Consider the following 120,242-nt stretch of genomic DNA (forward strand, 5'->3'; position numbering starts at 1 on the left):
TCACAAAAAATCAAGTAGGCTACAACAAACTGACACAATGTGAGTATTGTTAAGAGATGTTTTCAGTATTTCAGACACAATGTATGTATGTAACTAACTAACTAACCAAGTAAGTGAGGACATTTCAACATTTCTCCACCAGAATTTTATTCTTGGGAGTTTTGAGTCTTTGAAACGCCACCCAGACCGCATTGGAAAATAAATTCTAAAGGTAATGTTAACGTTAACAAAATAAATAAATATAAATAAAATATGAAACTTCCAAACCTTTAAAAACAGTTCGGATACTTTATTTTGGGAGTCTGGCAGTATTTGGTTGGACTTGGACTAAAGTTAAAAACTGCTCTCCACCTTTGATAGATTAATTTCCCAATTACACTTTTATGTCCATCATTGAATTTGGGGCAATTTATTACTGTAACTGTATTTGTGGTCTACTATTTGTGTCTATTTTTATTTTATTTTATATTCATTTTTATCTGTTTGTTTGTATCTTAATTTGTTTGTGATTGTTGCTGTTTTATTTGTTCTAATGCATTTCCTCGCCTTGTGTAACACTCTATAAATTGCCCATGTGTTTGAAAGATGCTTAAATAAACTTCTCTTGCCTTGTCATGCCTGTCTGGTCTCCCCTGTGCACAGTTCCCCTGTGTGGCTCTGTCACCGCCGACCACAGTGTCGTGCACCAGCAGGCCACCAGAGGGTCGAGGAGATTCTCTGCATGTCTTCCCTCGGTTCCACTCGGTTTCACTCCACCTCAAAAACTTTGCTTGTAGTTCAGAAGTGGGCGGAGACCTTTCTCTCCACTTCACCCAATAGGCGGAACTCGTCAGTGATGGACAGCCTGTGACAGAAGTGCGGATTGTCCGCAGATTAACTGGATGTCAATTAGCGGAGAACTTTCACCGGTGAGCAGCTGCGCTCAGCACAAGGTGCCTGAACGAGCCCAGGCAGTTTGTCTGAAAGAGATGTTTGTTTGTTTTTATCAAATTTCATGCGTTTTCCTCGTGTTTGTCGACATTAATTGAACTTATTTGATACGCTTGGTGATGGTTCATGGTGTGGTGGCGGCTTCCGTGCTCCATAATGAATAAGTTTAACTAAATGTGACGTTTTTTTTGCCCTCGTCCTTCAGAGTTGCGCCTTTTGCTTGTTGAGAAGATAAAAGATGGAGTGGCGCCAGCAGACCAGTGTCAGCTGTGCAGACGCATTCAACGAGGCTCAACGCTGGATTGAGGTACATCTCTGTTTTGTTTTAATTTCGTTTTCTTTGTTTGCTTCAGAGACGTTTTTCTGTGCAAGCAACTATGAAGAGTTGTCCAGTCAGTCATTTAACCCCTTGTGGAGACAGGAAATGGTTCATGTTAGTCAGTGGCGCTCATTTCAGCCATGAAACATCACTTGTCCATTGTTTGGATCAGACTCAACCCTCCATAAACCTAACGTGAGGCACCTTTACAGACTTATCTTGAGTTCAAATGCAAAATCCACCTTGATGAGACTCGCACACAGAGCCCTGTGTGATATATCTTCTGTGGCTGTCCAGATAAAAATGATTTGACTGCAGGACTCAAAGAGCTTCAGAGGGAAATGCACATGAAGGAAGGCAGATAATGAGGTCATGTTTAGAAGAAAAGAGAAATTGAAAATGTGCAGCAGCAGCAGGCCTTACACTATGAGTTCTGCCCACTGAGATGTGATGTACTGGCTGTTAGATTAGTCGGTAAATTTGCTCTTGGCACACTTGCTGTGGTTAACGTGACAGGCACATGGGGTAGGCAGGTTTTGCCATGCACACATTGTGAAGGATGTGGTTTTATAGCAATGCCTTTTCTAGGTTGTTATAGGCTGCTCCTGTCAACATTGTAGAAGTTGTAATCCTAAAATCATAACCAATGAATACAACTTGTAGACTCTGGGCACTGAATGCAGCACCTCTAAATAGGACCATTAACATCAATTGTGTCTGAGTGGATCATTATGAGAATTCTGTCCAGAGCTCTCCTGGCAGTGAGCCCATGCCAATTTTACCCCGTCCATTTTCCTGCACTGACGGATGAAAGGATGGATGAACAGTGATGAGGCGTGTGTGTTAGACAGGAGGGAAGCAGGGCATGCTGCTTTTTAAAGTAATGGTAAATGGTGTCATAAACTCTTTCTTGTGCCAAAACAGCAATGTGAATGTGTTGGCACTAATGTTCAGTGTTGCAGATTGCAGGATAATAAGCCTCCATATATTCACGTGTCTAGAAATTGTTGCTGTTTGTCATTAGCGCATTAGCGTAGCGTACCAGCAGCAATTACACGTAAATGTTTGCTCAATGCCTTCTGGACTGGAGAAGATATAAGAATGGATCGGCCTCCTCTACATTATGTAAACAGGCCGTTTAGTTTCTGGTGAAACGGGATAAGCACAGTCCAATATTTAAGCAGGTGTTCTGTTTTAGAACGGTGCCAGTCATCTGATTAAATGACCCTTTTAATTTAACTAGGGCTGCAACTAGTGATTATTTCCATTATCGATTAATCTGCCAATTGTTAATCAGTTTGTCTACAGAGTAGTGAAAATCGCCGGTTCTAATTTCTTAGAGCCAAAATCCAAAGATATTCACTTTACTTTCATGTGTGGCACATACAAGATTCATATACTCACATTTGAGAAGGTGGAACCAGCAAATGTTTGGCTTTTTTGCTGAAAAAATGACTAAAACGATGATTTGATTAATCGACTAATCGTTGAAGCTCTAAGTTTTACAGTATTCCATTGACTACATGTTAGAATTGGATCACATAGATTCAGTAATGATGCCTGTATTCTTATCCCGGGTGAGATGCTTGCTGTGTTTGATCCTTTTTAGACTTGGGGAAACTCACTTTAACAAATGAAGCTGTCTAGAGAAGTTTGCAGATCACACATAAAAACATATTGTTGGAATCCATTGAATCTGTGGTTCATAGGAGCAATTGTTTATTGAAATGACCAATTAAAGTCTTGGTGCTGCAGAACAGACAGCGTCTTGACCACATGATTGTGTTTTATTGTGTTAACCTGGCACTGCATTGTTGGTCTGATTCCGCCGAGAAGCTCTCCGCTCCATGCCCGGTGCCCAGTTCTACTGAAAACGAATTGTGATCATGGATTCCTGGGGGGACTAATTAGTGAGAAGAATAGCCTTTTGGGGCCCTCTGTTAGTTATGGAGCCGAACCTTAATAGCCCCATTTTTATGTCCTCATTACAAACTCCCCTTGCCTTGTGCTAGCTTCTGCCATGTAAAATCATTTAGGTTATGTTGTATTATTTGATTGGACCAAAAACATGTTTAGAATTGTATGTGGGAATGCTAGTGCACTTACATGTTTACATTTTTTATGGCCCATTGTTTTTCTTGGTAGATATATTATTATTAATTTTGTATAGAGAGATCATTTAAGTCTTGCTTTTGTACAGTAGTTGGTGGCTTTTTCAGCTGTTTAGGTTACATCTTAACATCGTCCAGCTCCCTTAATTTACTCTTTGTTTTACTGTTGAGAACCACTACAAAAAAGGGAAATGTTTGCATTGTAGACCGAATAATTATTTTAATTAACTTCAACCAGGATTTGTTTTCCAAATTTTTGTCGTAGTTGTTTTTTTTCACTGGCTGCAGCTTTATGTGTCTTTTTACCAGGATTGCATAAAGGACCAGCTCATTCTTCAACAGTTGAACCAAACAGTTTAGTTAAAATACTTTTAACACTGTATCAACCACACTGCAATTTATGAGCTGTGTTGGTTTAAGTCTAATTTTCATTATTTATTTTTTTTCTCCACTGGTAGATGCAGTGCTTTGTACTACTTGTGTCAACACTAAAGCAGTTTGTGCTGTTATTAGAGACACATTGGAGCCCGTATAAAATATTGCAGGACCAACACTGGATTTTTGAGGCTGATGTCAATATTTGAGAGTTTGAAAAAATATAATAGCGATAATCTGCCAGTATTCATTTTTTTAAAGAGATATGTAGCATAAACATTTTATGTGTGAGAATTGCGATAATTTGTACCGAGAGGGATGTTTTACAGTTGACAAATAAACTTTAAAGTGCTTTTCTGCACTGACATTTCTTATCTGCTGACGTATATGCCAGTGCCAACATGCTAATACATATTAGCGAATAATAAAAACTAATATCGGACAGGCTCTAGTATAAAATCCTTTGTGAATTGTGTTAACATTGAGATACCATCCACTCGAATGTGTCATCATATTACTTGAGCATCCTACTTGTCGACATCTGCAGGCTACACCAGTTAAAATAACGTAATGTAATTGCAACAACACATGCAGTAGTGTAGTGTAAGTTTTACTGTGTGGAAAAGTTTTGATGGCTTTTTAGGTTCCAACTGTTGAAGACTGTCTGACTGACTCCAGGTGTGTATTTGAAAGCAGCACTCTTAGAAAACTGGAAAACAAATCTCACCAGTAAAATACAGTCGGCAAAGAAACTTTGAACACACGGATGTTGATGGAAAATAAATGCACCTGGATAAATTCTAAACAGTGTATTTATTTATTTTTTAGGAAGTGACTGGAAAATCTTTTGGTTGCAACGACTTCCGTGCTGCCTTAGAGAATGGAGTCCTGCTTTGCGAGTGAGTAATGATGTTCAAACTTTGATGTTTTGGGACTTTTACAAAAGTCATGCTCTTCTTTTAGAGAATTCAGTTCAAGCTAAATTACTGTGTAAACCTATGGTTAGAGAGTGTAGTCAGGCTAAGTTAACAGCATAGCTTCAGCAGCAGCCCTGAACCAACTCTACAAAAAATTGTAATATCCAATTCTGCTCTCGGGAGGTTCCTCAATATCTCTAAACATGCCTATAAGTTGAGGTAAACAAAAAAATTAAGGATAAAGGCATATCCCAATAATAAAATTACATGTAATACAGACCATCAGATAAGATCACTGTTTCTATACCATCTACAGCCATTTTCTTCCAAAGCACACTCATAACATAACAGCTGGCTTTTATAACATCAGCTTGCAGCAACAAAAGAACAACGAGGCCAACAAATGAGGCAATTGGGCAACAAGTCTAGGCTAGTAGCCCAGAAGACTAGTTATGGAAGTTAGCTTAAAGCTCTTGGTTCTTTGTCTAAGATGCAATCAAACTGGTTTATAAGTGAGTTTTTTTTAATGTAATTTCTTTAGTAGAAGTTATAGTCAGGATAATTAGCTCTACTCTATTTAGCTTCTTTAGGGACACTGATGATACAAAATACGTATTGGTTTTCAAATATGTGCAGCATAAAGCTTGAATATTTGTAAACTGTTTGCTGATTTGTTTTGTTTTTTTATTTAATTTTTTTCCACATATAGCTTGATCAACCAGTTGAAACCTGGCATCATTAAGAGAGTAAACAGGCTTTCTACTCCCATCGCCGGCCTGGTGAGTGTTGCGTTTTACAGTTCGTACTGTGTGTGTGTGTTTAACACTGTAGCCTGGCTTTGTGGTGCAGGGGATGTTTTCTTTACCCTTGAGAGTCGAACAATATGGAGGGCATCTGTAAATATTTGAGTCCTGTAGACAATTGTATTATACCCAATAAAAACCCACATTTTAAAAGCTTTTCGTAGATGTGGTACATAAGGAAATAAGAAAGCACCTGCTATCCCGGAAGTTTTGACACACTGTGGTTTCCTGTTAAAGGCGCAGAGAGACAGTGTTGTCACAATATGAATGATCTTGAAACTGCATTTCAGTGCGACAGCCCAACTGCCGAATATGTAAAGTTGTGTTTTTCTTTTTTTGGGGCATAAATGCAAATGGAGATTTTTATTTTGGCCTCAGGCTATGTTTCGATGGCTTCATACAAGTATAATTGCCAAAATTGCCCAAAGCAAGGGCAGGGGAAGATCAATTGCAACCTCCCATCAGAGGCCAATAAATAGACAGAGGCCAACAGTGGATGCTGGAGTGATGGTGGGGTGTGAGATGCAGATGCAGCAGAGAATCAGCAGTAACTTTGACAGCCTAAAGGACCATACTGGTGGTTTTTGCATATTTTAACCTTTTAACCACCAATTAAATATATTTTACATTTCTGATATTTTAAAGCACAAGTATTTACATTGATTTTCTAGCCTTCAAGTAGACATTTAAATAAGTACAGAATAAATAAATAATTTGTAGAACTTTGAACATTTTTATTGTTGGTAAAGGTGCGTTATCTTTGCGTGGTCATTGGAATTTAGATTATATGTAATAAAGACTGTACACATCGGGATAAAGATTATTGGTCATTGTGGATATTCTTATTTTAAAACGAAAAGCAGTGCATGCATTCTGTGTATCAGTTCAGAATCACATCCTGCAGTTTGTGTATTTGCCACTAGAGAATGCCAAAGCATTTTCTGACTAACCCTCCTTATCTAAGTGAGAGAGCCTACATTTATGATGTACCTAAAATGACCCCCCCCCCTTTTTTTCCCAAAAACATTGTGACTTCCAAAAGTGGCTGTACACTTATGATGACAATGACAAACCAACAATAACTAAGGTAAAACTGACATTGTAATGCTAAGTGATCCTGTTCTCAGTATTTGCTTTGCTTGGCTAAGGTTTTGATCACTGCTTCTTAGGTTGTGTCGTCATCTGGGATCTGAAGCAGTGGTTGTGAAAGTCTCAAATGGGGCAACTTAGCTAGCTGCTAACAGAGCTAGAAGGAGAAGACTGGTGTTATTTTTCCTTCAAGAAACCGTCTTTAACTAAGCATTATGTTACAGGCTGTACCTAGCAGTGCAAGTTTAATGTTTCCAAACAGCCAAGTTTAATCAACTCCCACAACATCATCAACAACCTCCTCTGATTCTATACCAGTTTTCTGCATGCTCACATGTTTTGAACTCTGTCATTTTGCTGTCTATGTAACTTGAATCTCCAGGATAACGTGAATGTATTCCTGAAAGCCTGTGGGAAACTGGGACTGAATGTGTCACAGCTGTTTCATCCAGGAGACCTGCAGGATCTGTCCACTCGTGCAACACTCCGGTACAACTGTCCAAAGCTACAGATGCTCATGCCAGCATATAGAAGCACGCCTTTACTTATAGAGTTCAACTCATTTGACTAATGTGATATTGTCAGTTCGATTTGGCTGCAATGTGTTTGTTGTTAGGATCTGTTTAGGAGGCTTAAAGCCTTTTTAAATGAGTGGTTTTACTCCTAAAACACGTACTGTTATGTGTTGTCAGTCGATCAAATACAGTGAAATATATATCCATAATGTCTGAAATACGTTTTCTGTATTGGCTGTGTTGAGCATGTTTAACACTAAGGTATTTTTACTGCAATACCTGTACTGGAAAAGGTGTATAGTTGAGTTTCACAGCTGCTTTGCATTTAAAAGGTATGAGCTTTGTCTGACAAGCTGCTGCTTTATACGAGCTGATGGCCTGTTCTCTATGAATTCTGATAAGTAGCTGATTAGTAGAGCCTTGCAAATGAGATGGCCTGAGACGTCACAGTAGGTTTTTTTTCCCCCTAACAGCTCTCTATCTTGTTTACAGTACACGTCATTGCATTTTAGTGATGTAACTGTATGTGCAGTCATACTGTAAACTGCAGCTTGATAAGCATCACTCTTCTATATAGTTACTTATTTGTTTTTCCTTTTTATTAGGCGAGATGAAAGCAACAGAAGGCTCAAAAATGTAAGTTTGACCATGATGACTACTCCATTTATTCTCCTCCTCAACTGTTTTTTTTCTATCTTTCCTATATTTTCCTGATTCCATCTCTTGGCCAATGAGTTTTAAAACCTTAAAGGAAACTGTCCTGCTCCACTTAACCTAGCAAAGGACCCCTAACACTACCACTGCATTCACCCACCTGGGAGATAGTCCATGGTCAACATCCTATTTGTCAACCCAGTTACCAGTAACTGTGGTGCACAGGTTCAAACATCCCACCAGCATCAAGACTCATCCAGAATCAGAGTGATGATGATGATGAAGGAGGTTGTTTTGTCGATTTTGAGTTTGGGGCTCATTCTAATAATCTGGCATTAAACCCTAGATCGTCTGTGCCAAAAGGTAGTTATGTTTTATCACTATGCCTTAAACTGCATTTGTAAACTCCCCTCTCCCAACTGCAATAAGTATGTGTGTGTTCTACATATGTGGAACATGTGAGTACTGCATGTGTACACGCTTGCGTGCTCTGCTGGTATTTTACATGTTTCGAAGCTCATGAGTTTGTTTGGTTATCTGGGAAGCCTCATTTGAATCACACAATAGCTGACAACATGGACTCGGTAATGAGGCTGTTTGTCAGAGCACTCTTTCTTTGAAATGGGTGTAGCATTTTTCCTTTTGAATTAACCAATTAGGGTCAATTTGCGTCCATTGAAATCCACAGTTGTCCTGCAGCTCTCCAACCAGATAACAACAAATAATTGAAGACGAGTTATTCATACAGTACATTTTTAAAGTTCCAAAACAGAGCTGAGTGTTGCTGTTTTTGCATAGTGTGGAATTGTGTTCACATGTACTGTTGCTCCCTAAACAAAAGAGGATTACATTCAGATTCTTTATTTGGAGTTTTTTAATAAGCCTGTGTTAGCTAAATTATTTCAGTTATTCGGTTTTCTTCCTTTTTACAGTTAACCTCAGTGTAAGCATGTTCTATAGATGTGTCTGCTAATGCCAGAAAGTAACCTAAATCGGCATCTCTTATTAATATGACAAGGATGAAATGAGCTGATGATGTTTTTAGTCTAGCAAGTTTTGTCTCATTTAAACTTGATACATGAAGTGTATGAGTTTTGTGTTCATGACTGCACATGTCAAGAATACTGTAGATCGGGGGAAAATTGCCTCTACAAATACACCTAGGAGTTGTTTTTCTAAATCTTTTAAAATGGGGAAAAAATGCCAAATGTATTATTTACAATGATTATTAATTAAAACTTCATAGATTTCAGCTGGGTTGATTTGGGGGGAAATAATAAGGTTGATATTTGGGTCAAATGTATCATAGTTCCTTTGTGATGCCTATTTCAGTACATGTACATCGATCTGCACGTGGAGTGTAAAGGACATATACAGTATTTGATGATATTTTCTGTCATTTTTGTCACGACAGAGCAGCCTAATTCACTAATTGTCGTTGCTGCAGCATAAAAATATTTGATAATGTGTGTATTATTTTAATATAGTGGGGTCACATTATGAACCTTTTAAATCCACCCTCCTCTTACTTTTTTATTTATTCCTAAAATATAAAGCATGAGCCTTTGTTGCACAACACTGATGTGAATAATTGTTGACAGGATTTGATGAGTGACTTAAGAGTTCTGAAATAATTAATAAATAAAATCATACATGGCAAACAATACCTTGTTTAAAATAGGATTAGCCTGTGATGATCTTTTGCGTGCAGTGTAATGATTTGCTTGGCATGAGGTAGGTGGCAAGCTAATGGAGAATAATGAACACATCCTGTCCCTGTGCTTAAGACTGACATAAGACCTTAACGCTGGTTTACTCTCAGGTTGTACAAATAAAACTAAAACCAATTTTAGCTTCAGTGGCTCGAACATGCTTAAATAACCAACAGAATTGCTTATTAATGATAAACTGCATCTTACAGTGGGTCTCTGTACAACATTTGGGCAGAAAATTGGTTACCCTTACATTTCCACTATACAATGACACTGATGGCTAAAACTCAGATATCTGTATTCAGTGAATGCTTTCTAATGACTGGAAAGCTACAGACACTGATCGAGCATAATGGGGAATCCATACAGACACCTTTTTTGCCACTCACACAGTTTTCATCCTTTTCATCTGACTAGCGTTATCCTATAAAGTATTTAGTCAATTCAATCATCTCTTGAGGCCCTACATGGATTTTTTTCAATCTGCTGACTGCTCTGTGATGACTTTGTTAAGATACAGATAGAGAAATTCTGACACATATCCCTTAGCAACGTAGGCAGCTGCTCTGCAAGGGAGAAAAGCAGTCCATCAAAGAAATATCCCCTCGCCTCAAGGCAAATGAGAAATACATTGTGTCCAAAACGCTTTGCTTGCTGAAATAATTAAACACAACTAAATGCCAGGAAGAGGGCCTGTATTTCAGAGGACTCACTGTCTTTACTAAGGGTCAGGTGTTCGACGGTCAAAAGTATTTGGTACCAGTGTTTTAAGCTGTCTCGTAAAGGCCACATGCCTCGCCTCACCAGTATTTCCTATGGCTGATGCTATGAGCAAAGAGCATCATATACTGCAGTATAGAAGGGAAAAACAAATTCTGTATTTGTGTTTTTGGGAAGACTAATTTTCCAACATTTTTAGCCAGGCTAGCAGCATGTCTCTATAGGGATGGCAATGTCACCTTTTTTCCCAGACGGAAATATTTCAAAAATGATTGGATGGATTGGCACAAAACTTGGTGTAGGCATTCATGATTTCCAGAGAATGAATCCTAACGAATTTGTTCATTCCTTGACTTTTTATCTCACTCCATCATCAGGTCGAAACTGTAATTTGTCCAACACCAAATTACCAAATGCTGGTAGAACAAATGACATTCCCATCAACCTCAGCTTGTGTTTAGTGCTAATTAGCAAATGTTAGCATGTCAACACATTAAACTAAGATGGTCAACATTATACCTGCTTAACATCATCATGTTAGCATTGTCATTGTTTGCAAGCTGACATTAGCATTTAATTTCAAGCACTGCTGTGCGTAATTCTAGCCTTACAGAGCCGTTGGCATGGCAGGAGACTCCTAGTTGTGTTAATGCGAGACTATACACATCCTTTTAACAACGTCTGTGTTTTTTTATCTTGTCTTCAGAGAACAAATTTCTAAAAGTTTTCTGAATGCAGTACTACTCAGTGTTTTATTTCACAGCATATCCTTCTCCTTGGTTCAACTGAAAACGTAATGTTGCCAGGCACAGATTGATTGTCAATTCTCTGCTATGAGAGAAGGGGGGCTGCAAAATGACAGGGTCCCACTCTGCAGCGTTTCACTAGGAAGATGCTAGTCTTTCTAAATTGCTGATGGCCACTTTGTTAGAGTGGTAGGGAGGGCTGCCAGTGAGGTTAACCTTGTTTTCTCCTGTTTTTAGTTTGGCAAGTCATTGTAACTTTTCATTGATTTGTTAGGTGATATATTTTTACTACATGAATTAAAGCCTTTTTTTTTGTTTATGATGGCCTTACCTATCCTGGTGCCAATCCTAATCTGCCAGATTTAAATAAAGAAATGTATAAATTGAATTTATAGGAAACCCTACACTTGCACTCCTTTTCAGCAGGGAAGGAGAGAGAAGTGGTCTGTGTGTGTGGTTGGATTTGTGTACTCCATACATGTCTTTGTCCACTCTTTCTCAGGTTCTGATCACAATCTACTGGTTGGGTCGCAAGGCTCACCTAGACGCATTCTACACTGGTCCTCCACTTATCTTCAAGGCCTTTGAAGGGTTGTTGGGTTTGGCCTTGTCCAAGGTAAGCTGCTCATCTAGGCTTTTAACACAGTTGTTGCCCTTTTATTTATTTCTTTTAATCTACATTAACCCTGCCTTCTAAATCCAGGCTCTGGATGAGGGCAGTAATGCGTTTGTGAAAGACAGCGGGTACAGGGAGTGCTGGTACCCAGAGAGGGAGGAATGTCGGCACATGAGACCGAGCTATAAGCTGGCGAATTCTGTGGATAGCATCAACTCTCTGGACTCACGAGCCCTCCGCCCAAACAGTGAAGGTACGGTACAATCTCCTTCTAGTCAATAATATGTGCACACCACAACGCCCGAAGTGTGAATTCCTTTTTGTTTGGGTGTGGCGTTAAAGTTTATGCACTACAATTTGCTGAAATCACTTGGTAAGTCAAAAGTGACATCTTTTTCGTTTTGCTTTGAACTTCATTTGGATGCAGTAAGAGTTTCTGTTATGGCTCTTTTCTTTGTGCAAACTAACCCTGCTCATATTGATTCCATACAAACTGCTGTTGCAGCTTTTGCTATGGTGGCAGACATCACTTCCTATCCACAAACATTTTTTTCCTGAGAAGATCTGCCTGCTACAGTCAATCTGCAAAAGAGCATGCCAAAATGGAGATGTAATTAAAAAAAACTCATAAATTTGCGACTCCATATGCAACCATGTCGTTACGCTTGATCAGCCTAATTTTGTTGGATCAACAACATTGTGAAAGCTGCTGATCCTCATACACAATGTGTAATTTGTCTGCAGTCTGCCGTGCTTGGTCTCAGTGCACGTCAGTGATAGATTGTGGCAAGTTCCACACTGTGGTGATAAAAGTGTGTGCGATGAGAGAGGGTAAAATACTTGGCACTGTACTCTTTAGAGGCTTGGCTGTTTGAAGACTCAGTCACCCTATAAAGGTTCTTCACCGTTTGTTCCGATATTTAGACTTGTATTTTAACCGTAATGCATTCTTGGCTCTTGGCTTTTAGCTTATGTTTCCCCTACTTGTTCTCTAAACTTTTGTCTTTTCTGTTGCTCATTTTCCACGTGTTTGTGCGGTCTGAAGGCTGTGGAAGTGACGCAGAAGCTGAGCAGGTGTTCAAGATGGAGACCACACAGACCTCAACCCAGCGAAACAAAGGTTATATCCCGCCGCCACTCCTACGGAGGAAACAAGGACGGGAGGAGAATGGAAGGGACTGCACTAGTCCACTCGCCAGGTACTGCAAATGTTTCGGCTTCTGTACACAGAAAGTTCACTCGCTGCGACTAACTCACTCATTCCCTAAAGGACTGTCTGCAGTCGATTTTATTTTTCTTTGAACGTTCAATTCTTCAGTCGAGTTAACATTTTTCTCTCTGTTCTTGTTTGAATTTGCGCATATATGCATACGAACAACTTAAACATACCCTAGAATGGAATTTCATTCTTATTAGTCCAGTCAGTGGAATTCTGACAATAGTAACATACATTAAAAGGGAAACAGCTGTCTTACTAATATTGTATGTGGCAAAAAAAAGGAGAGAAGTGGGTTAAATATCTATCATTAGTATAATGACATGGATTGTTTTTGGTTGAAACTCATTTTGTAGCAAATTTCACAGTTCTGTTAAGGACTGATCTGCTATCTGTCAGTTTGGAGTTTCTTTTTTCTTCACACTAAGCCCAAAATCAATGATCTTGGTGTTGACAGGCATGTATTCATGAACACAGCCGTCAGAAGTAGACAAATTCACTTTCAAACAACACACACTGAGTAATAATTGTTCATATTTTTATGGAATTTATCCTTTTATTATTTCTATCCTGCTAGAATTACATCAGAACTACTTTGTCAATCTAGACCAAGTGGCTGATGTCTGATACGTTTTTAGCACTTAAGTACCCTTTTGTAGTGAACATTTGGACTAAGAAGTTAACATGAAATTTCCTTTACTTCAAGGAGATATATTTTTTTTAAAACAACAATCACAACATAACTCTGAAGACTATGTCAGGGTGAGCACTACACTCGGTGGCAGATCACCAGGAGGGTCAGTTTGGCCAGCATCTCCCACATGACAGCAGTACTTCAACTGGCCAAAGTGCTCAACAAATAACAGGAACTTTTTTCAGAAGTGGATGAAGATATACAATTTTTGATTTGGCTGGCCAAGGTGTTGGCAGTAAGCTCTGTTCTCATCCTACTAGCCAGTTCAGCATGGAGCTGAGTGGATGTCAGAGTAATAACGGAGCCAAGCAGAGCACTACCACTCTACCTACTACTCCACTGCTTGGAAATTGAAAAGCGTTGTGTAACACTAACCTTGTCCTCAAATACCTGTGAATTTGCCTCCATGCAATCATCAGTCACACTTCTGCCTTCTTAACATTTTGGTGCAGCTTTGTGCGGTCAGATCATTTCTAAGATACTTGGTGTAACTATTTTATCCAAAGCGTCACCATCAGCTGTGAATAAACCATAGACGCGGGTGTACCACTCTTTGCTGCAGCATTGAAGATGCCCCTTTCTCTCCTCAACCACACCTCACTGTGTCTCCCACTGAGCGTGCCATCGATGAAGAGCTTTTCCTGCGAGCTCTGTGTGAGGAAGACTCAGAAGACGATTATACTGAGGCAGACCCTGTCCTAGATGACTTGTATTTCCGGCGAGTGCAGCAGACCCGTCATCAGACATCTACCAACTCCAACTACGGCCGCTTCTTACCCCAATATTGGACACCTGAAGAGGAGGTCCGCGTGCGCACGATTTACCTTGGCTCCCAGAGAAGACCCTGGTATCGTAAAATACAGGGCTTAAGGTCTGTTGGTTGTTTTTTACTGCTCTATGATGCAAGCCAGTGGAAGATTTACTCAAAACTGATACAAGCAAAGCTGAGGATGCATTTTTGTACTTTGCTATATGCTTGATGTGCAAAGTTGTTGACGCATTGCTTGAACAGCAAGCCATCTCGGTAACATTAAAGAAGCAAAAAACAACACATGGCTGAGTTTGCAGGCTGGAGTCTGACTTACTGCGCCTCCTTTGGTGAAATCTAATATGAACCTTTTTGTGTGTGGTGCTAAAATAACCTGCAGTGTAACATGATGGCATGTGCTTAAATGTCTTCTGTTGATTGCTTTATGCTATAGCGTTCAATAGTAGTTTATAAACCCAGCTTAACTACTCCAGCAAACTAAATCCTAGTTTGCTAGGCACAGAGAAATAGCTAGTGCAAGTTTGCAAGAAAGATGACTTAACTTAAAACGGCTGAACCAAACATCTTGCAAGTTGTTGTCTTATTTCTTTTCCTTAAAAGACTTCCTGTGTTATTTTATCTACTGTTAATCATGTTGTCATTTCATGCATCTGTTTCTTTTCTTTTCTTTGACTGTAGCCATAAAGCTTTGGATTCTACTGAGGAAGAGTTTGACTTCATTTCCTGGCTTGTGACATCTGCTACTCCACAAAGCATCTCCGCCACATCTGGAGAGCCTCAAAAGAATCTCTAAGCAACTCTCCCCAAGCCTGAACATTAACTCCTGTTCTGAATATCCATACCTAACACACACACCGTACACACTGTTCAGACTGTTGACAGTTGACACAAGCTCTAACACACCATCCTCTCATTATCCACTCATTATCTCGTTGTGTACCACAGTGGCAAAGTGCACCTGTTGTTTTTGCATTTGCAAATCTCTAATCCATCACCAAACTACATAATTGTGGTAAAGATATGCAAAATTTGCTCTGTTTATCAAATGGATGTTTTATGAAGTTGTCAGGTAAATTGAATGTGCTTTGAATTTGTACAATTACTGATTTAAAGTTTTCGAAAATACCGCATGTTGTATTATCTGGCATTTACTCTGGCACCTTTTCATAGCGCTGACGATGTGAGGACTTTTTAACAGCACCATGCTGAGTGACTCATTAGTTCATAATGGTTAAACAGATGACTCATGTGTTGTCATACTTTGTTAGCCATAACAGAAACATGTTATTTATAACACCTTTTCTGCCAGCACTAATGTTATCCAGTTTACTTTGTGTGTGAATGTGGCTTTGGTTTAGACAAATGGTTTCATAATGGGTCAATAAAAGTGACTAAAATATTGTGCAGCATTTGTGCATTGAATACACTCTTGTCTGCCAAGGTCTTCTGAGTGTTTGTGTGTGTTGTAGGTTTGCATTACAGTGGTGGCACTGCAGCCATATGTATCTATCAAATAACATTGCCTCTTTTGTAAGTAATGTATACCTGGTCATCGTTTGTTACTATGCTGTTAGTTCCTTTTGTCAAACCAGGTGCCTTTTTTAAAAAAAATATTTAGACGTATAATTGCGTTCATCAGTCTTCATGTCTGTTTCTTTGGTTCTGTAGAGCATATCAAATCCAGGTCAGACCTGAGAAACCTGTTCAGGTCAACCCTGGCTGGATTTGGTAAGTCCTGAAGTTTTGGGCATAAAATCAGAGCAAAGGAGACTGCTCTGGCTATGATTGCTGTGTTGCTGCTTCAGCTGGGCCGGATTTTGTTTGTATTTAGCTTACCTACAAAGGAAATTATGCTGCAGACATAATTTGCCTTTTCATAAAGATGGAACACTTGGTATACCTCCCACAGTTAATTTTCTGGGCAGAGACTTGACAGTAGAATTTATGACAAACTACAGCATCGTTTGTAATCACGGTCTTGGTTCCTCCCATCAAATTATGTCATAGGTTTGATATACCACCTGCTAAATGCTGCTGTAAGTTATTTGAATGTCACATCTGACATTCTCTGTTGCCCGCAGCACTGCCATTACTTGCTACAAGTCACGGCTGTTGTGTTATCCAGACAGCAACATCTGTTGCCATTTGTGCTGCTGCGTTACTTGACTTGCATGCTATTCTCCTGCTCGCACTTGGTTAAGGATTCTGTTGTTTGGATGCAGAATGTGCCGTGTTGCAGCTGTTAATACTGTGGCATACTGGCCCGTCATGTACTGTGTGTGTGTGTGTGGCATGTTTGTGTGCGCTGCATTGCAATACCACTGTTCATCATGCTTGTTCTGCTACATAGTGTTCTAAAGTGACACTTTCATGAAACTGCAGTGTTTTTTAAATAACATCTTTGTTTGCTCTGTAAATCCATTATTTATTTCCATGTTTTGCCTCTTTGTCTTTCTGAACCAGGAGCAAATCACTCAGTGACATCCCGATGGTATACCCTGTGCGTAAAGTTCCTGATGGGAACACCATTTATGATGTGGGGCAGGACGCTGGCATGGTACCGGAGTGGAATCAAGTAAACAAACGCAAGTGTAGCATTGCTGCCAAGGACAGTGAAGCTCAGTGGCAGGATGTAAGTCTTGAAAAAGCTTACAACAAAAAGATGTTGATGTAACAATCTCACTACAGGGTCTCTTTAGTAGCTGTTAGTGTGATATGCTCCAAAGCTCCTTACGGTCTTCAGCAGATGAAGTTTGCCCAGCTGTCATGGAACTGTAGATGCACTTTCAGGACTTCTCTTCCATGTTGATTTAAAAGTTGGGATTTAAAGTTTATTCTTTACCTTGATATAGCAGTCCTTTTACAGTTTAAGTGGTCCTGAAAGTTCTCAGAAAAGGGGAAATTTGACCATCTACAATTCCATAACAACTTGGCGAACTTCATCTGCTGATGAAGATTGTGTGATATGATCGAAAGCTCCAGAACAGCAACTGAATTAACCTTGAGGTGAGAATTGGCAGTACTGCATCTGAATATGGTCATGCCCTTCTTTTAAATTCTAGATTGTTTTGTCATCTACTAAAGAATGAACTCAAGTTTTCTGGAGTGAAATAAGTCAAAAGAAAATTTGTTTTCAGCCTTAAAATATTGATAACAACATTTCATTGTGCATATAAGCAACAGTGTTATTGGCTTATGCATTTGTTTCAGGACTTGACAAAGTGGAAGAACCGTCGCAGGAGCACTAAGTCTGACCTCCGCAGGAAGTCGCAAGACAGAGAGCATGTCATTACCCAGATGATCAACGGTGCTGTCACTAACTTTGAGAAGAATGAAGCAGGCGGACTGCTAAAGAGGTACAACCTGCTACAAATGTAATGGAAAATCTCACACTCCCAAAGAATTGATTTAAAGTGTGTATGAAAAGCTGCACTTAGCTTGATAACTGTTCAGTATGCCACAGTGAACACATGTAATATGACACACATCCTCCCCCCATCTTTTTTGCTTCCTTTTATTACATTGGCTCCTCTTCCCTTACATGCCAATCCCCCAGAGACCAGCAGTCACCACGCAGGCATAACCCTGCACCCCGTCCTTACTCCACCACTCCTCCATCGAAATCATCGAGCTCTGATCTCCGGCCACGTACTCGAGCTCTGCTGGCCCGCAGCTACGCCACTGAGACACCTTTCAGCCCCAAGGCTCCACTTAGCCCCCATAACTCAGCCCTCGCTCAGGTAAGTTATGTTCTGTTTTACCTCCCTGGCCTTAATGAAAGTCCCTGGCTGTGTTTACTTTAGTATACTTGTGGTGAAAATGCCTACATGAATGATAATAGAAAAGACTCCTCAGGTACAGGTGCAGTTGTGCGAGTCAAGGTGTTTAACATGACATATTAGATTTATTTTACATCGTTACATGACAAATGTCTAGCCAACGTTGACTTATTTCTTCTCAGGCATCTTCAGTTGGAGCCATGCCTGCATCTGATGGGAACATCTTGGGAGAGGAGACCCACTTTGCCTCCCTGGCTTCAGATGGAGCAGGAGTTACCACACCTTCTCTGGACTGCCCTTTCAGCTCCCAGACCCAAGTCAAAGCCCAGGGCAGCCCGGCTCCTTTCAAGCCCAAATCTGAGCTGGCCCAGCCAGAAAATGTTTTTACAAACCAAATCTCCACTCTGATCACAACTATACAGCCAAACAAAGTTCCAACTTTTTGCCCTGATGCAGTTAATCAGGCAGGAGTTGATGCTCTGGAGAACCACCAGAACCACAAGTCCCAGGAAGAGAGCCAGAAGACATCTTGGAAACCAACTGTGGAGCAAGGCAGGGGCCAGCAGGCTGCAGGCGTCTACAAGTACTTGTCCAGAACTGGGTCGTGGTCTGGCTCAGCCAGCCTTCCTCGTGGTTACCGGAGATCAGAGGGCTCATCCCGTCTCTCTGCTGCCATCACAGCCAGACCCTTTGGGAGCAAGCAGTCCAGGGTGTCCTCACTGCCGAGACTCTGCAATGTGAGTTCACTGGTCATCACCGCTATAGCACTGTTACTCTTTGAATGTATTGGAGTTCAACCAAATGGTCTCCACACAGTGACCATTAATTGGAAAAAGTAGGTGTTGTTTCCTGTCATGGCATCGACTTAAAGAACAAGTCTAAATTCCATGAAAAGACCAAAATTCTTCAAAAACGGGTCACAAAGACATGATTTTGATAGTAGTAGTTTTTAGCAAACTCTGCTCAAATGCTTACTCAAAATAAAATACAATGCCAATAATCATCATAACAAAGGGAGGAACATGTCACCCACTGCAACAGTGTGAATTATTGTTGCTTTTAATAGTTTTTGGACAACAATGGAGGTCTGTATTGTTCGTTAAATGAGATTTGTTGATCATAAGAAAAATATAAAATATCACCATTACATTGCTGTTTTAGTGGCTAATAACTTGGCATACATAAAACATTTACCCAGTCTTGTCAACCATTTTTTATAACCTACCACCCTCCTTCTCTACCGCCCACAGATAAAACTGGATCACTCTGTCTAATGAGTTTTTATATTACCAACAAGGCCACTTTTCAACAGCCCATCCCCATGATTCATTCAGGCTTTACATCCTGTTGCAACTTGAAATGTGTCCAGTTCTGATATCAAGACGCTCTCAAAATGCTGGTGATTACAGTGATGGATATGATGTTAGGACAGAGATAAACAGTAGATGGGTCTATGTGTTCCAAAAGCCGAGGAGCTTTTAAAGTAGACAGACCTGCCGGTTTTATTTTACAGTCTGGACGGTTATAATTTTGGCTCAATGGAAAGTTAGTGCTCAGGAGGGTGTAAAGAGACTTGTTTAGTCGTCCAAATAGACTCAAACTAGTTAATGTGATGAGAGTATTTCCTGTGTTTGTGTACTATATGTGAGTGAGCTTGTGTTACCTTTTTGTTTACTTGGATCGCCCTCCTCATTAATAATAGAAATGCTGCAGCACCATTGTGAGCAGTGTCAACTCACTGCAAGATTACATGTTATTTTCACATATGTCGGTTGGCTGTAGACATTCTGCACCAGAACTGTCAGTACAGTCACACATGCTGCAGAGTAAATGGTGCGATCAAATGTATCTGTACTGTCCTTCAATTGGCACATCTTGTTTTTGTTCATCTCCAGGTAGACAACAACCAGGGTGTGCTGTTGAAAAGTGAGAAAGAGGAATCTCTTTCTCCACCCCCCGAATCTTCGCTCAAAAGACAGACTGCGACTGCCCATCTGAAGGGTCCGTACCAGGCTTCAATCGGACAGAAGAAAGCTAACCAGGCGAAGCAGAATGGTACAGAACAGGGGGAGGAGGTGAAAGCTACTCTTTCCAGCCAGACCTCTTTCCAGACCAATGGTTATCACCATCAGCCCTACACCCAAACCCAGCAGCCTTACTCAAACCTGCCAGCCCACCACAATAAAAGCTCAACTCTCCCCTCTAATGCCAGCATTGACCCCCCTAAGGTATGTTTTATTTTTCAGCACACATTTGTACTTTATGTATATGCACTTAAGATGATCACTTATAAAACTGTGAACATCTTAGAAAGTTGTAATGTTTGGATCTAGGATTGAATTATGTTGATCAAACTGTACACTTCTAATCAGGGATTCAAATCAATTTCATTTATTAGTCAGTGACGGTGCCCGTCGATCAATAGAAAAACAACATAAGCCAAAGGTGTCTTCAAAGAACAAAGGCAACTGGGTGGAAAAATAATCACTTTTCAGTGTAGTTATAAGCTATTTTACTTGGTGCAGTGATCAGGCGCTGATCAATATCTGCTGATATTTGTTGTGACTTAATAAGTGACTGATCAAAATAACCAATTGTAAAGAAATATAGGCAAATAAATGCCACTCATGGTTTCCGCTGCTTGAGATGTCGTGATCAGACATGAGAGGCATGCAGAGGAGAAAGAGCTATCTAGAATTTTGACTAAGAAAGACAAAATTGCCTGCCATTTTGTATTTGAAAATACCAAGTTGTAATTAGTGATTGCTCTTATTAAAATAGCTTTCTATTCATGAAATGAGTAGATGGTAGTGTAGACCAAAACATTAATATTTTGGGCTGGAAAATAATGTGGTGAACATGCACACTCTTCTTTCACCCACACAAGGGTTTTCACTTATCTTGACTAATCAGACCTTCTCTCAGGACTGTTGGTTTGACCTTTTTCACAGCAGACATTTTGGCTTGTCATGGCAGGAAAAACAACAGAGTAATTGATAACATTTTAAAACAATTGTATTCTATTTAGGTGAGCTAGTTCCAGGGTCCTTGTATTGTGCATGCTGGCTCACTGTCATGTTTCACCTCTGCTTTTCCAAACGTCTGCCATGGAAAAGGTCTATTGACATTTCCCTCATTGTCCATAGCTCAGCCCAACTTCAACCTAATCAATCTAATCAGCAGAGTAAATGGAAACACCTGTGTGGGTGTGCAGGGCCTTTAAACAGTATGGCCCTAAACCACCTTATATGTGCAAATACACAGAGTTCTCTTTTTGAAGCTAATAATGTTCAGTCTTTTATGCTATGTTTGATATTCTGCCCTCCTTATTTGAGTAAATGGGGTTTGAAGAAAACGCCTTCCAAAGTAATGCTGTGCCACTATTAACTACAGCCACAAACTTTACAATGGCATTAAATCAGCATTTCTGACAACAAAACCTGAATATATAAACTTCACAAAGATGGCATGTGTTGCAGGGCTGCTGTGATGATTGCTCTGTATATTACACAATAAACTAGTCCTTCTGTATCTCTTACTATATTTGTTTCGCAGGCCTCTGAAGTATCTAATTTCCAGCAGGAAGCACAGGACATTGGATCACAGGGTGTCACCTTTTACGTGTGCTTGTGTGTGTGTTTCAGGTGGATCACAGTGACATGAGAGTGAGCCTTACTCTTAAACCCAACAGCAGACCAGACTTTGGTTTCCAGACTCATTGGGACTCCACAGGGGCGAGAGTCAAATCCATTCAACCTGGTAAGACTTTATTCAGCTATATTTAACTCTGGATTTCTAACATCACATTTATGGCACATACTATTTAGAATTCATTTTTTCCTTGAACCTTGTGTTGTGAAACAAGGACATTTTAGTGACAGGGATGGCAATGCTACGTTGTGCTCACAATGTTTAGTGTGTTTTTGCTTCTCCAAGAGGAAGTTTGTTCCAGCATCAACACAGACAGACCGAAACACAAAAAAATTATGTTCATGAGAGCAAAGACGAAGCAGCTTCTTATGTGGCTGGAAATGAGCAAAAAGTTACTTTTTTTATGCTTTCAGAAAGAGAAATGTCCTTTTATAGATTTTGATTATCCAAACAGATTATAGTGATGGTACGTGTGAACTGTTTCTTTTGTGTGCATTCACTATACATGCTTAAAACTACTTAAAACTCAACCTTGAATATTTAATAAGATGTGAGAGGAGGTGTCACTTACTCGCTGCTATGTAGTTTTGGCTTACTGGCCTACTTTTCAACTCTGAACAGCAACCTCATCCTCAATACTGCAGTTTGTTTCTCAGTTTGTGCTAAACAAATCATTTCTGGAGCTGATACCTTTTTTTTTTGCTGTCCCAGTTCTCACTTTTCATTTTCCTGATGCCTGTCCATCCCTCCTCAGGCAGTCCAGCGGAACTTTGCCAGCTGTGTGTGGACGATGAGATTGTGGCTATTAATGGAGTTGCGGTGGCACACATGAACTACAATCAGTGGAAGGATAAAATGTCATCTTCCCTGCAAACTGGCAGTCTGACCATGGACATTCGGCGCTATGGCAACAAGGGTAATATAATGAGCCAAAAAAGAGACATTTCTTGTCCCACCTCCTGAAATTATTTAACCTCCTAACTTCTAACCAGTGGTCTCAAACGTTGGTTTACAGTGTGGCCCTAGTTTTTTTTGATGGCTGGTTATTTTCATTAGATTGGAGCACCACTGAGGGGAGTCATCACAACCAGCCAGGCCAGAGCAGGATGACCCTCAATCTGACTGCTGCAGCGCCCATTCTGATAGGTTGCCCTGATCACCATGCCAACAGTGGTGCCTCTACAGAAACCACAGTCAGGAAAGTGTCCAAATTCAATGGGCAGACAGACAATGTGAGCAATGTTTTAGCCAGCAATCACTTGAATTCAAAAATGAATGCAGAGAGCTTCCTCTGAGAGTGCAGCTTAATTAGTGGTGTTCATCAGGTGAATCTTGGTGTTCTCTCACCTGCCCAGGTTTTACAAGGTAAAGTCATGCATGGAGAGCTTGCTGACAACCACAGGACAGCCAAAAGTAAAGGTAATAACAGGCATGGAGTGTGTAATAGCAATAACTTTACAAATCATAACATGTAATTTCTCACATTATCCGCCCTTCCTCTTCATGTAGATTTTAATGATATTACTAGGAAAAATCAGACAAGGAGGACAGAATTTTTCAAACACAAAGGTAAAATTCCAGTTTGAATTTAGACCCGTGTAGCAGCTTTGGTGGCTGGCGCTTGGCTTGGTTAATTGTTGGGTATTCATTAAAAGCAAATAAAATGCACATTTTCAGTAGTTTTTTTAAGAAGGGGCTGCTAATTAAAAGGAGTCAGTGGAGCTAATCAGTGATTTAAATGAGAAGTTTTATTTAGTACCACCATATTAACATCTGTCTAGCACTTTTAACAGTATCAAAGCAGCCTATCTATAAACTAACTAACAACTATTAAAGATGTAGCATTTCTATAAATGAATGTTAACCATTAATGTTTTTTGCAAACTGCCGGGCAAAAAAGTGCTTGTCTTGGCACAGCTTTACCTTGCAACCACAGAGCTGACAGCACTGATCATGTCCATAATGTACCGTGTGCGGTGTGCAACAGATGCTTCTTTTACTTATTGATCACTTGATTCTAATGTAAGTGATTTGTAATGCTGTCCTTTGTGGTTGTTAATGAATCTGATGCGTGTTCTTCCACAATGGCTTCTCTCTTCAGGCTCTGCAAGATTCAGCTCATGGGTTTACTTGTGTGGTAAATGTTTGCACTGTGTGTGGTGTTTTTTTTTTTTTAATTCTACTCTGAGCAACATGCTAGCGTCTAAAATCAGTTGCAGTGGAGCATCATCAACAAATGAACAAAGCAGATTTGTGTGGTCATACAGCATGTGGATACGCGTCTTTTTTCTTTTCTTTTTACTTTGGCATGCTTAACTCTTTGCTCAACTGTTTCTTTTTCAGTATTTACGTGCGGTATCTTTATGCTGGGGATACATTAGCAGAATTGCATTCATTTTGTCCAACATGTTTGTAGCTACTAGTGACTCTAGCAGGGCTGTATACTAGTGTTGTTACAGTGGCCTGCTGCTAACCTCCAGCGGTGGAGTCAGTGCAAACTGAGTTTGTGTTGATACTATTTCTGGCTACAGCTACACCAAAGGTTTTTGTGCTCCGTAGTAAGATGCTGAAAAATGTTTTCCAGAGGTCAGACGGACAAACAAAGTTATCTAGTGTGAAACCAGGGAAAGATGCACAAAAATCATCGGTCGTGTGTGATGTGGTGTATTTTTAAAATGCTTTGGATTCAATCTTCTAACGTGTCCCCAGCCTTTGTGTGGTGTATGTGTGACCTAATATGATATTACACACAACCTGATCATCTTAAGGAGATCTTTGCTGACCCATTATTTTCTCACACAGGAGGTTCAGAATCTGCAATATCTGATGTAAGTAACCACTTGATCAAAGGATGTTTGTATGCATGTTCAAACACAAGGTGTGTGTGAGAGTGTGTGTGTGTGAGTGTGTGAGAGATACTGCACTGTGATCATGTTTCAGCCTACAGTCTGTTTGTGCATCACCAGCTCCAGGTGCCATCCCTCAGCCCCTCCTCATCCAGCTGGTCGTGGGACCGTGAGGAGGATCGAAGGCGTCAGGAGAAGTGGCAGGAAGAACAGGAGCGCCTCCTACAGGTGAAGATTATTTTCCCAACACAGAACTAAGGAGGTAAACATTCCTTGTTACTCTTCATCAAAGTTTAAAGCAACATGTTTGTGTGTGTGCCTGTCTTTGTTTTTCAGGAGCAATACCAGCGTGACCAGGAGAGGCTGGAGGCAGAGTGGCAGAGGGCTCAACAAGATGCAATGGTGGGGGAGTCATGCAGGAAGTCAGGGGTAATGTTGAATGGCGTTCAGAGCCTTTTTTAATAATAACTGAATGATCATAAAAAAATGATTATATCAGATTTTCTTCTATAAAGTCACCTTTATAAAAAGAGCTCCTCAAATTTGGCCCCTGATTGACAGAACTTTGTTGTACTTGATTAACATTTTCATTACCATGCTGCCAGGAACAAGTGCAACCTGCTACCCTCACCTTTACAGCCAATTAGATGCACATTTTCTGGCTGTTTCCTGGCCCACATTAAATTTCAGTGTTTCAGATTTCTTTCTATAGAATTAAATTTCTTTTCTCATTTTTGCATTTATTGGAAGCAGAACACCTTTGAGGTGACCAATGGTGGGGAGAGCCCTGCCAGCACCCAGCTCCATGTGAATGGATTGAGAAGCAGAGAAGAAGAGCAGAGCCCTGACAGAGATAAGCTGAAGGACAAGTTTACTGAACAAACCTGGTAAATAAATGTTATTGTCAACTTTTCCATCTTTGCTGAGTCTAACAGTGTTACATATGGTACGATCATTGTGCTTACTATTGAATGTAAGGTTTGAGACGTTTTATTTCGCAAATTCTTTAAACATGACTTTTTTTTGACTCGTCATGATTTTTTTTCTACACTGCTGCTGAATCTGCTGTGCTTCCTGCTGCTTTTGCTGGGCCTTCACACTATTCATGCTGTACCTCAGGGCTGAGGAGTCCTGTGGCTTTGCTCAGCTGTCTCCTGCACACAGGTCAGAACAAGACTAGCTCAGTTTCCCTTTATTTTCAAACACTCAGTATGACTTGGTTACTGTATATAGTTCTTAATATTTAGCTTTGGGCATAAAGGTCCTAGTGTAGTATGTCTGCAAATAGCACAGTATTCTTTGTTATAAAATAACTAAAATATGAAGCAAGTGATTTGTAAATAATGGCCACCTAACAAAAATAGTCAACTACTGTTGTGAATGGATAAGCCACCTTGACGCCAACATCAGCATGCAGTCCAGTTTGGTGCACACCCTAAAAGCCTTATTTTTCTCAAAGATCCTTATTAGACATGAGCCCTTTTTTGTAGAATAATGTCGACTGTCTTTTTTTGTTCCTCCCATAGGGCAAAGTCCTTGTCTACCCCAGCATTAGCTGGCCCTCACAAACAGATAAGAGGTTAGTCTACCCTCTTCGTTATAATACTCCCCTCTGTTGTGGTGATGTGCTGGGCTAACCCCCCCAAACTTTGATTGGTTCAGGTGATGAGAGGAAAAGCAAAGGACAATCTGCGTCTAAGGTTGAGCACGAAAGGCAGCAGATTTTGGAGGAGATGAAGAAAAGGACTCAACTTCTGACCGACAACAGCTGGATACGTCAGCGCAGCAGCAGCTTTTACAAGGAACCAATATATGTTGGGGTTCCTCTGAAGAGGTGGGTGTATTTGTACCAAGTGCGACTCTGCTGCACCTTTTTAGGCAGCTATTTGTTTCACAAACTGTGGTTATGACATTTCTTCCCTGTCTTTTCCTTTTACCCCCTTACTACCATCTGTACTGTGACGTCATCTCTGCAGGCATGAGTCTCTGGACAACCTGGATACTTTGCGTCAGTCCCCTCTCTCGACTGCTACATTCAGTTACCCTCGTCCACACTCGGCTGCCGCAGGTTACTGTGCTCCGAGTAGGAACTCCTCCTCCCGCTACAGCACTGGCGCAATATTATCCCAGAGAAATGCATCCATGGACTCCTTTCATCATGGCAGGTAAATCATGCGAATACAGAGAATGTCTCTCTCGTGCATGTTGTAGTGTGTTATTTCCTTTGTCTTGTGATACATTTTGGCCTCACACTGTTAACATGTGCTGCCCCAGGATGATCAGTGGCAGGAGGACTTGCTGTGTGTGTGAGCGTGTCCTGGGTAGTGGGGCAGCCATGGTCATAGAGACCCTTAGTCTCTGCTTCCACCTCGCCTGTTTCCAGGTGAGAGGTCATGACTGGGTTAAGGTGCGGTCACAGTAGCTTCAATCCCTGCGATTACTTCACCTCTCATTCACTTCTATGGAAGCAGTACCTGTTTTGGTACGAGCACCGTCAGTCTCTCGAGTTCAACTTTGATCTGTGAGTTTACATGGATGTGCCAATAAAAACAGCGATAAGTTGTGTTTTGAAAAGGCAAAGTCAGTGTTCTTGTAGTGTACCGTCACCTTGTTTTGTACAATATTACACTACCAGGCTCAAAACCACGTAAAGTGCGCTTCCGTCCTCCTGTTTTTAGGGTTTAACATTTTAATTTTGTGCGTAAAAAATGAAACAAAATATAATTAATATAATGTAAAACAAAAATAAATAGATACTGTATAGACATACACAATAATAGAGAAATACATGAAACAAATTAACCATATTTCCATCATGTTTTCCACATAATGCTCTTTTTAATTACCTCATCTCGTTAGGCTGTCTTCTTCTGCAATGGTTTAATGGCACCAGACTGGCGAATTGGCGGCGATACATAAATAAATAAATAAATCAAACAGTAGTGAGTGGAAACATGCATTCATTTGCATTCAGTTTTCTTGAAATTCATTTAAACTTTGCGTTACATTTGGCTGGAAACTTGACTAGAGACTGCTTACACCATGATCTTTCTGCCCAATATGCATTACCTGCGACATCATTTTTTTTAGTGCGTATTTCATTTGAAAATGTAATTAGACGGGAGACTAATGTGACCACACCTTTTAGTAAGGTCAGCAGGAGTGTCATATCCGTAGTCTACTTCACAATCACATCAGCTTTACCTGCTAGCAGGAGCTTTTCTGCCACCTTTCTATGCTTCTATCTTTCCTAACCAGCCTGTTTCCTAGTCTGTGTAAGGCATCTGGCCTGGCGGTCATGTCTGGTGTGGTAGTCCTGTGTGTTTTTTCTCTATCGGTCTCTAGTTTTCTGCATATGATTGGTTGAGTAGAAGAAGCCAGCCCCGCTGTCCTGCTTCGCTTTTAGATCCTTATTGTGAAAATCTCACTGGCAGAGGACCCCCAGATTTAGTTGACCCAGGTTATTTAGCATGTAGATGTAAAAGTCGATTCACTTGTGCAACTCTCTGCTCCATATGAGTTACAGACGCACATAGCACTCATAGAATATTTATATATAATATGTGTTTTTATGCAAATACAAAGCTTAGTTGTTCTGTGCTTGGGTGGCGGACAATCTGGTGGTTTAGACACAAAAGGCCCACGTTACAGGTCAGCTGGATCTCTCTTAAATAGTCCTTTCTCACTTCTCCCTCCTCCTCTCAGTGTGTGGGCTGCCACCGACATCTCGGAGGAACTGAGACTGGAGTCCAGGTTCGAATCCGAAACAGGAAGCCCTACTGCGAGCCCTGCTATTTCCAACTTAAGTGTGAGTATTGGTCTTTGTGAGAAAATGACCTCAACTGATTCTCTCGGATACATATCTCACCTCATGTAGCTCATGTCACAAGCCTTCGCAGATTGTTGTATTGATTCAGCAGTGTCTGAGCAAAAAGCAAGTGCTCTTTTATGGACAGTTTCCTCTGAAAAACGGTGCTTAATCACTGTCCAGGAAACTTTCATTTTATTTGCAGGTAAAAATCAAACTCTATTTTTAATGATGTTTTATCAACATTTTAGCCACTGGTGCCCCCTCCATGTGACCAACATGCAGCACTCCACATTACAGAGGAAGCAGCCGAATCACTGGGAATTCCTGTTGGATAAAACATCGTCCACACAACCAAGCAATGACTTTTGTGTTGGATTAGTAATTGCTGGCAAAACTGTAAGTCTATGATGTGATGAAAATCTTGACAATCTGTGGATCCACAGGCAAAGTACACTCTTAATGGCTGTTTTTTAATCAAACATGGTTAATATGGGACGTTTACGTGTCATTTTCTTCTGCTAATTTGTTTTCAGGAAAAGATAGATTTAATATATGAAATAAAATAATGATGGGAATTATTAGTGTTTGATTTTGATTGTTTGCTTTTATTTTAATGTTAGTGTTGCTCTTTGTCCTATCCTTGTGTTATATATGATATTTGCCCAATAGTACGTTAAAGATATCAGATATTTCTTGTTGATGTAACCCATGTACGGAGGCACATTTTAACTTGTACTGAAGCACTTTCTGTTCTATTGTAATCTCACCAAGTGCACTTTGGGATAAATCGGTGGTATAAATAGCGCATGGAAATTGGCATCTTAACTGAAATATTTTTGTAAATAAAGTGCACTGAACATAATCTCTAAAGGTTTTTACTTTGCTATTCATTTGTGTACCACATGGTGGCATCATTGGTCTCATAGTAAAAGAACAATTTCAGTGTCTGTACTGTAGGTAGAAATGCCATTATTTTAATAAGCCCAAATTATTTCAGATCACCCTGTGAGCAGTGAAACATTTGTAAATGTTTTGTGTACAATATGACTGATATTTTGATATTTTATGACACTGCTAAAGTCATAAGGACGTACTGGCAAGTACCTGCACTTTAGTTTTAAACTACAATGGCATCTACTAATAGGGATCCTTTAACTAAACAAGAATTAACAGCAGCTACAAAGATGCAGCACATTTTTACATGAGGTGTTTAATGCTGTCTAAAGAAACGGGACAGAAAGAATAAATAGTTGTTTAAAAGTTAACACATCTTGGCACAACCTTTTAGTTAATCTTCCACTCTGTTGTGTAATGAAACATTTCTTCATCTGTGTAATACATCAACATCAACACTAAATGCTGTGCTTTTTTGCTCTTGTGTTGTAAGGTATATGGGTAAGTGACTGCAAGTAAGCCTGTAAAGTTAATCAGTACATATATTTTCTCGTGTTTATCTGGTAAAAAATGCTTCTCAAATTGAAATCTAGTGGTAATTAATGCCAATAAATATATGTTTTAGGAGGATTCCACGTTCTCTTTCTTTATCTGACTCTGCTATAGCGACAGTGTTTAGTTAAATAAAAAACATTTTATCAAGAAATATTCCCATGTAATGTCTGTCTTGAAATTCTTGAATGGTATTTCTTGTGAAGACAGTCCAGATCTAACTGTCCATTTTTGGCAACAGTTACCAATACTAAAAGTATTTATTTTATAAACTACTGAGCAGTATGCTGCAATCCACAGCCATTTCTCCTCAAGTATAAACACTTTCTGCTTTTCAGAATGTCTGTTTGTAAAACTTTTAAACACTGAAACACTAGCACCACAGAGAGTATTCTTTGTCCATTTATAGATATACTAATTCTCTTGAAAAACCGTTAATGCTTTGTGGGGCACAAATACAATTCAGTTCACCTGTGTTGTGGTAAGCAAGAAAATGTTTTGTGTTATTGGGGTGAGTTTTACAGGAAATTGGTGAACCAATGTTAAACTGACAAAAGGGAAGAGAGAGTTTTCTGTCCTCAGGCCATTAAATGGGGAAGTGCCATGCCCTAAAACGGTCGATTCAGGCTCTGGCATCCCAAATTAAGGAAGTCTGTGGTTGTGTGCTCACTGAAATAAAAGAAAAACAAAAGTAAAGTTACTGAGAAATGTGGTTCTAGGTGACCTTTTGTTTGAATCATGAGGAAGGTTACACTGCTGTAATGTAGCCTATGTTTGAGTAAACGCAGTATTGGAGCATTGAAAGCAGTATTTCATCGACATGAGGAAGTTGCGAAGCAATGCAAGTCACATTTGCAACAGCTCACGCTGACCTCACTTGCACGATTCCATCTGACAGTTATGAACAGTCATGTCTTTATGCCACCACTCAGATGAATGAGAAAGATCTGAGGAGAGGACAGGAAGCTGCAAGAATAGAGTTACAAAGATGTTATTTAGGTCATTGTGGCAGTGACTACATGGTGGTTTTTACCTTGGAGAAATAATTTTATTGGTTCCGAGCTCTCTGTGGACCGAGAGTCAAAACTGAAACGTTAACCATTGGTCATCCAGCACTCTTGGCCTGATGGATGGAAATGTTTTTATGGTTTACTGTGATCTGGTCTTTTGGACGGGAGAGTTCAGTTCCCCAAAGGCACAAATAGAGACATTTTTCAGTTTCTGACATGCCCCATCTGTTTAGGATGACTCCTGTGACTCTCAGCCTGACCTATTTAGTACAGAAAGCCGGAAACAGCGCAGGGTCAAACAGAACAAGCAGGCTACACATGTAGAGACATTAGTTACTTCAAATTTAGCTTGAGAGGTGAAAGATTAACCAGATTGACTGTGTGGACGATGTTTACAGAGCAGAGATGTCAGACATTCCTCTCAGTGTAATAGTTAAACCCTCTCACTCCATCAGTGAGATTGAATCCTTTTATACTTAATGTCAAAATGTTCACTTTATTCCAGTAATCAGTCAATGAAAACCAGACTATAGTAGAACATAATTATATCTTCAGTTTGCAGCATTTTTAGAGCTGTAAAATGTATAATATTTGTCCCTTAGTTTACTAGAGATTTAATGCTTTCGTGCTGTTTGGGGCATCAAATTTTAGAAAAGAGCAAAACTTAATCTGCAAGGCTGAATGGAAGGTTGCACTCAGACATCAATGTCATCTGTGCTAAAAAGAAAACGTCAGGACCAGCTGTTGAATAATGCTCATTTATTTGTTGGAGCATCTACAAAGAGGCTGCCAGACGGATGTACGTTTTTAAATCTGTCTAACTGACCGGTGTAAACGGGAATAAGTAACCATGAGACACATGATGGGAGAGATCTGTCTTCAACATCACCAGGACATTTTCAAAAAGCTACAGTGACTGTTTTTCTTGTTTAAGATATGATTGCCAAGCAGCTAAGTGGAAAATCATGACCCTGGTCTTAAGAATTTCTATGGCTCCCATTGCTTCCTTTGGGTATATGGAACCACCTCAAGATTTGACTCGCTTTTTTTTTTTCCATGGGAGAAATTCACAGATGCCCCAAAGCTGTTATTTATAGTACTATTTTAAAACAGTTTTTACTGTTGGCTTTAGAGGAAAGAAACACAAAGTTCCCTACTGCCTCTGTCCTGGTCCATCCTCTTTTAAAGACATCCACCAAGGAGGGATTGCCGGCTCTACTCTATCTACTGCTCTGGGTTGTTCATCTGACTGAAAATCAAATCTGAAATAGAATTTGTTCAATTTATCTGGGGGTAAGGGGGGGTCCTCAACCTGAACTGTCAATGCAAATATAAGCCTATTTCATAACTATTCTTTTTATCCAGTGTTTTACAGAAAGTAACTTCCTCTCAGTGGTTTGCTCGCATGAATAAGAGATCTTGTCTGAAAGATCTTTGTGAAATTTTACAGCACAAAAAATGGCTCTTTTTGAAATTTGATAAATTATTGACTATTGAGACAAATTTTTCTAACAATACAGCGAACAGTTGGTGCGCCTGTAACACAGCTTGATATTAAAACGCTGACATACAGACTGCATGAACACACAGTCTGTTCAATGTGTCACACAGGAAAGCATTGTGACATGAGGAAACACTTCCAAGTTTCAAGTGAGGCACTATCCCCCTCTATCTGCCTGTCAATCATCTGTCACCATTGTACTATCTGGACGACACAGGAAGCAGTGAGGAAGAAGTGGGCGTGTCGGGGCCTGGCAGATATCTGGCGAGGGTCCTCTCAGTTGAATATCACTGCTCTAACATTGTCCAGAGCCAAACAGACAGGCGGGACGACCTAGAATTTGTTTTTACAATCCTCACTTAATCAGTGATCATGACAAAATATTAGGTTTTGGGCCATTATTGATGTACAAATGCTAAACAAAGTGAACACATTAGAAGAAGAACTTTAACTTTTCTTAAAAGTCAGTTAATCACACTTACAAACACGGCCTCAAAGGCTGTTCAAGCATGGAGTCTGGCAAACTTTTTTAATGTGAAACAACGACAGAGTTGGAACAAGAATGTACTAGAGTTGTACATTGACGTCATTATTTGTATCTGTATCTGTTCAACCAGCAAAATTATTTGTGTCTGTATTCGGATAGAAGACCAGAAGTGGGCGTGGCTTTGCCGGAAGTCACATTAAATCAGGCAAATGTTGTATTTAGTAACCTAATATTTATTGGTCATACAATTGTTGTGCCTTCAAAGCATCAAATTAATTTATATAAGTAATATATAATATATATAATTAATTATGACATATATTTCCACATCCTCACTGTACTTATCATCTCTCTCTTTCGAGCTAAGAAAGATCTGATTCCATCGCATTATTTGTGCTTTCCCAAATAACGTATTTGGATTCATATACATCCCTGGAGTCTACAGTCATGCTAACTGCTCTGTGAGGTTGTACTTACAGCAGACACAGTGGTTCTTTGAGCTAAATGCTAACATCAGCAGGCTAACAATGGCAATGCTAACATGCTGATGTTTAGCAGGTATAATGTTTATACCTTGTTCACCACCTTAGCTTTGCGTGTTAGCATCCTAGCATTTACTTACTCGCACTAAAAAGTACAGCAGAGGCAGATGGAAATGTCATTCGTTTTGGAACCAATGTATTGGTCAAATAGAAGTTTTGACCTGATGATGGTGCTAAATGAATTGTCAGGGGATCACCAAAGTTATTACAATTAATGCCCATGGAGTCATGAATGTTGTTACCAGATTTTGTGGAAATCCATCCTACAGTTGCTGAGATATTTCACTCGAAACGACAAATGTCAACCTGCTCGTCGCACTACAAAATAAGTCAGGGGACCACCAAAGTCATTAGGACTCATCCTCTGGGGACAACGAATGTCTGTACAAATGTTCACGGCAATCCATTTAATAGTTGATTTATTTCAGTCTGGATCAAAGTGATGACTGACTGGCTGACCAAAATCATACAGACTAGCTACAAAGGCAAAGAAAGTTGAAAATGTATAAGCTAATTTTGTAAAGGTGATACTTCATCTAGTATCAGTCACAGTTACTGAAATGCTGTTTTGTTGTTTTCCATTGCACAAAGGAAAAAAACAATGCAGTATCTTACTATTCATGAAATGGTGTTACAGCTCAAATTAAAGAGACCTTAGTAACAGTCTCACAGATCAACTTACACAGAAGATGGTTCAGTTTTGGACTTTGAGTTTCAGCTCCACATCTTGCCCTTTCAGACAGCCCTGAGAGGGAGGGGGGGGGGGGTTGCACTTCTTGTGAAAGGAAGCCCACTGCAGCCACAGCAGGGGATGAGGATGCTCCCTCTCTTTCCTCTATGTTCCCTGCAGCTGATTGATGCTGGCAGCCTTTTACCTTTCAGTTTACCGACACAGTGCAAAGCTCAGCTCCGTCGCTGGGAGCTGCACCAATCTCCGGTCTGCTGCTGGGACCTGAGAGCAGCTCAGCGGAGACTGGTGACATTTACACCCTCCCTCTACCCAACAAAACTACACAAAGCAGACATGGGAGAAAGAGCTTTCTGCTCAGAGGCACTGAGGTTGAGTCCTTGATGGAGACAGATAACATGGCCACAGGAGGATCACAGATTTGTGTCTTTGCCTATCTGCAGCTATACCTGGAGTTTTTTCTCCTCCTGATAGCATGGCATGCAAAGTGTCTCAAAAGCACAAACGAGATACATGCAAAAGTCAAAACAATTAAGAAAATCCACATCCTATAAGAGCTTTTTAAAAAAAAACTTACTGAACTGTTGATTCCACTTCATGTAAGCCCTTGTTCAAGAAGAAAAGCCTCCTAACTGTCTCTTGTACACAGCTGGTTGTGAACTGTCTTTACTTGATAAAAGTTAGTTGCAGTTTCCAAAGAAAAAAAGTTTAGGACTGCAGCTTGATTCTTCCACTACCTTTTCTTGTGCCAGTGTGATTAGAAAATGTAACGCACAGTTGCAGGCAGCTTTAACGCTGCTGCAAGAAGTGTTATATGACATAGGCTGTACTTTGTGATGTGTGATGCTGTCGTGATTAAAAACATGATCTGATCAGCTAGCTTTTATTATTTTCCATTTCATGTTGCATTGTTGTGCTCTTAGCCACAAGAAACAGGACAGTAGAACAAAAGCTTCCTGTGTGCAGGTTTGTATATCTTGTCTTAATGCTGGATTTTGCATTTTAAGATGAAAGAGGCTTATGTCTCGCTGCCCCTCACAGAGTCATGCAGGAGGAGCAATGTTCTGACTAGAATGTATTATTGCTTTCATTTTCTGCATCTTACCTTTTCTCCAGTGCAGTGATTGGTTTTCACACTGTACATGGATACAAACACACACACACAAAAAAACACTAACCCCAGATTGTGCTGCCCTGCTACTGTATCACTGCTTGTAATTGAAGAGGAATAACGGCAATTTAAAGTTGCCATCCATTATGGCAATAACAAAACCACATTGCCAGATTGTAAAACTGAATGATGTTGCAGTATGAAAGATGCATGCGTCGAATTATTATAGATTGGAGTGTCATAATTCAAGAGCATAGCTGGGCTTTTAAATGATGGATTGTAGCTTTAAACAGTGTTTTAGTGCCTTTGCCAGACGGCAGCTCCAGGGGGAGGATTTGTGAAAGAGGATGTTTGTTTTCTTGTAAAAGTGCTGGTGGTGTTCGAAGAAACAGACAAGGTCACTAATATATCATATTCACTATGATGAGGCACAAGTCCACACAAGGACATTTCTTTTTCTTTAGTTGAACACAATTCTGAGAACTGTTAATAATTCAAGGAATGTATGAATCCTTCATGGTTTCACTGCTTGGTAACACAAACACTTAACTGGGCTAAATATGTGTTCAGGTGGTGCGCAAACAATGATGTAAGCCTGTGATGGTTACAATGTGTGTACTTTACATTAGCAGCTAACGGCTGCCAAACGTCTCAGAGTTTATTCAAGCAGTGAGGTGTTTGCTCTAACACCAAGATAACCGAGGAGATTAAAGAGCGATGAAAAAGCTCCAGAACAAGTGAGTAAGTGGACCTTGAGTTGGGATTGTTTTGTCAACTGCTGTTTCTAAGGTCAAGAACGAAATGTTCAACCCTTAAGTAAACATGGATGAGAAGCCCTAAAGTTGCTCAGAATAATGGAAAGTCTCCATATTTCCATGGCAAGTGAGCTAAATCAATAGGCTAATAAGGGCCATGTGATATAATCAAAAGATCCAGAACAAGCGAGTAAGTGGACCTTGAGTTGGGATTGTTTTGTCAACTGCTGAAGAAGTAACTGTCAAGCTCAGCTAAAGAGCTCTGGTTTGTGCTGCTATGGGAATGTTTCATCAGACACTTTACAGACATTTAAAAGGGACAATCTCTCATTTTTGACCACAAATATCTAAGGTTTATACTAGTTAAGTTAAATATCAACCAATCAGTTTATCAAGTCATATCAGGTTCCAGCTTTGTGTTGAGATATTCTGATTACATTTGGATTACTGATTGTGCCTTTAAAGGAGTAGTGCGGCTAAGGCCTGCCTGCAGCAGCACGTCACCTATTTTTTCAGCATGACGTGTGCATTTCTTAGCAAAAATAGATAGTGTTGATCTTCATATTCACATCGTACCAGCAACATTACGCCTCTCACTACAGTTTCAATGTCAATATCAGTAGAATGTCACAGACATCTGTTTCAAATTAAAAGCCCTCTAGCGTTTCTGTGGACTGAATCCCTTCATTTGTTAACAAGGCTTTTATTGATGTCCATTATCAAACTCAGATAGGCAAGAGATAGGCAGGCAGCAGCAACGCTGTCTGCGTGGACAGCACATGCGTGCAAGCCGCAGCAGTTCAGTGAGGTAGTCGTCATGCACAGGTAGAGGGAGGTGGTGTGGCCTGGGCATTATACTGTATTTAACAGACATTTATGAAAGTGCTATCAATCTTCTCCTTTAAGTTTCTACAAGACAGGCAATGAGCACATTTCCCAAAATGTCAAACTATTCCTTTAAAGGATATTTTTCATTTTTTTCCTGTAACAGCTGCATGTGTGGCCCAGACAGATTTACTACGCTGACATACAGGAATAAAATATGCTTTGTTTTATGCTTTTGTGTTTCATGTTGAGCGAAATCATTGTTTAATTAATAAAGGCGTATTGCTGTTTTAAGTAGATTTAAGGTGGCTTAAGGATTGTGAAATATTTTGAAGCTGACCTTCTGGTTCTCTATTACAGTATAAGGAACTGTAGATGGCACATTTCAGATAACATGGGAATGAAGGCAGAATGTTCTTACATTTAGCTAAAGGCCATTGTATTTATATTTTCTGCTCTCACACCTGCTCTAAACAAAGAGAAACACAGCTTGGATTAATTATTCATGTGTTGTTCTCTCTGTAAACAGTGTGATGTGTCTATATCAGACAAGCTGGAGAAATTAAACAGCATTACAGACATGCAGGTCACAGTGAGCTAGAGGCAGAGACTGTGAGAGAAAGTGTGAAAGATTTAGTACATAGAGGCTGATATGAAGAAAGCCAACACGTCTGTGTTATCTCCAACTCTGCAAATTGGCTAATTTGGCTCTCTTTATCTGTCTCCCTCCTGCGCTCTGTGTGTTCATTTATGTGTGTGTGTGTGTGTGTGTGTGTGTGTGTGTGTGTGTGTGTGTGTGTGTGTGTGTGTGTGCGCGCGCGCGCACATTTTCAGTGTTTGGCCGATAGAGTTTTCTTACAGAAGTAAAAAAAATAGCATGCATCGAGTGAAATGTGTTTTGGAGGTGTTTTATCACCAAGGATACACACACACACACACACACACACACACACAACAAGGTCTGTATTAGAAATAGCTGCTTGGCAGAGAAACTCATCATTGCCTCAGATATGTATATTTAATTAAGTGTTTTATGTCTTTTGACCAACACTTGTCCCATCCTTTCATAAGGTCTCAGTCTAATGTAGAAGATGTAAGGTATTGGAGTGCATCTTTGCCTCTCAGAGCAGTTTAAAGTATTCACCCATTTTGTTTTCTCATAATAATACATTCTAAGTAAGACACACGATGAGGAAAAATGTGTCTGATTTTGCTGAGGACAGCGAGCGCCACGTCCTGTTTCTGGTGATCTCACTAGAGGAAGAGCTGCGGTCGATTCTTCCTCTTTCCTGTCCAGATGGCCGCATCAGCTGACAGCAGATACGAGGCCTCTTGTGTGGACATGTCTGTATTTGAAGCTCTTATGAAGCTACTTGGTAGCAGAAGTGTGTGTGGGAGGTTGGGTTGAGGTGGGAACACGTGTGTGTGTGTGTGTGTGTGTGTGTGTGTGTGTGTGTGCGCGCATCTTTGTTTGTGTATATGTCTTCATATGACTTTGTTTGCATTTGAGAGTTAGGGAACAAATCCCTTTCAATACATTTTACAGTTTTTATATTATTATTACTTATGTATATATTATATTCCATAGTTGTTGTTTTTTTTAAATTTTTAACACATTTGTGTTCAAGTACACACAGCCCACATAAAGCCTTTTTTTGTATTAGACTTGATCCTGGGATAGCTTGGAGTTGAGCCCCAGGATCCCACAAGGGAACAGACATTTGATTACTGTGCTTGTCAGCCAAAGAGAACCCCCCCCCCCTCCTCCTCCTTCCCATCCTGCCCAGGGGAGATAACAGAGCTCTGTGTAGCAGAGAAGGACTCTCTGCTATGCTCTGCCAGATCGGCAACCGAGTGCTGTTTTGGGCTACAATTTGTTGGCATTCATTTTCATTCTTGAATTCATTTTCCAACTTGAACTGGACCTCAGATAAAAGGAGAAGTAATGTAGTTGAAACGGCTGTAAAAATGTATAAAATTCAGAGTAATGTACATAACTTACTTGAATATGATAAACCTCTGTGAGGAGAAATGAGAATGCAAAGAGTTACTCCTCCTAAGTTTGGTTTAAATTGTGTTCAGTATGTAGAACTCATACTGCAAATTCACAATGGTGTTTTGAATTGAGACAACTCATCTGTCATTTGTGTATTTTAGTTCCTTTTGTTTATAATGCACTTCTACTGTAACATAGATCAATTGATTGATAAATGTCACATTTAATGTTAAAAACAATATGATCTGACTTAATTACTGAGGTCATCTGAGATGTGATCTCTAATATGTCCTTACTTACTACGTAAAGGTATCCATGAATGAGGTCAGTGTGGCTGATCGCACGAGGGAACTCTGCTAGATGAATATATCAATGAAAATGTCTAAGTATAAATTTATTATGAAAGAGCCCAAATAAGATGGTCTTGTAAATTTCTAAAATGCCTTCTTTCTTTTTGGCACAGAGGAATCACTAAGACACTGGTGACCTCAGAAGAAAAAAAAACCACATTCTTACTTGTGTGAAAAGAAGCATCAATGTATTTGAAAAAAAAGACATAAATCTTAAATAGTTTTCACTCAAGGGGATGATAAGGTATAGTATACAATACAACAATATATAGTGTTACAATGTCACACTTTATTTGTAGCTTTATATCTAAAGAGAAAACAATGACAACAGCTCATAGATGGCACATAACAATGTAGCACTGTGAAAAAGTCCCAATGTGTAATCTGCAGTGAAAGCAGTGACGCTGCATGTGTGCTCGATCAAATTTAACAAAACAACTAATAAAAGTCATACCAAAGGCGCAACTTGATGTCTTCCTTATCCATCTATCCCCCACAATGAAACACTTGAGAGTTATTAGGAGAATACAGGAGGAGCTGCAGGTCAAAACCAGACCAAACATTAGGCTATTTACTGTACAGTCCTAGTTAAGGTTTGCAGAACATCAGCAGCCTCTCTACAATAACATGACAATGCAAGCACGGCTCAGTAAGGATCAAAATAAACCAGCTCCTAACATTTCTGTCACCCTCAGTTACCATTTATGTCATTTACTTAAGAACAAAACTGTCTTTATGAAAGCCATGAAGGTTATGAGGCCATAAAAATAACCCAGGACCCAGTGACTCATTATAACAAGAGTCATTTTGTCTTTTCTCCTCACTAACCAATGAGATGTAGGGGATACCGGGGGCAACTGTAACAAGGTTCAATTGTTACATCTCAAATGGCACCAATCAGAAATGAGACAGAACCATGAAACTAATTACGCACATGGTCTGTGATGATCCCTCCCTGTCTGCAAAAGGACAAACTGATCAAACAAACTTCCTCATACTTCAAAGCTTTTCATTTTCATTTTTGAGGTGTGAAAGGTTATTCATACTGTCTTCACCTTTAATGTCTATAAATTTAAATCTGCCTACTTTGTGTCTCACATTTGATATATCGTTAGCTTCCTTATTTCTAGCCAGCAGGGTAGCTTGTGTCATGGGTGGTGCGGTTGGGGTCAATTGCAACGCTGTATTACATTTGGCGCCCGACAACATCAAAACATCAATTCCCCCCAAGAGCCAATTTCTTATGCTTTCAATGTCTATGAATCAGAAGTTGTCTTAACTCTAAATAATGCCATATTGGCTGAAAATCAACATATTTTTCACCTATTGTTTTGGGTTTGTATTAGTAGCCTAGTATTGACACTGACAGCACTGAAATTCAAACCCTGATTGGAGCCATTCAATTTTTTACACACTAAACTGTGAATGCATGTTGAATGGAGATAAAATGGTTTTAACTACATCTAAATGTTGATGTTTTATTCGTGTGAAGCAGTTTCTGTTACTTATTCATTAGATTGTTTTTATATTTGTATAACTGATTACTTTAATTAAACTGGATTTAATTGTTCAATGGATATTACGTTGTTTTAACTATATCCATGTTCTTGGGAGTTTATTGTGGTCCTTGGTATTTATATGAAGGTATTATGTGTGTTGTTACAATTGCCCCCATATTCTGTTACAAATGTGGGGAGATGTAACGTTTGACTTCTAGTGTTTCAATCAATATTGTGACTCTAACATTGCTTGCAAAAACATGTGGTGACACAGATACCAGAGTTATCTACATAAAAAAAAATGTTGTTTATTGTTCAAGAGGTTCTTGAGTAATGACATACAAATTGTTGTTGTTGTGTCCGTGTTTGAGTTTGGAGTGAGTCCTCTTGCAGGAGAAAATTCAGAAAAGTTCAACTCCGGCTGATCCCACTTGCACAGAGCAGAGAGTCACAGAAACACAAGATACTGAAACTGCCAGTTTGGGCTGTTAATAAATGTAAGAACTGCTGTATAACTGATGATAACTCCCAGTGTTAGTTGAAATAAGTCGTGGATGCACTCTTGCAGCTCTCGGTCCGTTCATCGGGAGAAAACGTACTCGGTGTAACTGGTCCACAGTTTGTCTTCCCCCGGGTCATTGCTGCCGTACGAGCAGGTCCCGGTGGAGTTGCAGGCCACCATGTGGAAACCCGCCTCGGCCAGCCGGTCAAACGCCTGCTCCAGAAAGTTATACTTGAGGTAATACCTGGCGGTGTATTTGTCAGGAGGTCTGTCCGGGTCGCGGCTCTCATTCAGGGTCTCTCCAAAAACCTCTTTGGCCAGAGAAATCTTGCTGCAGACGGTTATTCTGGCAACCCGGCGGAACTTAGCGTCTGCCTGGATGTCTCTCCCGATAGTGTAGCTGCCTCTGTAACCGATGGTGATGTAGCCGGCGTCGACCCCGGGAGAGCGCAGGGTCCTGTCCGAGGAGGAGGTGACCGGGCTCGTGAGCTCAGCCTCCTCCGGGTCCCCGCTGTCCTCCGCGCACGAGCTGTCTTTACTGACCGCCGCCAGGCGCCTCGACAGCTCCGGCAGCTGGAAGAAGTCCGCTTCTTTCTGCAGCCTCCTCCTCTCTTTGAAAAACTCGGGCAGAAAAAGCTCAGAGTCCCGTAAATAATCCAAAATGTAGCGAAACAGAAAGCCGTCCCGGTCGAAGAAGAAGCGGCCCTTGCTGTCTTTTGGCAGGTCGCCCGGGAGGCTCTGGGTGAACTTGGTCCACAGGAGAGAGTTGGGGACCGACGTGAGAGTTTCAAGACGGGTCACATAGACCTGCCCACCCACGTTTAGCTCCACTATCTCAGGGAAAGTTGAACTTTGGCTGTCGGTTTGCGCCATCTCTCTCTCTTTCTCTCTCTCTCCCTCTCTCTCTGTGTCTCCTTTTGAATCCTGGTTGTGTCCCTGTAGGTGCCCCGACGAGGACGTACAGTTGGAGAGTCGCCTCACTGTACAGAGATGTTTGTATTGGTTTGGTTGAGTGGGAGGAGAAGGAAAAGGACGGCCAACAGAGACATTAACTGTTCGCTGGAAAGCTCTGAGAAAACATAATGCTGCCTTCAAAGGCTCCATGTAACTTCCTAACTTGTAAACATCTTGACATATCCTTGTCAGCAACAGGCTACTGTACTTCAAAGAAAAGTTTGACATTTTGGGGAAAATACGTATATTCTCTGTCTTTCTAAGAGTTAGCTTATAGATGAGAAGATTCATCTTGATACCCCAAGTATGAAGCTACCTACAGCCAGCAGCCAGTTAGCTTATCTTAGCATAAAGAATGGAAACAGGGAGACACAGCTAGCCTGGCTCTGTCCAAAAGTAACAAAACCTATTAGCACCTCTAAAGCCTTTTTTAACCTCCATTTTACGCCTACTTTTTACTGCTTACAGGACTACTTTTGAGTTACTTTACTTGACCTATAGTATTTAGTTATAGTTACGGTGGTAAATATTTGGGAACATTGCAGAGCTTATTGTCACCATAATGGATTTTTTTGCCTGCTTTTAATGCCTTTATGACGGCTCATCGACTGCGTGAAGTCAGGATGTGTTGATATCTGTAACAGGATGTTTGTGTCTTTCTGCAGCACAGTGCGTAACATTAGAAAAGGTTCATGTATTTCATTAGGCTGCAGCAACTTTGTATGGTATGTTCAGATGATATTGATACACCCTTAATTGACTAGAAGCAGTTGTTATTATGAAGAAGAAGTTATTAGGGCAAACATAACAACTCTCTTTTCATTATGTTTCCATAAAACACCATGATGTTAAAAACACATTATATAACCTGTCACATAAAATGAGTAGAGAGATTATAAACAGTTGTGGCACTAAGGGTCAATCAGAGGTTCAAAGTTCAAAACAGCAGTTTCACCTCAGGATCCATTTAGTACCACAAGTGTTATTGAGCTTTCCATCATATCACATGATCCTCATCAGCAGGAGTCTGCTCTGTTGTCCTGGAATTGTAGATGTTTAAATGGACTTTTTCTTCTGAACTCTTCCAACAACTTCTCGTCCATGTTGGCTTAAAAATTGTGCTCAGAAAAAAAGGACATTTTGAACATCTTCGATTTCATGACAACCGGGAAAACTCCATCTGCAGGAAGACTGTGTCATATGATCGAAAGCTCCCGTACAGCTACTAAATGGACCTTGAGATGAGATTGTTTAGTCAACATACTTAAAATGTCCTATGGCTGTTAGTATTAATGCTTGGTGTAACTTTTTTTGATGCATTATTCATGTGCTGTCATGCATTCTGGCTGGGGTTTATTTTAGGAAACAAGCAGTCAAGCTGCATGCCAAAGTTCAGGGGGGCAGGGGTCTTACATTATTTGTCATACTTGGCCTTGAGCATTTTTTCTTCTGGGCCCCCCAGGAATCAAACTCATCCTCAGGCCTCCCAGGGTTTATGTGTTCAGCTTGAACACAACATCACATTGGTCAATAGTCAATCACTTGTGGACAAAGTGAGATGCACTTCCACCAATGAACCCCAAATCTTCCTGTACAACTGAGAGGGGAGGTAGCATGAGTGTGCCTGGGGTCTTTATGTGTACACCTCTGCATCGAAAATAGAATAACAGGCGAAGTTCAAAACACATGATTTGCCAAAAACCTCCACTTTAACGATAAGATAAAGCTGGTCTGACTGGCCTGTGGTGTCTCTAAAATCCCTTGAAAAGAGGCAGCACTTTTCCTCAAACCCACATAAGTCTTAACCAAAGGATCGATTTCAGCTTAACACCAAAGACCTCTTTGATCTAGTCTTGAAGTGCAGTGTAGGCTGTATTCATGTTTCAGTGCACACACCAGTATTTCTGCTGAGGAGGAACACTAAGTGAGATGTAATTGGTCCCTTATCTCAGATGTTTGATGCATAAAAAGCATCAGTTGTTTGTAAGAGAGAATGTTGATTAAGATCCATCTGTGTTATGGAAAACACTCGTAATTTTGCTCAGAAACAAACAAGGTTTTAGAGAACAGAAACATTTAGAGGTACAGCTGCAGCCTGCAGAAATGATACAGTCAGTAAAAACGAATCAGAAAGGCGTTGCAGAAAAATTGCTGTGGAATGGAATAAACCTTGCAGGGATTTAGCCAATCAGATACGAAAGTAAAGCAAGTGTTCAAGGATAAGACACAAAACATTGTGCAACATTGGAAATGTTGATAAAGATGCTGATGAAGCAAAAAGCGTTTAAAACATCTGGATATTCTGTCCAAATCCTGGAATAATGTTGGTTTAAATAAACACTGTGTATTATACAAAAAAATCTCACACTAAGAAGAAAAACAGACTTCTGAATTAATTTTGTGTAATTCAAAGGGATGATAAGTGTCATGTCTTGATAAATGCAATAATGTAACATGTAACTTAGAAAGCTTGACATGAGTTTTCTTCAGGTGCAGAAGAAGCAGCTGTACCAAATCAAACTGGGGAAAGATGTCAAGTGGATGATAAACAAATGCTGATCTTATTGATTTGTCTTTCTTTATTCGGCACACCAACACGGTATATATTAGATATAATAATGATTCTTGGTGGTAATAACATCATAAGCACATAAATGTATTGCTTTCTTGACACTTGAAATGCTCGTTTTTGAGCACAAACGTAAATCTATCACCCAGTCTTTTCCACTCGAGACATTTCAATCTTTGCATTAGGGTGACATCTAGTGGACAGTAAATGAAGAAGCAGGTTGTTGTGTTAGCTCTTCTGTGTGACATTGTTTTGGCTTTTTCTTTTATTTCTACTACATTTAAATTACATTTTTTTGGCCAACTGTATAAAAAGCAGTATGCTTGTTTATTGGGGTTATGTGGTTTGTTTCTATATTCACAACACTGAAGAACAGGTGTATTACAAACACTGGTCACTATAAAATAAATTATCATGTCTCTCTCTCTCTCTCTCTCTCTCTCTGCAGACCACACCTAAATTATCGTCCTCTGTCCAGTCTCGACCTCATGTCTGTGTCATCGCTGTTAAATGTTACCATTTTTTCTCACAGTCTGGCAGAAGATAATTGGATAAAGGAAGTTGTAAGGTTCAGCTTTCCAGCCATTTCCTAGAGAATATGAAGGTTACGAGATATGGCAGCTCATTTACTCATCATTTAGGTTCCCCTCTGAGACCCATCAGTTCATGTATTCATCCGTAGTTTTTGGTTCATATTTCTAAGGCCATACATCATGTTGTTTTGAGTGTTGTTGATGTTGTTGGTGGAGCTGCTAACTAATAGACATCTGAAATTACACACAGTCTTTTGTAAGGGGTCACAAGTAACTAGTAACTATAGTTTATAGATAGATAGATAGATAGATAGATAGATAGATAGATAGATAGATAGATAGATAGATAGATAGATAGATAGATAGATAGATAGATAGATAGATAGATAGATAGATAGAAAAACAAACACGGCATCCCACTTTTACATTCTGCTAATGTATGTTTCTATGTGTGTAATACTGAGAAGGAAATTGTTTTTTGGTTTATGCCAGTAGCTGAAGTGCTGTTGGATTGTTGACTTTACTTTTACTCAGTGTGTGTTTGGACATGTTTTTATGGATGTGTGTGTGTGTGTGTGTGTGTAGTGCTGTCCCTCACTCTGAGCAATCATGTGACCCCCTGCTTGTGACATAAGGCAGCCTTCTGACGTGACACCCAGCCAAACACTGTCACTCTGCAGTGTACTGGAGTGTGACCTGTACAGCACCGAGTCCATCATCCATGTGTTGTCTCCTCTCTCTCGCCCTCACCCGAGCTCGTGTCCCTGCTCCTGTCTGACACACACAGACAGAGACGAGGGGCAGAAACCCCTTTCGTCTCCTCTGTCGACAGGGAATCACTTGCCCTTACTCTTTGTCTATTTTTTTGTCAATATTTCAACCACTCATTGTAGCAACATGCAGTTTAGTTTGGCGGTGTGATGCTCTGGAACAAAAAAAAAAAAAAGATCCAGTCCCTCATCACAGATCATACAGCCAAGCAAATTGTACAGAGCAATACAAGTAGTACCTTTTTCTCATGACATTTTGACATGTCACAGAAGGAAAAGCACAGATGTGAATAATACAATGAATGACGGCTGAATTCCATTCACCTGCTTTTGTTTCAGGCTCCTGGTATGTGTTCGTGCTGGCTCATTGTCACACTGTCATGGCTTACTTGGATCACATGAATACAACAGAGCCGTCGTTGATGTTATTAGCAACACCTGTGCTTTTTCTACCATGACAAGTCAAAAATGTCTGCTGTGAAAAAGAACTATGTGGAGCCAAGTGTTGGGTAATCCTGTAATTAGGCTTCCATTTCTTTTTTTAACTCTTGAGTTACACGCACACACACTCTCTTTTGTACATTTGTTGTGCAGTCACCTCCTACATGAACTCAGACCACTATGGCTCAGACTTTTTACTTCATTATTGTGGTTCAACTGCAAATTCATCCCTCCCTCATCATGAGAGCTTTCGAGTGTGTGTACAGTATGTGCGTGTGTGTGTGGGACTGTGTATGCCTTTGTTGTGTCTTTAGTCTTACTCATGCTTCGTGTGACTGGACTGGACTGTGTGTGTGTGTGTGTGTGTGTGTGTGTGTGTGTGTTCTCGTCACCTTCTCTCAGGGTTACGTCTGCACCCTTGTGCTTCTCAATCAGCTCTAATGGATCCTCTGGCTCAGACTCAGCCGGAGCACTGATTGTGATACCAAAGACACTCAAACGCGCACACACACACACACACACGTAAAACAGGGCGGGGCTGGAGGCTGATGTGTGTCGTGATGAGCTAAGAGGTACGACGACCCTCCTAACATTTTCTTCCTGCCTTTGTCCTTTGTTTCTTCTCTTGTGCTTCACCATTACTGTCCCTCAGTGCTGCACCTCCTGCAGCCAGTTTAAAGTAACGCTGTAGCAACCAATAATATCTAGAATGAAATTCGACAAAAACTGTACACCTTAAAATGGAAAACATTTCTTCATACCGTATTCCATAAAAACCTTTTCATCAGAAATGTCACATCTTTCCTTCTGTGCCTTTGTGTCACCCACCCCCACCCCCACCCGTCACCAACACCAAGGCCCTTATGTGTGCATGTGTGTATGTGAATGGTTCACATGGCTCCCATCCACCCTCCCTCCCTCAGCGTCTTCATTTGGAGAGTGAACAGGTCCCCTGGGGCTAATGTGTGCTTTTGTATATGTGTGTGTGTGTGTGTGCGGTCGCTACATTATTCTCCCCACTGACTTTCTATGGGATGAAAAAAAAAAAGACTGTCCACCCAGCATGCCCCGTCCTTCCTGTCTTTAGAAAAGAGATGGGGCGAGGGGAACATGTTGTATGGCAGGGCAGCCCTCATATGAATAAAGACAAGTCCGAATATAGAGAAATTAAGATGCTAATGTTGAATTAGTATTTTACAGTTGCTTTGGCTCAATTTTCACAACAGACTTTCAATTTTCATAAATCTTAAGTCTCACATAGCACACAAAATGAAAACATCTGTATCAAATGATGTAATTAAATTATCAGGCTGTATGTTCACTGAATAGCAGTGAGAACAAAATGCTAAAAGTCTGTATTACAGAGTAAAACCTTCATTTTATGAACTGAATATGTTGTATATCTATATTACTGTAAACTTCGATAAAGCAGTCTAACTTAACAACACAATAAATCCTACATTCATACAGAAAAATGATGATTGTTGTTTTGACTGCATCAGATTTTGTTCTGTATCAACCAGAAAGTTTGTTTAACACATCAAACATTTGGTATTTCAGTAGAGTCATTAGCAATTATGTTTCAACGCTACTCCCCAGGGAGATGTTATTAAAATAAGGAGAAACTCATGTTGCATTGATTCTGTAATCTGGACTGAACATGTGATAAAGTGTTTTGAACTTTGTGAGTAAGCACAGCACTTTGTGTTTAAATCTTTGCATTAAAATGTGTGCACACTGAAACTGAGAACTGAGTCAAATTGTAAAATACTGTAACAGAAATTAATTGTACATCTTTGGAAAAATGTAAAAATCTATTAATATATTCAGCCAAAACACAAAGAAAGAAAAACCCCAGACGTGAACGATACACTGACATGAATTTAATTTCACATGCAAGATCTTTTTTTTGTTTCTCATTCTCGATCTCTGCACCACTGACTCCCCAAACATGCAGGCACAATTTGATTCTCATTGATCCATCAATCTCTCCACCACTTGTAAAACCCAGTCTCGGAGGATCTGAGCAACTATTTGACTCACAGCTCTCATTCCATATCAGTGAGGCTGATTCATGGCTACGACTCACTAAGAATTAGGAGGGGGGGGGGGGGGGGTTGCCGATTGCAGAGCAGTCGCCTCATCCCTGTGGTGAGCCCCAGACGGTCTACCTGCAGCCGGCCCGAGTGGGATAAAGTTGGTTCCATAATTAGGTTCCCTTGGCTGATTCGATTAGAGCAGCCGCTACATTCATTTTGCTAAAGATGCTCCTCAGCTGCTTGGAGGGACTAATGGAGGAGATGGAGAGATATATGGGAAACAATTAGACAATATCGTATGGCGTGTCTGTTTGGTACTCGTGTATAAAAAAAAAGATGTATGTTTGTGCCAATAAGTCGAAAACTCAGAAATTATTTTTCCTCCACATTTACATTGTTATGCCACACACACATACTCTCACATATCTCCTTCTCAAACCTACATCATTTCTTTGTCTTCTCCACTTCTCCATCCCTTGCCTTCCTCCGATGTTTCAATTAGCTGCCTTGCAATTGAATTACAGGGGACATTACTTAAGAAGGACATAAATAGAGGCCTGCCGACATGATGGTGGTGCCTCAGCCTCAGATGAGATATGAGCTGCCTTGTGTCACGATCCAGAAATCGTGTCTGATGCTCTACGTTTTGCTCAGTCTGGGCTTACAAGAAAAATTAAAGGCCCATTCCACTCAAAAATGTGTTTTGCATATTATTACTTCACTTGGATGTCTGACCTTCACTGTGCAGAATGATAGCTGTTTTGATGGTTTCTCCGTGTATGTACGAGCATGATTTTGTGACATCACAACTAGTATGGTAGCCAATCTCAGTCCAGTACGCAGCTTACGCAAGTGTGATGCAAAAACTTGAAGCCTCCAGAGCTCATACACTGAAGTCTGAACACCGCTGCTCCTGTTAATGGGGCAGTCCAGGAAGATCTGGATTTTTTATTAGTATGAGCGTATTTCATTAGACGGACCCTCACGGGTAAATGTCCATCTCCACATCCCCAGTTTGTATCTAGACTTTGTGTTAAAAATGTGATGACTCGAGTCCTACATATACTAGATAATCCTGGGCTGTTTTGTTGGACTTTGGAAAGCTTCCTCCAGAGACACCACTTTATACAACTGTTCTCACAGGCAGAATAATACTACTTATGATGAGTAAACTGATCTTGGTGGTGCCCCTTTAAAATAAACATGTAATATGGGTTCCCATTTATCCACTTACTCTACCATGATACCGTTGAAAATGTGTCTTGTTGTATTGTGTAGTCCTTAAATTAATCTAAATATTTAACTTTTATTAAGGCAGGAAGTTGTTGACTTTTTGGTGATGTTTGAGGTGCTACTTTGTGCTGTTGTTACATTTGTTGATGCTATCCTGTTCACCTCATCTATGTAAAGTGATATGTTATGTTATGTTACTTGAAATTAGATCAAATTTACCAAACAATGTCAGGCTATCCAGTGCAAGTTTGAGTCTGAACATTAAACAAAAAAACAGCATTCCATATCACAGATAACATTTCCAGCAAGCAGTGAGGTACCTGGACAGTCACCTTGCTTTGAGTCCTCTCTCTAAAGTTATGCCCTACTCCAGCACATTAGATGTCTATCTGAATGCAGCGTCTGCTCTCTGTAATCTCATCTCCTCATGTCCACATTGAGGCAAAGTGCTCTAGTGGGACCTTGATTCCTAGAATTCCCTTTTATCTCTTAAGGTTGGTCTGGGAAAATAAGCCGGACATCTATAGCAGATAAAAAACATAGAGAAAAACTGTTCAATTTCACATTTTTAAACATGTTGTCTGTCCATTGGTCAGAGCTTAAAGTCTGCTGGTTCTTCTTTTGGGATCTAATTAGACACTTAAAGAATCTTCCTCCAGACCAAGAAGGAAAGTAAGAATGCGGCTGTACGAGAGGTTTGGAAGGGTCCTGGAAGGCAAGTTTTTTCAGGTTTCTTAATAAATGTAAGGAAAATCATTCAGGGCACTTATGGGTAAAAATAAAGTTAATATGAGCTTTCTTAGAAGGGAAGAGAAGAGAATCCTCTATCAAAATAAATGTCAGTTGTAGATTATGACAAATGCGGGACAAAAATCTGCACTGGCCAAATATCAATGACTCCTGGAGAGACATAGGACGTTCTAAATATATCCAGCAGTTATGAATGAATGAATCTGTTTTGGTTTACATCCAAATGCTCTCTAGTAGAGAGTTCTACGCAAAAACCATCCCCCAACGATCGCCTCCCCAAAGCCGTAAATAAATGGATTGACTTTTGGACAAGCGACAGTTTTCCTTTATAATTGTTAATTATCATGAGTGCTCTCTGAGGTACTTTCTATGAATGGAGATGAGACTCTCTCTCTTTTTCTCCACCCTCTGTTCTTTTTATGGGATTGGTCTTAGTTCTCAAGGACGTCGAAAAGGACGCCGGCGATGGAGGGAGGAGGTGCAGTGGATGGGTGGGGCACCTGCGTCATTCCTGCGCACCAGGGTTGGTGGATTTCATGGCAACGGGCGCCAGTAAGCTACAGCCCCCTTTAACCCCCGCCCAAGTCCATCTTCCCTGCCTGACCACCAACAACCCCACCCACCCCCGGGTGGCTCCTCCCCGAGTCCCAGACGAGAGAGAGTACAGCACTTAAGGTAATGTAAATAACCAGAGAGGGAGAGCTATTTTAAGATGCCGTCTTTCACTGTGGCCATGGAGGGGGACAAAGATGCAAGCCAAGCGATTGTAATTTCAGTCACGTTTTCGGACATGTTCTCTTTCTCTGTCAACCGTCCAGCTAGCTGAAGGGCCTGACAGACAAGAAAGAGCATGGGCCGGCTGCAAATTCAATGGCGTTTTTAAAAAAATATATATTTTACAATAACAGGCCAGAAGTCCCAAGTCAACATAGCTTCGTTTCAAGATATCACATGCTATAAAGATCGGGAACCACGGCGATAAAACCCACACAACAGAACCTCATCCCTGGAGGATCACAATGCTCTTCATGCTTCAGCATCATGGCTAACAACAAAAACAGCTAAAAAACCACAACGCATACTACAATCTAATTTAGTGGAAATTTTGAAAATTAGGAAAGCAAATTAAGTAAAAGCAATATTAGTGGCTTTTTAACAAGAGTCAAAAATACCAAATTTATCTTCTTGCAAAAGTAGAATTTATATATTTTCCTGAAATATTTGTTCTTTTTTATTGTTTCATCTTTTATGACATCAAAAATAAATAAACATTTAGACAGCATCCTTTCCATCTTATATGAATAGATTTTAACCAGCATTATTTGTTATCTATATAGCTTTTTTCTCCATATTTATACAAACATACACATCACAGAAGAAATAATCTGTACACTGCTGTTAACAACAAATAAAGAACTGATGTGTAAATCAGAACCTGCAGCCACGTTGTTCTGCAACAGTTACTGTTCGACTTTGCAAACTCACAAACAAAAACATACACAAACAGCAGTAGAAGTACACTACTCGATATAATTAGGTCTTTTGTAGAGGTTACATTCATATTCAAGTCTTTGTTCACTGCAGTCTGACCAGAGTCCAGTCAGAACTGTGGAAATTAAACGTATCTCTTCTTATGAGCTTCATTAAGGCAGTTAAAATACAAGATCATTTTAAACACTAATTTACACTGATTCTTATGATTAAAACTGACATTAAAGAGAATATTAGCTAATTCTTCAAGTCAACTACCATCACTACTGCTTGTATATTTTCTACTCAGCATGATACATGGATTGTTTCTTTCTTGATTCATAGTCGTAATGTGTTTATCAGTAATAATTAATAATATACATGAGAGAGACATGATTGCCTGTCAAAACTGGACCAGACTAAACACATTTTAGGTGTCTGATGTATTTGACTTTATGACATTACAGTCGGTTTAATGTGTTAATTAATTTAGAAATCACAACCCTGTCATTTCAGTGCAACAGATGGGAGTTGGCTTGATATGACATATTGAAACTATAAAATATCCTGTTTTCCATAATTTCCAGTTGTTGCTCTATTTTACTTCCACTCTCTCACAATCCAATTTGTATAATCATTTCGGTACAGGTGTTAAAGTGTGTGTATCACGCTTTTGCTTTCATCTAATGGGTACATGTATTGGTAAATTCCTTCCATACTACGGTTGTGCTGTCAGTCACTTCTTATAAAGCACCTGTCATCATTCATTCCCTCACATTCCTGATCCAGTATTTCACCACTGTATGCAGCATCTCTTATCTCCACTCATCTGCAGTTTTGCTAACGGTCTGCTTTTTCATCAGTGATAGAAAATCAAATTAATCAAATTATGAACACAGTTTTCTTTAAGTATATCTCCAAACCAGTTCAAAAAAGGATGAATATACTGTACACCTAACTATCTATAAGTACTATATGAGTGTGTGTGTGTGTTTGATGTACTTCACAGAAAGAAAACTTCATGTCCGGACAATCAGCAAGCTGCTACACTATATATCCTGACATGTGGCTGTTATCCAGTCACCACAAGCGGGATGTGGTACTTTGTAGTCCCAAGGGAGGAGGTTTGCTTCTTGTCTCTTTTTGGAGTTTCTGACAGAGTAACCAGTTCTCTGGCAATTCAGTCATGTGTTCAGCCTTTTTTTATTTATTTATTTATTTTTTATTATCACATCCTGAGTTTGTCATTCTTCATCATGGTGGGAGGAGTCAGGGCTGGACTCCTCCTCCTCCTCCTCCTCTACCATTTCTGTCGGCAGTGTGTCACGGCGTGTGAAGGCGGCCGCCAAGGTCACGCTCAGCCGCGGTTTGACGGGCGCCATCTCTGACAGCCCGATGTTGTTGCCACGAGTTACAAGCGTCGTCTTATCCATAATCTCTCCACTGTGCTTGGACACCACTGCGTCAAGAAAGTCGTATTTGTGTGAAATCTTGCCGCTCTCAAACAGGTACTTTGCCAGGTAGGAGAAAGCAACATTACCCAGAAAGGAGGCAAGCATAGAGACAGTCTTGAAGGGGAACTTCTGGATGACGACTTCCTCCATTTCTCCTGTCATGTGGTGTACCCGCTGCTCAATGGTCCAGCCAGGGTAATAAATGAAAGGAGGCAGCTGCAGGTAGGGTTCACCTCCACCTATACGCAGCAGCATGCCGAACAGGTAGGCAGCCACCGAGCCGTACGTGTTGGTGCCTTTGACAAAGAGCACACTGAGCAGCTGGGGGAAGATGATGACGTAAACCAGGTCTGAGCTCAGGTACCAGAGGCCGTAAACCGTCCCGGTTACCAACGCCATCACTGTGGCAAGGCCGCCGAATACAAAGATAGTGATACGCATCACCCACACGATCTCACGGTCAGACGCCTGAGGAGACAGAGAGGAGTGGAAGAAGGACTGTGACATATGCAGCCAAAAAAAAGCCAACAAAACATGGATTTTGTATCAACTTTGACAGAACACTGTCACATATGTATTTACCGACTGTCTAAAGGCAAGCTGGTAGATGTTCCTCGCAAACATGGAGCTGGCTGAAAGGATTGAAGAGTCTGCAGATGACATGACAGCTGCAGACACTGCACCCAGGCCGAAGAAAGAGACGAATGGCGGGCAGAGGTGTTGGAGCACGATGGGCAGAATCATGTCTGCTTGGTCCTTCTCTTTAGGAGAAATGGCACCATAAGATGTCTGGTTCCAGTCTGAGCAAAGGAAATATTTAATGAGCATTTAAATTGACACATCCAATATTCCCAGTATACAAATAGATAAACAACCACATGACCTTTTCCAAATTTCTCAGAAATTAAGGCCATTTGAAATTAAACATTCACAATGCTGAAATATAATGAAAAAGCCATAGCTTCCTCAACATACGGTATGAAACTCATGCATAACAATTTCAGAAATGCACCACACATGCACAATCATTAGAATATGAAATATTTTTATATGATATATTTTCTTTTTCATTTAGTTTCTTTAAATGAAATACACTTTTAGACAAATTAAACCAGCTTTGCAGAAGTCTGAAACTCAAATAAATAAGATTTTACTGATAATGGGAAGAAGCAAGGTTGAATTGTATGTGAAACATTTTTATTTTTGTCATTTTAATGTAATGTAATGTAATGTAATGATAGCTCATGTTTATTATTTTTATGTTAAAACAAGACAAAACTAATTTGTGTATTCAGATGTTCTGACGCCTAAAAATCTGGAGATCAGACCTCTAATTTGGTCCCTTGCCTCCCTCTAATGTAATATTTACACAACCAGCATGGTTATTAAAGTGCTGCTTCATTATGGATGAGGTGAACCAGCTGCTATTTACCCAGCTCTCTCAGATCTAAGGGCAACATGGACCCATCCGGAGCCTCCCACAAATACACACACAGACTCATGCAAGCTCATGTGTGAGCTCTCTAACCTGTGGAGGCCCCGATGGCCCCGATGAGAACGGAGGGCACAGCCATGATGAGGCACCCGAAAGCAGCCAGGAAGGAGAGGACCTGGGCGTAGGTAGCCGAGGAGGCAGACAGGACTCTCTGGAAATACACCTGCCAGGGTATTCCTCCAAGCATCTGCAGTACATTCAGAGACCAGTGAATGACATTTGCAGAACTGACGGCCAACATAGTCACGTCAAGTCGATTTTATTTATATAGCCCAAAGTCAAAAATCTGCCTCAAAGGCCTTCACAATCTGTACAGCATACGACACGCTCTGTCCTTAGACCCTCGAATATGATAAGGAAAAAGAACATTTAACAGGGAAACATTTAACAGAGGAGGAGTCACTCTTTTTAGCTCAGACAGACACTCTTCATTCAGTTCGTTTTTGCAGAAAAATATAACGCAGAAATGTCAGAATGTATGAAACTCCTTGCCACAAGGTACATTTAAACAATTTGATAAAGTGCAGTCTGTATTACTGTCAATCAGCTGTCAGTGAGTAGATATGGCTTTTTATGGCTGCAACAAACAATTATCATCATGACTGATTCATCTCTAGATTTTCCATCTCTAGACCGTTTTCCAGTTTGAGAAAGTATTTTGTTTCAATAGACTAAATTCTGATAAAGCGAGAGATGAATAACTCGTGGTTACTGTACCAGGAGACAGAAGTTGTCAATCCAGACCCAGGTGTCACTCTTGTGGACGCTGCCTCTCCAGGGTGACTGGTACACCTGCTTCACTGCAGTAACTGTAATGTCTGACACCGCAGGGTTGGTCAAAGCAAAGGGGACACTGATCCACTGTAGATGGCAAGAAACAAATACAGAAGTAAACAGTTACTAACAATAACTTAATGGTAATACTTGTATCACTTTAATTATCCCACCTTAGTTTATTTTTATTATTTCTAGACAATTTGTCACAAATACATTTTTGCAGTGTCATTTCATGTCACTGTGTGCCCTTGGAACAGCATTTTTGACTATTTTTGGAGCGATTTGGCAAATCGTACGTCAAGGTCAAAGTACACTTGGTGCGACAAACACAATAAATCTACTCAAGAGCGGTAACTTATTACATTAGCTGCTATTATCTACTTTTCACTTGTGCTCAACATGAACCTACCAGGCCGAGAAAGATACAGAAGAGCTGCACGACGTCAGTGTAGGCCACGGAGTAAAGTCCTCCAACCAGGGTGTAAAAGATTGCAATGAGTGCTGAGATCACCACCGACATCTTAATGTTGATGTCCACGATGACACTCAGAGTGGCACCTAAGGTCATGGACAAAACAGATATTACGGCCACCGCACCATCATGTAGACAAAAACTCAAGAAGCTTTTATTTAATTAAGGACAGAAACATGAACTTACCAAGGGCGGATAAGATGGCAGCAGACCAGAAGATCTCACCCATGAGTGCAGGTATGAAGAGGAGGCCACCCATGCGTTTCCCATACAGCTGCTGGAACGGGTCCAACATGGTGACGTAACCTCGTGAGCGCATGGGCTTTGCGAAAAAAAGACCACCTGGGACAAGGAGTGGACACATTACAGGCTGAGTTTCGAGGCCTCCACCATCCAGGGCCCCTAAATCTGGACTAAACTGCCTTTTGTAGTCCTAAAGTGTACATTTATATGTATTCCTGTTTTCAGTTTGCTCTGTTTCTTCAAATAGATTTGTTGGACTTGTTGGACGTCTGGTGAAGGTTTGATTAACACCCAGTCATTTCAAACAGGTATGTGGTCAATAAATCAGTATATTAATGTATGGGGTACATTTGAGTGTAAATGGGGAGAAACATGTCTGATGACCCAAAATCCCTTGTTATGCTCCTGCTTACAAGTAATATCACTCCTGTATTTTACATCGTTTTAAACGTGACAATATCGCCACTCACCCACAACAAGACTGAGGGCGTATCCAAAGGGAGCTTGTGCCCAAGCCAAGCCATAATCAGGTAGATACACATACTCAGCTGTGCCATTGATGTATCCTCCTCCAACCCAGGTTGCTGAAAATCACACACAACACACAGAAAAAAAATGTCACCACATGAGAACATCAGATTAAAAAATGACCCCTATTTGGCATTTGTGTTAATAAAACATGTAGAGAAGCCTTTTCTGCTAAATGAAGTATCAATTCAATCTATTTATATTGTAACACTTACTCTTAAAATTAGATAAATGCCAATGCAAGACAATTTTGAGTCAAAGAATTTGTCTTAAAGCTGGTGGAGTGACTTATGTCTAAAAAAAACCCCATACTAAAACAAGTCATACTACAGTAGAAAAAAACGAGAATTATCTAACTCCAGCTGATTCTTCACATGCTAAAATAAGAAAGGATTAAACTTGTTAAAACAGACCTAAGAGCTACATTTGAAGCCTCTTTAGACAGCCATAGCAACTCAAATCAAAGCGTTGAGTAATAAATGCAAACTTCACCCGTCATGGTGAATCCACCGACAAATAATCCAATGTCTCTCCCTCCGACCATGATGGTTTCGCTGCGGTCGGTGCCCTCCGCCTCCCCGGAGTGTTTGTTCTTCCATGCCGCCCAGATGCCCACGAACAGGATCAGCAGATAGAAGACCGCGATAGCCACAAGCCCCTCTACATGGATGGTCATTGTCGCACCGGTCTTCCGCTAGGAACGGGAGGGCATGGAGACCTGCTTGGCGCACGGAGGGTGAGGTGTTTAGTACAGTGCAGAAGATAAATAAAATCACTTGGCTTTTAGTTTCCTGCATCTGGTGAGTTGGACTCATAACAGAAAGCCTTCTTTGGTTCATTTGAAATCCACAGACACGTTTGATTTTTAACAGGTTTTGTTTGGATTAGAGGTTCAACTGACCAAACAAGCGACTGACTTGTTGAAATAGAAAGTGATAACAGGAATACTCCAAAGGAAAATATAATATTTAATGGATTCTATGCGCTCTCGTGGCCTTGAAAGCGGTCTTTTCTAGACTTTCAAGGCAGTGCCGATCGTCACTCTTCATGATCGTAATAAGTCAAGTGAAAATGTGTTGGGAAAGAAACCTGGAAGCTCGATTTTGTCATCTCTTTTCTATTTCGTCAGGCAAAGACATACAGTAAGTGCCACACGTTGCCTCGCTGAATTCACACAAATGTCAAATAATTCCCTACATCAATAAAATAAATCAAACAAATCTGTGAGTATTGGTTTAAAATTAATTACAGCTCGTCTTTTTTTATGTTGTGACTGCGGTTTCTGATCAAATCCTCTCTCTTTTCTACTTCTCCTGTCGTCCTTCTATTCGGACACATGCGCGTAAAATTGAAATTACGCACAGCACTCATGATAAAAACACAACCACCCGAAGTTCGACACAGCCTTATCCAAATCATATTGCAGATAATGAAGTGTCCCCTAAAACATCTTCACACAAGGAAAGAAGATAGCAATCTCATTTACCTCAACAGTTTACTAAAGCTTGAAAAACACGTGCAAAACTTACCTCAAGTGTTCCTTGAGTCATGTGCTGGGGCACCTGAGGCAGAAAACTGGGAGCAGAACAGTTGGATGGTTTATTAAGAGCACCGCGAGGATCCGTTGAAAGAAACGTTGGTGGAGGTCTCCCGGGTGACTTACTGGGGCTTATAAGGGGGCAGGTGCCGTCAGAGGACTGATGCGCACGTCAGAGGAACCAAACGTCCCTCTTAATGAGCACCGACACGTCACAGCGGCTGATCTGACTGGAGGAGGGAGGGAAAGATTCCTTTACTCAATAACGGGGATGGACGGGCGGCTTACTGGGTTTTTTTTTTCAACCACTGAATTTAATATCGACGTTGCATTTTTACACATTAAATAATCAATGATTTGTGGAAGAGTTTCACGCCTCACGTGGCTCCTGCTCCTTCCAACTCAGTGCGGAACAGCCGCCTAATTGCGCAGCCATACTTCACGTGGCCTTTTACCCGCTGGCACTCTCCTCACTGCCGGCATTTTACCTTACAACCGCAATTAACTTCCCACAGAAACTGTTTTTGCGCGACTGAGGAGGATGAGAAACCGGCCTGACGATGCCCTCTTGGCTTTGAACAGGAGAAAACAGCGCGATACATTTACTTAAAAAAAACAAACTTACATTTAATACACAGTACATTTTACGCAACCCAATATTCAATACCTTATTAAGCAGAAACGGCCCACTCTTTCTCCTTTTTTGAGGCCTAACATGGAATTCGTAGACTAAAATGCTCCCCACCTTTGAGCAATTAGAAATCATTTAAGTGTTCTGTGTCTGCCACTTTCCCTTCAGGGTATACAGCAATGAACTGTGTCTACCTAATGGCCCCCTCTGCCTGAAGTCATTTAATCTGGCCTACTCTTGTCAAAACTGACAGGCATCCAATTAGGATGGATCCTGAAGAGCAGCGGAGAGATTTAATGATACAGTCTGACTTTAAACCCTGACACACACACACACACACACACACACACACACAGAGAAAGTATAACGACAGACACGCACAAACAGTGTGACGGAGAAGTTATTTTCTGACGTGTTTACTCATCGAGAGAGAGAGAGAGAGAGAGAGAGAGAGAGAGAGAGAGAGGGTGACGCGCTCATTTTAACCGCTAAACGCGCACAGCGCCCCCTTTTGGCAACAGAGCCGTTTCAGCACCGTGGACAGAGGCTAATATATTCATCTCAGGTTTATCTAGGTGAGGGTTTACGTTGCTACACAACATCTGAATTCATCTTAATTGTACCAAGTGTTGGGACAGCATCATAATGTGTGATACGATTTGAGAGGTCATCCTTTCTTTTTTCTTTTTTTTTTTACTATATTCATATTCATTGTGATAGTTGATTTCTCTGTATCTGATTGATTTCTGATGTTTTGTCTATAAAGAATACCAGACTTAATCTGTTTTTACTGTTTCTGCCCTGATGACCCTGTGAGGTCGATGTAAATGAAGGTTTTTAATGTAACTTCTCTCCTTGCTCTGCATAAGACTAACCAAAGAGCATTTTCTTTTCTGTTCTAATTATGTGTCTTGTTCATTTAGGAATAATAATGAGGAAGTTATTTGATTCTGCTCAAGAGGCTCAACTGTATATAGTTTTTTTTATTACAAATACAGACAATTTAAGTTGAGTAATTGGAATAATGTTGACTTGAACTGGACTTTGTTTGATATCTGACTAGTGACTCTGTAATACTGATGCCAAACTCTGAAACATCCGGAAGACAGCTGGAAAGGTTCCTAGCTGCATGTTTGACAGATGGCTGGCACATGACCTTGACACTTTATCAAGCCAAACACCAAAGCTCAGCCTCTTCGCGTTTGAGGCTTGATGATACAAACAACTTACACATGTTCCTTAATCGTGCCATTATATCAACATATGGATACAAACAACACACAATTTACAAAAATCAACTGCCGTGCTGCACAGCATAATAACAGGAATCCTCATAACTTGTATAAATGAATGTTTATGTTTAACCAATTAAATTGTTCAGGGCCCAAGGACTCCAGGTTTAATGAGCAGCTGTTGCTGGCAGCGCTTAAGATGTTTGTGAGAGAGGGCGAGAGAGAGCTAGAGAGGGTGAGAGAGACACTAAGAAAGAAAGAGAAGATAGTTTCCCTACAGATAACATGAGACTCATATGAGGCCACCTCAGTACCATTATTCCCAAAACCATGAAACAATATTCATTTCCCAGAACATTTATTCTTTGAAAATGAAGACATACAATGTAATAAACAACACACAGCTCATCTGATGATACAGTTTGAAGAAAGAATCTGTGACTTCTCTGGTGCTAAAGTGAGCCTGTGCTCGGAGGGTCCTTGTTTGGAAACAGATGCCTGGAGCATATGAGACATGATCTCACAAGGAGAAAATAAGAAGTAAGATGTCTGGAGGATATGAAAGTTGATCAAACTTCTCCCAGTAAATCACCACTCTGAAATGACTTACAGTTATAAGAAATAGACAATAATATTACAAAATCAATGTGGTGTCCTTAAAGCAACTATGAGTAGGATTTGAATATTTTGGACATGGGTGCCCCCCAGTGGTAGTCTAAAACAAAAAGCAGAGTTGAATGTAACGTATAGACCAATTTTCACTGGAAATGTCTCCTAGCAACGAAGACATTACAGTACAATGATATACAACTTTCAGGAAGATGCAAACCGCCCGATTGCAACAAAAGCAGAATATCCAGCTTGTGTTTTTTCCTTTAAGTTATCTCTGGTTGGTAAATGTACTTTTAATTCATCCACAACTTAAATAATTACATTCACAAATAGAAATTGTTTTGTCCAATTGACCCCATATTCTCTGGTAATACATTCTACAGTTAATATTTGAAACCATGAACAAAATCCTTTTCAAAACAAGACATGACTGTCTTAATGTCAATCAAACATCCAAGATTTGCTGTATAATGCTGTGCTGAAAGTGAACACGACTGTAAGTACGCCCATTAGTAAATGCACCCTGATATCCATCTATATGTCTATATTCAGCTCTGTGTCAACAGTTATCGGAAGGAAAACATTTTTTGTGTTACAAGGCGTTTTTGTCGTTTCTGCAGTTTCTACAACTAAAAATAAGGTTTACAGATGAAACATTTATGAACAAGATACCACAGAGTATATAAAATAAAACACTCTTATTCTAAAGATTTTATCATACATTTTGGTCAGTTATTCCTTTTTGCCTTGAAACTACTCAGAAACAGTGAAACACCTCTCACTTGTTATGGAGCTTGGTTGAGGTGATGGAGCTCGACAAAAACTGAAAAAGCAGCCACGCACTCTGATCTGTGCAGAAGTGGTTTTTAATGCAAGCTTTCAGTCAGAGACTAGAGATGAGGATCAAAGGCTTGCATTAAAAACTTTGTGCAGACTGAGCAGATGTTTTTTTCCCCCTCAGTGTTCTGCCTTTGAATCACTGAAGTACTATGTGTAAATTGCAAGAAGCATATTGTTTGATTACATTTCTTTTTCTTTGAGCAATAAAATAAGGCAAAGATAAAAACACTAGTTAAAAATAGCTTTGTAAAGAGAAGTTTTGATTTTTAAGCAAGCTAATTAACTTTACATTCACTTTATGACAATCATGTTATCACTTACAGATATTCTATCTATATATGTACACTATAGCCACAACTAACAATATGTACAACAAAATCTACTGGGTCCTGTTAAACATTTAATCTTCGATACGCAAAATATATTTTCAAAGCTACTCAAAAAAGAGCAACATTAATCAAACATGAGCAGAGCTGCATTAAGTTGTAGCTGCAGTAAAGATATAGTTACTGTTGTTTTTAATGTGACAGTGAGATGGCCCTATATGCAAGTTTGAGAAGGCAGTGTGCACTGGAATGCATGAAAAAATTCTGGTATTTAAGTACCAGAAGATTTGCACTGCTGAAGAAGTAAATGATTGTTCACTGAACTGTTGTGATGCTTCAAACATAAATAATAATGCATCTACAGACGCTCTGAGAGAAAAAAGACAAAAAAAAGAAAACCCAGAGCATTTGGCATATTTCAGAGGTGGAAACAATTTTTAAAGGATAAAATTGCAGATCATTTACATGAGTTTACATCATTGGTATAATGTCATGTCAGTCTGAATAAACCAGCTGTGAAACATGTCGTCTCTTAAGGGAAGCTGGCACATACCATTTGTCAGACACGGGATATTTTAAGGGATAAAAAAATAACACACCACCCAACAATATGTCATCCCAAATATTCATGCTCCCTAAAATGAAGACAGCACCAACTGAAGTATCTTATTTAAGTGCAGCTACAGTTTATCACGATCCCTGTGAGCCTGTTACACAAACATAAAGAGAAATGGGAGGGATAATAAATATCTACATAGAATTTTCCATATTTTTTAAAATGTTTTACTGCCCTTTGGACAGCTGTATTCATCAGTTTAAACTCATAATGAACGTGTTAATGTTTCTCACTGACTTAGTGCTGTCGGTGGATGCATTTTTAGAACCAAGAACCATCTAAATACCCCATTAAAAACATTACTATCCCATGGTACCTCTGAATACAGGGTCAACGCGTCTTTCATAAAAAACTTCCATGGACGCTGCTACTTCCAATGTGTCCATCCTCATGCCCTCATGTTCTCATTGTTTTGATTTGATCTGGAAAAACATGAGAAATGAAATTAAATCAGTAAAACATAGAGCAAGCCATGTAAAAAAACAATAAAAATGTATGTACCACTGTCTCTCGTAACAGAGGGAACCAACAACAGCGGAGAAATGGATTACGCTGCCGGAGCAGGCTGAGGAGTTTCCACCTTTCAAGCTTTGAAACTTGAGCATTTGATACTCAAGGGATAGAGTATTCCTCCAAGAATTTGATATCAGACATCAGCACCACCTTTATAGGGGTACCATTGATTCAGTAAATGCAATGGGAAGCCAAAAGGCTGTAGGCGATAAAACCGAAGAAACAACGTTTTGGATATAGGGAGAGTTCCAGGAGTTTAGACAAACTGTACAGTTAGTTCAGAGTAACCCTGTGGCTCACTCAGCTAGACAGTAAACATGGTAAAGAAAAAGTAGGGGAGTTTTTAAATACAATCTTCTACAGCTACGCAATAACACAATAAATAACACAACACTAAACACCCAGTACTCACTGCATAATTTGATCTATGGAAGGATTTGAATGAGAGCGGTAAACATAATAAAAAGAAAAGATGATGATGTTGATGTAGTGGAACAGACCACATTCATTTTGAAGCAGAGAAAAACAAAGACATTTTCAAAGTCAACACATTTGTAGGATTAACTGGGAAAATGTTTGTTATTGCTTGAAATGAGGATAAAGAATAAGGCAATTTTAACAACTGTAATGGAATTATAAATGTGTCTCTTACACCTAAACTACACAATCCAACTTGAAGTTATACAACTAATGTAAGTCCATAACACAGCAAAACTAATTTAAGCCACATTTTTTATTCATCTACAAATGACCCATAGATGCTAGCTTAGCAAAGATGACTAAATGTAAACAAAAAGATGGAAGTTTTTTTCTTTTTTATCTGACAGTATGAAATGAAGGTAAAAAGTGATATACATGTATTCTAAACTCAGTAGTGAACAAAATGTCTACCAAACTGCACTGTGAGCTCAGCACACCTTCACACTCCCACTCTCATCATACCTTGTAACCAGTCGACTCCCTCCTGTAAACCTTCTCCTTTCAGGGCATCGGTGGCACTGAAACACAGCAACACATCATATTAAAGACAGCAAAAAACCTATAAGTGACTGCCTTGTCACATCCTGCCAGATTTACATTTGAAGACACAACTTCAACTCTGATTATCTACTCACTTACACAAAACTCAAGTTTAGTTTGTTTTGTATGTCTTTCTTAACAGTGTGTTGCCTCCAATAGAGGAGATGTAGGTTAAATACTACCACAAAAAGCATATTGTATTCTGCCTGTATGCTCTCACCAGACAGCATTACTTTACAGCAGACTGTAATTTGTCACTGATAACTACACCACTGTTTTCTCAATGGCATTGGCATACATATAAGTGTGTATGTATGCTCATACCAGATGTGCCAGGGTTTGTCTTTGATGTTCTCCAAACAGAGCAGCTGTGAGACCTTGACTGAGGACAGAGCATCCCTGACATCCATCTTGTTAGCAAAGAACAGGATGGGGATCCTCCTGTGTTTAATATCTGCCGTGAGAGTGAGAGGGATGATGTTGGAAAGTAAGTGTGTGCTCATTTTTCAAAAATAGTAACACCCATTTTTGCATAGAGCACAGTTTAGACTGAAAATAGCCAAAGAAAGAAACACAACAACAACAGATAACGGGGCAGGGATTCAAACCCACATTCAAGAATCACGTTAAATGTACATGAACGTACCAGGATGGTTTAGTAACGTGTCCAGTTCTTCTTTGGCTACTACCATCCTCAGTTTGTCTGCACTATCAATGACAAATATGATAGCCTGGCCTTCCCTGAGAAATACAGATCACAGAGGTCACAGGAATTAATATGTATATTTACAGCAAATAGGAATGGTGTTTTTTGTAGCACTGGTGCACTCACTTGTAGTAGTGTTCCCAAAGGTTTCTGTATCGACCTTGACCAGACATGTCAAACACTGTGAAGGAAAGACTAAAAGAAGAGAAGAGAGAAAAACATAGTATATATATATATATATATATATATATATATATATAAATTATATATTACTACTATGAGAAGATGACTTAAAAATTCTTGGTCTACCAATTTTTTGAAATGTCCAACAAGTTGTTGTTTTATGATGAACAGCTACCTGGATGTCTTGAACTTCTCTATGCTGAAGCCAATGGTTGGGACAATGTCTTGTGCTTGAGCCTGAGAGACAAATACAATATATTGTAAACACAAACCTAAATAGGAAGCACAAATTAGCAACATGTCTTAAATTCTTTGCCAGTTAACCATAAACATGCTAGTTAACCATACACAGGTGATCTGTAGATAATCATAGGAAGATGTAGATAGGTATAAGTAAACAAAGGCAGTAACATGCAATATGAATGTTCACAATCCACTCATCACTAATTTGCTAAATACATGAATGTCACAAGTGAGTGAATAACATTTCTGACATTAGTTATGCCAGAAAAGTCACTATACTGTTACCTTAGTCCTTTGCAACATCAAAGAAATCATAGAACGCATTGGGTAGACTTACATTAGAGGGCTTGAGGTGGTTGATGATGGTGGTTTTTCCACTGTTGTCCAGACCAAGACACAGCACATTCACCTCCTTCTTCAACCCCAGCCATCCTGCCAACTTGTCAAACAGCCCCATTGGCTAGCCAGCAACCATCAGCTGCCTGTGATCTACAAGAAAAAGGCCATTAATAATGTAACAGTTAGGGTAAGTTTGGTAACACCATCCCTGGCACAGACTCTGACTGTTTTAGGTGTCCTAGAGGTTCACATTAGCATCTCTATTGAAGCAGACACCAGAGGCATGTTTCTGTACTTTTACACTGATATTTCTTCTGACTGCTCTGGATAAAATATGTTAACACACTGCGTGCACCCAATACGGCCTCATCACAAGGCATGGCTGGTGTTAATGTCACTCAACACGAGTAGCTACTCCCACGAGAATGATGCCGCATTTCCCCCTGGATAGAAGGTTTTATTTAACGTTAACGCTATCGAAATGAAGGAACCGAAAGGTCCCACTTCATTGCGTAACGTTAAACTGTTTAAAGTTTTCCCTGAGACCATCAAGAGACAGCAGTTTCAGCAAAGACTCGACAAGTTCGCATTAAACGTTAGTTAATCAAGTTAACTTCCATCCTCTACACTTCACCTGACTAGTTTATTGTTAAAGAGAAGACGTCCGTGTTTATTAGCTACAGAGCAACGGCTCATTTCAACTATGAAGAAATAGCATTATCTCGACGAGTTTTATTCGCTAACTGTAGCTTAAGCTAACATGCTTAGTGGGCTCTTACCAGGTTCTAACGTAATTAACATTCGCTTACAGCTATTTAGTTAATCTCTTGTTGTTACTGCTGCTAGCTTGCCTTGGCTAACGTTAGCCACTAACGTTAGTTAATTACTTCAGTTTACCGAGTTTACATAGGCAGTATCTAACGTTAGACACTTTCTCTGTGGTACGTTATATCGCCAATTTTACAATACAGACACAAACACGATGTTTGAAACCTAACTTAGCTAGCTTAACGTTACAGTTAATGCTAACACGCTAACTGGTAACGCTAACGTTAGCTTGTATTATCCTTTCTCGGATTGTTTTGAAGAGCTGGATTTTACCTGTAATTTAGCCTTGGGATCTTGCTTCCAGGATGCACTTAACGTTCCCTTAAGTTAGCTCATTAAATAACCAGAGTCAACCCAATGTTTCATTCATTTCTCTGCTTCTCCCTCATGCTCCCTAGCCAACAGAATAATCACTGAGTTATTTACACTGTGTTGCTGGGAGACCAGTGTGCTGACTCAAGTCTGCCACCTGCAGGCCAAACAAGGCAGACTCCTATCTGATACTGCAGTCCGCATTGTGATTGCAATGTTTTATAAGATCATTTAGGTCTATATGGCACATACAACATGTGCCAGAAACATCAATTTAAGAATCCTGATCAGTACACTGTTCTGTGCACACTGGCAACATACACCTTTCAATAGAGAATGGTCAAGCAGGAAAAGGGAGTATATGAAATGTAAAAAAAACAACAACTACCCCCCAAAAAGCTAATATCTCTTAGGCTTATGAAGTTAAAATGGAACAATTAATGTTTATGATGAATAAGATGCAACTTGTGAATCCATCCCACTTTTATTTTATTTATTCATCTTTTCTTTTTTTCAAAAAACATTTTCTATTTACCTATTTTCTCAGCTTTTGTTTTACCCTGCAACTGCATTTGTAAGTTAATTTATCCCAATTATTTCAATGGACAATTACAGTAAAATATAGACAATACGTTGAAAAACATATGCCTTTGTAAAAAAAAAAAACAGTATACCACATGAAATCTAAATATCTGTAGATATTCAACCAATTGTGTACCTCATATTTTGCCATTGTCTTTGGCTCTTTAAGGCCGTATGCCTTTCATCTATTACCTTCCATAAGCACCCGTTTGACAAACTCACCTGACAATTCTTCATGTCCAGAAAATGTGTCAGTCTCTTGAATGACAATTAAGAGGACGCTGTTATTGTGCATGTGTGTGTTTGAGAGCGTGTATCCATGGATACCTGTGTGTGTATGTGTGTGTGTGTGTGTGTGTGTGTGTGTGTGTTAATGTGCATGAGAAATCAACAGACTGCTTTGACAAGAGATAAATGCTCAGGCCTGGGGTGGTTAAAGTCTGAGAGAAAACAAAGTATTAAAATAGGGTTGTTTATTAAGGAACAAACATACTGAATAAAACATACAAGTTTCACAAGACTTTTTGTACAAGACATACTGCATTATCATGAGGATAGAACGTATATTTCTATAAAATCTTTTGACATTCAGCGGTCTTCAGTTCAAAAAACATGATTGTATTTACCATTCTGTCAACCTTTATTTCTGGTGAATTGTTTCATTAACCACCTTGAAAAGTTGTTAAAATCACATACTGTACCATACATGACTATACCTTATATCTTATCTTGTCTCTGGTCATGAGGTAACAGACTTGAGACCATTCAAAGTCAATAGAAACCATTGGATTGTCACTTGGAAAGAGAAGAGGTATTGGTGAACACTTGAATAGACACTAGAGAGAAGAAGTCCTAAATTCAAGTGAATGCTAGTATTTGCTGAGATAACAAAGAGACCGCATTTGGCCAACGCTGACAGAGGTTGGTTGTTGTGGAGGCTGTATTGATAATGATCCATAAGATGATGAGAGTGTGTGTGTTGCAGCGGACCGCTCTCACATGAGCAGCGTGTGGTACCTGCTACACCTGTCTACAACAGTCTGGTGTTTGTGCAATTAGTTGAATGACGATGCCAAGGAACTCTAGGTTTGTTTCCAGCTCAGTGTGCACACACACACACGCACACACACACACACACACACACACACACACACAGTCTGTGTTTGTGCAGTGGTCTCACACTTGAAAGCCACTCTGTTGGATGTGGTGAAGCTGCAGGCGAAGAGACTGAATGCTGCTTATGATTCTCCTCTGATGACCAATCAAACAGATCCCGATACGCCTGATGTCGCTGAGAGGGGAGAAGAAGATTTACACAGTTTTCAAATTAATTAGTTTGATAAGCAGCAATTAAGTTGTCCACGTCACTTTAACCTGCAAGTAGCACATTGGGAAAACTTGATAATGTGTATATTAACCACATTTAGCACAGCAGGACAAAATGCTGTAATTCTAGGAGTAGTCGTAACATAGTTCATTTCAAACTGTCAGAGAGTTTGTCCAGAAAATTGTGCAACTTGGAGTGACATATCTGCAGCTTCATAATGATACAGTGATTAAGCCAGGACATATAGATAGTATTATAGCATCATCAAATTAAAATAATACACATTTAAAAGAAGGCTTTATGATATACACACACTGTACTGATATTGTATTAAGCAAGCTTAATAGTGGAATCAATTTCACCATTTTTCTGTTCCTTTGATGCTACTTTGCTTCCTTTTAGTGTGCCTTTTGATACTGTAGCTGCTGCACTCTGTATAATTTGGCTTCACTCACTCTATACTCATGGTTGAAATGGAATCCAGTGTTGTGTATCCTGCTGCAAGGAAGTTGCTCTTATACTGGCTCATTTTGATGGAGTCGAGCCAGTCGCCGATAGAGATGAAAAGAGGGTAGTCTGGCATGTCCTCGGGGGAGTCAGGGAAACTGAGATGACAAAAGGAAAGTTAAGGATTACAAACAGAAAAGTTAGCATATTGTTGTGCAGAATAGTAAATATTCTTTGAAAAACCGAGGAAGTGGTTTTGAACAACAAACTGTGTAGACGCTACATTATTACCAATCGTTTACCAACACATTACTTAACCTGCCTTCAAAAAATCAAATTGCCGACACTTGCATGATCTGGTCATGGTCTGGTGATGTGATACTGAGCAGGGAGGGTTTTAACATCTCTACCTTGTTGTCGTGTGCGCTACTGAAAAACTCTCAGGAGAGTACCACATCTACATAATCTTTGTCAAGATGTTCATGTTTGTTTAATGTTTATCCTCTGGGTTTGATATTATATCAAATGGCACATAAATACATACATAAGGGAGCTGTAAGGGGGCTGACGATAAAACATTCAAATTTGACCTGAACGCACCAACAAGACTAATAAAAGTTAATTTAAACCATCATTCACTGTGAAGCTTGCCTACAGTATCTAAAAGAAGTGAGTCTGTGCAAAATGATTATTATGCCCTACTGAAATTGAAAGCAATGGCTGCCTGGAAGGTGGGAAAACAATAAAACAGTATGCTTGAGATCGTATTGTACACAATGTATAGTTAGTGGGCTAAAACCACCAGTATGGTCCTTTCACACAGTGTCTGTACGAATTGATACGTCACCTCTGCACATCATTCACCAGAGTGAGCAGACTACTGGGGTTGATGATGAGTTTGTCCAGGAAAGAGAGCACATTGTTGAACCGTGGCCGCTGGCTGGACTCCTTCTGCCAGCAGTGCAACATCAACTGGTGCAGCGTCACGGGGCAGCCCATTGGTGCGGGGAGACGGTAGCCTTCTTCAATTGATAAAATTACCTGAGATGAATGTCATCAAGTTAAATACAAATGACAAATACACATGATTTTTGTCTTAATCATGCTTTAGTGGTTATGGAGCAGCTTACATCTTGATTGGACATCTCCCAGTAGGGCCTCTCACCATATGACATCACTTCCCACATGACAATGCCGTAGCTCCATACATCACTAGCCGAGGAAAATTTTCCATAAGCAATAGCCTCTGGTGCTGTCCAGCGTATTGGTATCTTTCCTCCCTGACACAAAATACACAGAAAAAGCTTGTTAAGGTGAAATTCAACACTGCAATAACTGTCAGATTGTAACATCAAGATGCACACTCACTGTAGCAGTGTAGGCCGCTTCAGTGTCATCTTCAAGGATTCTGGACATGCCAAAATCAGACACCTTACACACCAAGTTTTCATCCACCAAGATATTGCGAGCGGCTAGGTCTCTGTGAACGTAACCCATTTCTGAAAGATAGGTCATGCCGACGGCGATGCCACGCATCATGCCAACCAGCTGAAGCACTGTGAACTGACCGTCACGCGTCTGGAGTGGTTGTGGAGAAAGAGAGAGGACAGATATGATGTATGGAAGGCAAAAGCTCCCCAGGAAACAGGTGTACGTCTGTGAACGTGCATCCCTCTTACCCGGAGAAAAGAATCAAGCGCTCCATTTTCCATGTACTCCACCACTATCATTACTGGTCTGCCTGAGGAAAAGGTTAAAGACATGATTTGAGTGGCGAACAGAGAAAAGAGACTAAATAATGTCATGAACTAAGATTGAAGCTGAAGAGAAGAACATCTTTGCGAACACACTGATACACATATAGAGCTTACTGTTGGTGACCACTCCCTCCAGCCTGATGATGTTTGGGTTGTTAAACTGTCCCATGATCGAAGCCTCACGCAAAAAGTCTCGCCTCTGTTGCTCCATATAGCCACCTTTAAGTGTCTTTATTGCCACAGCGATGTCCATCCTTCCAGGTATACGCAAACGTCCACTGCAGACTTCCCCAAATTCACCTGCCAAAACAACACAATGCAAAACAGTGCGTTATCTCTCATATACCTAAGACTTATTCCAAGATCTACTGTAACTCAATGAAATATTAAAAACACTGGTATATTCTGTAATCATTGCTACCCATATAACTGATCATTATGTTTTCTGTGTGTTTTTGCTTCCAGGTGAAACAAACATTGTGAGTCAGACAGCTGGGTAATCAATTAAAACTTGAAGTTGAAACAAAAGAGATGAGAGCTGCCCTGCTGTTTAAAACATCTGTAGATACACGCTGCCTCCACCAGATGGAGCCCATGTTACAGAAACTAGACAAATGGGAGGCACCTTCATGATTACTCATGGGCTAAACAGCAGACACAATCTGTTCGATTTAATTAACCATAGAACATCATCATTCATAGTCGGCAGCACTGGTTTTGTTCCTCTAAGGGTCAATACACTAAATTACTTTAAAATCAGCTTGCTAAGAGTGGCTATAAAATATTTAACTCAAACTTTATGAGGTTTAACATTTCTTATGAAATAAAATTGTTACTCAACATAAAATGTGACAAACGCCACCGGGACATTTTCACAATCTGCCAGTGTAATTCTAAAATTGAATTTAGGAAATAATACCCAGATAATGACATGCACTAAATAACCACTTCTACCTAGATACCAGTCACGCATTACCCGTTCCTGCCATAAATACAGAAAACACATGTACAGTACACAGAATAAGTTAATGCTGGTGTACATTTGTGCACGTACTGCGTGTGCATCCATTTTACCTGCACCAATCACCCTCTCGATGCATATGTATGAGGGGTCTATCTCTTTGGCGAATTCCTCCACAGCCTGAGTGGGGTCTTCATATGTGTCTGGATCCACATAGGTCTTTATCCCAGAGAATGGGACTGGAGGAGAAGAAACACAACATACAGTATGCAATATTACAACATTTAGCATATTATATTTGAACCTGAAACTTTGATAATCCCCCTACAGTTGCATTGCAGCAATATCTTAGGGACAAGATAGGAGTAATAGGGTGAATACAGACATACACATGAAACATATAAGTAACACGCACATATAAGAGATGGTCATAATAACACGAGCACATGTGCAACACGATGCAATCTAGTATCATAGAGCAATACGTTTGTGAGTGAGTTGGCAGTTTTGAACCACGGGTTCACCGGATTTCAAAATAATTTCCTTAAAAAGGACTTTGATTTAAGTAGAAAAATGAGGTATGTATGTATTACACCCTTAGCCATTATCTTAACCATTTGTTTAATTTATTCAAAATGCAGAATAAAACTACATAAAGACATTATCTCTGCAGTAAATTCTGATATATAATATAATGTTAAAGTTTTGTTGAGATGTGCCAGAGAAGTTAACTTTTGTTTCAACTACATGAGTTCACAATTAATGTTGTATTTGCTTCTTTTATACTGTAAGGATTTTATGTTATTTTGTCAAGGGATGGAGAAAGATGAGGGGGGGCTCAGAAAATGCCCCAGAGCAGCGAATAAAGACATTGCAGGCAGCCAGGCTTCAGCATCCTCCTCACTGGCTGAGGCTGGGGACGCTGCTGCAGTGAGCACTGTGCATGATGACTGGCACAAATGATAACTTGAAGCAGCCCCTGGTACACCTCGAGCAGATGAACTGGGGACTAAATGTACTTTATAGCTGAGTCAGCTCATTTTGTAGAAGGTTGAAGGCTTCGTCTGAGATAGATTCCAGTTTGGAGTCTACTCTCTACCTCTGTCTCCAGGGTGTCTAAGCTCTGCTCTAATAGAACAAGCCGTTTCTACCAGTTTGTTGAGCCTGCTGGCATCCCCTGACAACAGCAACAGAACAAACAACAAGCTATGACTGTGGGCAAGGATTTTAACTATTCAAATCATTTTTTTTATATCGGCAAGACTGTTATTATTTGTCATGTGCTGCAAGTAAAACTAGAATCTGATGATATGTAAAATTAAAATAATTTGAAAAAGTATGACTGGATAATTTTGCAGCAAAACTCTATCCAACTTTCTGTCCACTGGAGGAAAAGACACCGCGGACAGCATGAAGACACACGCACACAAACAACTGCACACAAGCAGTAGTGATGCACACACACAGACAGGCCTTGTGTCCAATGTGTGTGTGTGTGTGTGTGTGTGTGTGTGTGTGTGGTTACTTGTACATGCATCTTTGTGAGAACCAATTTGAGTTTTAGTCCTTGGGAGTGAGGACATTTTAGAAAGTGCAGACATTTTGGTTTGAGGAGTCAGGTTTTAAGGTTCAGGTTAGAATTAGGTTTAGGTTAGGGTTAGGGTCTGGGTTAAGCATTAAGTTGTGCTGGTTATGGTAAGGGGCTAGGGAATGCACTATGACAATGAAGGTCCTCACATGTGTAGAAGTGCATAGTTGTGTGTGTGTGTATGTGTGGAAGTATGTCAGCATGTCACAATATTTTTTTTCTCAGTCCACCATGTTCTTCTTGGATCAATCACAAATCCCCAAATCAAGCACACAGCAGGTGGAATGGTTAGATGTGTCTGCAGGTCTCAGATCGAATCCTGAGGCCTACAGGGCCACAAGAGCTCTCTATGAACTGTCTTAGTAAATTACACAGGACACTATTTTGATCCCCAAGAGTGATACGCTTCCCCTGTGGAGCAATCCATAAACTTGTTTTTATCTGTAATTGTAGCACCACATTTGGGTCAATCCTGCAATTCTAAAACAGAGCAGCGGTTACCCAAGTTTTGTCACAATCCAATAATGGGTGTGTGAGATACTGCGAGTGGAGAATGGCTGAAAGAAATGAAATATTTAGCATCAAAATACTGGCCAATCTGTAGTATGCACAATCAATAGCGTACACAACAGTGATGCAGACAGACGGAGAGATATTTCTTTGTGTAGTGTAGTGTAGTGGTGTAGTTAGACTGCGCCTACAGCTTAGTTTGATCAACACATGTGTGTGTGTGCTAAAAGTATTGAAAGGACACGGGGAATAAACATCTTTCAACCGCTGATTGCAGTTTAATGTTTTGTTATCTGGACGATAACCCAGACAAAAGATTAATACTGGACTTTTGGATATTTGGGAGTTGGGACATTTCCGATAACAATATATAGTCATTTTTTTTCACATAGACACATAACCTGAACAACCATCTTGATACACATCCTTTAGGTTTGTTTTCTTTAAAGAATTGTGACCAAGATACATATTGAGCGGGACATTTTGCTCTCTGGTGGACAAACTATGTGATGGAGACAGTGTTTCTAAATGAGCTCAAACCTAGTTTGGTATATCTGTACTGCAATTTCTTGTTACTTATTGGCCAACATATACACAGTTATCTGTACATGCAATGAGCCAATATTGGCTGACATTTTGGAAGAGTAGATTTAATCTTAACTTTTTGATAATGTTGCTTTTTAAATAGGTGATGCACAAACCATTTGAAGACTTTTGAGTCTGGATCAGAATTTTTAGTTTAGTTTAGAACAAGAGTTGGCTTTGCTTTTTCTTTTCTCTACGCACTAACATTAGCATTGTGCTCTCACATAGCCAATCATAACAAGCCACAAACCTTCAATTAACTCCATCAACCAAGTAATTGGATGAACTAACAAGACAGCGAGTTGTATGCATACCAGTGTGAAAACCCATGCAAGTAATAAGAAGCCAAAACAGAATTTAAAACACACACACAATAAAAAACATTGCATACAGTACCGTGTCCACTGCGGAAGCGAGTCCTCCTCTTCTCCTCTGACTTCATCCTGGCTTTAATATACCCCTGACACCTGTACAGGTGACCCAGTAAGAATCACCTTCAGCACCACATAAAACATCCTCACCATCTCTAACCCTCTCAGTGTTTTGTGCTCAGCAACACTGTGAATTAGTTGACATTATCAGCAGGAAACAAGTATTTACTGCCCTCATGACAAAAGGTGGGAATGTGCACATGTATTCTGACAGCGGGAACTGCTTGTAATGCCACATCATCAATCTTTGGTTTGCAAAGACATCTCTGGTTGAAAAAACAGACAGCCATTTTCCTCTTTTCTATAACCCATTCTTTTAGAGCAATTTTTGTTCTTGCCTTTATGTAGTTCTTTTTATTTTCTTTCATTTCCCCACATTTATCCGTTTCAGAGTCCCAGAAATTCAAGGCTTTCAAGGCTCAGTCTCCATAGTGAGGGAGAGTTGAGACAAAAGTAACAAACACTAGTATTCAAGAAAAAGAGCAATTTGCAGCCTCCATGTAAAAAACATAGAAGAGGGTTGCCCTTTGAAAATGTCATCATATGATTAAAATGTGCTAATACTTTGCAGCTTTTGACTTTAGAAGTGTTCATTTGTATAAAATGATTTATAAGACATAAGCCATATTGATATTTAGACTCAGTAGAATTATATACTATGAATTATAATGCCTTAATCTAAGCCTAGTCTAAGTCTAAATATGATTGGGTAACATTTTTGTGAATGAAATAACAGGTAGCCTTTGAGAGCAACTTAGGGGTGTCGATTATGCTAACTATCAAATCTCCCAAATGTGCCCCTGGTCACTAACAGGACACGTTCATCAAGTTGAAACAAGCAATTTGCGAGTTTGTGCCATTGAGAGTTTAGAGAATCCGACTTGGAACACGAGCAAGCTTCACAGAAAAATGTAAGAGAGATTTAGGATAAGAAAACAAACATGTTCTTGTATGAGGCCAAATGTCCATCATTTTGTTGTCTGGGAAGTACCTGAAACAAGTTTTTTGTGTGTTCAGATATTTTCAGCGTATAATATTTAACTCAAATTGTGTGATCAAAAATTATCGCTTCATTTTGTATCACAGTTAAGTAAAAATCCAGACGGAGTATCTACGGATTCTGGGCCATTTTTCATTGTTTATTAATAAGTGCCACTAATGGTAAAACCCTGCGAACCAGAGGCGGACTGGAGACAACAGTCTGAGATAACCTGTGGAAGTTAATGGAATGGAGCAAACTGCTGGTACATGCATTACATGCTGAGTAATTAGGCAGAAAATTGGTTCAGCCATTTGGAAAATAAGAGTGTCTGCTTGGTGGCAAAAGAGAGTCCATTAACAGACTTCTGGTTGTAGCGTCACTCTGGAGATTATGAGGAGAGAAGCACAGAGGTGTGTGTGTGTGTGTGTGTGTGTGTGTGTGTGTGTGTGTGTGTGTGTTAAACCAGCACCGAAGAGAAACGGGGTTTCTTACCGGCCAGTGATGAGGAGGAAGAGGGTAAGGATGACCAACAGAGAGAAACCTCCTACAGACGCTGTGACGACCACCAGAACTTGACCCTGATCAGCGATATCAGGATCTGAGGAAATTGAGAAAGCAAGGGGGGAAAACAGAGGAAAGACCAATCAGCTCCTGTTAACATTAACATCTCTCTCCCAAACCAGAGAGCTGACACACTACTCACTATGAATGGAAACAACATTCAGTTTCTGTGTTGCTAAATTAAAACTTCCTCCATATTTATCACTGTTGAAAACGCAATAGAAGGCATCCAATCATTTTATAGTATCCTAAATCTGACCAAAACCAGACTGCCTTGTCATGAAACTGATAAAACAGATTGAGGCACATATGTTGAAGCTGTTCTACTTCAGACCTCGGCGATTCATAACGTTCACTGAAAGATTTGGCCGCACAGTAAGTTGGACATAAATCTTTAAAAAAAAATTTAAAAACGTATTTTACTTTTCCGTTGCTACGTTGGAACATCATGGATATTTCTTCTATGTATCTCACAACAAAAGCTATTTCAAACTATTCTGCGCTTTTGCCTGTGAGCAAACAACAAAATATACTGTACATATAAAAAATGTTTTCATAACAGAAATAAGTATCTTTAAAAGAGCGTTTTTGGCAACACCTCTGTACGACTCAACTTAGAAACTTAGTAAGAAACTGCTTTGCTCTTGGTGATAAAACTTAATAGTGTATCTATTTATTTCCACTGTTGTTTCAGACCTGGTCTTAGACTTCTCCAACTGTATAAAATTCAGGTTAATAGGAAAACAGTGTGGAAACATGAAAAAGGTCTAAATCACTGTGTGTGAGCTATGTGAGGGAGAGCGTTGTACGGGTTGAATAAGGTGAAAGAGAAGATGGTACATAAGAAGAAGCACAATCCAGTACAAAAATGGATTTACGTCAGATGCAATGGTAAACGGGAGTCTGAGAATGTGAAGGTGGACATCTACATATTCATCACCCAAAGTGTGTATCTTGTAGGAGGCTGTGCATTTCTGCATATTTCAGCATTAGAATCAGCAGAGCGTTATGTGTGCATCAGGAACTTACAGAGCTTATAAACATTTAAATAAATGGCTCATGCCTGAAGAAGCACTGATGAGTTTCACTGATCCATAGCAAAGAATGACCATAAAATGTCTGCAGGGATTTTTATGGGGTTGTTGATCAACACTGATGACTCCACATCTCTGGCTTTGAAACTCCCTTCTTCACCCGCGCATTGTTTTAAAACAGAGCTCCATATCCGTTGGCATTTCAGCACAAATAACTGACTGAATGACTGAATGACTTAATATTATAACCATCCCTCCTAAAAACACCAGTTAGTATAAAAACAGGCACGATTCCCCCAAGCTCGCTCCTCCACAGACGTACCCTCAGCTGCAGTAGCAAACTCAAAGTTGGGGCTGTATGCTGTGTAGCCAGCAGCAGTGCGAGCGCGCACGTGAAAGACATAGACAGTGGAGGGGCTGAGGCCTGTTACCACCACGCTGGGGCTTTTGGTCCGCGTTGATGAGTAGCTCAGCTGCTCTTGCTCCTAGAAAAGCAGAGACAGATTGCCAGAGATGATAAACAAAGGCAGGTTTTTGGCAGGACAGACGAACGTGTTTGCATAAACCCATTATCAACGCAACATTAACACATCATTTTTATCCTATTAACTATCAGAGCAGATGGTGAACAAAGCAGAGATAGCAATATATTATGGATGCTACACTTACAGTAGATTTGGGGGTCTGTATGTGAACAATGCACATTGTTCTGTGAGCAGTGATTGTTCCCAGTGTATGTAATCACTTGTGGTGAATTTCAGAGCTAAAATAACTGTAATATAAACCATTTTCAACACTAAGCAATTAACACATATGGTACATAAACATAGAACACTGTCAAACTAACTTTTTTAGTAATATACAAGACTTTACCTTCTCATAGTATTTGACCTCATAGTCCACTATGTCTGAGGGTGGCGGTTCCACTTCTGACCAGGAGAGGGCGATGCTGTTTTCAGAGGCCCAGTCTTTCCTGACTACACCCACCAGAGCAGGACCTGAGGATGTAGTCAACAAAAAAAGCGTGCAGGGATTCGAGTCAGCTGTGACTACAGGTCGGTGAGGAGGAGGCTGTTTGGAGGTCTTTAAATGCTGCACACGTGAAAGTTCAAGTGTTTAAACAACAACAACAACGACAAGATGTCTTTTCACACCATGGACACTTCTAGATGAGTTAATTCGCTAGTTTAAATCTCCACACATTGGTAATTTCATGATACTTCTAAAATAAAACATGTACTAAGAGTTGACTTACTGATATGTTTATGTCATTCTTGACACAAAGTATAAGGATTGGGAGAAACATAAGCAAGAAAAATTGCATTTTTCTAGCAGGACTGAGAAGCTCACAGTCACCTGACCAAGAGGCCCAGGGGAATGAGGAAATGAGTGATTCCAGCCATTTATTGCTCGAGCCACTGCAGTGAACTCTAAAGCGAATCCACTAAGTTCAGAGACACCACTGCAAAACACATTTTAAAAGTGTCTCCAGCCATCACAAGAAACATATCAAAATTAAACTAAAAAGTTTCAGAACTCCAAACTGGGAAAATAAGTCTGAAATAGAGCCTGAGAAAAGTGCTCGCCTTATACGTAACATCTCCACTCTCCAGCTTACAGTTGACAATCTCAAGTAAAACTTTTGAGAAATGTAACAACATGGTGGCAGTTTGGAAGAAAAATTGTTTCTGTATCAGAGGAATACCCAAAGGGAAAGGATGGCCAAGAAACAACCATTCTACTGTCCAGCTCCAGTGTGATGTGCAGCCCGAGAGAAACATTTTTGCTAACCAAACCACCAGAAATGCAGCAACTGTTTATCATGTTTGTCATTATTGCTGAATTTGGGGGAATATTTTACACAAGGCTGCTGAGGAGACACAAAATCACCTAGCAGAGATTCAAATATTTACCATCAATTATTCATAAAGCCTTTGCTTGAACAGAATATGATTTGGCAAACTAATAGATCCAGTCCCTCTGTTGTCGAGCGTGCTGTTTGGGAAATCATTGTTGGAATACAAATTCGAGCCCAGATTGATGTCTTAAACTGTCCTCATGCTCAGAGAAGCAGATAACCTACTACGCACAGACTGGGTGGGGCACTTCAGAAAGGTTGTCGGTGTTACCGTATTTAGTCGCATGCAAAGGGGTTCAGATGCAACTTTCACATCTTGTCAAGAAGCCAAGATTTTCGAGCAGCGGCTCGGCCCAGACAGGACACGTCACAGTCCAGCAGCTCAACTGTTTGTATTAAAACAAAAAAAGAGCAGAGAGAAAAATGGTACCCACAGGAAGCAAGAGTTTGATGCTGACTCCTGCAAAAATGCACTGTCGAGGTGACAAATCTGAGGTGTGTCCAATTTTGCATTTCTTTATCCACCTAAACTCTAAACTACATCCTGTCGGTGAAACAGAGCCACAAAACCATGTCACAGTGTTTGAATAAAAATGACACCTCTTGACAACTGAGATAAGTTTTACATAGGATTATCAAAGGAGACAAAAACCATCATAAGTGTGTCAATCATTAACATATCAACACCCCAAATACCCTCAATCATTGGACTGTGCTGTCTATCAAACACTTTGCAGAGCCAGATCACACATGCCATGTTATTCCAGGTAACATGTGCCCTCTCTGTCCTGGTGGCAGGTGGTGCCTGAGCTGCACAGAGCGAGTGGAGATGTTGTGGGAATATCTCAAGCCTCTCAGTCTGGCTGCCTGCTGCAGTTATTAATGGCAAACAATAGACTCACCAACAAAAATATACACTGCGTATTGACAGAACACTACAGTGCACAAGTACACAGGCAAGGCAAGGACAAACTGTCATCTGTGCCGTATCTGAATTACCGAAAGTTAGAGCCTAATAATGACAAGTGCAGTGCCTACTTAAGAACAGTCATTATTACAAAGCTCACAACATTAAACACCAGTTCCTTTAAATGTTAAATGTTTATTTATAGATTTATAGATTTATAGATTATTTTCTGACCAAGGGTCCAAAACCCAAAGATATTCAACATACTATCTCGTAAAGCAAAGAAAAGAAGCTGGAACTCTGTGATGTTTGGTTTATTTTCTTGATTACTAAAATGATAAATTGATTTTCAAAATGTTCTGTCGATCGACACAATCGATTAAACTACTTATTGTTTCAGCTTTATCACACAGTGCTGACAGGAAACCTCTGTAGTTATCTACTATAAAAGTGGAAGTGCATGCAGGTGAAGGCACGCACGAAACCTGAGGCGAACATCAACTAATCTGAAGAGGAACAGCTGCAAAATACATATCAGCCCATGAGGCCAGCAGAGACATCTACAGTCTAAATCAGGTCACTCTGTAGTTTATTATCAAAGTCCATTGTACACGGGCCACAAGTTTGTTTGTGGTGGCTTATTAGTAGTTTTACATTTATTTAAAATCGTAAAAGGATTCCCTGCACAAAATCCTCAAAATCATGCATGAATAGACCCCATAATGTAAATGAGTGAGTACATTTGAGACTATATGAGCTGATTTTTTAATTAATCTGTTAAAACACATCCAAACAAGAATGGTTCCCATAAATGTCATGTTCAAGTAAGTAATGATGATGTACTTCAGTCGGCATCAGTGTAACCAGGCAGATAAATATGCATAACCCACTTAGGGGATAAGAATGTTTGCGAGAATCACATTACTAGAGGTGATTTCTGTCTGCAGCATACAGTATAATGTTATGTATCAGTCACCACGCGTGTGTGTGTGCATATTTGCAAAGTGAGAAAATTCTCTAAAAACCCTCTACACTCTCATGCAAAAAGCTATTTTAGTTTCAGGATAAATCAATCCACTGGTTAGACACCTACTGTTATGTATGAGAAACAACGATTATGGTCATTACATTCTAATCTCAATTCACACATCAAAAGATAATTGAGAATCTGTAAACTCTAGTTATTGGCAACATGTAAAAATAGGTTAACCCTCGACTGTAGATGCTCAACCAGATAAGGAAAGGACAGAGGGGGGAAGAGGAGAGAGAGGAAGAGTGAACAGGGAGAGCTGTAAAGAAATCCCACGAGGTTGCATCTCCCCTGCATCTGAGCATATAAATAGAAGTCAGCCTTATTCCCAGAGCAGAGGAGATGAAAACAGAAGAGAAACCACTGGAGGAAAGTGGAAAAGAGCAAAGTAAAAAAAGAGGAAAATCTCCTGAATCAGGACACCACAAAACAGTGGGAAATGTTCACACATGAATTTAGCATGAGAGAAGTCGTTGTTGTTGTTGTTGTTTTGTAAAAGAACAAATCATGATGTTGACAATACCGGTTTTACTGGAATAACAAAAATATACAAGCCAGCAAACACCAACCAACCAGTCCAACGTTTTTACGCCACTGTTGAACTGATTAAACATATGCTCAGAAGATGGAGGTAATGAATTAGGAAAAACAGCACTAAATGAGTGAAATGACTGATTCATTAGACAGTACCAACGGTGGCTCACACAGCGCAAATACTATGTGCCATGGAAAGCCACAGATGTTCAACAAAGTGTCGGATTGGAGGGTAAGGGCTCTAAAACGATGTGATGGTGGTGAACTCACTGTACGTGTGAAGCTGTAATCAAACTACGTACCACAGACTATACATGTCCAAACATTTGTTTTAGTCTAACATTACCAACAATGAGTCTGAGGACAATACAAAAAATAGTATCGAAATGTATTACTAATTACTTATTACTTAAGTATTTATTCATCTGATTTTAAAAGCTAGTATGATGAACACAAGTACAAGCTGTAGTACTGGGGCAGAATTGAGCACAACTCTGATGACGCTTTGTTTCGATTAGCCAACAAAAACCCATGTAAACTTCACAGGTATAATCTTTAGTGTAAACTTTCTAAGGCTCAATAGCCATTTTCCGCCTCTGCTATGGCACAATCCTTCCTTTATTATCTTACATAAGGATTACTTTTAACACAGAGTGAGTCTATCTTTGCGGTTGTCTCTCTGCTCCTGTTGTAGGAGCACATTTTTTACCTCTGTGCAGCAAGCACCTCACACAAATTTGCACTGATTTCTCTGTGCCTCCTCGCAGAACACTGCAGCGAATTTTGTGGGAGGAATCGTCAGTGAGAAACGCTCTGCTGAGCAATATCTACAGTGCTCATAAACACAGAGATCATCCTGTTCACACGGCTCTGCATTTCTGCCTTGAGAGGCGTCAGGACAACAGCTGACCTTCATCAGCTTCAACAAGCAGAAAACCAGCATCCTGTGCTACAAAGTGAAATTAAGTGTGGAGGAGAGAATGCAACAAATAGGCAATCAAATGTTTTCTGAGAATCCATGACTGAACATTATTACTAAATATTACTCAGACACTGACTGATAACTATATCATATCGTCGAAGGCGATGAACACTCCACTCTGTTCAAACACAAAGTGATCATGCATCTTGCTTAACTGAGCATTTTAACTTATCAAGGTTAGACAAGCACACAGGCAATAGAGAAGAGAAATTATTAGTAATTCAGATTAATAGGTTTAGCATAATTAAAAGCATAATGAGGCATTAATATGCAATTTACAAACAGATAGTGTGCCGACAGAAAATAAATCACCCCCCTCACACACAAAAAAATCCAGTTAACTGCTAATTCTGCTTTTGATTGGCTATTATTCCATCATTGGCATACTATCACAATCAATTATACGAATCACCTTGCAGCATCTGCGTTAATTTCCTGTCCGTCCCAAGTCCATCCAAACATGAGTTCAGACGAGCACAGATTTACAACAAGCATTTCTCTCAACTCGATGGATGTTCCACCTCATTTGAATTTATATAATTTATATATATAATTTAAGTTTTGGAGTGCTTGAAGAATGTTTTGCATTTAACAACAGACTTATTGTGCTTTGATTTGATTTTCTAGCACTGGCCTGTTATTAGACAGCATCATCAAGAAGATTCTCCTCTGTGCACAGCTAAAATATATATGAAATGCCTCATGCACGTCACTTGTTCATTTACATTTTGTTTCAGTTATTTCTGAAGAATTTAACAGATGTGTGATATTGTGAATTACCTGTGGACTCATATAACATCTCAGTCCAATGAAATGCAGATTATGAGCCATGGAAAACTGCACTCAAACAGTATTAATGGTGTACAGTGTGCAAACATACTATTTATCCCACATAAAATGTGCAGGACAGTTATATAACTGCAAACAAGAGATCAGGCTCATTCCAACCTGCATCAAAGCACACAATTAAAGTAAGGGTCATTGTACTCTCTCTAATGGATATACATCTATATATGGAACTATATCTATCTGTTGTACAATTGTATGATGACACTCAATCAAAGAAGAGGGGTATCTTTACTATAATGGAAGCAGTAAGAGAAGAAAAAAGTGTGTGTGTGTGTGTGTGTGTGTGTGTGTGTTTGTGTGTGTGTGTGTGTGGGAGAGAGAGAAAAACAAGAGAGAGCGCAGGGAAAAGCTGGAGAAAGACTAACAGACCATATGCAAGGCTGTAGGTGGTACATGGGTTTGGCAAATGTGAATGAATTAATGAATATTTTATTTTAGTGTCTGGTCATTTACATAACCCATCCCTCGTGGGTTTATTCAGACACATGAACTAGCGCCAAGCAAAGCATTCTGGCATGTTAGCCCACCATCATCTAACAGCACAATACAAAAATCACATATACACATATATATAAGCATCAACATTGTCCAAACACGAACATAAACTTTCCAAAAATGACGCTCCGGGATATATTCCTACGTACCAGACACAATACACAAATCCAAACAAGACAAAAAGAAACAAGAGTCTGAGGAAAAAAGAAACAAGAGTCTGAGGAACCCACCCATTCTCCTCCTAACCCACGCTTTAGAGAGATATTCAGAAAATGCAACAACATTATCAAAAAGGTATTCAATTAAAGCTGCATTCTTAATACCTATCAAATCCAAATCAGGAACATGAACTTTTCTAGACAATATCTGTGTGTGCAACTGTCATATGTGTATGAATTTGTTTGCCGCCTTGTTTGCATGCTTGTCAGGCTGTGTGTGCGTACAGTGTGCCTACTGAGGAAAGGCGGTTTGACAAGTTAATCCACTCTAAACATCCTAATGGGAACATCCCCACAGGCTGCTTCTCCTCCTCTACAGAGATTATTTTGCATTCCAACTTCCTCCCATCAGTCGAGCTGCCTTTGCCAGAGAGATGGGTATGAAGTGACACAAACACACCTGACATCTGGTTTCCATGGTGTGGTAACAGCCAATCAGCAAAACATTGCATTTCTAAAAATAATACTTTAACATAATATTTTTCACTGTATACTAGGGAAGAATTAGCCACAAGAATTAGCCACAAGAAATGAATGTTATTAACTTTTCTTGAAGGAGCAGGAGCATGTTTTAAGACCATTAAGATGGCAATATGATGATTGGGACCAATTTTTCCCCTCACTTATCAACCATGCACTCCACATTGGCTGAAAAACTAAGAGAAGCATAAACACAACTCCACTAAACACAGAGAGCCTATAAATGCAGAAAGGATGTCAGAAAATGATAAAAAAAAATGAATAAGAAAATGGTAATATTTAGGAATTACACATCAAAGTCTGCCATTCATAAACACAATGACAGCATTTGCACAGTCTGAATACTTGACAACAAATGTGAAATTACATTTTTATTCCCTCCGCTCAGTCTCGGGTCCTCGCTCTCACTTAAACCGTGGACTCCATCATTAGTGCTGCTTCATGCTCATCTGGGATATGACTGTTTTTGACACAGCAAGCTGCTGTACGCAGTTATTCAAGATTTGAATCTGGCTCACAGTTACACTAATAATCTTACTGATCTGAGTCATTTTTATTATGGGTCGGTCGATTGGCTGGTCGAGCATTTTGGTTCAGACGGAAATATCTCAACAACTATTGTACCATGGAATTTGCGAATCCTACTGACTTTTTTTGTTTTCTTCTGAATGACTGCAAACTAATGACATCCTCATCATCCTCAACTGTACTGAACCGTTAAGATAGCATGTAAACACACTAAACTAAGACGGTGAACATGGTCAACATTACACTTGCAAAACATCAGCATGTTAGCCGAAGCTTGTTTAAATATCACACAGCATTCTTCTGATCAAAACAGAGACTTCAGAATTGAGACCAGAAGTCTTTAAGACTGTTCCTGGCATCTATTGTTCATGCAATGTAATCTGTAAGCCTTCAAAGTGACTGTACTTGTAGAACAAACTTTCAGCCAGGAGAGTGTATGTCTTGCTGTCTCAAAAACTTAAGAGGAAAATAGGATAAGGATAGGATGTTGTATGACATTGTTTGCACTTCCCATGCTCCACTCTATGCTGATAGGACGATATCAGCCTATTATTGCATACATAGATGATATACCCACTTCCCAATTCCCTATTTTTGTATCTGAGCCACTGACGACTGAATTTCACTGCTGCTGCGCATGCCGAAAGGGAAGAAATGTGCACATACATCCCAGTATAATTTATTAATCCACTCTCTTTCCTTCCTTCATCTCATCCTTCTTCATCAGATATTTCATCAATATTCTTGCCTTTAAAATATGAGGTTCAGTTGAATTCAGGTCTCCTATTTTTCTGATTCAATCCAAAGACAATGCTGCATCGAGGACAGCTGGCTGTAGTTGACCTCAGGTCAGTCGGGTTCTACTAATTAGGTCTAGGTTCAGATCACAGTGGCTCTGTCAGCTCTTCACCTCTTGATACATTAAGCTGGACACAGAGACAGGGACTGAGGAGAGGACTGAGTACTCAGGAAGGAGAAAGGCAAATCTAGCTGCAGAATAAATAAACCCCTGCCTGTTACTGTAGCACAAATATCTTCATCTGCTCCCAAACACAGTATTCATGAGTTGTGAATCAGGTGTTATGTAACGACTGGACATAGCATAAGCATGTAAATCAATCTTTATAAATATTTTAGAGCTAAATATGGCTATTTGAATGTTAACCCTCAACCATCTCTCCTGCAAAAGGAGAACAAATTGAATACATTACATGCAGATGTCCTGTCAACTAAAATTTGCCATTTTTAGGAACAACTGTAGTCACTAGTGTCCTCTAGTCACTATGCACCAAAGTTAAGGAATTGAAGTCAAAGCTTTCAGACACAGTTTAGTTTAGCAAATACAGTGGACAGTTGTCACTACAAGCATTTGCCCAAAACTGGTTGCTCACATCCAGTCCACAGATACTCCATCCAATGCCCAAAGAGGTCAATTGTGGATGCAGGAACATAGCACAATTTGATGTTTTTGGTCAACGCCTAATGCTCAGGTAAGTTAGGTTGTTAGGTGCAGCGGGTATTTTCGGGCAGCGGCAAGATGAACTTGTGGACAAGCGAAACTCCTAGTAGCTTTTGCAACCTGCTAGTTTGTACACTATTTTTTTATCGGTTTTGCTTGGCTCGCTGCCATCCCACGGGTGAATGGTCCACTGGGGAATGGCCCACCATTCCAGATGGCCATTTTGCCCATGCCAGCAGGATTAAAATGATGAATGTGTCGCAATATTTTGTAGCTTACCATGTACTATTTCAGCCCTGCAAAATGTTTTTAAATTTATTTATGTAATTATGAAATTCGTGGCTGCAACGAACAACTTTTTATTTTCGTTATTAATCTTTCAAATATATTTTAAAGTCATTAGTTAGTCAGAAAATAGAGCTCAAAATAAGACCCTGGAGCCCAATGTGAAGTCTCTGAATTGCTTTTTTTGTCCAAAACCCAAAGTTCCTCAATTACAGTGATGTAAAACGTTGAAAATCAGCCAATCCTCTCATTTAAGGAGCTAGAACCAGCAAATGCTTTGCTTGATAAATGACTTAAATTAATAATCAATCATCTAAATAGTTTGCAATTGATCTCTTTCGATGGATTGATCAATTCATCCACTATCTGTTTAAGCACTTTCAAATGTTAAATTAGTAATTAATTGTAAATCTTATTTAAGTCAAGACGCCATATCAATATAAGTAAATCCTATAAATCTGTAGGACGTACATCTGCTTGTCATTATTGTCACTGTTGGACCTGAAGACAGTAAAACGAACAGAATTGGAAAGTGGCACTGAAGTGAACAAGAGCTCTGCAACTCACCAGCTTGGTGTGTATTGACGGTGACATTCGCCAGCGAGCGAGCAGCCACACCCAGCCCAGAGACCCCGTTCAACGCCTCCACATGGAAGGTGTAGTTGGCGTGCATGGCGAAATCTAGTATTGCTACAGAGGTACCCGTCAGACCAAGCGGCCGTGGGATGAACCGCAGGTCTGGCTCACATGGCTCACACTGTATCGCACCGCCGTCGCCGTCACCTCCATCACAGCGCTGGCACAGGATGTTGTAAGTGATGTCCTTCCTGCCTCCTGTATCGCTAGGAGGCATCCACTGCAGGAAGAGAGCCGTGTCATTGATCAATGAGACCAGGTTCCTGGGAGCTGACGGGGGCCCTGAAGAGAATGAAAAGGTATTTAGAGAGAGTTTACTCATTGATAACCCACTGATCACTTTGTCAGGTGTTTTTAAACAAATACGCTTGCACAAATATCGCATACCACGTATAGAGTGGTCTGGTTATTGTCTGAGTGGACAAAACACATCATCTGTGATCAGTGGTGCCATTTTAGACACTGTACTCTTGGAAGAGCCACTGTGTCTACAGTTTATTAAGAATATGAAATGAAATGTGCAGCAATAACATCTCACTTTTGGCATAATGCTGTGCAAAAATGCAGGTTGGTATCGGTTTCAAGTATAACAGCGAATACACCACTCATCTGACCTTGAGGATGAAGCTGAAGTGGGTACATGATCACCTAAATCTGACGATTAAAGGACATTAGCAGCAAGTGAGCATAATTTGAATCTGCAATGTGTGTGTGTGTGTGTGTGTGTGTGTGTAGGTAGGTGTGTGGGTGGTTGGCTTTCAACATATTCTGCAGTATTTCATTCCATCACCCTATGTGTTCATTTCCTGGGTAAACAGTTCTGAATTTTCACAACTGTACAACGTCTGATTTGGCAAAGTGATCAGAACTAAAGTCGAGAGAGTGTTTTTGAATATTTGTGCGTAGGTGTGTGGGTGGGAAGTTTTCGGAGTGCCCTAAGTGTTGCTACTTGTCAATTTCATGGATACTACTGTCAGATGTGTTTTTTTTTTCTCTCCTCTCTCCTCACTCGCTTTCTGTCTCTCTTTCTTTCTCTCTCAACCCGACCGGTCGAGGCAGATGACCACCCACCCAGAGCCTGGCTCTGCTCGAGGTTTCTGCCTGTTAAAAGGGAGTTTTTCTTTGCCACTGTCGCCAAGTGCTTGCTCATAGTGGGAATTGTTGGGTCTCTGTAAATAATATTATAAAGAGTGCAGTCTAGAGATAACTTTGGTGCTATACAAATACAATTGAATTGAATTGAATGTCCATGAATGAGGTACATCCAAACAGATGTTTTTTTCAGAAGATATAGAGGCATAAAGTTGTTGAAGCATATGTATAACTTTGCTCAATCATACTACTAAAATAAAAAAAGAGTAGATGGATGAGACGAGAAAGGTGGAACCACAGACTAAAATAAATTACAGACATGCAAACAGAAACTAAGAATTCCCAGCTGACAGAAAGTTCTTTTTTTTGTAATTACTCAACTAACTTGTACAAGCCATGGTGGAGGAGTCTTTGATATCCCTGTAGAAGCCTTTGTCGCAGTGACAGATGGTGGCGGCCTGATCATGGCTGGAGCTATGTGGAGGACACTTGGTGCATTTAGTGTTTCCAGCATATGCCTTGAAGAAGCCAGGCATACAAGCTGGAGAGAAAGAGGAGGAAAAAACAGGTTACACAAGGTTAATGTTCCTCATGCAAATTTCATTTCCATCAGCACACATACATTTAATTCAAAGCTCCAGCTGCTTCTCTCCTCACCTGTGGTCTGACCTTATTTCTTGAGGTACTATGGATCACTGTCACCGCCTTATTAGCTCACTAAGCAACATGCTTATAGTCCTGCCCATTGTCCAGTCTAACAAATGGAACACTCCTGTAAGGCCCCTTTTCTGATTCGCAAAGTCGCACAACCCACAAATATGTTTTGAAGTAAACACATTACAAACGGCTCATCGCCAAACTAAGGCGGTTTACAAGTATGTACTAGCAGACTTCCACAGCACCAAAATGTGTTTTTTTTTCATTGTGGTCTGGCAAGATTCAACAGGTTTTTCATTTAGATAGTTGTCATATCAAGTTGTCCGGACTGCAGACGGTCGTTCATGTTAGGTTGGCTATCAAGATCCAATAGTTAGCAAAAGTTACTTGAAGAATGAAGCGTTAATCAAACACTCAAAAAAACTGTTAACTGACCATCAATGGCTAACATAGTCCTGCCCTCACTTCAGCTGCCTGATTCAACTATTGAACTACTTCGCTAAACCCGGATTATTGCTATCACCAGCCAGCTAAAGGGAGACAACGTGCAACAGAAATAAGTTTGGAGGTACTGGAAGGTTATATTTCCCCTCCTTAGCTAGCTGAAGTATCAAGTCTAAAATAAAAGTGTTAAAAATAGGGTGTAAGTTGATGCCAAGTAAAGACTCATCCGCCACGAATATCTGTACAACATTTACATAAATATATCCATCCAATAATTGACAAGACATCAAGATATTTTCGGTGAACTGACAGATGGTACTGCTGCTACTTTAGCTTTAGCTAAAAATATTTGCTGACTGTTTCAGATGTGGAGATTATAGTTTCTAGAGATGCCAAATGAGGAAATATGTTTAATACAGCTTCAACGAAATGCTAGAACAAGAATATACAGAAGAGCAACATTTTCAGGCGTTAGGAAGGTAAATTGATGTGGTGGATACTACTGTATGTAAATGTTTAAGCTACGGAAAAGACTCTTGAGCCCATTCGTTTTAATCAGCAGGTTTAATAGAGTCCCAACTTTCAGATTCCCTTGAATACAGACAGAGGAAAGTTTGTATTATTTGTCAGGCAGGTAAAAATGCTATTAACATACAAATAATGCATTAAAAAATACAATTATAGCCTGCTTTCAGTCTAAAACCTCCATCCACTTACGGGGTCCATTCTGCTGACCTAAGTATTCTTCAGTTTTCCATCCTTACCCCGGTTCACTTTCCTACCTCATTACTTCCTCCCGTTTTACCTTCCCATTTCTTTTTTCCCCCCCATCAATTCAACCAACTCTCCTTTCCTTATCTCTCCAATTTTTCTCCAACTGTTTTGCTCTGCCACAATTTTCACCTTTTCTTGATTTTATTCATCTTTCTTCCAATATTTCTCCTTTTCCCATCTCTCTTCCTGCTTTCCTCTCCTTCGCTCGTTCCCTTAAGTCTTATCAGAAGATGGCAAAACCATTGCAGGCTGCCTCCTTCTCCCCAGACATATCTCAGCAGAGAAAAATAAAGAACTAATAGTGCCATGATGTAATATTCTGGGAATCTGGAGATCATTTTTATTGCAGGAGTGAAATGTATGAGTTTATATATGTGTGTGGATGGGGTAATCATTTAAAAATCATTAAATAGATATGCTATAAGACAATGCAATGATAAAGGAGAAGGTAACTTATTGGGAGATTCAATCAAGACTTCATGGCAGACAGCTAGAAGGATTTTATAATTTCGGCATTTTAATATTTTTCCCACAGTTACTGTAAGTAAGAAGCACACAGTATAGTGAGTCCATTGAGAAGCATTACCACTATAATCCCTCTGTTCGTATTAGCCCTTTTCATTATACAGTGATGAGTTTCATACTGTGTCACATGAATGATGTCCAGCTGCCAGTAGCCAGTACTGTACCAGGACTCCGTGTAAAGTATTATTGTTACTGAGTGTATGACCCTGGTGAAATTAAGTCAATTGAATTAAATTGTTCCTGGTACATATATTCATGCAGTGATGGTGATTCTGATTTAATAAATTCAGTAGTTGCAGATACACTAAAATCCCTCAGATTGTAATGCCAACCAACTGATGCAGCATCTAGTATCTACATGTATGTCAGTATGTCAAGTAACTTTAAGACACCTCGAGCATACAATACAATTATCAGTTTAAGCCCCATAGAATGGCGAAGGGTGAGGAGGGTTAGGGCTCAGTGGTTATGCAAAAGTCCCATTAATTTTCTCCACAGACAATGTTGGGTGACTGACAGTTGGATCACTTAGATAGGCCTGAAATTAGAGCTGAACGATTAGTTGATTAATCAATTAATCAATTAGTAGATCGTCAGAAAAAGCTGCTATATCTATTATTGAACAATCGTTTCAGACAAAACATCAAAAACTATCAAAATAGTTGTAGATTCATTTTCAGTCAACAAATCGATGAATCAACTGATGAAAGCATGTTTGATTGTTGGATGAAAAGTAGAAGGCACAAGCCTGTGGACATTAAAACGTTAGGTGAGAAGTTAATTACAACTCCCAAGGAGCATTTCGGCAAGAAAGATCCAATCACTAACTGTAAATTCTGCAACATGCGAATGTGCCAATTAATTGATTAACTGAGAAAGTGTCGATTCATTCAAATTGGCTTTCTAAACAGTCGTATTCTTTTCTATTCTATTTTACACAGCTATATTTCCTTGAAACGCAGTGGTAAAAGGTCACTATATTTCTTTAAATAGCAATGGTCAATGGTTTTGAATGAGAGACGACATGCGAGGTAGAGCGAAAATGACGATGGAATTTAGCAAGGAGGAAATAGATACATGGAAAAAACAATCTGCATAAACCGCTGGACATAATTGAGTATAAAGATAAGTAAAAGGGATGAGATTAAAGATTGACACACAGAAATCCTCGCCAAAATCCTGTTGCTGCTCTGCTCCTCACAAGAGGAGTCATTTGTCACCCAGCTTCCAATTTTTGAGGCACCTCATTCACTTGGATATTACTTTCCTCCAATGCTGAGCTCCTGCCAAAGGCAACAAACACACAGATTCATTTGAATTTCCAGCTGCTCCCTGCTCTCAGGTAAACGCTGGGAAGATCACCACCAAAAAGCAATTACAATACTCATACCACTATTTCTATCAAAGAAGTTGAAAAGACCGCCCCCCCCCCCCCCCCCCCCCCCCACACACACACACACACACACACACACACACATAATGAGGTCCAATTTGTTCACTGTCAGTTGTTTGGCTTTTTGTCATGGAACGCATTCTTATTCATGAAAGGAACAATATTGGCACAAAATACGTATTCCTACTCAGAGCAAATACTTCTGTACACACAAAACATACAACAATAATGCAGACACGAACACGTGTCGCTAGCTTTAGGGCGGATTTGTTTTCATTATCAGATATTCTGCTGATTATTTTATCGATTTATCAATTTGTCATTTGGTTTGGTGATATTCGATTTACTGTCATATATGAAAATCAGCTAATGTGGAAAGCAGGAAGCAGTGAATGTATTTTTGCTTGAGAAATGACTAAAATGATTACTCAAAATGAAAATATAATAGGAGGGGTGACAAAAATTTAACTGGTGTATTACTTTTTTGGCCACTTTGGGGCAGCGCTACAAGCTGTAAACAAGATTGTTATGTTGTCAACTTATAAACTTCATATGGGAAGTGTGTTAGCAAACAGTTATTTATACACTCTATACACAGCAGCTCTGGAGCTACATTAGCACTCATTTGAAGTTGAGTTCATGTCCACCTGATGAATCCAAGTCCAAAATTCAATCACTCTCTAGCTCTGTATTGGTCTCCACCAACTACTAAGAGCAGTAAGGGAAGGCTCTTTAAATGCTCGACTGTGTTCAGCAACTAGTTGCTAACTTTGTCTGTACGCCGTTCGGTGCTTGTTTTTTTTAGAGCATTTTAGCTGAAAACAGCTGCTTGCACGCTGAAAACATTGCTGATAAGAGCAGTAAGTGAATCAAAGCAGTAAAGTTGCGGGCCGGAAAACTAAAACAATGAGCTAAAAGATGCTCTGTTGAGCTGATGGGACCTGCAGAGCCAGGTGATAAGTAATCCCTTTTAAATTACACAGTAATTTGATCCATAAAAATATCGATCAGAGCAGCTTAAAAAAGACACTTATCAAAACATTTAAGAGTAAACTAAGAGTAGCACTTAAGAATGCTTGAGATTAGAGTTTCAATAGATAACCTACAGAGGCTCGGTCAAAGGAAGTACATCACCTGCACATTTGCAGGAATGCAATGACGTTTCAACTAAGAGATTTTGAGTTGTTTGGGTGTGTAGAGTTGGAAGTTTTCTCTTGGCTTTACGTTGTCAGAAACAGATGGAGCCAGAGACTATGTTTACCCTGGTCTCTCAGCTTTGATATGCAGATGGGAAGTTCACAGAGAATGAGTGATGCTCTAGTCTGGCTGAGCTGCGTTAGAGGCCAGAGTAAACACAGTCCTTAATGGACAGAAGAGGGGCACAGTGACTCAGATACAAGTACGAGAATGTATTGACTTTCTTAATTCCCATTCCACTTTGCCTGAATTTAAGGTCAAAGGTTCGTACTTGTCCTGCCTGATCAATGCTGTGTCTCGAGACAGCAGAGGTCATGAGTGAGCAAGCTAAGTATTGTCGATTTTTTGGAAAACTAGAGAAAAAGGGGAAAACACTGGTGGACTTTATTGTGTGATTCTGAAAATCTCTGTTAATGTGCGTCCTCACTATTCGTCTGTACAGTATGAAGAGAAGCTGGGCTGTGTTGGTATCAACGTCATGAAAAGTACAGGATGATGGTTGAAACCAAAATATTTAATGTATTTTTCGGTAATCACTTATCTTACTGGTGGGCTTTTGGTCTTGTCTGCCTATCTTTTCTGATTCAAATGAAATCCGAAAAGACGACTCTATTAGCTTCCCCCTCAATTCACTGCCTCCTTTTGAATATGATGGTGTGACGAAAGGATGTGGAACAAATAGCATTAGCGCTATGATGTTGCCTTATCTAGGTCATGATATAACCAGCCTATCTCTGAGTAATCCTCTTGTGGCTGACACTGAATGAAAGGAATAGAATAATAAAGCACTCGATTGAGATGTCAAAACAGTCTGGCAGAATGCTATTGGGGTGGAAAGCAGGGTTTGATAAGCGCTGATGCCTTTGTTTAGGCAGCTGGGAGGGAAAGATGGACGTGTTAGCGCAGAGCTCTGCTTATATTTGGGAGCGCTGGGGTTTTCCCTATTCTCTCTCTCTCTCTCTCTCTCTCTCTCCCTCTCTCCCTCTCTCGCTCTCTCTCCCTCTTTTGCTCTTTCCCCATGCTGCCTCTCAGACAGCTTTGATCACAGTACCCTTTGAAGCAGTGTTCCAAAATGAAAACGAGGAGAAAGCAGAAGTCATCGCAAGTTCATGCCTAAACTTCCTGCAACTACTTGCAAAGTGCACATCTTCATCACAGCATAAGCTCTGCAAGGCCTATGGAAATTATTGATGAGAACAAAATAATTGGCCATAAATCATTAATGCCATAAATCATTAATTGCAAGGCCATAATGTGTTGTTGCTATTGATCACCTCTTCTAAGCTAATGTTAATGAGTCCGAAGATGTCGTTTGAAACTTGCACTGCAGATCACCCTCGATAGATGTTACCTGACATTTCTGAACCCGACTACAACTGCTGTCAGTGCTGCACGATGTGGTAAAAAAAGATCATATTGTGATTATTTTGACAAATGTTACGATTTTGGTATGATTCACAATTAGAGGGAATGATCATGATGTTCATTTTCACTGACAAAACTATTAAAAGACATGATGATGTGGCATTTGTTGGGGTCTGTACCAAACAAACATGTTTTCTAACATCCGGAGAACAACATTTGTAGGCCTGGGCATCTCTGCAGCACTACTGTACTTCATTATAATGCTGTTTTGTCACACATGTCACCTTTCAATGTCTCACATCCTCTCCATGACGTACTGGTCAGGCACAAGAGCAGCTTCAGTGGGAGACTCATTCCTCCCAAATGTACAACTGAGCGCCACAGGAAATCATTCCTGCCTGTGGCCATCAAACTGTTCAACTCCTCCCTCTGAGTGTCACTGACACTCAGAAGAAACAGACTGGAAATCTTCTACACATACTACCTCACTATTATTTATTCTTAAATGACAGTGCAATACATACATACATATATATATAGATATACATATACATTGCTGCTGTATATATTCTTAACTTTTTCACTTAAATATTGTAAATGTGTATATTTTTTATTTTCTATTTCTTATTTTTATATTTTGTACATACTTTTATTTCAAAATGTATGCTGCTTTCTAATCTTGAATGGGAGCACCGTTACTGTAAAATTTCCCCCCCGGGGATCAATAAAGTATTTCTGATTCTGATTCTGATTCATCAAAAAAGAACAGCTTCTGCGATTTGGATATTGCACTTGGCCATATTGCGTTTTCAATAATGTTTTGATTAATTGTTCAGCCCTCACTCAACAAAAGAGCATAGCAGCATCTCTGGTTTCCTTTACCCAGGATGCTACAACAGTATTTCAGAGAAGGGTGAATATGTTTTCTTTCAGACTCACGGTGAGATGATAAGATCAATATTAGTTTCATGTCCATTCGTCTAGTGCGGAGATAACTCTGGGAAATGTTTAGCAGACACAAAGACTGGACACAAGGGGAAAGGGTTAGTCTAGCTCTGCCAAAAGTGAAAACATACTGAAAGCCTCATAACAGTTTTTAAGTTTTACTTACATGTTGTATTTTGCATTGTACATTGCACATGCATGAAGTACCACAGATGTGTTAAACATTTCTTCTATATAGTAACTGGCTACAACAATCACATAGGTAATTGTGTGCAACTCTGTATCATGACCCTTGTTAGCACTCATTAATTAACTCTAATGCCAGTATGAGTGTGCATGAGTGATTAGTTTTTAACTGTATTAAATCATTATTATGGTTGATTACATGTTTCTGCAGTTGTTTGTGAATTGTAATTAATTCTAAACTAAATGGTAGGTGCATTTATACCTGTGTATGCTAAGGCTGATGTTGTTGCTGACATTACCACTAAGTTGTGTTTAACTAGTTTCTACCTAGTTTAGTATTACATATGTACATGCACAAGTTAACTTGTCTATAACTATATCAGGGTAGCTGTTTAGTAACTGGTAATTGATAGTGATAATCTATCATCTATAAGAGATAACAGGTATTCTTGTACTGTTTTTGTGCCCTATTTCCAGTGTGTTAGATGCGGGTTATCTGCTGATTCCAAGTTCTGATCCAATACCAGTGCTCTCTTTTTCCCAAATGTATATCTGTATGACTCAGCTCATTGGAAGAATTTTCATGTAAGGTGACATGAGGCCAGGGATTGCTGTGGCACAGTCTGCCTCGACTCAGTTAATGTAGCTGATAGCAGAAACACAGAATTTTATAATGGCATTGACGTCATGGCCGATATCTGATTAATAACATTAGTATCAGCATTGACACTGATCTTCGTGCATCCCTACTATGTATACTCACTCAGTATTAGTGCAGCATTAAATGCTTGAAATTATGCTACAATTCTCTTACTGCTGACAAAAAAAAATTACTTTGCTATTTAACTGTGTAATACTGTTAGTCATGACAAATTATCCAGGTAGTTTTACAGGGTTAATAGCAAGTCAGAAAACCAAGACTAAAGTGGCAATAATACCGTCAGAGATAGCAAGTACCAATAGTACTAGAATACTTCTGTAAATAGGCTTATTGTGTCGGTCTTGAGAATCCCCTTTAAAAAAGTGAGCTCTGTCAACTACAGTTGGACAATAGGATGATATATACTGTGAGACGATATAAATTTGTCAACTGTCAGAGATTTTGCCATACTGTTTACGCCGAGGTAGCTGTCCTTTTGATATCTCTGGCTGTATTAGACCACTGTGGGCAATGTTGCAAACCAGGAGCAGGACTGGTTTATGGCAATATTAGACTTGTAGATTAATTCACCATCTATGTGATAAAATACCTAGATTTGTCAAATGTTTGACTTGCTGGATTAGCTGAAAACAAACATTCCTACTTGGTTATTTAATCCATGAACAGTTTCTAAATTGATTTTCAAGGAAATATACTATACCACTATAAATCAATATTGCAATATAAAATAACACTATACTCCTACTGTAAACTTGAATAGTCTGACAACTTAGGTTTGTTAGTTCGAAGAATATACAATACGTATGGCTGAATAAATACACAAACACATCGTTTACCAAGTGCCAAGTGGGTTACTGCTCAATGAGTTACTGACCCATTCATTAGAACGGCTGCCAAGATCCCCCTGACACTGCTGCAACTACGGCACAATGGAGAGAAACCACTACTGTCAAACAAAGGGGTTGAATAGGGAGAGTATACATGTAGGACATATAAGAGGGACACCATGAGAGTGCTGCTCCTATGCTGCCGTCTCATCAGTAATCTCTCCTGACAGGCTTCTGTGTTGTTTAACCACATCTTTGAGATGACTGAGAGCGAGAGAGAGAAAAGATAAATAAAAACCAGATAAAAGAGAAGAAGATAAAAAGAAAAATTACACCCGAGGAGCAAATAAAAGAGATTTTACAGCCTGTCCTACATATCAGCTGTACTAATGACTGTTGGAGTTCTCTCCGTAATAACCTGAGTAACCACCTTACCACAGGGGGTACTACATGATTTTCACCCAACCAGCTGAGACTTCTGTAATTCGGAAAAATGTAGCAAGTAACACGGGGTGCACTTCAATTGTAATCGTGCAGTGTGGCTCAATTTAGCACCTGCCTTAATTACAAGAGTAAGTCTGATCCTCGTAAATGAAAGAGAGGGTTGGGGGCGTTTTGGAAAAGGCTAGGTGCGAGCTAAATTAGCTGTGAAACTAACAAATGAAGGCAATTAGCCAGCTATCTCCAAAGTCTGTCTGCACAGTCTAATTGAGAAACCAGGCCAAAGACTATCTGGAACAACTCAACAGTTGCCTTAACTTTTTTTCTTAATCTGTTTTGCTGACAATGGGCAACATTTAGGTAATGCTGATACGACTAATTAGAGAAGAGGCATCCCAAAAAGCCCTTCACAGAAGCTTTGTGGTATTTATCAAGGTTTTGAAATTCAAGAGCTTTTATGTAAATGTTACGTGGGCGGATGTTTGCATTTATGTACCACAGCATGATATTTATCAAGGCAACAGCAGGGACAGAAAACCAAAAACAGCTTGACATTACAAGAAATTACTTTTCCATTTGAACCAAATAATTGAGTCCAGAGAGTAATGATTTTGAAATGTCAGGAAACTCTGGGTGACACACAATAATCTCTTCATATTCACATTGTTTAGGATCTCATAGCAGAAAGGGGTGGTGATGAGAGACAGCCATAGTGAGAATTAAAAGGGAGGAATGAAAAGGGAGCAAATAAAAGGACACAGAGGAGGAAGAAGGGGGGGGGGGGGGGGGGGTTGTAAGTGAAGAGTAAACAAAGTGGACAAGAGAGGAGAGGAGAGAAGACGATGAGGGGAGGTGGAGCTGTGAAGAGATGAAGAGAGATGTGGATGGAGAGGATCAGGGGCAAGGATGCAGGATCTTAGAATGAGAGGAAGGAATAGCAGTTCTGTAAAAACTCAGATGACTGGGGAGGCCCTGTAGATCTGTTAATGTGATGCAATGCCTTCTCTTCTCTTCTCCGTATTTTTCTCTGTCCCTCCATTTGTTTCCGTCTCTGTATCTGCAGCTTTAGTATACTGTTGGTGAAGTGCACTGCTCTAAAATTAGTACAAACACACACACACATGAACACAAAAACATCCAAACACACTTCTCACCCCGGCAGTAGCCATCCATCTCCTCGTGGCCAATACTACAGACGCAGCGGCCCAGTGGTACCAGCCAGTCTCCATCAGCTCCACAGTACAATTTAGGTGTGTCCCTCTCCTCTGCATTCTCCACACATGCTCCCCTCACTTCCACCAGAGAGGATGAGTCCATATGCGGCACTGTGTCAGGAAATGCTGCCAGGTTCCTTAAAGTCGATGGGCAGCGTTTGTAGAATGCCTTACGTGAAAGAGAAAAACAGGAAGTTGAAGTCTTGTGAGAGAAATAAAATTGACAAGTTCATGGCTGTAGTTCATGCAAACAGAAGTCACACCACCCTGTTCACTGACCTTGACAGACACAAGTGCGATACAAGCTCCCACATCCTGGAAGGCCAAGTAGAAGCCCTTGTGTGTCACCGGCCCGACCTCCCTGACCTCAGTATTGAGGCGAAGAACGCGATCTCCAAGATCCGTCTGTGTAAAACTCTCATCTGCCGCTATGGTGTCCACCTTAAAGCCAACAACCAGCACTTTATTAGCACAATGCTACTGAATGATACCAGTAGCGCGACAGAGAACTCTCCGATAACCAACCTTGGCATAGTCAGTAGGCCGAAACCGTGTCCCTGCAGGGAGCGGTTCATCTGTCTGCAGGTAAAAGAGGTTGAAGGTTTCCTTACAGGTGCCAGACACCCAAGGAATGGAGTTGCAGTCTCTCAGTGTGAAACGCAGCTCCACATATACCTGAGTTAGAATATAGATAAATAAACAAATTATCACAAGCTCATTAGACATTACAAATATTTAATATTTAATAATTAATATTTTCCTGACCAGAAATAAACTGTTTCTGTCTGATAGAATAAATCCTATTGGCCTAATATTTCTAATAGCAGTGTCAATGCTATCATGCAATACAAATGTCAGGCTCAATGTTTACATATCATACAAAAATCTATTAAGTGCAAGCACCACAGCAATTAATGAATTCATAGAAAGTAATTATAAAAAGACAGCATGAAATTTGAGAGCACAAACGAGCAATAGTAAAAAGGATCACAGTTTGATAAAAGGTAACGGTTCCTGCCATTTTAAACTGCAGAATCATAAGGTTTTCAGGAGTTTGTGATACAGCTCTGTTTCAGATATAATGAGCAGCACTCCAGTGTAGTGTAGTGAAAAGACAAAATCCTGCACCATCTTTGATTTATCATGAGCTCTTCTGTATTGACTTCAATGGAGATCAGCCCCTCTCCATCACAGTGAAGTTTTTTGTTACAGTACATCTGCCTGCCATTTTCTTCCTACCCTGATGTGTTACGTAGAAGGCTGCGTTCCCTCCAGTTAGTTCGACACTTTCCCAACCTTGAGACAATGTCACAACCAGGCCCTGCTTCAAGACTACCTGCTATTTGATCCAAACATCTGGCAGAGATTTCTGAACAAGTAGAGTGTGTGTCTGAGAAAGTGATGTGGTCCAGACCCTCTGTGCAGCCTGCCGCTGGATCCAGCCAGACCGTAGCCAGTTGTTCTGGTTTGGCTCCATGACGTGGCAAACCTGGAAGGTGTGAATGGGTCTGTTTTGCTCATCCATCTCTGTGATAGCGTCCCACTGTGAAAATATAGGGAGCAAATATGGCTACATTTGTAAATAACAATTGCCATATAGCAAGCAGAGCATTTGGTTAGTAACTTTATTGCCTACAATGTGAACATGGCACTAAAAACAAATAACATACAAACAGTTTAATTGAATATTTCATTCAGAAGTACAACACAACTAGTTTTACCATCTAGACAGTTTAGTTTGCGAGTAAATTTGCTAAATATGTTTCTGTTTGGCATGTATACAATAAGAGACCATCCTACTGGCATTACTAGATACCATTAACATTTGTATAACTGGGGTGATGTTATTCTGTATGCAGACATTCAGTTATGGGTATGTATTATATTGGTTGTACTAAGCAGCAGATTAGTATCAGATATATCAATACGGAGATCATGTTTGGAGATTACAATCCATGAACCCATGAATGATCTGGTTTCAGAGCTGCTCCATAAAATGTTCAACCTGCGCGCCTTCTATTGCATGTAGTGAAACTTAATTTCTATAGAAACATGACGTTTGTGAGACACGTCGTTAGTTTCACCAATGTTTTCAAGCTATTGCATCAGCCAGGCTCTCTCATTTGTCTGCTCCGCTTTAATGGTGTGATGATCAGGGCTTCAAAAGCCCTAATGTTTATTGACAGAACGTCTTTCTCACAACTCCTGTGGCAATGAATGGGCAGCTGAGATTGTGTCAGTTACACAGCTGGACATGCAATTAATTATATCTCAAGAGTATGAAATACTTGATTCTGTTCCGTAAATGCCATGGTAGACATTTACAGCATGTAAGACCTCATGTATGAATGAGACTAAACTATTATATTCAAAATGGAGACAAAACTGTGGAGGTTGAGATGCTATAAGCCAGTGAAAAAGGATTCACATTTAGCGCACACACAATCCAGAAGAATGAATAGTATTTGTAGTAATTTCGTTTCTATTTAATCGGGCAGTCGGGTTATGCTTGAGAATAAGTAGTTTGCACGATGTGTTGTTCCTAACGGCCACAGTGTTAGGTGGTGTTAAGACAGTCTCTCGTGTAAGGCATTCATGTTGCACTCAGCTGTTCACGTGAAAAGTGACAGAAGTAGTTGTGTAACGAATGAAAAAGAGCGATAGTGAAAGTTCAAATCCTGGCACCTTTCTCACCTCCACACCACTGGCCAATCACAATGTGAAGTGGGTGTGAATATCGGACTGTCATTTCGGAAAGTTAAAAAACGTTGACAAGCATAAAGGCATCATGAGGGAATGTGTGGGTGCTTGCTATTTAGCTAATGTGCCAACATTTCCATCTGTTTCACCAGAAACTAATTGACAATTAATTCCTGGACATACGTTCCATTAAACTTATGTTATAATCAAAGCTACGATTGAACCAACCGTTGGAGCACTGCAAGGCTTGTTTTGGTTGTGTGTGTATTGCAGTAATATTAATATAACAGTAATGCTTTTTCACAACAGCCCGCTCTTTCCACTCTGATTCGAATGAATAGTGTCTTCCTCATCAACAAGTCCAACATTTCTATGGCCAAATGTATCACTAAGTTGCAGAGAGAAGTTGCACTCAACAGCGTAACACACTGTGATTAACAATATATCATTATCTAAGCTGCAGACAAGAACAAACAGCAGAATGTATGCCTTCCATCATTTACAGCGGTGCCTTTTTTTATTGGTCTAGTTCATCTGATGTAATTATCACATGAACTAGACCAACGGCAAAGAGAACCACCTTAGAGGAAATACCAGATAAATACAATGCAGTTATGTGACATTTCTTAGCATACCAACTTGACAAAGATCCCTACGAACGCTCCATTGAACACCTGAAGGAGCACAATGGATTATGGGATACTTAGACACTGCAAAAGACAGTGTCCTCCTAATGTGGACAAAAGAAGACTACATATCTCAGCCACATTTGGAGAAACCTTCAAAATGAAACAGGCTATGTAAGCCTCTTCCCTTCCAGCCTTCTCCAAGACGCAGAAGACTGAAACTTCCTCCATGATAGCAGACTATCATTTCCAGGTCCACAGACGGGAGCATGGAGGACGTGAGAAAGTATAAGTAGCTAAATGGAAAGCACTCTGTGACTGCTTATTGATTTCACTCTCCGCCATGTTGATACATTATGTAATTCTGTACCTGCGATATCTGCAAAATGGGGCGTTCAATAGGAGAAAATTATCCAAAGCTGCTGTGTTGAATGTGATATGCATACTATACACACCCACACTGTGGCTGCACGGTCCTTGATGAATATCTTGAATGTGTCGCACAAAGAGCGTCCCAATAAAGTTGGATGACAGACAGAACGAGTTGAGGCAAGACACCTGAGGTAGAGTGTTCTCTAATATAAATTATTAAACAACACTTTAACCTTGACTGGAGTGTGCAAAAGCAATTAATCTTATATTAATTAAGCTATCTAAATTAGCTCTATGTGACACCCAAGGGCTAAATGATTAATCAATCATAATAATTTCCTCTTTCATTTGGAACTCCAGCCAGCCAATAATGCTGTGCCCGTGCCTTTATTATGTTAAGTGGACTCTGAGGTACTATGTAATCATTGCAATGGGAAACATTCAAGGTAAATGAGCAAAATCTGAAAATGGAAAAAACATCTTTGTAATATAAGTGTAATTTAGTATATGTTAGTATATGCAAACGTGGCATAGGCTTCTATTGGCATATGATTATAACAAATAATTAATTATTAGTATTTAACTCAACTCTAGACTGAGAGTCTACAGCCATGCTAGCAGGTCTGTGAAGCTTTTCAAGCGTGTCTTTAAAACAATATACAAATGATATGAACAATGAAACAGGTTTCGCTTGCTGTAATCATTCCTCCAGTTTATAGCAGGCATTAAGAGATCCTTCCTAATGCACTTCCAATATGAGAGATGAGGGACAAAATTCACAGTCTTCGTTCTGTGCAGAAACACGTTCTGAATTTTATCTGAATCTGAAGTTTGCAGTCTTTTTAGTACAAAATTTCCTCTTTGTGTTACTATCCTTCCACTGCAGCTCAGCACAGAAACACTGAAACAAAAAGAGGGAATTTTATACTGAAAAGGCTCTAACTTTGGAAGCTACCCACTTGATTTAATTAAGTCAGACTGCTGAAGCCCCATATTAGCTTCAAATAAACGTTGGAATACATTTTGCACTGAATGAGGACTTTGGATTGAGTCCTCCATCGTCACTTACATTAGAGGGATGTTAGAGAGTGATCTCTTCATGGCCTGTACAAACAGCAGACATGATCACAGCAAGTAAAAACTGTTTTAATGTTGTTTTAAGACAAACTTTAAAAAATGTGAACCTATCCTTTGCTAAATGCTAACATTAGCATTAGTTTAGCATGTTAGTGTGGTAATATATGCTAATTAGCAATAAACACAAAATACAGCCAAGGCTAATGAGAATGTCATTAGTTTTGCAAGTACTTGGTTGTAAACCAAAGTACTGGACATGGATTATTATGGACCTACATGAAAGGTCAGGGGATCAAAGTTTTTTTCATCATCAATATCGGTAGCAAATCCCATAGCAATCCATCCAATGGTTGTTGAGATATTTCAGACTTGACCAAAGCGGAGGACTGACTGACAGACCGACATTGCCATCCCTAGAGCCACAGCGCGTTCATTCTGAGTTCACTGAAGTGAGAAGCCGACTAGTGTTGTGGACGACTGCAACGCCTTGTGCTTTGCCACATGCCAATCAGCCTGTCATTTCTGAGATTTTCTGCTAGTGTATAAAAGTGGAAATGCAGTGGAAGTCATAGAAAGGAATTGTAACTTTAAGCAAGACTCACACACGTGACGTGGCATTTCAGTGCCCTCCTTACAGACCAGAAACAGAAAGTTAGTATCTTTAAAGAAAGCTGGCTTTCTGGTTTGCATAAGATCAGCATTAAGTAATTGAAGTTCCATTAAGCATACAAACAAGAGAAAATGGTAATTTGTCACTCTCCGTGCCTCAGTGTTCTAAAATGCCCCCTTGGGATGTGGCATGGTTCAGAGCAGAGAAAACAAATGCAAACCCAGAGTTTGAAAGATGAGCCGCAGCCCACGCTCTCTGAGGCAATCAGATATGCACCTACTAATCGCTCTGCCTATTAGCCCCAAGCTTAGCAGACTGTAGCAGACAGAAACCAGGTTTTTTGGTACAAGGTGTACAACAACTTAATGTATTGAACTGACACTAATATTGCAATGCGAGAGTGCAATACCAGGATTTCTGAGCCGACCCGTAAAAAAGGCTCACCGTTGACTTAGTTTGGAGGCTGACCCTGTGATGAAATACTGAATTTGGAAAACTACACATGATGCGAAAGCAATTTGGGTCTAATTTACGTGTTTGACATCATGACCCTTGAGTTTGTTAAAAATGTCCTCACTTAATCCAAAAAGCAATTAAAACACTTCATATCAACACAGTGACACTCAGACTGCAATTAAACCTGCCCCGGTGAAATGTCCTATTGACTTTTGTTTGTTCAGGGGAACTTTCTCCAGGTCCAAAGGGATTTTAACAAAGTTCGCAATAACTAATGACTACGGTGTCTGCATACGGATGGTGATTTGAAGGAGCGAGTGGGAGAATCATGTACCACACGACCATTTACTTCAAGTGTCTCAGTCCCTCTTCAGACATAAAGTGGACAGACACATAGCAGCTGCTCAGTTGGCATTCGTTTACGTTCCTTATGGCAGCAATATTCATTTATTGGAGCGGTGCTTAGTAGATTGGTACTTGTGGCTGATGTACCGGCACTGATAATTCTGGTGTGTAGCAACCTTAAGAGAGGAAAATGCTTATCTGGGCGGCAAACTGGCAAACATGCAGTACACTTGTATTGTTCTGAGACATTTGACTGGCTGATTCTTTTATACTTGTACTAATGTGAACAGATTCCTCTTTCTGTGTTGAACATGCCTCGTGACAGGAAGTTCTATGAACCAATCAGCTTGTTTGATGCACAGGGCTGCACAACACATTAAGATGTGGAGGGTGTGTGTGTCAGCTGAGCCTCGGCAACCTACTCTGTGCAAATTTAACAAGAATGAAAATCCTTTTCAAATCCTCATTGTCATGTCACCACAGTAGAACATATGTACATATTAAATTCACTGATAAGCCTTCAGGGCCTATAACTTTACTGCTATATATAAATGTTAAACAGTAATATAAACCATCATTGTAGACTTATGATCTCACTTTGTTTTGATTATCATTTGTCATTTGAAAATTGGGCTTGTAATTGAATTGTCACTTTAATTAATCGATGTTTCTGTTTCTTCTTTATGAACATAAATTATCAAACGGGTTATAAAAAAAAGCACATCCTGTTTTAACCTATTTCTCCTCCCTGTTCCCCCCTGTTTTTGTCACAGTACTCTGGAACAATGCCCTACAGAGCAGCTGCAAACTGCGCATGTAAATCCCAGTTTGGGCATGACACATCCAGTCTGGACCGGGCTTCAGAGAAGACTCCTACCTCTCAGGTAGTGTTCTGCATCCTGCTTTGAATGTGTTTTCAAATTGATGATGCCAGCTTGTAACAGCCCCTCAGGGACTTCATAGAGACACACTTTATCCTTCTCCATGACATTCAGAAGCAGCTGCAAAGCCCAATAATTGTGCAGAAACATTCAGACAAAACTTCTGGTGAGTTCCCAACTCTACTTGTTGTGACGTTTTGGGTTTTTTTTTCACTGTGCCTCCTGGCAGCTTAAGGTCTGCACTCGGCTCCTGACAGGAAGCTTTGACAGCCACTGAATTTAGTCAGTGGAAAATTGTTATGAAAGTCGTTCATCGCTGAAAAGAGGTTAAGCTGGAACTTTAGCCTCATAGATAAAGAGATCATCTTCCAAATCAGTGATGGCTGCATAAAGACCAGGCTTACTAACCTTACTTTCCTTCACTAGCAGCGAGGTGACACGGCTTTAACCGAAAATCACCTTCATTAATCACAACAGTCAGTTTTTAGAGGGAACATTCAATTAAGTGGTGAAGTATTTAATGTAGCGCCATTATTAAACATTTATTTCTCGAAGAACATCCTCCGTTGGAAGTAGAGCCAGAACTTTATATTAATTTCTGAGTTCATACAAGTTGGCTATAGCACATACTACTTTTGCCTGGCACAACAACTGCACTCCCCAGCTAGCTGCCTTTCCACGCCTACTCATGGCTGAAGCTAACTACATTGCCACTGATGTCAATGGAAGAACTGTGAGAAAGGAGAGAGGAAGAGAAAGGGAGCCAAAGAGGTGCTGTTTATAGCTGTAATTTAATGCTAATTCAGCCCTTGAAGGCCGAACTCTTAGACCTTTCCTTTGCATTTGACCACAACCCATAAACTACAGTATGTGATCATTTTAATCAAACCTACTTATATACCGACAGTGGACAATTACCAGTTCAATGTCTCAATATAACAGAATATGTGAGACACTGGTGATGAATAGCAGCAAAAAATTCATCTGAGCATTTTTCATCATAGTGGGTGGATGTGATTTGGCGTCATCAGTGTCTAAGCTGTAATCACAATGGACCAAGTGTGTGAAGATGGGAACCCCCAACCATGACAATTCCACAGCCAGATTTCTAGTCATATGATCGATAGCAGTCTTTACATGATGTTCAAGAAAATTCCTTGCTTTCAATCTTTTCAGTAAGGATAGGTTCATTAACTCTTAACCACCCACTGTCTGCCTGCGGTACACATACATTACATACATTAATAATACTACATGAATGTAGTAGATGTATCTATAGATTAGTCTGTTCTCTTTTCAGTCATAGTGGTCATTTTCAAAAAGAAAAAATCATCTGTACAGTAACACACCAACAAGAATCTGTGCGATTATGTGTACAGCGAGAAAAGAAACTGAACGTGGATTTCCCCTTCAAGGTATGGTGTTGAAAAAGACATTAGGCAGTTAGGCTGAAAACACACGCACACACACACCTAACTACAGTGCACAGACAGAGACTGTTGTATAAACAACAATGGTAGAGGCACCCAACCTGGCTAAGAGGTGTGAGGTTTTGATTAAAACAAGACAATTTGTCATTGTCACACTAAAGGGAAGAGAGAGAGAGGTGTTATGAAAATATCATTAAATCTCTGTAGTTGTGATGAATTATTGATTTGATGTGAATCTGGGTGGTGGCATTGCGTTTTTGTCCAACTAATTAATGGCGTTGTTCCTCCCCATAGCAAAAACCTGCTTAGGCTGCGTGCAAGGGAGGAGAAGCCGTTTCAGTATTGGTATTTGTCCCTGAAAATATCTCAGTATTTTGTTTCTATTTATTGGTTTTGCTCCAAAGGATTTATTACACTTTTAATAATAGCCTGAAAGCACAAACAGTCCCACCACCACCTCGTGTCCCGAATTAGACACAACATCATGGAAAAATTATTGTTGTTGCTGATGCTTGCTCAGTCCCAGCTGAAATATTTGTAAGAATGAAATCTACAGCACTTCCCCCTTCAGGCTTAACCCTGTAAGAATGATATGCTACAATTAAATTAGTTTAATCTCGAGATATTCTAAAGGCTTGACCAAATCTGTATTCATTGCACGTAAACATTGACGTATGTGTTCTATAAAAACCCCAGTGGAGACACCCAGAGATCAGACTATTGAATCAAGATTTTTGTGTTTTAGGAGATATATTATGCCTTTATGTTTTAGAAAATGGTCTCACTGAACTCTCAAAGTGCTGTTTGTGAATCCTTAATCATATTTTATTCGAGGTTAAGTGTGCTTTATTCGTGAATAGAGTTGAGGTAAGTGGGAGCACGGGAAGAAGAACTTGAAATTTAGATAGCAGTATCCTATCAGTAACATTATGCAAGTTTTATTTTTATCTACTGAACTCACGTGTATTAATGATCCATAGTGCTCATGCTAAAAGCTGTAATAAGGCATGACCTGCTACCTGCTGTCAGAAGGGTTTATGTTCAGATGAGGTTAAGCAAGAAACTAGTGGAGATCTTGCCCTTCGGGACTGGAGTGTTTACATGCAGGAAGTTGTTATGACTCTATCTTTTTATATAGGACATGGAGTAACCCGATTATTCATATCCCAGATCACTTGATTATAACATAATCCAGGTTTCTGATCACTGTCTGCTGTCTGCGGAGGCGTGTAATCAACCCCTCAACATCCCCTGGGTCTGTTATTTCTGAACCGACTGAGTTATCTCAGAGGTTCAGCATAAACCCAGACTAACTTTACTTAAGTACCAGTACAACTACTTAAGTAAAAGTACATAAGTATTAACAGCAAAATGTAGTTAAAGTATCAAAATGAAACATCTTCATTCTGCAGTAAAATGTCCCATGTAGCTGATATATTATTATATATATGACATTTTTTGATTTTTTTATACTGATGCAATAATGTGTAAGCAACATTTTCCTGTTGCAGCTGGTTGAGACGGAGCTAGTTTATCTACTAAAGATGTAGTAGTTCAATCCGGTGGTTTCCAACCTGGGGGCCAAAGCCCTCCTAATGGTCCCCAGATGAATATGAGATTAGATGATTATTAAATTATTAAGCTATTAAGTTCTGTGACTTTTCTTTAATATTTTTAACAATTGATAATTTAACCTCTTTGGTCCTCAAACAGTTATTTAAATGAAACCATCTGAGAGGTATAGAGTGGAAATGCGAACAACTCATAGACATCTGAACTCTGACAAGTGGACCCAACCAGACAGTGTTTGTTTGTTAGGGGTCACAAGCCAATTGGTTGGAAACCACAGGTTGTATCTTAACATAGTGTATTTTAGAAATGCAATGTATGTTTTTTATGAAATCAAGTAACTATATCTGTCCAATAACTGTGTACAAAGTATAATATTTCCCTATGAAATATAATGGAGTAGATGTATAAAGTAACATACAATATAACAAGTACTTCTAAGTCCAGCTCTTGTGTACTTTCCACCACTGGATCCATGGGTACGTTTTACCTCTGTCTACTGGATTTGATCTCTTATTGCCAAACATATATGATGAGGGTCACATGAAATTCAGTGTATCCTCCACTTACACTGGTGTCAGGCTTTTACCTGTATCAACACGTAGACCATGATATTGTAAATCATCATATTGTTTGTTTCTCTGGCTAATTACTCTGTCAGTCGAGTCAAAGACGTGCATGCTCAGACAGACATTTACATGCAACATTATCCCTGTTTCTCTTTGAGAAAGCAGATCACATACTCTGGCTTCTCAAAAGCAAGATAATCACGCATCTGCGTTTCTGTAACAAGGACATATTTTCCAGCACAGACATGTAAACAGGACAATCACACTGGTGTGACTTTGCAAAGCGGCTGCCAGTAACTCCATTTGCTTCTGTTGTTGGTCACACAAGTTCTTTGTGAAATTGTATTGGTTTAAAGTATAACAACAGCACATCATATCCCTGCAGTGTTTTGGTGATTTGCAGGTGAAAAGACATCATGTTTAGTGATGAAGCCTGCAAGTCTGTCCACTTGAATCGGCAACTATACACTCACAAAGCATACATGCTCCTTTCGCTGCAACATATATCCACACACCCTTTTAATCATGGCCGTGTTATTAAGTTGCCAATGCCATGCTCTCTCTTGTTCTGCATGGCAGGTGCCACAGCGCTCACCTGAAAGGTATGCTGTCACTTGCTGCTACCGCTGCCACTGTTCACACAGCATTTCAAAAGCCCACCTCCACCCCAGCATCCACCTGTAGGCTCTGAGTCTTCCTTCCTTCGTTCTTCACCTGTGTTGCGCTCGCCTCGCCTTGTGTTGGTGAGGTCAAAGCCGAGATGCCAAACATCCACGCTGTACTTATTGTTTTTACATAATAATCTATTCCAAGTGACATGGCTGACTGAACTATATTTCAATGTGAAGCAGGTACTACATTTTCTAGCCCAGTTTTAACCTTATAGGCATTAAAAATAGGCAATGGATGACACATGACAACTGTCAGGAAGGTTGGTATGTAAAATATGTCACCTGCTGCCTGTATGATTTTTGAGCCCTGAGGTCCTGTCTCCTGTCTGTATCGAACATAAGCACAAGAAAAACCTTGACTAATCTGGCTCAATGGTTCAGCTTTAGAAAGTCAGTTTGGATATTTAGGTCTGAGCTGTGCTCTACCAAACCAGTAAAACTGGTACATCAAAATGTTTTATTTTATTTTTGGTGTATTATATTCACTTTGCTCACTTGTTTGACTGGTTATATTCAATGTAGACAAGATGCTTAACAGAGAGTATTATTATTTTAAGAAAGGCTAACATCACTCACCCCATTGACAGGATAGGTCTTCCAGTCCAGTTCTCCTAGCACTGTCGTAGTGTCCAATAGAACCACTAGAGAGAGTGGGGTGGTGAAAGAGAAAGTCAAGTAAAATGGAGGAGAAAAGTTGGAAGAGTGAAAGAACGACAGCGTAAGCACAAAGAGTGACAGGAGAGAGCAGAAAGGGGAAGAGAGAAAGGTTGGACAGTGAATTTAAAAAGAAGAGAAATGGAGGTGACAAAATAGGAAGAGAGCAGACAATAGTTATCAAGCTGTCAATGAGGAGCTGACAGAGCTGTAAAGCCCTTATCAGATTCAACCACCTATGAAATAACAGCTCTTAGGAAAGTCCAGGACAACGCCAACACTAACAGATCCGCCCTCCATCTAGGTGAAGTCTGGAAGATTAGTACTCTCCTTCTCAGAGGTCAGGAGTTTTCTGTGCTCCATGACATCAAAGATAAGCCAAAGATGAATAAAGGGGAAAGACGGAAGGACTATGGAAACTTTGAACACTTAACCAAAAAAAATGACTTAATCAAAACTAATTTAAGACAAATGCAAGGCAGCATGCCTACTGTTATGACTGGTGACAACCCTTTCAGTAACAATATCACATTGTTTGGAGTTAACCGACCGTTAACCGGTCCCCGTCGAAGCAAATTATGTCATTTTGTCACTTCATAGCACATCCCTAGCATAACACCCATACTGGATGCTTCCACGTCTTACACTTTGGGTCCTTTTTTGGTACATCCCATCACAGACCTGCAATTAACATTTGCCATTGTATTAATTGTAACCACCATTCCCTCTACTTGGCCATGTTGGTAATTAAGGGCTGAATTATAATTATAAGACCTTGCCTCTGTTCAAAAGGAGGACATAGAGAGAGGGAGGGAGAGAGACTGTGAGACAGACCGAGAGACAGAGACATACTGATTTTTGTTTTAGTTGCCTGACTCTATGTATACTTTATTTATTTACCATAACCACAATCTTTCCCTAACCATAACCATACCGTAGTTGACGCGCAAGATACTGAAGAAAGTAAGAATTTTAAAGAACCCAGTGATGAAAACACCTAAATAAAAAAAATGTTTTCATTGAAAGTAATCCGGGGTTTTGCAGAGTGATCCAATATTGTCGTTGTTGGCAGGAAAGAGCGAGGTTAACCAGGTTTTGTCAATTTGGAACAGTGGTGTTGGATTGTGTATGGATTAGTGAAAACATGATGCACATAATGATCTTGGCCTCATTGTTCTGAAAATGCAAAATGACAATGGGGGAATAATTCCCACCGAAAGTAAACACATGTTGAAAGTCTGAACAGTTTTGTGTGTTATATACTGATGGATGGACTGACGGATCAAGACAGACGGACGGATGGATCCCATGATTTCATGATGACAGACACTCACACTCACTTCATACCTGCATTTTTGGTTAAGTGCGTGTTCATATCTGTCTGACTCATGTCGAATTCACACTGCACAATATCAGCTCAATAATGGCCGACCTGTCAGACTCGGGGACTTGCTCATTTAATCGAGTTATGTATTAGTGGCAACTAACTGTCACAGCATCTGGGACGCCTTGATTCATGTTTGAATTATTTTGCCTTCTTTCACCTAGTTTTGCAAGTCGTACTACGTTATGCAAGTTGTAACACACAGGATCTCTGTTTGGTCAAGGTCCAATGTGTAGTCTGCCATGTCTTTAAGGCTGCATTCAGACCAATTCAGACGTTGCGGTGATTAGTGCAGGGTTGTGCGGCAGTGTGGGAGCTCTGGAACTTTCTCCAAAAGTTTAATCTGTTTCAACTTTTCGCCGCTGCATTTTTTTTTTTTGGCACCCCCTGCAGTCTCCACCACCGCAGCCTAAACTCATTACCCACACTCAAATGAATGGGAGGACTGGCGTTTTCACCGGAACGCCTGATTTGGTCTGAATGCAGCCTGAGCCAAGTTACGCCATTAATGAATGACCCTAACAGCTAATCTGACACAGTGATCATTTGAAAAGATTAAAAAATAGTCTCATCTGATCACAGCATTAGTGTTTGGTGATGTTTGTTTGCGTGAGCGTGTTAACAACTGTCTGTTTCTGTGTGCATCCATGACCACATTGTGTACATACAAGTGTAACAGTCTCGAGCTGTCTGCACTCTGGTCACGGCTCAGGCATGAAAAGAGCCATTATCTGGCCCTTGCTAAGCCCCCTAAGCCAATTTGATATGATGAATGTGCAATTTCCTTTGTCTCCACACAGCCAGTTAATTACAATCTCTATCAATAAAGTGCGTCCCACTTCAGTGGTCGACATTATAGACCAAAGAGTCACATCTTCAGAAGACCTGTCACTCCAGTGTACAGCGGACTTTGCCAAATCTGGACCAATTTAATGGGGTTGCTACTGTTTTGAGAACAAGTTAGATAACCAGTGAAGATACACTTTGGTGAGACTAAATGAACCACTTCAGTGTTTACAGAGACTTCATTTAGCCTTGATCCCCTGCTGGTAATTAAGGGCTGAATTATAATAAGACCTCGCTTCTGTTCAAAAGGAGGACATAGAGAGAGGGAGGGAGAGAGACTGTGAGACAGACCAAGAGTGACAGAGATATTGATTTTTGACAAAATTAGAAAAACAACCTTTCATAATCATGAGCGACGTTCCATAACATGTTTGACAGCAGCAAACTTTTTCCACCAACTCCCTTTACTGTCTGGCTCACACATACACACACACACACACACACACACACACACACACAAACATACGTACACAGTATTGTAGTCATACAATAATTAAATTCCTGCAACTATCTTTGGAGCCAGGAAATAATAGATGACCCAAGACCACAGTGTTGAATCTGATACACAGATATTCTCACTCAAAGCGCACACACACACACACACACACACACACACACACTGCACACACATGAGTATTTATCAGGAGTCCAAATCACATTACTCTTGTCTGGGTATTGTGTCTGGAAGTATAATAACCTGCAAATGTCCTTTCTTTTTCCAGACCATTGGAAAATTATCACATTTTAGAAAATATGGGGGGCACAAATAGTCTATATAGCAGTAAACTGACACAGTTTCTCTTGTGATATGTCGTTGATACACTTTCACCAATATTGCAGGGTGAAGTGTTCAGTACGTGAACCGACAAATCTGTAACACTGAATCCTCAGACTGAACTAAGTGCATTGAATCATTAGTGTCAGGGACAGAATCAGTAGCTTTTAACATTGAGGCTCCCATCACTGAAAGACAGCTCAGCTGTGACATACAGTATGTTACTACCTGGTTAAAAACTCACTGGAACTCACAATGTGCTTGTGTAAGCCTAGTTTTGTACGAATACAGTCAGAAACACTGTCACTGTTAGTGTCAAAATGTAATGAACGGTGATGATCTCCTGTGTTATGGAGGCATAGCTGTATATTTCTTTTACTACTTTACTACTAGACATGTTGTGTGTGTGTGTGTGTGTTTACACGGTTTAGACTTGTATAAACTGTTATAAACCATTTCATCTTAAAGGTTCCCTGTGGAGTTTTTTACCTCTAGCAGCACTATAGAGCTGTTTTTCTATGAGGACGCACATGTGCACACATGTTGTTCCAATGATCTACAGGTGGCGTCAACATGCCAAGAAACAGTATGTCGCAATGTGCAGGGAAGAAGACTGCTAATAAAGAAAGCTGGATTTAAAATACTTAAAATTGACCTTGCGAATGTTTAGGAAGTAAATACATTAAACGCATTTGTTAGACCTCAAGGGAATACACAATGCATTTTGGTGAGTGACTCTAAATGTAAACATAACTTCATCATCTCCTGGCTCCTGCTTCATGTTTAATGAACAGACATGAGAATGGTATGTATTTTCTCACCTAACTCTCAGGAAAAAGTGAAAGTGAAATTCCTTAAGTGTCACTATTACTTTTCATCTTCAGTTGAAAAGATGATGATAATCATGATATGGTTTGGTGTATTGCCGAAATGCCTGTATTATTTCACCTGCGTATTGTGATTGTTTTCTTTGATCTATGATTCCCACCACTCTTAGTAAATACGAGAAACCTTGTTGTCTAGTGTCTACCAAGTGCATGGCACCACATGTGAGCCACCTACTCACTTTACAATCACATATATTACACAGATTTCTTCATTAGCAGGTACACAGCCTTTATTGAGCAGCAGTTCAATACAGGAAAAGAAAATTAACGTGTATTTCTGTGGGTGACACCTGACTAAAGTGGAATGGGAAATGTTTTGTATAAATATTCCCTGTAAGGGGCTCATAAACTCTCAAAAGCAAGACATTAAGTTGGAATCCTAACCCGCAATTATATGAGTCTTTGGCTGAGGATATCCAAGTAGACAAGCACTAGGCTGAGATCCTCCAGAGAGACTTTTCTATAAGGGCCCTTGTTTTTTGATGTCAGAAAGCCATTGGGAGACGAAGAATCATTATTTTCTATATGAGATGATAATAAAAGTCGACAGCAGCATGTAATTCGGCTGATCATGATGCAGATGATGTCACATCGTCGTGTTAAAAGAGGGAGGCAGTGCACTATTTGCCTGAATGCTTCTGCTGTTAAGTGATTAGTTGATTGACCGAAAATGTACCAATGATAGTATCAATAATTGATTTGTGTGTGAGCCAAACAAGAAAATACCAATACTTCTCAGATTTGAGGATTTGCTTTCTTAAACTTAATACCTTTTTGATTTTTTTGCTGTTGACTCGACAAAATACCCAGTTGACCGTTCACTACACCCCTCCCCCAAACAGCCATTGTCCAATTGTAGCTTGGCAACAGTAACTAGGAGTTTACAGGGAAGTTTACACTCCAACCAATGTTACCAGATATATTGTTTTGCCAGACACATTTGTGTCTTTTCTCTTTTAACGTTAAAAGTGTAATCATACTGTACAACTCTGCTAAGCATCCACACAGGTTATGTTGAGAAGATAAAAGATCATACTTGCAATACTAAGACTAACTTAACCCTACAATTTCCATGTATTCTACAACTGCTGAGGATGCTGACTTATTATCTTGGACAGCTTTGGTAGCTTTAGCCTGGGGCTTTTAGCAGGCTATCATGTATGTAGCCACCAACATAATAAAGTGCATTATGTATTTTGCAAGAGTGGGAAGCTTGACAGACGTAAAGCAACAGTAACTAAGGTGGGGGCGGGAGCTTAGAGAACATTTGAAATTAAGACATCACATTGACAAGGTAACTTGTCATTTCTACCAAAATTGACCATAAAAGTTAGAATAAATGACCAATAAATACCCTGTTATATAAAGACTACATCTCATCTCTCTCACTTTCTCTTGGTCTGAGAGGACATACACAAGTGATTCACATTCATTAGAAAAGTAACTCGGATAAATTGTACCTGGCAAACAAATGTTAGCTTGTTCTCAAAGCATTTTTAAACTCCATTTTAAACTCCTCACGTTTTTTCATGTTTCCCCTATGTGCATCTCCTCCCCTTCAAGCCTGTCACCACCACAGGCAGACAGGCATCCTGTGGGGAAAACTGAGCACACACACACAAGACACACATAAAAATGAAGTGAAGGAGACTTTGACATTTGGCTAGTGAAACGACTGCTTCCGTCTTTGAAAATGTGTGTCCTAAACATTAAACATTCAGGAACGAATATAAAACTGACCTCTGCAAACGTGGAAGATGAACCGATTACATTATGGCAACCATTTCCACATGTGACTTACAACTGAGGGGAGATAACATTATTATGTCCTGTGTGTCTGCACACAATGCGCATTTGAGTGGAAATTAATTTTGAAAAGAGGGAAATTATTCGGATACATTTAGTGTCAAGCACTGGCCCAACCTAATAGAATTCACATGTTTTTCTTACAGTAAGTATAACACAAGTGTCTGTGAGGAATCCTCTTGGGAGATATTTTCATCCATGAATGTATGAACTCATCATAGAAGACGGAGAGGCAGAAATGGGCAACTCAAAAGCATCAGTATAGCTGACAGAGTGTGCTAGAAGCTGACATTCACTGTAACACTTTGTGGTACCTATAGCTGAGGCAATGTTTCTGTGCTCTGAGATTTTTGGAGGTGAAGAATAATGTCAGAGCCTCTTCCATAATTTGGCCGATGGAGCTCCTGTCTATAGGCCTAACAGTTATACTGATATGTTTAGAGACAGAGTACATTCAGAGTGCATTAACAAAGTAACTAAAACATGATTACCAATGCCAAAGGTTTGTGTTGTAAACTATACGTTATCAATGATTATCTGACCGGCATCTCTTTGTTCAACCAGCAAACCGAAGATTTCGCAGGCATTTTGAGGCTGTAAATGTATCTTTAAATTTGTATTCTTCGTAAAACTCAGAGCCAAATGAATCTATTTTGAGACAGAGTGTTAAAAGACACCAAAAAATTATTATCACTGCCATGTTCAGTCTCAGAGATGTGTTGTGTAAGCTATACAGTATCAGTGATTAGGACAACAGATAAATCTACTGAATCCAAGACTGACATCTCTTGGTTCAGCCAACAGACTGACAGAGGAGGGGAAGAAAACAAAACAAAACAAAACACCTGAAGTAAAACACATTATTCACCCAGGTGTAATTCTATTATTGAAACAAACCTAATATACAAAATAGCCTAGTATCACTTGTGAAAACATCACATTGTGCTACTCTTCATGGCACCCATGTAAGATAAGTGAAGGCATTATTCTCTAATTGAGCATATTTTGTTTAAAGTCTTGAATGTGTATCAATGTTTCAAGCGTGCAGACAGTAAATGAGCCGCACTGCAAAACATTAGGTTACCTTGTGTTTTGCGTGTGAGCGTGCGTGCGTGTGCAATGGGGGAGAGCAGAGAATCCGTGTTGTTGGAAATGACTATGAAAATGGTCAAATGTGGTGGATCAACCCTTGTTCTGATGTGGTGAGATGCAGGCACGCTCTACTCACCTTGGTTCGTGGTGCCCGGGTCCGACAGGATACTTTCAAGCAAGAACAGAAAGACACAGTATTTCCCCCCGGAGCACATCGTTGAGTCAGACACAAGTGCGCTCTGAACTAAGACGTTGCACAGACTCCTAAATAGATCCCCAAAAGGAAAAGGTAAGGAGGTCTCATGAAAGAGGCTACTGAAATCGTCCCAGTATCCAGACTCAGAAGGTCACTCTCGGATCCACAGGAGTAGTTTATTTCTTCTTTATTGATTTTCTTTATTTTAGCCAAGCATCCGGACTCCCCCCATGTGGAGACGGGCAGGCAGACGATTTAAACGACCGGCCATTGCGCACAAAAACCCCGCCGACTTGAGCAAGTTAAAAAATAAATAAATGGAGGAGTTGTTGTCTGGAAACCTGAAAACACGGACAGGTCGGCGTCGGCAGGTGCAGACTGACCCCAAAGTGGCCAAAAGCGAACTTTCCCCGATGTATGTTTGTGGTAAAGTCAGTCTGTTTGAATTTTAATGGGAGGTTTTTTTTTATCCCAAAACGAGAGAGAAACAGGGAGAGAAAAAAGGAAAACCCCGGACTTCCCGCTCCACTTTCAGCCAGTGCATCCCTCACTGTGTCTCTGTATCACTGCGTGTATCTGTATCTCTCCCTCCCTCTCCCCCTCTCTCTCTCTCTCTCCTCGGGATAGGAGGGAAGCTCTGGCGCAGGCAGAGGAGACGATTTTTATACCGCGACCCGAGATTGAGGAGCCAAGTCCATGCGAGCAAATCTAACTTGGTCTTTGTGATATTTCACCTCACTTTACATCATGTAAAACACGCGGGTCAGTCGTTTCCATCAGACGTTATTGATTACGGCTGGGGGGAGGGGGGAAAGGGGGGGGGCGCTGGGGCGATGGAAGGAAATATGAGGCCATTATTAAACTCATGTATCACTTCTGTGCTATGATGTAGGTTATACCTGCATTGGATTATGTTGTAGGAATAGTAATGTGTCTGGGGCAGTTGCTATTTATGGTGGCCGGGGAGGAAGGCAAGCAGACAAATAGAGTATAAATTGATATAGGACGTGTTGGGTTGAAGGTTACACACACACACACACACATTCATTTACATGATCTTGTGAGTCCCTTCATTGTATTGTTGTGAGTGACAATTTAAAGCAACACTCTGTAGCCCACTTGTGTACTGTAATTTAATTTCCCTCCTGCAGTGATTCATTAACATTATTCAGTTTTTGAAGACTTTAAAATGGCTGTGTATGTTTGCAAACAGCTGGTGTTTTTGGTTATCCAGGGGGGTGAAATAATATGGGCTATTGCATGCACATACCATCAGCAGCAACAGCAGTTTGTTTGAAGAAAGAACATAGTACAAACAACAGAAAAACTCAGATGAAAATTGCAGTGCAAACACACATCTTAACAAAACTAAAGAACAGTAACAGGATTACCATTTTAACCTCTTCTCTCAATGCACCTCAATAGGTACCTAGCGTAAAACAGCATTTCAGCACCATGGACAGCAACACCAGACTGCAGTAGAGTTTGCCTCTGTGATCATTTTTGGCCTTGCTTGATTGAAAATACAGTCTTGGTGTGTTCAGACATTCACTGAAATGATGCGTATTTGTGTGCCATCTGTATAGCACAGACCGTACTCCACTTCCAAATATGTGATTTAGCTAACTAAATCAAAGTGTTCGGGCATTGCTTCTTCAGGTTTCCAGGGACAATTTCCATTCCCCCAGTAGTATTTCCACTTGCTGCTAAAATCGCCAACATATAACAAAGATAAGAAGTGGGAATAGATGATAGATGATAGGTGAATTGGATTCTTACAGCATTATTGTGTTTAAAAGCACAAGACCGTATTCTCCCGATTCCCGACAAGCCTCTTTGTTATTTTTGTTTTCAGTTTTGACTTTCTCTCTGTTGTATCCTTCTTTTCTACCTGCTGC

At 39.9% G+C, this 120,242-nt stretch overlaps 5 protein-coding genes across 6 annotated transcripts; 1 reads left to right on the forward strand and 4 right to left on the reverse strand.

Annotated features, from left to right (window-relative positions):
* The first annotated feature begins 1,168 nt into the window (after window positions 1-1,168).
* On the forward strand, window positions 1,169-29,135 carry lmo7b (LIM domain 7b). The gene is made up of 31 exons (XM_070909101.1): window positions 1,169-1,237; window positions 4,564-4,634; window positions 5,362-5,431; window positions 6,927-7,033; window positions 7,665-7,695; window positions 11,394-11,507; window positions 11,595-11,760; window positions 12,553-12,706; window positions 15,855-15,914; window positions 16,650-16,818; window positions 17,397-17,542; window positions 17,743-17,926; window positions 18,148-18,702; window positions 19,861-20,193; window positions 21,610-21,724; window positions 22,371-22,532; window positions 22,673-22,848; window positions 22,972-23,035; window positions 23,126-23,185; window positions 23,718-23,753; window positions 24,419-24,444; window positions 24,583-24,690; window positions 24,799-24,891; window positions 25,213-25,349; window positions 25,582-25,626; window positions 25,989-26,041; window positions 26,125-26,296; window positions 26,439-26,627; window positions 26,737-26,845; window positions 28,168-28,270; window positions 28,522-29,135. The coding sequence occupies exons 1-31, from the start codon at window positions 1,169-1,171 to the stop codon at window positions 28,542-28,544; spliced, it is 3,900 nt and encodes a 1,299-aa protein (XP_070765202.1). The 3' UTR covers window positions 28,545-29,135.
* Window positions 29,136-39,217: 10,082 nt separating this feature from the next.
* LOC139282309 (BTB/POZ domain-containing protein KCTD12-like) lies at window positions 39,218-49,090 on the reverse strand. The gene is made up of 2 exons (XM_070901931.1): window positions 49,077-49,090; window positions 39,218-41,862 (listed from the first exon to the last, which is right to left on the reverse strand). Exon 2 carries the CDS (start codon window positions 41,856-41,858, stop codon window positions 41,064-41,066), a length of 795 nt encoding a protein of 264 aa, XP_070758032.1. The 5' UTR covers window positions 41,859-41,862; window positions 49,077-49,090; the 3' UTR covers window positions 39,218-41,063.
* Window positions 49,091-52,988: 3,898 nt separating this feature from the next.
* On the reverse strand, window positions 52,989-57,389 carry LOC139285631 (high-affinity choline transporter 1-like). Its single transcript, XM_070906229.1, has 8 exons — window positions 57,206-57,389; window positions 56,656-56,769; window positions 56,129-56,284; window positions 55,880-56,028; window positions 55,411-55,554; window positions 54,727-54,880; window positions 53,781-53,998; window positions 52,989-53,666 (listed from the first exon to the last, which is right to left on the reverse strand). The coding sequence occupies exons 1-8, from the start codon at window positions 57,387-57,389 to the stop codon at window positions 52,989-52,991; spliced, it is 1,797 nt and encodes a 598-aa protein (XP_070762330.1).
* A 5,348-nt stretch (window positions 57,390-62,737) lies between these two features.
* On the reverse strand, window positions 62,738-65,629 carry LOC139287618 (ADP-ribosylation factor-like protein 6). Its single transcript, XM_070908746.1, has 7 exons — window positions 65,510-65,629; window positions 65,105-65,166; window positions 64,873-64,941; window positions 64,687-64,781; window positions 64,365-64,494; window positions 63,963-64,018; window positions 62,738-62,929 (listed from the first exon to the last, which is right to left on the reverse strand). Exons 1-7 carry the CDS (start codon window positions 65,627-65,629, stop codon window positions 62,904-62,906), a joined length of 558 nt encoding a protein of 185 aa, XP_070764847.1. The 3' UTR covers window positions 62,738-62,903.
* A 2,780-nt stretch (window positions 65,630-68,409) lies between these two features.
* On the reverse strand, window positions 68,410-118,363 carry LOC139289951 (ephrin type-A receptor 6-like). 2 transcript variants are annotated; one of them, XM_070911660.1, is made up of 21 exons: window positions 118,285-118,363; window positions 111,281-111,345; window positions 100,813-100,941; window positions 99,924-100,073; window positions 99,678-99,839; window positions 99,339-99,567; window positions 89,155-89,310; window positions 87,609-87,959; window positions 78,290-78,414; window positions 77,739-77,901; window positions 76,314-76,419; window positions 74,805-74,875; window positions 72,630-72,632; window positions 71,839-71,964; window positions 70,879-71,064; window positions 70,687-70,748; window positions 70,376-70,585; window positions 70,138-70,287; window positions 69,855-70,048; window positions 69,016-69,165; window positions 68,410-68,524 (listed from the first exon to the last, which is right to left on the reverse strand). In XM_070911660.1, the coding sequence occupies exons 1-21, from the start codon at window positions 118,361-118,363 to the stop codon at window positions 68,410-68,412; spliced, it is 2,982 nt and encodes a 993-aa protein (XP_070767761.1). The 2 variants fall into 2 exon arrangements, with proteins under 2 accessions (XP_070767761.1, XP_070767837.1); XM_070911736.1 differs by lacking the exon at window positions 72,630-72,632.
* Window positions 118,364-120,242: the final 1,879 nt, after the last annotated feature.

The sequence above is a fragment of the Enoplosus armatus genome, chromosome 1 (genome assembly GCF_043641665.1).
Source record: "Enoplosus armatus isolate fEnoArm2 chromosome 1, fEnoArm2.hap1, whole genome shotgun sequence".
In the NCBI taxonomy this organism is placed as follows: Eukaryota; Metazoa; Chordata; class Actinopteri; order Centrarchiformes; family Enoplosidae; genus Enoplosus; species Enoplosus armatus.

What these genes read in the sequence shown, in the direction of transcription:
- lmo7b (XM_070909101.1), top strand. Translation starts at nt 1,169, where the DNA reads ATGGAGTGGCGCCAGCAGACCAGTGTCAGCTGTGCAGACGCATTCAAC. An exon ending in TGGGTTTGGCCTTGTCCAAG is followed by an intron (nt 11,508 to 11,594) that starts GTAAGCTGCTCA and finishes TTCTAAATCCAG; the next exon opens with GCTCTGGATGAGGGCAGTAA. An exon ending in AAGTTTACTGAACAAACCTG is followed by an intron (nt 25,350 to 25,581) that starts GTAAATAAATGT and finishes GCTGTACCTCAG; the next exon opens with GGCTGAGGAGTCCTGTGGCT.
- LOC139282309 (XM_070901931.1), bottom strand. Translation starts at nt 41,858, where the DNA reads ATGGCGCAAACCGACAGCCAAAGTTCAACTTTCCCTGAGATAGTGGAG.
- LOC139285631 (XM_070906229.1), bottom strand. Translation starts at nt 57,389, where the DNA reads ATGACCATCCATGTAGAGGGGCTTGTGGCTATCGCGGTCTTCTATCTG. An exon ending in CGGTGGATTCACCATGACGG is followed by an intron (nt 56,770 to 57,205) that starts GTGAAGTTTGCA and finishes TGTGATTTTCAG; the next exon opens with CAACCTGGGTTGGAGGAGGA. An exon ending in TCTGTATCTTTCTCGGCCTG is followed by an intron (nt 55,555 to 55,879) that starts GTAGGTTCATGT and finishes TGCCATCTACAG; the next exon opens with TGGATCAGTGTCCCCTTTGC.
- LOC139287618 (XM_070908746.1), bottom strand. Translation starts at nt 65,629, where the DNA reads ATGGGGCTGTTTGACAAGTTGGCAGGATGGCTGGGGTTGAAGAAGGAG. An exon ending in GAGAAGTTCAAGACATCCAG is followed by an intron (nt 64,942 to 65,104) that starts GTAGCTGTTCAT and finishes CTCTTCTTTTAG; the next exon opens with TCTTTCCTTCACAGTGTTTG. An exon ending in CACGTTACTAAACCATCCTG is followed by an intron (nt 64,495 to 64,686) that starts GTACGTTCATGT and finishes CTCTCACGGCAG; the next exon opens with ATATTAAACACAGGAGGATC.
- LOC139289951 (XM_070911660.1), bottom strand. Translation starts at nt 118,363, where the DNA reads ATGTGCTCCGGGGGGAAATACTGTGTCTTTCTGTTCTTGCTTGAAAGT. An exon ending in CGCTTGATTCTTTTCTCCGG is followed by an intron (nt 70,586 to 70,686) that starts GTAAGAGGGATG and finishes CAACCACTCCAG; the next exon opens with ACGCGTGACGGTCAGTTCAC. An exon ending in ATTTCAACCATGAGTATAGA is followed by an intron (nt 68,525 to 69,015) that starts GTGAGTGAAGCC and finishes CTCCCCTCTCAG; the next exon opens with CGACATCAGGCGTATCGGGA.